At 33.9% G+C, this 121896-nt stretch overlaps 6 protein-coding genes across 12 annotated transcripts; 1 reads left to right on the top strand and 5 right to left on the bottom strand.

Moving 5' to 3' along the window:
- Positions 1-3951: 3951 nt before the first annotated feature.
- On the bottom strand, positions 3952-9298 carry LOC131848069 (uncharacterized). Of its 3 annotated transcripts, XM_059197825.1 has the most exons (5): positions 9213-9298; positions 8127-8706; positions 6778-7138; positions 5970-6228; positions 3952-5251 (listed from the first exon to the last, which is right to left on the bottom strand). In XM_059197825.1, the coding sequence occupies exons 2-5, from the start codon at positions 8638-8640 to the stop codon at positions 4955-4957; spliced, it is 1431 nt and encodes a 476-aa protein (XP_059053808.1). In that variant the 5' UTR covers positions 8641-8706; positions 9213-9298; the 3' UTR covers positions 3952-4954. The 3 variants fall into 3 exon arrangements, 2 of the variants coding, with proteins under 2 accessions (XP_059053808.1, XP_059053809.1); XM_059197826.1 differs by lacking the exon at positions 9213-9298 and having other exon boundaries at positions 8555-8642; XR_009357744.1 differs by lacking the exons at positions 3952-5251; positions 5970-6228; positions 9213-9298 and having other exon boundaries at positions 7051-7138; positions 8555-9141.
- A 3277-nt stretch (positions 9299-12575) lies between these two features.
- On the bottom strand, positions 12576-51944 carry LOC131848198 (myocardin-related transcription factor B). 2 transcript variants are annotated; one of them, XM_059197981.1, is made up of 6 exons: positions 51788-51944; positions 20330-20549; positions 19220-19359; positions 16372-16437; positions 15618-15751; positions 12576-15529 (listed from the first exon to the last, which is right to left on the bottom strand). In XM_059197981.1, exons 1-6 carry the CDS (start codon positions 51858-51860, stop codon positions 13364-13366), a joined length of 2799 nt encoding a protein of 932 aa, XP_059053964.1. In that variant the 5' UTR covers positions 51861-51944; the 3' UTR covers positions 12576-13363. The 2 variants fall into 2 exon arrangements, with proteins under 2 accessions (XP_059053964.1, XP_059053963.1); XM_059197980.1 differs by having other exon boundaries at positions 20330-20545.
- A 6560-nt stretch (positions 51945-58504) lies between these two features.
- LOC131848001 (ethanolamine-phosphate cytidylyltransferase) lies at positions 58505-67640 on the bottom strand. Of its 3 annotated transcripts, none has more exons than XM_059197733.1 (8): positions 67458-67640; positions 66922-67172; positions 65594-65660; positions 63923-64000; positions 63074-63251; positions 61375-61563; positions 59665-59823; positions 58505-58895 (listed from the first exon to the last, which is right to left on the bottom strand). In XM_059197733.1, the coding sequence occupies exons 1-8, from the start codon at positions 67505-67507 to the stop codon at positions 58698-58700; spliced, it is 1170 nt and encodes a 389-aa protein (XP_059053716.1). In that variant the 5' UTR covers positions 67508-67640; the 3' UTR covers positions 58505-58697. The 3 variants fall into 3 exon arrangements, with proteins under 3 accessions (XP_059053716.1, XP_059053717.1, XP_059053718.1); XM_059197734.1 differs by having other exon boundaries at positions 63074-63233; XM_059197735.1 differs by having other exon boundaries at positions 63074-63230.
- Positions 67641-70412: 2772 nt separating this feature from the next.
- LOC131848184 (meiotic recombination protein DMC1/LIM15 homolog) lies at positions 70413-79250 on the bottom strand. Of its 2 annotated transcripts, none has more exons than XM_059197963.1 (5): positions 78879-79250; positions 78082-78249; positions 77343-77445; positions 72302-72469; positions 70413-70676 (listed from the first exon to the last, which is right to left on the bottom strand). In XM_059197963.1, the coding sequence occupies exons 1-5, from the start codon at positions 79196-79198 to the stop codon at positions 70419-70421; spliced, it is 1017 nt and encodes a 338-aa protein (XP_059053946.1). In that variant the 5' UTR covers positions 79199-79250; the 3' UTR covers positions 70413-70418. The 2 variants fall into 2 exon arrangements, with proteins under 2 accessions (XP_059053946.1, XP_059053947.1); XM_059197964.1 differs by having other exon boundaries at positions 77343-77433.
- A 392-nt stretch (positions 79251-79642) lies between these two features.
- Positions 79643-93912, top strand: LOC131847993 (zinc finger CCCH domain-containing protein 18). Its single transcript, XM_059197723.1, has 16 exons — positions 79643-80006; positions 80917-81717; positions 81859-82016; positions 82364-82489; positions 82828-82963; positions 84618-84768; positions 85193-85343; positions 85886-86073; positions 86583-86742; positions 87040-87260; positions 88662-88742; positions 90917-91070; positions 92325-92412; positions 92519-92636; positions 93123-93202; positions 93289-93912. The coding sequence occupies exons 2-16, from the start codon at positions 80919-80921 to the stop codon at positions 93426-93428; spliced, it is 2751 nt and encodes a 916-aa protein (XP_059053706.1). The 5' UTR covers positions 79643-80006; positions 80917-80918; the 3' UTR covers positions 93429-93912.
- Positions 93913-93922: 10 nt separating this feature from the next.
- Positions 93923-98410, bottom strand: LOC131847992 (ribonucleases P/MRP protein subunit POP1). Its single transcript, XM_059197722.1, has 4 exons — positions 96730-98410; positions 96107-96477; positions 94758-95030; positions 93923-94216 (listed from the first exon to the last, which is right to left on the bottom strand). Exons 1-4 carry the CDS (start codon positions 98123-98125, stop codon positions 93923-93925), a joined length of 2334 nt encoding a protein of 777 aa, XP_059053705.1. The 5' UTR covers positions 98126-98410.
- Between the last annotated feature and the right edge of the window lie 23486 nt (positions 98411-121896).

Raw genomic sequence — 121896 nt, 5'->3', positions numbered from 1 at the left:
TTACTCTTTTACACAAAAACTACTGAATTGAACGGATTTTCATGAAACTTTACAGTAATATAGCTTATGCATCAGAATAACCCATAGGATATATTTATTATTGAAATTTATGTATCGAAATTTATCGCGGGTGAAACCGTGAGTATAGAATAAATAAATATAAGGATTCCATTCAAACATTTTGGATCAGAACCATAAAAATATGTAGTCATAAAGTTTGACATTACTTGGTCAAAAAACCATCTAATAATTTGTTTATTATTTTATATACCTAGGTATTGGTAAACATTTTTTGTATGATTTCACGTAAATAGATCAATATCTCATCATCAACTATTGAACTGATTCAATAATGAAATGTTCATCTAATTGAATTAAAACTTCTTTTACTGCATGGTTATTATAGAGAGAAAGTGTATAAAATAACCCATTTTTGATGAATCACAATAATCGAATATCAATTCTATCACGCGATAACCTAGAAACCAATTGACCAAAATACCAATTAAAATGTGTTATAGACTTCTAACATTTAGTTTTACTCACTGTCAAAAACACTAAATAAGTTAATATCTACCTACGGATTTGCTCGACTTTGATTAAGGAATTAATCCTCACACAAAAAGTAAATTTCCTATATCATTCATTAGACTTTTAAGCTTAAAATCATGACATATACTTATCTAGCTCTTAGTACCTAACGATATAAACTAATTAAAAAGATAACACATAGTTACATATTGTTATGAAGACAGTAAAATAAATTGTGCTACATTTCTCTTGCTTCATTTATTTTCATATCATAAGCTAGCGGTTACCAGTAACGATATGACAGTTATCTATCTTAGTTTACTTCGTCAGGACGAGAAAAGAAAAAAATGCAAACAAATGGACCAATGCGTAAATTAATATTTACTACTTCGAAATATACCTTAGCAACAATAAATGGTTCGGTAGGTACGTGAGTTACAGTATGCATAGTTCCTTCTTAACGGTCAATGCGATCGTTATTCATGTAACGATGCTTGTAATTATGTTGACCACCTGTATTAACTGGATATGTTGCATGTACGTACAAATAATACGTACAACTTAATTTTATTTGACTATTATTTTCTCGTTAGATCATTGCCTTGAGCGCATCTAGAATCAAACTAAAGAGAATGTAATTTGGTATCTATGATTAGCATTCGTGATTCGCAGTCATCCCGGTTTAGTGTGATAGAGACGTAACAAAGGGGTCGTCCATTATCACGTAACGCTTTTAGCCAGTTTTTAATCACCTTCCTCCCCCTAGCGACAGTAGGTATATGCTTTATCATTCTTCTTTGTATAGACATACAGTCTACACCGCTGACACATCCTTTCCACTTTTGTCAAACAAAGCCTTCATGCAAAATTCCAAGAGACTGAAGAAGAAGCGTCGCTACGAGTTTAGGAACAAAAAATTTATTACACGTGATATCTCACTACACCTTTATAAATGTTTTCTTTGTTGAACGGGCACTTGTCCATTTGCTTTTATAGAAAAAAATGTATGTGACATGTTTTTGTTGTACCGAATGGGGTATTGACCAGTAATAACAATGGTTTTAAGACTAACCTGATAGGTCTACACGAACCCATTAGGTATCTACTAACAACCTCTTCCACCTGAATTTCCGATACATGTAAATAGCTAATTGTACATATTCTTTCATAGTTATGAGTAAATTAATGTTGCATTGATAAATCGATTTTATATACCTAAGAACCAATGTTAGACATTAAAATATGACGAAATCTACCTAATAGTTATTATTAAACTTTCATATTCACATTATCTACATTGTTAACTGTGTCTTAACACGTATAATTAAAGGTAAAGGCCTTTATTTCCCATTAAATAATTTATTGTTAACAATATAAATAATACGACGAAATCTAGATACGAAATTTCGACCAATTCTCCTCTACTCTTTTCTTTATCGGTTGAAGATAAACATATAACTGGCCAGGTAAATTTTATATCTATCTACTCGGTGCAATAGAAAACTGTACCTAGACATAATTATTACCTATTGGTACTAAACATACTCCGTAAATTACACATTACAAAAGCAATTATTCTTTACGAATGCCGCCGTTACGTCACGTATATGAAACAACGTGACCGATGGCCTGCGAACGAACATAGAGGATAATTTAATCCATTAATGCTAATAATAACCATAAGAATTCATTCTTCAAATCCATGATTATAGGTAGTATTTACTTTAAACAATTACAAATATTCGTAGATACATGTTGACTGATATTGCCTACTCCAACTGATCTACTAAACAAGTTTTTTTTTATGTAATGGGAATAGCAAGCAAGGTTACATCACGTGATATCGCTTGTGTGTTGCTATTTATCTCATACTCATTGCTCCTGTAATGCCACGACTTGAGCCAAGGTTCGCACCCCAAGCGGTGGCCTCATACTAGTCGTATCCGTCAGACAGGTGTTCACCTTCAACTGCTCCGCTCCATCAGTACTTCAACGTACCATCTGCACTCGCCCTTATCGTCCGGTGAAACCGAAAAGAGATCTGCGGCCTGAAATAAAAAAGTAGATATTGCATACCGATACCCCCTTAAACATTTCCTGAGGTAGGCACACCTAGTTAAAAGATAAAATTAATTATATTTTAATATACATATGGCCCGTGACCCAACAATAGATTCTGGTGATCATTTCCTCCCACCTACTTCTATGAACTTTTAAAATGTATTGCCGTCAACGGCAACCGTTCGTCTGCGTGCCCCGCTAAGTCTGATATCAGTGACTACAACGCCATCTAGTTTGAGTGAGATAACCATCACAATATATTTTTATTTAATATGATTTATGCTTATAAACTTGAAGTACACATATGAAGAGTAATATTTAAATCTAATTATAATCTTATATAAAAAATTCTCGTGTCACAATGTTAGTTACCATACTCCTTCGAAACTGCTTGATCGATTTTTATGACATTTTATATGCGTATTCAGTAAGTCTAAGAATCGTCTACTATCAATTTTTCATACCCCTTAGTGATAAAGGTTTTCCACCCCTAACATTTTTTATATTTTCGGCAAAAATATATATTTTTTATAACGTGGCATTAAAAATACATACAGCCCTGAATTCCCACCCTTCTATCACCACCCCTATTTTCTAATAACGATTTTAATTTATATACCAAAACAACGTTTGCTGGGTCAACTAGTTATGATATAAACTGTACAGATATATTTGACCATAATAGTTCTAACTACCTACTGATTTTATAACTGAAATAAAACCACCATATTGACTATACAGACCAGCTCAGTTAAAATGCTCTAAGAAGTGAAAACTACATAACTGAAAGAAGAAATGAGTAGTCTTAGTGTATCGTTGCTGCTGCCGCCCTATGACGGATGGTTAAACTAGTTCTATTATGTACCATAGGGAACGTCAGCTGCAATTCCGAGGAAGGGTTGAGGAGCAGCAACCCCACGTTACGGGGATTAGTCTTTAATAATTCACATGAACTCACTCCACCCATACCTTGTTTTAAAAAATATTATATATAACTAGTATTCCGCGGCATGTTACTCGCTAATAATATTAGGTGATATATACATGAAACAATAAACTAAAATAACAGTTACACTAATCATTTTCCAAAATACGAACTAATGAAATGGATTTTTTTTGAGAAATATTGGTATTTCTTTTATATCTAAAAAAATGTTGGCCAAAATAACAAACACAAAAATATTTAAATCATATATTGATTGTTCACATTGCTTATAATCGACTAGTCATTTAGAATACATAAAACATAATCGTAAGACAGATTTACAAACGTGGATAAAGCCTTGTAAAGACTGTAGCGATCGAATTTACTTCAAATGTGACTTCAAAGTAATCGTTTTTGCATGATGATAAATGATAAAATATATCATGATCGAAAAACGATTACTTTGTGGGTACGCACAGACGAAATACATCCACCTTTGATTATCTGCATTAATCAGATCTGAATAAATTATTAATGTATATTGTTTATAAAAGTAGTTCTATAATATATAGTAAAACGAATAAAGGTAACTACTTGCCTACGCATATTCCAAATAAGTCCATTTATATGTAGCGTAGTTTACTCACATGCTAACACTCAAAATAAGTTAATATGTACCAGTTAAAACAAAATTAATCTTTAAATTCCCGAATGTAAAAATCTTCAAATATATTAATTCTTAAAATTATTACTTAATTAAAATTGTCTCCAGAGGGACAGGAAACAGACACAGAGGCACAGGAAAACAAATAAATAAAAAACACTCAAAAAAATGTTACATAGATGGATGAATACATCCCTGTGTACATCCAAACAGAGTTAACATTTAAAAAATCTACTCGAGAACAAAAAGCGTCCACTGCGACCAGTCTCTGTCTAAAATCGTACTTGTCAAAATTAAGTATATTTTATAAGTCTAGGGTCGCATTACCTATAGTAATAAGCAATTAATAGAATTACAACACCTTAATCTAGAATAAAAATAACAACTGGTTATTATATTGATTATATACCTAATTATATTCTAAATCATCTTTACATACTTTTCTAACAGTTATTTTCAATAGCATAGATATTTTGGTGTAAGAAACAGACATTATAACAAAACTAAGACATTGTGACACTGTTGGTAGGTTTTATTTTCCATCGAATGGCACGGTTCGATGTGTTAGATTTTATTAACACCAAAACAAATATTTCTCCTTTAATATGAAACAACACATGCAATTTTACACTCACAACTCAGCAGCATTCTTCACTCTCCATTCCAAATTCCATTCAAGTTCAGTTCAGACAGTTCTCATAATATAGCCTCCACTTATTTCGTATAATTTTTATTTAATACTATACATATAATAACATTAATACAAAATGTCTTTAAGATGAAGTTATTTTACCCCACCCAATGTAAACAAAAACTGTTGAATATGAGTATACAATGCCTAACTGAGGTGCAGGGTCCCGTCGTTGTCTTTTTCTACTTGGTGGTTCTTCGACAACTAGCCGAGCCGGATGATTGATCCCAATTTCTCCGTTGCCATAACAACCGATGAGCGGAGTGTTGGGAAAAGCGGCGCGGAAATAACTCTGCTCCATCTCATGTCTCTTATCGCGGCCGACACACGATAATTTCAGCACCACACTGTGTTCAAACTGAGGAACTCTATTTGCGAACTGAAATTTACAAGAATCATAAAGTCATTCACAATATATAAATTATATCTTTGTGCAAAATTAATTAATTGGTAAGAAAACGAGTACATATTAAAAATTGTCAGAAACCTAAAAAATATAAAGGTAAAAAAAGCAAATTGTAATAACTTAAAAATGGTTTCCATATGAATAGAAAATTATTTATTCAAACATTACTTCGTTATACTCGCGAAGGGGGTGCTTGTAGAGACTGATCTGCTGATAAATACTTATGACTTTTTTTGTTACTCTAGTAACTATTTATTACTAGAGTATTCACACAAAATTAAAAATGAAATTATTAATAACATTTATTTAAAAGAGCAACATGCAGGTTTCTAACTTCATTTTGTGATGATACAGCGTTCCGAATGAACGGTTAAATCGTTAAATATGACTATTCAAAAATGCATATATTAAGTTTATCAATAAAGATTATTTCTATTCACTTTGCTTAGTCTCTTAAATAATGAACCCAACATTAGACAAAAACTGTTGTCTCTTTGGATGGGTGACCCTTTTAATATTGTATGCTCCTCAGGAATGCTGGAACTAAGTACCTTTAGTACTTCATTTATATAATAATTTCATCACAAACAGTACATGTTCCTCTATTATTTTCACATTTATAAGATATACAGATGTAATAAACAAATATTAATGAAATAGATTATCAAATAAAGTATTAGAATTTCCATACCTCATTTATGACTTTTTGTATTTTCGTCTTGTGCCAGTCAGTTGATTCTATAACAAGTGAATACATATCAAAGCTGCACTTTTCTCCTTCAGTATTAATGATACTCTTCGGGACAGAGAAAATTCCAATAGAAATTAAATTCTCACTAACAAAATAATCCCCAGTATTCACGCAATCTATATTTAGTTTAATATCATTTTTATCATATATGGAATCCTCTACAATGCATCCACCCAATGCATAAGGTATATCAGGTTGGCTGAAACAACAAAGTATAAGTTATTTAATATACTGAATTCGTAATAATCAATAAATAATGTAATAATATAGAAATTTACGAAAGCAAACAACCAATATTTTCAGACATCAAAATTTATTATAATCACTACTCATAAAAGATCTCTGTAGTGTCAGAGTAAGAATTAAATTTGTCAAGATTATAATAAAAGCCTATATTTACTCTTAACATTACATTACAAATTTGTCAAGATTACTTCATACTAAATATGTAGGGAACAACAGAGGTAATAAAGGAAAAATATATAGGTGTAAGTTCTATCCGTGAAAACCTATAAGTGGCCGTTCTCATTTAATTATGTTTATAACTACGTTTGTAAATAGCCTTGGTTTTCCGAAAATAAATAAATAAAAAGTGCAGCAAAACTTTTAGCAAAACCATACAGTCTGGTAAGACAGTATGCTAATAGTACACTAATTGTCATCCTAGGTCAATCATTTAGATAAATAAATAGTGTTGTTGCTTATTATATCTTATTTACACTATATTATTATGTGTATTAATACTTACACCTCCCTAAAATAATTTAAATAATGAAAATCTTCAACAGAATGCAAAAGGTACTTTTCTGTGACATACACAATAACACCTTTGAAAATATTATCTTTTGATTCCTCTCTGACCTCATAATAGAAAGCTTTTTCCAAATCGCTGTTGGATTTGATATTAATTACTTGGTATTTAACATCTGGTATTGTGGGAATATAAAGTCCACTGATGGTGGGATATAATCCCCTGAACATAAGGTCATAGGTAATTGACTTCCCAAATGTTGGTGACTTCAAGAGAGGCAAGTATGAGAGGTGACTAGCTCGCACAATTAGCATGCAGTTCTTTGGAGCACAAACCTCTTGTTGCACCCAGTCTAACACTGTAAAAAAACAATATTATATATATTTAATCAAAGTTGATGTTATTTAGTGGTACTCCATTTTACTATTTAATGGATTTATATTACTTAGTATAATTCTGCTACAATTAGCATGTGTAAGATCACAAATATTCAATGCAGAATCTTGACTACCGTTATGAACTTCTCTAATGGTAATCAAATTCCAACCAATCTACATCTATATTGCGATACATGATTCAGCTCTGAATGAGGCATCATCAGGCATTGAATAGTTTGGGTATAACATGGAATCTTAGTGTTGACTGTTCAGTGACTAAACTGCGTCTCAATGCTAAACAGTCAACACTAGGTTTTCAAGCTATATCCAATACAAAATAATATAAACTAGTAAAAACATTATAATATCATGTAACAGATACAGGAGAGAAAAGAAAAGAGAATAGACACTGCCCACCACTAAATTGCTACTTATAGCGACCCTTAGAAAGTTTATTGCTTTCTAGTGTTATATGTTTTACTGATTTGTAAAGATTGTAACTAGATCTGTCAGTACAGGGATATACTTTGAGAATATATGTGTATATTTATAAGTATAAATTTGGTTATAATTAACTATATTTCAATTAATACAATTATAATCAGGAGACTGGGATTTGTAGCAGGCTCCCCTTCCACCTGTGGTAACTGCCATGGTTAATTCCTGTTAAAATCAAAATGGCAAGATAAACAACTTCATCTTCCACTGGTGACCCAATTGTGTATGGCATTACCAATATAACAATATTCCATTATCATCCATAAAAAAATGTATTACTTATCAAAATTGTAAGTTTGAAATAAATAGCATAATTTAAATGGTTGAACAGACTTGCATGTAGTTTGACAGCAGAAGCAATAACAAATTCTTATTTGAGATAACAGTAAAAAATAATTGTGTTAAAAATAACACAATCTTGTAAAATACAAATTTTATTATAAGCTTAATGTCATATAAACCAATACTCACTACTGTGTTCCTTCTCACAAGGCGGGTTACATGGGTGAGGTAACAATGACATGCATTTAGAAGTGAACTCCATAGCTGCTGTGTTTAAAAATGTGAAAACCACTAAAGGCTCTGTTGGAAAATTGGATGACTTGATAAATTTAATGCCATTTTTTATGGCACTTAATTGTAGATCTATCACAAAATCTGCAGGATTCAATTGTTCCTTTTTTAGGGCATGTATAGCAGAATTCCAAGTGGAACATACATGTTTGCACAGCAACTTTTCTTGCCATGGTAAATGACTAAGTATGTTCTTAACTATTATATAGTTACTGCACACATTTTCTACTAAATTACTATCACATGTTATTGGCTCCGTGGCCCTTGTTAGTTCTGTGCGATCATAATATGCCGCCGTGTGGTCTGGCAGTTGTAACTGTACACACCTGCGCGAGTTTTCAGGAGGAGTTTCACTGTCACTGCTGTTTACATTCTCTTCATCAACTGCACTGTGGGGTTGTTGTTCTGCCATGTCTTTAGATTTCAGTCACAATTTGATCATCCGCAGATCGCTGTATAGGATCTCCTTTAAGCAGAGCTAGTATAAAACAGTATAAATAGATGAAGAAAAATATAAGGTAATGTCCAATGTATATCATAACATCACGCATGTGCTTCTTTAACTGGCCACGATTGTGGATTTCAGCCGGATCGTATGCGCCGAGATTACCCCGTGGTATGGTAAAGTATTCAAATGTCAACCATATAAACATAGGCAAGTTAAGTATAAAAAGGATAAGTTGCCCATGTAATAGTAGTATGAATGATACAAAAGAATGAGCGATATATTTTGGAAGCAACCAATAGTTCAACTTCTCACAACACTCTTGAGCATTCAAATAGTCGCATTCCAAATCTGACAATGTTATTACGTAGTATACTAAAAGAAATAATATAGCACCGCTATCGATTAGAGACAGAGAAAATAGCAATGTTTCAGCTAATATCATAACTATTTTTTAGCTTGATTGTACGTATAATTATACAATTCTGACTATAAGAAAAATTAAGATGAATAATTATTACAGTATAGTACTATATTACCTAATATAATAGTATTTTTTTAATAGAATTCCAAATTCAAAATTAAATTTATGCAGCAGAGACAGAAACAGAGTGGAATTGTGACAAGTCTGAATTTATAACTGTCAACTTGCCGTCAGACTGTGGCAATTGACAAAATTATGGATGACGGTTCAAATTTCACTACTGACGTACAGTTATGTAGCAAACCATAGTTGCATTCATAGTTAAGCATAATTCCATTGCAAAGAATATAAGTCAAAGGTATAGGTACTACTCAATTCTTTGTAGTCGACTGTATAACTCCAGTCCATGACTTCATACTTCATAGATACTATTTTATCGGTGCTTTTTACTACACTATGGAACCTTTGCATTGCCCCAAGATTGACGTAACTGCACCATTTTTCCAAAATGTTTGGGGCCAGGCGACAAATGTCAATAGTAAGAATTATCAACGAGTGTTTACAGATTCCTTTTTGCTGAATCTGCGGGCTCATCCATCGTTCTCATAGCATTTGTTGTTCCAATAGGAACACAATTGATTTGCTTCGGGAAGCCACTAAGTTCTCACGATTAGAGTTTACACGAGTAATCCGGGAACTATAGTGGACACCATTCATCGAGAAATAAATTATGTTGTTTAATGTTTAAAATTAAATTTATATCAATATGTCAATCTCTGCAGGGGGTGTCTATATATAGGTTTTTTTATTTTAAGCGTAAGAGATTAAAAAATGTAATGAAAACTATCTATACTATTTTAACCTATAAAAAGCGAATCAGTAATATTTTGGGCTGCTTTTTTTTTCACTTTCTATGGTAGCAAAATTAAACAAAATCATGTAAAACTATTAAGATATGCAATGAAACTACCATTCTTGGTAATTTTACAGAAGCTTATTGCCTTTGCTTTAGCTCTACTTCTGCCTATATAATAATATTAATAATTGTAAAATGACTGTTTAATTTACTGCCATAGAGCTATTGGAGATTAGAAAATTTATTCTGTTAATTACATGAGTAAATTCTTATTTGTTCTAGAGGGCTACTTATTTGTAAGCTAAGTAACAAGAAATGAAACAAGTCTTGTGTCAAAAAAAATTTAATTCAACATTCTTTCCTTATGCTAGTAAAGGCTTCATCCATATTTACAAGGCTTCATTATAGGGAAAGGTAAAAAAACTATCCAGTTACTCTACATATTCGACTCTTGTGGTTATCACATTATAATTATTACCTATTATTGTATACTTGGCTCCTCTACCAGGCTTTAAGCCTTAAATATTGCTTATGGTCCTAATCGTAACACTTCTGAATGTTAAAATATATGTTTATACATATACTTGAATACAATATGCCGTTAATAAAAATATCCATGTTACAGCGAAGCCAATTACTACAATGTAGTGTTAATACATATTACATACACAGAATTTGCAGAGAGCTATATTTATTAGGTAAATATTATATAATACAGCACAATCTGTCACTTGCAGACTTGGAATTTAACCTAATAGAAACAAATATTAAAAACTCTCCTAAAATAATTACAACAATAACAAATATGCAGATTTTACACTATTTATCAAAACATTAATCTCACTTAGTATCTCATTAAATATATTTAAACTAAACTCTAAAAACATGTAAATACCAAGCTATATATATAGTTAAATGTACTAGGCCTATGAATCATGGGAGTGAGCTTCTTTTGTTTCAATAATAATTTAATTTTTGTTTTCTACAGTGTACTGTCATGCAAGTGCAACACTAGATTTCGGAGAGCTACATCTGCACGATAGGGTGTAGATCTTCACCGAAATTTTTATATTATAAAAATATAGTTATAATTTTGCACTGTATGCAAATTATATTACTATTAATTTTACGTAAACGAAATAGCGCCATTTGGTTATTACAGTTACATTTGACAGCTACCTTCTTTTGCAATATGAAAAATCACTCCCATCATTAAATGTATTTTTGCCTAATGGCTGGCTAAAATTTCGACAATGAGCAAATAGATTTTATAAATATTTAAAACTAGTAAGTTTCGTTAAATTTTAATTATTAATGGAATTATAAAATCAGATTACTAAGAATTAAGATGAGAAGTTCAATTTTGTTTAGAAGCAGACAAAATTACGATAACTATATTAACCGTATGTGGTAAGTTTACGTATTGGCATTATTATATAGGAACCACATAGGTAATAAGTAATTGATTTACTGATAATTGTTAATTAATATTACTACTTTCTTCACACAACATTTCACACTAAATAATGTGAGAATACTATGTATAACCTTTAAATTTTGCTCATATATTTCAACTTATACAAATAGCACCATCTATATGTGGCTATAATTTAGATATCTAAAGTAACCACATATTCAACCACCAACATTATTTTTACTAATATGTAAACTGAATGTTTATACTATGAAAGATTTTTATTGCTGTAGTATAGGATGAATGCCATGGTTCATGGAAAAGTACATATTTATTGTTTTATGTTACAAATAATAAGATGGATTAAATTGGCACGTTAGGGCGATAACGCCATATATTCGTTGTAGTAACTTGTCAAATTATTTAAAATAATTTATAAATGCAAATAATGGCAAAATGTTACCGATTTATATATTTTGGTTTTTGATAAACCTATCCATGATAAATCTAACACAAACGTAAACTCATTAACTCATTAGTGAAAACACTCACACATAGTAATGAAAAGCTCAACAATAAATTGTAAGCACACTTGAAGTAATAATATAAATAAATAAATTATAAATAATGCTCTCAAACAATTATGCAAGCAATCTCATAGAATCTAACGACAGAATATAAAAGTATGAACCTAGGGTAACAAAATCAAGAACTTATTGATAATAGTGCACCTATCCTACACTTTAGATAATAAATTGGAATGATACATTTTCAAGAATGTTATGTTATTACAACAATATTTATAATAATTTATCTAGGTAAAGCAAACATTCAATAAATTAAATCAAATTATCTATTTCGCTCGTGCTAATTACTATAATATAAGGCCTTTAAAAAGGAAGGAAAGTGAACAAATAACTAGTGAAAATAAAAGACTGTTTGCACAATTGTTTGTTAGCAAGGAGCGGGCTCCCTACATTACCTAAATGAATTTGTATCTAACATTGTTCCCAAGCTGGTCCCACCCATGACGATGGCTTGTGAATGTGCATCTCGCTCTCTGTTTTTTTAACTTTACTATCTCCATATAATAGAACAAATATACACTGTGTCAAATACGCAATTACTGAAATTCATTCGTTAAGGAGAGCAATGCATGCTTCTGTGCTAACTTTGCACTTCAACAAGACTGGAATGTCACTTATTGATTTGGGAAATTGCTATCATGCAACAGTGATAGCATTTGAACAGTTTTTAGTAACTGACACAACATCAATTCTATACATTTTATTAGCATTATCATTAACACAATGTGTACGTTACCAGGTGTCTCATAGATTGAAATTTGTGCCCCAACAAATGTTTTCTTATTATAATTTTCCCTAGGTTATAAGTCATCGGGCGGAATGCAGAAATCCACAACTATGTTGAGTATTATTACTTTCAATATATACATAAGTAGATATGCTTATAAATAGTAAATAAAATGGATTTATATTATGTGAGCCAAGTAGGTATGTCACTGCGTACACGTGTGGCGACGCATATTAACACTCACTAACTATATGATTATATAACTATTTATCAACTAGCGACACAAATATTTCGTACCGACTATTAAGTACTGAATAATTATGTAGACTAACAAGTTCTCAGTTAATGCCAACACTTTGTGTTTCACATCATAATAAATTATACTTGTTCTTAGAGTACAACACGTAAGTCACCACCCTGGAAGAACGAGTCACAGAAGAGACTAGCATATTAATCGAACAGCCACTGAGTAGCTGTCGACGACAAAAAAATATACTGTCTTAAATTCTTTGCACCAACATGGACATATCCCTCGAATTCGGGACGTATGAACTCTTAGTAGCGTCTGAACTCATTTAATACGAACTCACATACTCGGTACAAGGATAAATAGATATTTCAGAGATCATAGGGTAAGCATCATTACAGAACGACGCCCTGGAAGAGCTGTAGGGACCGTGGGTCAAGTGGCGTCATACTCTATCCGGTCCCAGGAGTAATGCTTGTGCTGTGGACGCGGCGGTGGTCTAGCTGCTAATCCGCCTAGCAGTGGGTCACATTGCGCCACCGGGCCACGTCCGAACAGGTTTGGGATCAATTCCGTGCTCATGTACTCGTACCCGTCGCCGTCAACGTTCATGTTCGACCTTGACTCCTCCAGTTCTTTCAGGTCAAACTCGCAGGAACGCTCCTCGAACATTCCGTTACGACTGTCTTCATTATGAAAAGATGGTAACGATAAATCGTCCATATACTCGAAACTCGTTCTGGAATAGTCGAGTATATCCCCGTTGGTCAAAGGTGTCATACTCATTCTCTCTGAAGGTTCCTCCCCGATATCCATCGCCATATGAGATTTATCCTCAGTTCGGTCATTACTTTCTCCCGACAGCAGACTACCGAGGAAATCATGATCGCTTACTGACGAATCTGTCACACCAAACCCTGTATGAAAATCGCTGTTGGACAATAATTCGACGCTCAAATCCGGTTCTATGTCAGCCGCAGTTGGTACCATATCACAGTGACTGATATTGTTTATTGCATGTAAATCAGCATGGCAAAGTATTTCATTCTGAATATCGTCGAGCTCTCTTTGTAATTCCTCGGCCGCAAGCGAGTCCCGAACATGTGTGTCGTCAAGAACGTCGTTAGTTAGTACGTCAGTTGGGGAGAACGTATCAGGGCCTGTAATGTACCCACTGTCAACTTGACGAGGTGTCGTAGCGTCATCAACAGCTGAAGCCGGCAATTCACCATTCTCTACTAAAATTTCGAGGACATCGTCCATTATTTGACTGTCTTCTGTGCAATCATGTATTGGTGTATTCATAGATACTTGTGGCAAAGGGGGCGGGGGTGGCGGAGGAGGGGGCGGTGGTACAGAAACTGTACGTTCTGGCTCGTAGTGAGTAGTTGGTAAAATTGCAATGGGTACCACCTTTACGCCATTGGTCAGTATGTAAGCAGGGTTGGCCGTCTTCTGTGGTACGGCATCGGTTGATCCGTCTCCAGCGGCAGCAGGTGAGGAGGCCACTGTAAAAAGACTAACAAGACGATCCGGTGTAGCGTCGGAAGATGCTGCGATAACGTACCGTGATGGTGTGGGTGCTGGCACCTGAGGCTGTTGTAGAGCATCGCGCTGCGCTCGTAGTTGCGACATATAAATGTGTGCTTGTAAAAGCCGTCGACTTTGGTCGCTAGCTGCAGCGCCTGCCGCTTCCCGCCGGACTGCCTCCATCTGCTGCCGCGAGGCTTCTAGTTTTCGCTCAAGATCCTCGATTTGCCGTCTTTGCGATTGAACTATATCCTCAGAGCTATCTGATTCTATTTTGATGTCAGGTGATGTAACAGATGCGATAGAAGCAATAGAGGTAACAGATGCAGGTGAACGCGGTGGATCTTCTTGTTTTTCTAGGTAAGGTCGCAGCCTAAGTATCAATTGTAGTTTAGGTCCAGATACAGGTAAATTACGACGTTTGCATTCAGCTCGAAGATCGGATACTTTCATGTCTTCGAAACGCGCGATAGGCATTATAGGAGCGATAGGCGCAGGAGGCGGTGGCGGCGGAGGAGGCACTGTATAAGCATCCGACGAATCTGATGTAATAGATGCAGCTGGCGAGGCAGGCATCAGTTGAAGAAGTAATTGTTGCTGTTGTAAGAGAAGCTCATAGGGAGTCTCGACGGACCCGGGTGGCGACGAGGACTTTTGAGCATTTGGAGGTCCTTTATATTCATGAAATTTAAAGCGCGCCTTAGGTTGTTGTTTTTGTTTATTTTTTTTGCGATTTTTATCTTTTCCGGGTGCAGGATGTTGAGGTGATGAAGCAACGCTAACAGGAGAGAGAGTTGATGGCGGTGAAGGTGAAGGTGACACCTCGTCAGGCGGGCCACAGTATGACGATGGATGCTGTGGTCGTCCAGAAGCACCTTCGCTAGTAGCCTTGAATGCAAGAATACCACTTTTGACTGCGGTTTCGATATTTTCTTCTGTATGGAGTATATTTTTCTTAATGAGTTCAAGGGGCCCAGGGCGGTGAGATAACTGATCATTCAACTGGTCTGCAAGGCGTGCTTTCTTTAACATTCGTTGCTTCTCTGCTAAACTTGGATCCACATGGCTTTCCTGAAATTGAAATTGTAATGATAAGTTGTAGTTCAAGAATTGAGATAAGTACATCTTTCAACTGCACTACACTGAATTCAAAACATACTTGTTCCAAAATATGTCTTCGTTCAAGTTCTTGGCGATCGGGACGTCTTTGAATCTTAGCTTTGAGTAGGTCCCCAGTTTTTGCTCTTTCTAGCTGTTTGCATTGTTCAAAGTACGCTGCGGGTGTCTTTAGTGCTGAAATGGCAAAAACATTTTTAATTGTACATGTGATTATATAAATGGCGCTGCCTAAAGGATTTGTCACTATTTGCACTAGGATATTGTTGTGTTTGTTAGAATACTTTTCACTGTGCTTAGATCAGAAAAAAACATTTTGCAATAAAATTACTGGCTATATTATTCATTAGACCAATACTAATAATAATAATAATAATAATAATACGTTGTGTCTGCAAGTGTATGAACACTGGGTGGTCGGTACATCAAGATGGTTAATCTGAGTCACCACATGACTTAATCTGAAATATCTGATCAACGTTCCAGTATCCTAAACATCAGTAACCTAATCTAATCCTAAATATCTACTAAAGCGAATCAAAAAAATAAAATTGACATAACAAGAAATTTTGTGATATCTATAGTCGATATTGTTTCATACGTTCGGTTGAAAAATACTCATTAGTATAGCGTAACATTCGAATCGTAAATAAAATTCTTTCACCCACGCGCGTCGCGACATTCGACAACAGCGACGGCGGGATGCGGCGCCGCCCCGCAACTCAGAGACACATATTTGTCTCACGCTAATTACCTCGCAATGTTTAGAAGCAACTACTAATTAGTATTATACTTACGAGGCATAATCCCTTGTGCCACTAATTGTGTGATGGGTCGCCGCATCATCAGTTTTACTTTCAAGGCTGTAAAAATATTAAACAATTTACATTAAATATATATTATTATAAAACTCGCTAACATTACAATTAGCTAGACTGTGACGCATTGCTGCCACAGAAGAAATAATTGTAGTAGTATCGTTTCTTTGAAAATTATTGTTTCGTTTAATTCAGATTATATTACTTTACTGTACTTAATGACATTAAATACTCCGAAGTAGACTTTGTAAAAAGTCGTCTGCGTGGATACCTCTGTCTACTTATTTCTACTGCAGAGCAGCTTGCAAGTTGTATTTCGGTTAGGGTATTCCCGAGGTAGATAAGGCATTAACATTACAGGATTAGATGCATTATCTTAGTCCTACGGAATGGCAACTTATGAGTAACGGGCGTCACATGATAACGATGTTCATGTAACGGTTACCACTTACCATGAAGTCATTAGTTTGTTTGCCATTCTAATAACAACATAACATTAATAAAATGTTTTCTTAATCACTACATTTAAAAAAAAATCTTTGCAGGAAAATTTTAATTGATTGACTAGTAGATAGTTATGAAAGTTTTAAGGGGAAGAAATAGTTATGCACGTTAAAGATTATAGAAATTTTATTTGTATAAATTGTGTTGATGTATTGAAAATATTCTATCGCTTCGTTCAGCAGGAATAATGGTGAAAACATTTTTCAAACCATTTCAGTGGATTCGGAGCATCTTCAATACAAACAAACATAGAAATCCTTCCTCTTTTTAATATTATACATCATTAAATAAGAACCCATACCCAACTCAACACCCCAGAAGACCCAGGACATACCGTACTGGCGGAGATTTACAAAAGAAGAAGGCATGGAACGCCAAGCAAAAGAAGAAAGATTAAATGAGGACCCATGATTTTTATTAGCCATCAATATATTCCAGCTCATTGACATACAAAGTTCCATGAACTGCATTGTAGAGTGCCTTTTGCGTGAACAATGTACTGATTGAATAGTTGGTACAACATTGAAAGACACGATGTTATGACGCCAGGTGACGAACTTTGACGCACAATATCGAATAAAATAGGGGCCGACGTGATCGATATGTCGATCAATATGCGATTATATATCGATAGATTTGTAGCGTAGGCGAATAGCTCTATATTCTTATTTGCGTGTAGACAAGCGGGGAACAGCGAGCGACGGACGGACAACGCTGGCCTGAAGCCAACATAAATAAACACTGCACAAGGAAACTAGTGTTATGCCGCGACCGTATTACAGACGAAACATTCACTACCACTGGGCCGAATATTGTGGGTTACTGGGCGTTTTCGGTCACTCGAATTTCGCACTAGAACATTTCTACCTACAGTAAGCATGTAGAAATACGTATATAAATTATCAGTGTTGCATACGTATACATTAACGATTACTTTACTAACAAAACCCTTCTGCTAAGAATATGGTTAAACAAGTTTCCAATTTACATCAACATTTATTAACTGTTCTATATTGGAATAATCCAATATATAATATATATATACATAATGACTAGTCAGTGAAGACTGAGTATAATCATCATAGTATCATGCAATATTAAAATACATCAAGTAGAGACTACAAACCACAGCGGAAAATTCTACTGCATTATGTCCATGAATTAGGCAATTGAAAACAAAAATAAAAACCTATTTCGTGCACATTGTTGATTGATGGAGTATGGAGGCGTGCTGACAAGGGCTAAGAACTTGTTTATGAGCAATGCGCGTGCGCAGACAGCCGGCGCAACACCGGAAGATCGGACTCCGCTAGCATTCTAATGCTAAAACTAAATGTTAACATGTGAACACAATGCCTAAAACAAACTGAGAACTAGCAGCTAATATGACTGAATTTTTATTCTCATGCGTAGTGAGAGTTGTGGAATTTTCGGTCAAAAAAAAAGCGAGTCATTTTCCAGATCATTATCTCTGTTCCTAATGATTCACTAAAACTGCTCTAGTTCACATGAAACTCATGCATAATTTATTAGAATCAGTTTATATAAGTTATAATTGGAAGTGTGATTCTGATTGGTAACGGACTACTCGTTTATTTAGGTGTCTGTATGAAAATAATTATTAGTACTTTGCAATTATATTTTCTGAGAAATGAAGAAACTCTGTCCTCATTTCAAATTAATGGCATATTTTTCTATTTGAGAGTTGAGCGACACGAAGAGTGCCACATCATGTAACACGTTTTTCTTCTAACTGTTACAGGGTCACCGCGACAAAACGTTTAGTATACTATTATTATATTTGTAGTATAATAGGTAAATACCTACACAATAACATTTTCTTATATTGATTAACTAGCTGTTCCCACGACTTCGTCCGCGTGGAATTTAACTTTAACTTTCTCACATAAAAGATTTTTTGTAAAATAAAAGTAAGTTACTCTAACTACTACCTAAGTTACTCCTTATTACATCAGCTACCTGCCAAAAAAAGTCCCGTCAAAATAGGAAGAGAGACAAAAATTGTAAAAAATGTTATTGTGGTGTATATACCGTATTTATATTCAAAGGCATGTAATAAAAAACGGTTATTTCAATATTACAAATAGACACTCCAATTTTATTTGTATTACGTGCAGATTACCAATGTGAAGTCTCGGGTAACAAACATATTTAGAAATAATTAATGAAATCATATCTCTATACCTATGTTTGTTTATACTTTTGGAAAGATAGTCAAGTAGGTACTGCCATTTAGTAGGGCTTTAGTAATTCGGACGGTTAAATTTGAACATTTAAATTAAGAAATGAAAGATATCCTTACATTCTTTGTGTTTGCCCATGGCTGGTTGTAGAGGGCTGTCGTCGACGACCACCTTCGGTGGCGACACCCTCGGCGAGCTGGGTGGCTCGCTGGCACCGCTGCCGCTCGCCTGACGCCCAGCCATCTCCTCCGCACCAGAACTAAATATATATCAATATTAAGTTCACTAAATGTTATCTACACTTTTGTGACTCGACTGGTTAGTGACCACGTATCACCTTATTAGTTTTTGCACAGGATTATGCGTATTATTACAATACATACGACTTTATTGCTTATACTAGAGACATAATTAATTCAATTCGTACTTAGGAGCACTGAAATAGCAGTTTTAAATAACTTCAAAAGTGCTATCACCCTTATGATATCACTGTTCTTAAGAGTACGTGTCATTCCTAATAAAAAAAATAGATAAATGGGATAATTATAAGACTGAGATTCTTTTTGTTATTACAAATTTAACTGACATGTACAATTACTCAATTGTTCTATTTAGTAACTCAAGGTCCATTTAGCATTTTCCAACAGGTTCATCAATCTACTTTCATGATGTTTGTATATTTCAAACCGTTGAAATCAAATCAACTCAAATCAAACACTACTATTGAGTAAATAGGTTTTTAATGATCCCTTACCTATTCATTTATTATCATTCCCAGTAAATCAAATCGAATAAAAAATAATTTAGTCAAGGACTTCAAAGTAAATTTTAGCCGCTTATGAACGTAACTTTTTTTTAAATATATTTTTCCCTACGTCCAATACACAGATTCAATTGAGAAGAACTGGCAAGAAACTCAACTGAATTTCTTATTTTATGAACCAGCTAATTTACAATATTTACTTACATAGATGTCTGTCTAACATTAAATGAAAATCTCTTGGATAGACCATTAAGTAAATACTTATATCGTGCTAATAATTCTATATGTAGCGGCGAAGTTAATAAATGTAAATATGTAAGTAAATACTCTCTTTTATCACCAGATTGTTCGTAAGAGATTGCTAATAGCGATAGGACAACGAGAAAGTTTTTTTTATCATTGTTTTGTACTTATTGTTCTTTGTGTATATGTACGCAATAAAGAGTTATTTTTATTATAAATGTACCTGAAGGTGTCGTCCGAAGATGAGGCTGGCGTGCGCGGCGGCGACGCGGGCGAGGTAGGCGTCGCGGCGCGGCTGCGCTCGCGGCGGTGCTGCGGTTTGAACCACTCCGGGTAGATGGCGCTCAGCGTCTCCACCAGATCGTGATCCAGTGTAACGCGCCACGATGCTCGCTCCTCCGAGCCCTCTGATCCGCTGCCTCCGCCGCACGATGAACGGCTTTCTAGCAAAACAAAATCTAATATAAGCTTTCCTCTGACAGTTTAATCACTAACGAGTCATTTAAAATCCAAATTAATATTAACAATGTTTATTTTATCCTACTGAAGTTACATAGAAAATCTATTAATATTATCAGACATATTTATAAACAATCAATAAGTGATCGATACACTGGTTAAATATGTACATTAATTAAAAAAAAAATGTTTGACTTGGAATGGTGAAAAATCAACTTTTCCAGTACACTGAATTCAATAAAAATATAACAATAATTATACTAAAGTATTTAGCACAATCTATTGGTATGGTTTTCTCCATTGTTACAAATGTCTAACAGGGCCCACAATTCTTTTATAATAAATTCACTCTTTGTTGCTTTAAGAAATGCAAAAAAAATTGAAAGTTCATCATTTTTGATCCGCCTATTGTTTTTCTACACAAATTTTAGCCATTATTTCTAATATGTCATGCTCAAGCTGTTATTATGCTTTACCGAAGTACTTCAACGTCCGATAAATACTATGATCTATCAGTATAGTAAACCGGAAGTAGATGAATAGAATTGCATAGATAAAAGTTTAAAATGGTGGGTGCGGATTGTAGTTAATAGAGTAGGGCGAGGCAATCCTGAGAAGCGGTGATTGTTTCCGTACATAGGTACTGATTGTTTTGGGTCCTTGAACGTGTTTGCGTTCGGACGCGAGCGCAAATGCGTAGTCTTGGCTCTTTGATGCAATGAAAATGGAGAGAATGCCACTGTGGCTTTACGATTATATGAATTGAGCGTGAAAGATTTTTATTTACTCATAGACGGGTTTAGTAAATAGTAAATTTCCAATGGTTCCATTCTGAGGCAACAAAATGTTCACAAATTTTAATATAAAATAAATAAATAAATATAACTTATTTGATTTTATAAAATATCATACATTACACCTTTGTATAAACTGTGTGAAGAGGAGAACCCATAAAGGTTACTCATATTGATTTATATATGCATATTAATTTTAAGTACTGATATGCGGGAACATTTATTTGATGAATTTTAAGATAAACGTCTCTATTAAAATTTACTGTGACTGCTTTTAGAATTTAAAATATAGTTATAAAATGTTACGGTAGAATAATGAGCATATATGATGAATAAACCAAATACTAAACAGCTTCCAGCGGCGGGGAAAGATGGGTTGTATTACGTAATGTTTAAAACTCGCAATAAAGCTGAAAATACTAGGGGGAATAAATAAAACATCTGTCCGCTTACGCGAGTTATGCAATATAAAACTAAAAGTTAGGTAAACAGATGCAGACATCAAAAACATAATATATAATTTGTTTTAAAAATTGCATCAACGTGAAACATAATTTGTGTTCTTTATAAAAACAACGCGTTAGCGCATATAATAACGTAACTCATTTTAGACCACCTCGACTCACTTCTAATATCTCCATGGATTTCCAATCCATTATAACTCCAGTCAAATTACTCAGGTAGTGATAAAAGTTTTTTGTTACTTGTCACTATTTATTTCAATAAAGATGTTTGCATTATCCATTTTACAGTTGTTCAAGAGTTTATTCGACTAATATAATATGATCATTTTGAGTTCATTATCAAGATTAATTACTATGTAATACTCTGTGGCGGTACTTAATGATTGTAACTACTTTACACCCTATATAAAAGTAAAACTGATGGTTGATATTTTTGTATTACTTATTATTACAGACAATTCGTTCGTAGTAAAAAAATAAGCATTACCGAATAATAAATACTTTTAATTAATAGTATAGTCTGGTGTTGGTAATAAATATATCGACAATGCCCAACAACGAACAATTTAATAAGATACGTATAATGTGTGTTACGCATCTTTACGTCGGTATTGCAGAACACATTTTTGTAAACAAACTGGCACACGTGCGTACCGCTGACTCATTACCGTTTGGTGCGAATTATGAGCGTATATGCAGGCAAGTAAAGGCCATTGCCAATTGAATTTCTGCACATAGACATGAAATGAACTAGTGTTTGTATTAATAGTTTTATAGTTTGAATTTTATTAAATATTTCAATCATATGCTGAATCACATACTGCGAAGATGTACTTTTACATGATCACTACTATAAGAAAATTACTGTAATACTTATATTATAATTTTAAGAAATTTAAAACTGTGGAATTTTTAAAATTGTAAAGACAATTCTTGAAAATAGACTCATCTCCAGAAAAATACCAGAATGACGTTTAAATAACCTACTTTTTATCAAAGTAGGTAAAAATATTCAGTATTCTAAATAAAGTTTGAATTACAGTGCCGACTTGGATAGTGTAGATATTATTAATGTTAGATACCGCTTTTCATAACGCATTTCCCTGACTCCCACGGCCTGGCGAGCGAGTCTGTCCCAGAATGTTCTTGCTATTGTCGTCCCAAGTGGGAACATACACAGGGTGTGGCTAACAGAAATATACAAATTTTCCTTTATATATAATGAAAATAGCTTAGTTAAAAAACTTATCAACTACTAATATTAAATTATTATTTTAAAGAACTCTATAGTCGAATAGAGTTACGTAATTTACTTCATAAAAGATAACTTTGAGAGTCTACGGAATTCTAGATTAAAAGTAACTAAAAATTAGTTAGTTATGTTGGTCATTGTTAGGTCATCATGCTACCAAACTTAACAAACTTAAATTTGCTCAATCAATGTAAGACTTACTGCCGTTACCAGAATGCTCTACTTGAACGAACACAAGAAACAAGGGGGAAATCAATACAGAATATTAACAGCTATTTAATATATATTGCATTAACAATTTTATTTAAATTCAGAGTCGTTAATTTATAAAACTCAATTCTCTATTTTAATGTTTGCACATTCTGAAATCTTCATCCTTTACGTTCTTTTTCCGTCACATGTGGAGTCATCGTCGGTGATTTGTCTTCTGTCGACATCTCCCACTCGCACCAATGTGAAACAAACATATTTGTTACTACTTGATATGACACATTCAGTCGATGATTTGCAATGACTACATTATTCCATTTATAAAAACACAGAAACTTCAATAAACCTATTCCGACTATTACGTTGTATTTTTTTTTAAATACAATGTCGTTTAATAATAATCGTACAAAATAAATAAATATGAAACAAATGTCACACAAACATTCTTATATTAATCAGATGCCAAAACATTAAATTTAATAAGATTCTTATGAAAAGTACGTACATCCGTACTTTCAGATTTTAGATACACACATATTCTTAGGTCCAAAAAATAGAACTCTTATGTAATATGAGAAAATTATTTTGCAGTATAATTACTATAATAATTTATAAATAAATTTTATTTAAAAAATATTTACTTTAATTATTTAAATATTATGTAGTTGGTTGATAAGGTGTCCAATGATTTTTGAAAACTACTAAATATTTTTCGCACCAACTGATAAATTTGAATCAAATAACAATTATTATAACGCATAATTTGAGTACACTAACTAGTTTATTCGAATGTAGGTCAAGGCTTGTCTCACAAAACAAACCGAAATAAAAACCCTGACAATTTGATCGCATACGTGTAACGTAAGCGCAACACGTCAATCAAATCCCAAGCGATGTGGTTGCGGAACCATATGCGCCGACACCAACTCAGTACGCGTGTGCCTTATTCGTTTGATCTTCAACTGGTGCATTAACATTTCAAGAGAATAACAACGATCAAATCAAGATATCACTTTTTAATATTGAATAATTACTATAAAAACTAACGTTTTGATAATAACTGTGCATATTTTAAATTCACATAATACTGTTTTTAATATATTATTTTGCCATTTTTTCAACAGAACCTAGAGCATTGAACAGTAGAGACAATGGACCTGAACACAGATTTTAATTTTTATTACTGATTCAATTTGTACCACAACACATAATTACAACCACTAGTAGCGAACTACTAATAAGAAAGTTTGTAATGTTTTTAGAAGTGGTCAGTCCTCTGCAATGAATATGTGGTGGTCGCACACATGCGTATGGTAGCGGAATTAAACAAAATAATATCGAAGCATTAATTAATAATCATATAATTTGTAAAATATTAAAAAAAATATTACTTACCTCATACATTTTCTAGCTACCAATTGGAATTTATCGGATGAAATTACTAAACATAAACTTATTGACATTTATATTATTTACAAAAGTATCTAATGTATTGGGTGTATCTATGTACGAGTTTACTGTGACATTGTTAATAAACAAGTCTTTGTGAATGGAGTTCCGCGATGGTACACGTCATCGGAGGCTGCGACGGTGACGTTAGTCTGCACACGGCACTGACCCACGCGTGGGCGCAGCCACCTGCCTTCGCCCACTAACATTATTAAGTTGTATTGTTTATCAACTTAAAGTGTGACAGGTTAATGCATTTAAAGTTAACTATAATTTTAGAACAATATTGAAAAAGGTTTAATAATAAAATTTCCTTTAGGGTTCTGAACGAAAAGCTAAAATAGAATCTACTCGTATTTCTAATCTAAATCTCTCTAAAATGGGTAACAGAATAATATTATTAGGGAAAGTTTATATAAAACTTTGAACGTATAATTGTACTTAAGATACAAATAAAAAATATGTCTATCTCGCTATATATTCCAAATCGCTCTAGCATTAGCATCCTATGAAAAGTGTAAAATTTTTAGCAAAGTGACATTCAGATGGAACCTATCGTTCTTTTAGATTCAGAACCGTTAAAATCTGATTAAGTAATATGCTAAACAATAAAAATATATTTTAACAGGAAAAATAAATTCTAATGTATTCCTTACAATCTAGAAACAAATTGTAAAAAATAGATATGTAGATAGATTAAGTATTTTAGGGTATGCTTCTTAAGAATTTGGGTCGCGCCCAGTTGTGGCATGTATCAAATGCCAACTTTCATTATGGTGCCTATTCCAAGACAAACATACTCAGAATTCTCCATAGTGTAAGCTAAATATGATTTGTGGGACAAATTTTGAAAGGGTGACGACAGAATTGTGTAGAAATGACCCCGTTAATACCGGCTAAGCGCGATAGAGACACCACGATGTCCTGGCACTAACAATTCATTCACTATTTTAAAAAACACAATCGTTAACACTATGAACTAAAATATGTAGGTTTGCTGACGAAATAGCCACTCTCATTTTTCCATCAAAGAACATGAAACGAAAAATATAAAAATCTGTTTTGAAACGTTGAAGTATACTAGTAGGAAATTTTGAATTTTTCGTTCCCTATTTCTGATTAAATACATAATGATATTGAAAATAAAAATATCTTTTCGAATTATTTATTCAATTTTTTGACGCACTATTTCAACTAGTACTCGTATTGTTTAGATATATAGGGACCTCTGTTGTAATATATAGACAATGTTAAGAATAAAGACAAGGATAGGCAATGTTACCATAAATCATTTACTATATTTCTTTTGAACATCTCACGCAAAAAATATAAAGAGGGCGTAAAAGTGATGTGGTGAACTGCTTCCTCAAAGGGTTGTATTCCACAATGAACAAACGAGTATGCCCATTTGCTCGACTCATCTGGTAATATTACTAACCCATGCTCCAAGTGCTACATCTATGTGCACTATAGCACTCTTCAGAATTGCAATTCACATGATGCACTCTCCAAACAGTTCTTTCGCGAAAAACCTGTATCTGAAATCTTTTAGGTACTTTACACACTGTTAAATATCACTATTATACTAGTATCAAAATTCCAAATCATAAGAACTGAGTGTTCAAAAAGTTGCCGCCTAAATGTACAATTTTCTCTACTGAGCCTTGCACAACATGTATAAGTTTGGATTACCGCACTAGGCTATATTCGTAACTCAATTGACTTTCGTAAGTCGATGAATGAATTGCCGGCAACGGTAAACTATTCACGCAGTTTCCGTACCTAGTCACGTTTAATATTTGTTAGAAATTTGTACATACAACATTTTTAACGTATATATACAATTAGTCTACATGAATAATAAACGTAAGATTTAGTCTCTTTAAACTAGAGTTAATACAAATAATTAGTTAGTTAGTTAATACAAGAATAGATTTGTTTACAGGTTTTGGGTTTGTAACCACTAACGAGGCATTTAGAGGCCATGGTAAGGTACACCACGCCAATTTCATGATTTTTGACTGGTGAACATGATTTTCAGAAATGTGACCAGCTGTGACAATGATAAGGCCCTTGTTGTCCTTGAGACTCGCCAAACCCTTAGTTTGACGTCCCATATTTTACAATTGGAACACCCAGAAATGACTCAATTTACACACACAACCAGTAGTTACCAAATTATTTTATTAGGATTTAAAATATATATTAGCAAAATGTAGATTAAATGTGGCGTCACAAAATTTATGACTCTTGTTTCGGCGACCCCTCCTTTATGTGTAACGTAATTTATGGAAGATCTATTAAGTGGAATGGATATATTTTTCTCTTTCTACTAGTCATCGAACATGATGTTATTCAAATGTACTTATTATTTCTTAATGCATAAACATATAAACCTGCAAATGCGAAGCTTAATTTAGGTTGAAAATTTAACCTCAATCTTATTATAGAAACCACATTATATTAATATACACAATAACCTTATCGAAATCTAACCTGGAATCTCGTTTAAGCGAAACTACGTCTGCTGCTGCAATAAACGGAGGCCGAAATGCATATATGAAATAATGTATACATATAATTATTACCAATATTACACGTCATTCTCAAAGTCGTTATTTGCTAAATATTGTTAAATAGGTTTATAGACGATACATCAGCGATAAACAGACAACTCTCATAAAAACTACATTGTTTTCGATAAATTCCTCATTACTACAAATCTGCGATAATGTGTAGGTGTTTGATGCGATACAGTACGCACTCGTTAATTTGGTATTAAAACAATATTTGCCAGCATTTATTATGAAAAGTTTCTTGATATCTTACTATGTTATGTAAAAACAATATTCGTTGGTAATGAATAATAATAATACTGATAAATATCAAACGAAGACATGTGTAAAACAAAATCGCCTCTGCTTCTGCATCCGCCTGCGATCATGGTGTCTTTGGAAATATTAAATATACCACTTTTATAATGGTATTCGTACAAGCAAACATACCACATAGCATTTTTACTCAAAACCGTTTCGCCAAACTTAGAAACATCTCACACTTTATATACTGAAGGTAAAACCATAGCGGGCTGATGACGTAAAAGGATGTTTTCAGCGAGTCGGCAACAGCGGCCGTCTGTTTATCGTCAGAGCACAGTTAGAGTTACACCCAGTCTTGGCCTATAGCGAAGTGCAGCTGTAAAAACACACAGAATTACCACTTCTGCCGTTCGTAATCGCAATAGCCATGGGTACAAATTGTATGAGCGGCCTGTTACGCAACCGGCAACGCCGCTACGGCGCCCAGAAAAATGGCAATACACCAACATTGTAAACATGCGCCTTAATTTCACATGCTTGCATATGGACGCAAATTATTCAATGGCGGTGACACTAAACAATAACTATAATTAACACAACGTGTGAAGTATGTCTTAAGGAAGAGTCTGATCTGTTAGTTCGTAACAATATTAATTCATAATTACAACTGTTGTCTGTATTGGGAGAAACAAAATATGTAAAAATGTTTATATGGCATTAGAAATATTAAAAGCTAGAACTTATTTGAGACAACCATCATACTTTACTAGGTTTTGCTAAATGTACATTGTACTAAATTCATATTATAGCGCAATATACTAAGAAGGTAGGTTGTAATATGCCGTGGGTACCTTGGCTCCATTTCAGCAGCTAAGTCAGCTTTGTAAAGTGTGTTATCGGTTCTATTGATACAAAATAGGCAGTGACATTAGGATAAGAGGCCTGTGACATGTTAGTCCACTGAAATGACAAATGGCAGGGCCTAAATAAATCTATGGAAAATGATAGGATGAGCTTGAGGTGAAACCAAAGGGAATTGCGTGGAGGTCTATCTGACATGGTAGCTTAATAGCAATGGAGTCATTAGACCACGTTACTAACAATACCATTCCCACTCACATCACCCCTTACACAGTGTCACCCGTGATACCACTCAGGTATCACGGATGACGGGTTACGGCACATATAACGTGATCTCCGTAGTGCAATTAATGCATATAGGCGACAGTTACCTTTTACCATCAGTTGATCAATCAGCGTGTTTGCTATTCTAATTACCTAAAGAAGGTACTTTGTAAGTTATACATCATGCGCTGTTATTTCTGAGGACTAAGGACTTATGCTCCCGAATTTATTCATAAATTTCACTACTACATCATTAAATACATATATACAGTAGGAACATTCGTACAGTTTAAATGTATAGTTTATTTTTTTTATATAAAATGCCTATTATTGGCACCGGCATCGACACTCACACAGTTATTCTAAATAAAAGTCAATTACGTAACACAAGTCTTACGTAGTATTATGGGATACATTCTTTGGGACATTTTAAGATGAACATCGGCATAAACATTTTCACACGTACGTTTATAATTTTCATTCAAATTATTAGCCTCGCAACAAGACCGTACTAACATAATTTTAAAATACGTCGTCGTCGACGAAAAATCTATAAATTTAAAGAAAGCAAAAATATTCAAAGTATATATAGATAGATACATTTCCTATAGTTGAGTGCGCCGAAGCACTTTCAGCTTCGATATTTCAAATATATGTTGTAAAATGTATGCATGTTATTTTCATTGTAGATTGGATTTGAATGTATTCTATGCAAAAAAAGGCAATATCTTTATTTTCAAATCTTTTGAACTTTATATTTCCTGCACCTGTTGCTACAGATAAATCCAAATGTCTAACTTTGTAGATACCCAAACAGTAATCGCAAAATTTCTAACAGTACCGCTAACCGCTAGCTAACCCCGCGAAGTATGATAATATTTCTGAACGTAATAATCACACAACCACAGCAGACTACGAGTACAATGACCGGCTTTTAATTTAAGCATTTTAAGCAATTTTTCAATTTAATAGTCAAAGAGTGAAAAAATTGCCTCAATTTAAGTCACTGACGCAAATCTGTGGATATAAATCAAATCAATATTAGCAGCAGATTTTAAATAAGTCGGTGAACATCTCGTGTGGCTACTTTATTTATAGTTTTATATGGTACCAAAAGAGTGGTACATCGCTCACCACTTTTGCTAGTTGTGATAATTCTTACTACGGTTTCGCATTTCCGCATTTGATATATTTTTAATTTGAGGATTGATGACTTTTGAAAGTTAAATTGATTCTACTTATAAGACCATATGATAGACAATTAATTTGTAAGCAGCAGAATTACAGCAGCTGTTGAAATAGACTGAGACTTAAGCTGAAGATAACCTTGGCATCGCGCGCTGGTAGTTATACCATCAAAATAATCACACCACTGATTAATCTGAATTTATAGTCATTGGCAGCCGAGTGGAACACACAATACACAATTAACTGAAACACTTGTAAATTGTCTCACGGAGACAGCGTGAAATAACTTCCCAACTATCTCTCTGGCAAAAATCATTTCCTTGGCAACGTCGGTATTGTAGTCTTAGGCAACGTGGGTACTATGTTGAACAAAGTGCCAAATTAAACATCGTTGATCAAACTAGCCATTTGCATTGAATTTGTCTCAGTCACTATTAACTAAATTATTTTATACAAAACACTATAGTTATTAATTGAATAAATCTGTCTATTGCAAATTTTATTAAAGTTCATATTACAATTTTTTAATCATAACAATTGCAATTGAATATTTGAATAGTTATAATACATATGAATAGACATCGGTAAATTATGAATTACAAGCATTATCTTGTGTAATAAATTGACACATAAAACTTTCATAGCAAAGTTACCCGCTGAACTCCAGTTTATAGATACTTGTCAATCAATGCCGGTCGGGAGTTAAGATTTAGTACTAATATAGAGATACGGTATCATCAACGTTGCGGTGGCGTCCGCGTTTCAAGCAGATATGTTCACACGTGCTGTCCTCCATTCATTGGTCATGTTTCACGTGCGAGTCGGCACAGCACGATCTGGCACTATGCCGCGTGACGGTGTCTCGCTACGATGGAAGAAATTAACGCGAACATTCAAAAATTAACATCAGCCCACATCTGAATTAGAGTTAACGGCAGTTGTGGTCACAACAGATTTATGAAATTCAAGGGTAGGCGCATGGAATAAGATTAACGCTAAGGTGCTTTCTATTATAGTGAATGAAATTCTACTTTATGCATATTTATACAAACTATAATGCACAAGTGAATTTGCACATGATATAACAATTGGTGGAAATTGGTAATCATATTATTTATAAAATGAGATTTAATTCTGAAGGCAAGTACAGTGTATAATAACGGACAGGTGTAAATAAAATATAGGGGTATTTGGACAGATAGCTGTATATATAGAACGTAGAAAAGAAATAAAAGTCGTTACTACACTTTTATCGTTAGTAATAAGTATCACCAGACGAATGCTACAAGGAAAATAAAGTCTATTTTATAAACTATTGCAATTGGTGCGGGAATAACTTTAGACAATATTCACAGCAGGCTAGTCGGCCAAGCGAATAACAAACGAGCAAAGCGAGCTCTGTTTTAGGTCAACGCTGAACAAATACCAAACGGGTCGCTCGGACGCTTCCGTGGTCTATTTCTGAACTGCATGTCGTGTGGTCGAGGATTGCGCTGTTGTTGCAACTTTCACTACGTACATCACCAAAATCGCATATAAACACACCCATCTATATCCTTCAATAATTAAATCTTTACAAATTGACTCATATACATTAGAAGATATTATTTGTGTTATCCTAGGTCGAGCAAATGACGTATTTTTATCAATACTATTTCTAATAAAAATGCCAACAACATTGAGAGCAATATTGACTAAATGTTATGAACTGATACTAAATACGTAATATTATGTTATAATTAAATGCTCATAATCTATAGGTAATTATCTTCTATTTTTGCATACAGGACTCACCCTACCATACGTATTATTAAATATTTGTAATTTTTAAACTTAAATGCACAAATATGTAATTAAATTCTTAGGTCGACTTAAGTATTTTAACAAATATCCCTAAAAATAAAATTATTCCTAATTTCAAATTATAGCTATATAGCCTTAGATCATGCCTTAGTTATTAGTTGCTCTTAGAGAATTGCTAACTGCTATTTAACCAAAATAAACTCAACTGGATTGTTGTAACGGAACAATTTTGTACATTGTATCATTGTTGTTTTTTAGTCTAAAGTCTTCATCTTTTTGTTTTTAGTAGTAGTGCAGTCTGTTGTACACAGATCTATTTTTTGGAATATTTGGTTCTCTTTACAATTAAATCTAATTTTAAAGAGTAACGTTTGATCAATCATAGATCAAGTACTGATTGCGGAAGTAGTCATTCTTATTTCGCGTAGTGGGCAACCCGATTCAGCCGACGTCTCCACTCCTATAATCTAAATAAGGAGCAAAAGTTCAACGTCCCGTCTGACTAGGAAGAAAACATCCAGAGACACGCAGTTCACGTCACGATTCCGCCTTTTTTTATAACACTCCACGTTCTCATAAATGCTACACATCTTAACAAAATTAACCGCACACCCAGTGATTACTTTTAGATTATTTTAGGATCAGTAAACTAGTCATAAACCGAAGATGACACATATGTTATGATTAATAAATATATAGGTCACTATAGCTGCAGACACCTGCATTCTCATACAGTAATGTCGATATAGGCTTAAAAACAGAATATAAAGAGAGCTATAATTCGCTAACGGTGGCGGTGCCGACGCGTGTGACTAAAGTGTGACGTAGCCCTTTGGCAAGCGCCGAGGCGTGAGACAGGAATTGCGTAAAGGTGTCGTGAACACTTCATTCGTACTGTCTCTGAGAACTTTTCACGACAATGAAAGTATAGAAATACCTTCATAGTCCGTCAACAGGAAAACAAATCATTTAGTAGGTACCTAATTAACAAACGTAAATAATAGAGCCACGGCGACGGTGTATTTTAATATTTGGAAGAATAATATTGTAAATAAGAAAATTATTGTGTTAAGAATATTTAAAAATATTATAATTAGTACTGACTATGTATTTAATTTGCATCGTAAGTAGCATTTAAAAGATATAAATTGTAGTCCACGAATAACTTACATTTTCGATCTATATGCGGGTCTCCTTATTGTAGAATGTAAAATGAATGGTTTTTACAAAATGTTTATTTAATCAAACGCTGGATTATATATGTAGGTATGTTAATAGAAAAATAGATACAAAGCAGCACAAACAATATGTAACGAGATTTATTTGATGACAGCAAATATGAGAATAAAGTGATAAAATTGTAAAAATAGGACGAAACACAAACAACAAATTGGAACGGATTTCAAATATATTCTATTTAAACGGACTTGTTTACAAATACCTAAAAGCGTCCGATTTTTTCATTATTGTCCCACCATTGTTTCATTCAAATTTAAAACATAATCTTCCTATAAGTAATAACAGGAAAATTGTCATGTGTCATAAACTCTTTTAAAATCATCAAAGTAGGTCAAAAACATATTAAAATATAAATGACAATCAGCATACTACTATGGTATACATAGTAGTATTTCGGGTTAGTATTTTATAAAATATTTTTATGAAAAAAAAAATTGTTGTCATAGTATAATACAAAAGCATTCAATGAGACAAGAGCGTGTAGAATTATTGTACTAAACTACAAAACTTAAACGTGGAAAAAATTTGGAACACTTCCAAGTAGCTGATTGATGAGGATGGTCATTTCGTACACGGCCAATCTCTAGCTTTTTCTTATTAGTAAACTAGTGGACGAGTCTATTTCTGTGACGCGAAAAACAAGCCACCACGAAATATGTCGTCTGGTCACAAAAAGTGAATCGTTATCAAGATTTTGCATTCACAAAATACTTATCGAGATAAATCAGAGGGGTCCTTCTTCTCACTTTACTTTAGTGCTCAATTACCAGAGTATTATCTGAATACTAAGTAATATAAGCTAAATAGGCCGGGTATTAAAATAATAGAAACTAAATATGCCAATATTTCAGCTCAATTTGATCCAATAATGCATTATAGGTTTACTAATAAAGCAAAACTTGTAATAGGACTAGAACAATAAAATCTGTCTTAATTATAAAAGTTATTAAACAAAACTATATCCGTATAATGTATATCCCAAATAAGATCCTTAGGAAATTGAATATTAATGGTAAAAAAATCCTAGAACAATAGTTGCTAACCTTCATACATTAAGCACATTGAAGATATTTTATTTACATTAGATGATTTATACCATATGCCTGGTATTGTAATTGAGATCATAACATTTAAAATACATTAACCTATTGTATAACTAAGAATGTTCCAATAGATTTCTAAACATATTTTTGGTATATTGACCGATTAAAAATCCCTTACTTTTTTTTATCGGCGTAAACAAGTGAACCTCATATTTATCTATCTAAATTATATTCCTATTCATAGTTTATTATTAGATTTTTACCTATATATTTTAGGTATCTAATTTGTGTTTACAACTACAATTTGTTCTTATAAACAATTCAATATTTATAAAATATGGGCAATTCTTCAAAATTTGGAATCTATTGTCGGCATCCATTTGACTTAATCTTATGTGAATTGACAATGCAATTTTACGGTATCATCCTTCTGGTCTAAATGAATCTAGAAGAATACAGTACTATGTTTTATCCCTCATTTTCCGTTGTGTACATAGGACCCATGTAGCTTGGCTTTGGGTTCTGGCCATTTTCTCATTGTTTAATATTTTTTTCAGAAATTCTGATATTAGTGAATACATTAAAAATTTTGTAATAAAAACATTTTTCAAACACAGTTTGTATCGTTCATTGTATAAATTGTAAGTGTCCTGAAAATAAGATTAGTCGCTGAAGTGGAACAAAAATGTGTCTCCTGATATCTATAACGGGATAGAGAGTTAGAAATTCATGAGGGCAAAGCCAGTGATTAATTATTAAAGTAAAGCTCTCATTTTGGCTACTGAAACATGCGTAGGTGTATTGAATGCGCTTAGCGACGAGATAAATAAAGCTAAAGAATCCACGTTTTGCACTATGCTGCTGATTTAATTGGCAAACTATAAAAGAAATGCCAACTGTTTTCTTACGTATTAAACCGTAACTATTTCTATAAAGCACGTTTATTGGATAAAATTAATTTTATAGCGAAGATTTCGAGTAGAAATAATAAAATATTTTACATTCTTTGCCAATAGATCAGAAATGGAGGCTGGAATTTTAAAATACAAAAAACCATGATATTTATTTATACCCTATAGTTTTTGTCTAATAATTAAACATGTGTAATAAAATAAATATTCTCCTCTCGTATCTTTAAACTTTCTGAAGGGAAAAACGAGATAAGGTGACAAAGACCATGTCAATTTTATGTGAGAGCCAAGAATTTCCGACAAGGCAATTGTCATGTTTAAGTATGGTATAAGTTACATTATTAGTAAAATTATGTATTGAGCCTTGTGATCTAGCGATATTTGTGCTTAGCTCACCTCCATACAAATAAGGCGTTATGCTAAGCATGTTTGTATCGTGACTATGTTTGTTTGCCAATAGTCCAATAGTTTAGACCAATAGTCTAGACAAATTAAATTATGACCATTCATTTCATTAGACCTACACAAAATTTTAAGTTTTCTGACCGTAACTAATTAGCCATCCAAATATTTGTCCCCTGGCCCCCGGACTCACCGAGTTACTGTAGATTTGCCAAGCAAACAGTTGTTCAGAAAAGAGGAACGTGAAGGTTAATTACCTGAAAGCAAATAATAAACAATTAGTAAAAAAGAACATTGTTAAGGTCTAATTTAATACACTAGCCGACTCATTACGTCACCAATACATTCCTATTCAAAATTAAAAACAGTATTTTTTTATTATTCTAGTCCATTACATTAGACAGTCAGCAGTATTTCAAATTAATCACTATACAATCTATAGTACACTAATGGACTAGCGAATCGCATATAGTTGCATCGCCACCATCATTACAATAAATATTTGTAGTAATATTAATTCAATGGTAAATTTTTTTAATGGACGGTAATGGAATGGTACCTCTGACAAAGCACCTCTGGAAAATGATAAGATGAGCGTGAGGGCTGGGGGTATAGGCACATAGCCCACCGTGACAAGTTGACCAGACATTAATAACAAAAGCGTCCAGGAGAAACCGCATGGAGGTCAAATTGACATGGTACATTGCTAGCTGGCAATGGGATTATTATTAACATAGGTATTACTAACAATCCCCTCTCTTCCCTCCCTCATGACCATTTTTTTTTATAGATGATAATGGAATGGGGTGCACCATTCCATTATCATCCATAAAATGCCTGCGTTAATAAAAGTTAATATTAAATTTTAAATCTAATCTCTTTTATCTACATATCAGACTTGTACAAAATATAAACATAACGTTCAATCAATTTAATCCTTATTCAAATTACAGTGCTTGGAATACAAACTTTTCTTCACTTGTATTTCATTATTTATTTAATTTAGTTATAAATTAAATAAATTAATATTTTTGTAGAATTGACATATTATTCAACTGGCACCTTAATCCGATGGAGAAAAAATTATCTCTTGAAAACTTAATAAAAACGTAAAAAATATATCAGAGCTTGTAGTAAAAAATATATACTTTCATTTCAATCACTTTAGTTCAACAGTATCTAAAACTATTCGAAATTATTATCATTAGTAGGCTGAGCCTCAATCAAGAGAAATCAATAGCATTGCCACTGCACGATATGATTTCCAATTCTTGGATTCAATCGGTTAGGAACCCTAAGATAGTAAACATAACCCTAACTTAGAATGAAAATAAATTAAAAATGGAATTAATTTAGATATTACTTCCATTGATAATTTAATTTCATTACACTATAAAGATAACATTAAAAAGTATTTCAATTCCGTAAACATTTGATAAAATGTAAATAAAATATAAGGCACAAATATTAAGTAGATTAATTTAATTCGATATAACACATACAACATACTGAATTAAATTTATTACAACTGAAACTTTGCATCGCACCTTCCTTCGGTTAGTACAGTGCAATCAGTAGATAAGATAAAAGAAGATAATTACGATAGAATGTCTAAGAAGTATTTGCAAGTAGGTTTCAAAAGTTATGATTTAACATTTCATCATTGAATTTGAAATAAACCTAATGAATTTCCATTATTATCGTTTACCAAAAACGTGTCTACATCATTATGACTAAGATTGAGACTAAATTAAACACTCTTCTCAGTCATTGTTGCCGAGAGCTCCGTCTTAATTTAATCCGGCATTTTATTGTAACTACAAAGACGACTAAATTCCAATGAGAATAAGACTAATTAATGCATTTACCTGCAACCGTTTAATAGGTCAGGCGGCTGAAGTTCGTTAATCTCTGAACTGGCATTATTTTCGCCGGCGCGCTACGACCAGAGAGCATCCACAGCCAAAAGGATCGGCCATTCTGGCGGTGTACCAAGGAACGCGATCATCGGCCTAACTCACGTACATTTCGAGACCCAAGTTGGCATTTTGTCTGCTTTAATGTACCACTGATATGTCAATATGCATGTGATCATTTTATATTAAAACTAGCTTTGCCCGCGGTTTCATCCGCGTGAAAATTATAGCCTATGATTGATTGTGATGCTTAATATTAGGCTATATTGCTGTAAAGTTTCACGTCCGTTCATTACTTTTGAGGGAAAGAGTAACAAACATCCGCATAACAAAAATTTCGCATTTATAATATTAGTAATGTGATACAAGAAAAAAAGTCTGCATGGTTTAAATCGAATTCATATGCCAGTATCTATTACCACAAAATAAACTGCATTTGGAGGCTAATCTAAAAATATAGAATAGTGCATATTGGATTAGAATAATTAAAAAACTCAAATGTTGCTGTTTATAAATAATGTCCATCGAATATCAAGGCAAACAAATATGTGATATAATTCTACGATGTTACAAAAGTTAAAGTCCGCCTGTGAACTTACTTTTAACTGTATAAAGATTTCTGTTATTACGTAATACGAATATTATTTAATAAAAGAAATCATCCGTTACAGAAAATATTGTGATATTATCTGCAACGGTGTGTTGTGACACAATTCTAACAATCAAAGAAATGTTATAAAACAATATTGTATTATAAACGTTTCTGTTAGTACGTAAAATATTTTTATTTACTATTATATTACGAAATCAGAATGATATAAATTATATATAATTTCACAAAGATCTGTATATAAAATTTATATAAAAAGTATATGCACCTGATTCTAATATATATCTGTTTATATATAAAATTTCGTTCATTAAAATAACATTCAAATCCATCGATTCATTTTTAATCGTCGAGTAACAAACTTACTGTCATCTAAATCTTCAAACATGTTTACAAACTTTCACATTTATTATATTAGGAGGATTCTCAATATCTAAGAATACCGTTATTTTAACTGCAGTTTAACTTAATAGTACAGTATGTAAAGAATAAATACATAAATTAACAATTTTGTAGCGAGACGCGGCGAATACCATGTTGATCTTGGACGTGTAGAGTGACAGGTGCGTACCACTATGTTATTTTAAACGAGTGAATCTATTTGTAATGTTTGCACCGTATAAATAGATTAATGACACATCAAGTCGGTCGATACCGGGAAATAATATATTTTCACAATTTATTATCCCATTAAATAATATTGATTATAATTATAATAATAGGTAATTGGATTTTTTTTATTTCATTTTGTCTAATAGCCATACGATTTATGAAATTCTTTAGAGAATAGTAGAGACTAATATGTTAAGGTAGGACACGAATCTAAGGTTCGAAAACAAGGCAAGCGTTTGTTAATTAGTCACGTAAGGTTCTAAAATTAGAGAACGAATATGTTAAAATATATTAGACTACAGAGGTCGTACAAAGCAGAGCTGTATATATCTTTTCGTTGCTTATCAATTTGTTACTACTGAAGAAAGTGTCGCTAATCCGTGATCCAAGGACAATGTCCATGAAATATTTTTATCGTACAGTACCTGAATTATGTTATCACATGATTATACTTTTCTATTATTGTTTTTTCACATGAGTAATAACTTACAACTTTAATATAAATGTATATATGAAATTGTAAATTTTAGAATGTATTGTACTTCTATAGCTAACCAACTAAGTATTATATTATTGCACTAAAAGTTTATTTATGAGAAGACCTTTACTAAGAGATATTACATCTCTGTGCATCTATTACGGAAAGTATTCTGAGGAATTGTTCGGATTAAGACCAGCTCCTGAGTTTCACCACCGTACCAACCGCCAGAAACTAAAATACCGTCCTGATCATCTGGATCAAAAGGCTGTCTTTACGAAAGTGTGATTGCAATTTTCTATAAACATTTGCCACGCACAACCACATTGTGGAATCACCTTCTAGCAATGTTATTTCCAAACTAATACGATATTGAAACCTTCAAGAAAAGAGCTTATTCCTTCTTAAAAGGCCGGCAACACATTTGCAATTCACCTGGTGTTTCGTGTGCTTATGTGCGGCTGTAATCACTGATTATAGGTGAGCCGCAAACTCGTTTGTCTATGCTATAAAAAACTTTATACTTGCTTTTTCTAAAAGCAACCAGTAAATTTCGATCAAAGATTTGTCATTCTGTTGTCTGTTGTCGCTCGGCTAATACTAACGACACAATAATTTACCAAACGTTTTTAACTCCTATTAACATATCTGAGCGCATCGATTGATGCATTGCGAAACCAGAACAAGAGCCAATCAGACTGAACTCGTGGCCGCCGCAGAGGATGACGCCCCCAGATGACACTGTACTGACAAAAATAAATATGCAAGTCAAACAAACACGGTATTTCCGGCGAACACGTGCATTCCGATACAATTAAGTTACACCACAAACAAATTGCATTACGATGCAATAAAAAGTATGCCCACCCTTGTATACGTAATGAATATCATTCAATGCTAAACTCTATACTCCTACAGTAAAGAGTAATATTCGCATAAACCGCAGATATTCGAAATTGGCCCGTGATGCGCCATGAATGGGCGTAATATTACGCAAGTTGGCTTCGCGTCCGTTCCTGACTCACTTGTACAGAATTAACATATCTAAAGAAGATTGCAGCCCCCGCAGCTGCACCACATATATCATAAACAAGCGAGCAAGTGTCCCAATTCCATTTTAATTAGTAAATATAAACCATAAAAATATAATGTTCACAGTTCATGACGAAATAGATCAAAAGTTTTTCATATTTTATTTTAGGGATAAGTCGTAATACAGAAAATAAAACAATTAACAATAACAATTAAATAATAAAACAATAAACGTAATATCTAATATTACTACGTCTGACTAAGTACTATTTAAATCCAAAGTGTCAGTAGAACCTACTAAATCCATAATGGCTTTTTGGCCGATATATATATATACATATATATTATAACTTTGTCTTCCAGCCCACAGGCTACGCTACTCGCCAGTAATGGTATTGCTCGAAGACTATGTCCGAGTTAAAGTCAAGTATACCTTGACATTACAAAAAATTGGCAATATAAGTTGCCTATCAATAAACAAGAAAATTATCTGACTTCGTTAATTATGACTCCGGCAAAATGACAAGCAATGTTTGCCAAAATGGGATTTAGATATTGAAATCTCTGGCGACTGTTCGGCCGTGTTACTGATAGTTACATATGAAATAGTAAAAGGACAAATTATTTTAAGTTTTCAATGTGACAGTGCTAAATTTCATGGTTTTTTTAAAATTAACTTTTAAATTAAACTAACATATCGTATATAAAAATAAAAAAGAAAATGAATTACTTTTTTATATAATTGGTATATATGCAGCATCCCCCTGATGTCCGTGGTAGTGGTCCTATAGGACTAAGTGTAAGTATACCGCCTCCGTACCCTCTAATTACACTGCTATATCTCACCCTTCAAACACAGTTTACAATGTAAACTATTTGATGACTGAAATAAGTGAGACAGAGGTAACTTATATAGAAGACTTCTACCTCGGTAAAGTTAATTAAAAAAAATTACATGAACCAATTTTAGCTTGAGTCATTATACAATAACTTTCCAATTATTCAATTGAGACGTAAATATTGTTTATTACAATTACATAAGGCAATTACGTATATTTTAATTAATCATACTAATTATAACTTGTAAACAGGAATGTACACACATTTTGAGATATATATGTTGTTATTTAAATACCTACCTACCTTGAAAACTGCATAAATAAAACGTAAGTTGTAACTGCGTTTCGAAATAATCAACTGAGAACATTTTAGCGCCATTTAAGATTCGCGTCAAATTGTGGTGAGCGGGTCGAAAGATTTGGAACCGTTTCAGTTAAAGCATCTGTGTTACGGACTTTACAGAGAAACAAAATAAATATTGTATTAAAAAAAGTTATTTCTGTCGGTGTTTCAGGGCCGCTGTATAGGAAACATTAGCAGTCAAAAGTTGCATACAGTTATTGTATGATGTAAAACTATTTACTATTATACATAACTTTATATTGTACATTATACCTATAATCGCAAACCACATACAACTGTGAAATTAATATACTTAACAAAAATGCATGAAATGTAGGAATTGGTAAAACAGAATAAGATAGAATATTGTGTAGCCGCAATAAATTATAACCATCACAACATTAGGTCCTTTGGCGTGTGCAGTGAATATGTCAGAAATAGATGATAGATATATAGAAATTGTTCAGTGAAGATCATTGAATAATTTATGCAGTAAACGCGCACCTACCTCTGCATTTTAAAACACTGACGTCAAATTCCACAAATTGGTGCAAACTACTTAGAATAATACGCATCTTCTACGTCAAAGAAAACGGAATTTCAATACATATTCATCTTGTGTTGAGATTTTTAGTAGAAATCTGACATGTAATCTGCGAAATAAGTTATCAACAAGGTATAACAAGTTTATAGTAATATTATAAATTCGAAAGTGTGTCTATTTGTTATATCTACTTGGTTGTGGCGAAACGGATCTTTATGTTTAGTATGTGATAGAATGTATCAAGAGGTCCGACCGACTATCTTTTGTACAAAACAGCAAACAAAGTCGCAAGCAAAAGCTAGTATAAAATAAATTATGCATTGTTTTAAAATTAGTATAGGTATCTATTTATATAAAACTTGCTATTAATAATAATTAATTCTTGCAGTTACATTATAAATGCCAAAGTACGTCTGCCTGTCTCTCAGTTTGTTAACTTTACACGACGAAAAACGGCTGAATGAATGTTAATATAAGTGAATATGATTTGTAGATAGATTTATCTAATACGAGGACGGACAGACATAGTCTATCTTTTATTTCAAACTAGATGTGCTCGTGGTTTCACCCGCATGAAATTTATAGTCTATGTATCATTCTGATGTATATTATACTGTAAAAAACTACAAAATCCATAGTTTTTGCGTGTAAGAATAACAATCATCGTTCCAATCTCATAAACTTTCGCGTTTAAAATATTAGTAGGATAAGATTTAATCTAATAGAGATGAAATGCATTAAAATAATGTAGTTTTGAAATGGTGAAACATATTTACAAGTAAAAATTATCGTAAAAATCGCATTCAGTCTTATAATGTGACTGTAGTAATGTCATTTATCAGTTGAGAATATGACCGAAATATATTTAAAGTTCGTCCATTCTCGATATAAAGTTAGTAGAAAAATGTATCGTGTCGCAAATTATTCCAGAGAACTATTTTGAAAGGTGGCCGAAATACGTCCAATGTAACATGTTTAATGGATGTCGCTACAACTTTGAAATCTTCCATTCATAATATGTTTATAATATATAGTGGCCTTATTTTCTTATATTGCAAGAACGCAATGTGGTACCTCGCCCTATTTTAGACTGTAATAAATTGTATGCACCATTTTTAATCCTCAGTACATAATTTTTAATCATCATAGCTTGCAAACTTATCTAATATGTATACAATTCTCGAGGACAGGTTTCATGTATATTTACTCCTCCGATTTTGATGAAATTTTATATATATATGGTATATATTCAGTAGGTCTGAGAATAGGCTTAGGTATAACTAATTTTACACCCTAAGTGTTAAGGGTGGATGTGGTTCACATCAATTTTTCTTTTTTATTATTCCTTAATTTTTTTAAATTTTTTATTTTTTATTATGTGGCATTAAAAATAAATACAATTTCACCCTTCTAACCTTCAACTCGAATTTCTAATAGCGATTTTAATGTATATGGCAAAACAATGTTTTCCGGGACAACCAGTATATATATATATATAAGTAACGCTAAAAAACAAAATTTTTACTTGAAATCAGCTGTAATTAGGTTTGTCATGAAATTATCTAATGGATTACTCTAAAAGTTAAACTTGTCTTTAGAAATTGAAAGCGATGTGTTAGCGTCCAGTTGACACGACTCCAAGATGCTGTCGGCAGATAACGGTAATATGGCTCATATGGTCGGTGCACCTCGTGCTAATCGCGTTCGACGACACCGCCATGTTATCTTAATACATGTTCGAGAGCCAATATGTTCATAATGCATATACACCGATTACAAACCGCTGTCATTAATGACAATACATTTGATGGTACAGTAAGTAAATCTTACTAATATTACAAACGCGAAAGTTTGTAAGTATGGATGGACGTTTGTTCCTCTATCATTCAAAAACAGAATTAAAATATTTTAATGACATTTTACAATAATACAGCTTATACATAAGAATAACATAGGGTATAATTTAAAAAGATATAAGTAAATTGGGCGAAATATAATGATAAATTTCAAGTAAGTGTGATGCAGACGAAGTGGCGCGGGTCAGCTAGTGCATAAATTGCCCTAAGTTAAGTGGAGCTAGTATAAACGTAATTATACGTTATGGTTTTAATAGAAAGAGACTGGCAGTTTGCGAGATCTATACAGACATGAATTACATTAAATAGATATAGTAAATGTCTGTAACGATATGCAGTTTGTTTCAGAGTATATTTTTTGCACCAATTAGTCTCCAAAACAAAATTGTACTTTGGATAAATTTTCAGTTGCATTTTCTACATAAAAACTGTCTCTACTGTGAGCATTGAAGTTTAATAGTTAGTTATAACGCTTAGTTTCTATCTCTGTCTGTAGGGGGCCAACACAGCATGTAGTGCCTGTGAAGAGAGTGCATTCCGGCTATTCAAAAATTTCGGACAAACACTCTAGTTATGTGTAGCTATAATTCCTCAAAATTACACCTAATATATTATATCTATAAATTACCTACTATCTATATCTGTATATAACTACCAGCCACCAGCTGGTATGTTTTATACTGTTTTAATATATCACATAATGTAATGTAAATATCAAATGAAATAAATAAATAATATTATATTAATATCAATAACAATAAAATAATTTTAATACTCTAGGACAAGATGGTAAATAGCAGTACAATTTAGTGACATTTACACTAAATAGCGTCATTACTCACATATAATTTTTTAATATAAAAAATAAAGAGGTTTCATCGACATACTATTATATTATCTGACTGTAAAACTTCTATCTGCCAGTTTATGAGAGAGGTTCAGAAAGAAAAGTATAAAACCGGATAGTAGATCGTCAAAAAAAAACAACGAGGTCAGAATTTAGAACAAGGACAACACGGCTAATTACTCGCCCACATTGTCGATAGTATTAATATTTATTCAACCGACTGCCAAAAAGAGGAAGTTTCTAAATAGATTTTTTTAAGTTGCGCAATATCTCCACCAAATCCTGTAAGATTTTTTATTAACAATAAATCTTACAGATAAAACATTGAAAGATTATATATATATTCAGCATAGACAGTGCCATTTTAATAAAAATCATAATCAAGAAGTCAATTTGAAATTGGCCAGTATATTAAACAAGCAAAAAATAATACAACGAAAATAATTATTCTTTTTATAGTTGATTGAAAATCCGTATTATTCGTTAGCATTAGGGAAACACGTCACAGAATTGAATTTAATAATATATTAATAATAAAGATATTTTGTTACGGTCTCAGAAAGAGTTCATGCGAATAATTACAATGTGTATGTTAAGATTGAAGATTCATTTTCTTATTGAATTCTATTCCTATATTCGTTGTATACTAATTTCATTAATATTGAAAGTCATTTATAAAGTTTTTTTTTTCTTATGAAACCAAATCCTATATTCTTCATTTATTATTGACTAGTTTTTACACGCATCTTACCTGGCGTTTCCGAAACATATCAACTATGCTATTACAACGTTATTCATCCCAAATGCTGTACGACAAATTACAAAAGCATTGCGTCAAGTTATTAGAGTTATTATCAAAAAATTAATTACTTAGTAGATTAATTAATACAAGAGCATTATAAGAGGAAAAACGCCCTTAAATTAACACTCCACACACGCAACTAGGTATGCATAGGCATGATGATGGCACTTTGTTTATGATAATACGGTATTATGAACAGATAGTTTGAATTCAACAAGTGGTTTATATGTGAATTACACAACCACAGACAGTCAGTGCCAAAATTCTATTTGTAACGACAAACCGAGACCGAGTATATTTAACTGCCACCCATAAACTGTCGAATGAGGTAGGTACTGTCCTCCTGCGACGCACAACAATCGTTACAAAATAATCAAACAACAACAACAGTACAAGGTCTATGCTCGTAGTTAATCCTATTAAAAAATATATACTCTAACTACATCAAAACTCATGAACATGAAAAAACCTGTATAGATAACAATGATTAAACTGAAATGTCATTAAACAATTCCGAAAATTCTTTCACCTATATAAAATGTACATTATCGAGGAGAATGAGAGGTTGCATTTTGATAAAAAAAAATATTAAAATAGGCACTTACAAATTTCATTAGTGTGAAGTCATGTGGATTGCTACTGCTATTATTATCGCTATGTTAGAGTATACACGGTTGAGATAAAATTAATATGTTTAAATATAACAGTTAGTGTGTAGGACAGAAAGCCACAGTCCTGCAACGGATGTAGGACAAGTCAGTTGCAGCTGTAAATTTTCACTGATTTTGTTAGTATGTTTTACTGTCTGTTTGTTACAGTACAGAGCTATATTGCAGAAACTATGGAATCGAAAATCAAATACAAATAGACTGTGTTAGCATTTAGAATGTTTATAATTGCATTAACATAATGTAACTAAAACATGATGAATCAAAATAACAACTTAACTTTTAAAATGCCACAAAGGTACAAAAATGTTTAATTGTAAGTATGCTAGTTTAAGTGGAATAGAGTTTCATAATGTACACACGAAACAAAAAATAATATATTTTTAATCTCCTAATATTTACCTTGAGAAGCAAAGATTTTATGAGAATCTTTTTAAAAGAAAAATAAAAAGTAATTATAGTTTATATGGAAAGGCATTTGTCAAGAGTACAGGAAAAATATTCAGCAGCTTTATATAAATCATAAATAACCGTTCATATTGTTCTGCATAAAGAAATACTTATTATGTTTACGATTTTATTCTTACAAATGTAATTACTTTTATACTGTAATCAAATATATTTATACTGTAATATTGTTTTAATAACACAATGTATAGTTTTATTATTCAGTATGAATCCTGACTTTAACAATAAATCTTAAATTAATACTGCTGTTTTCAATTACTAAATATTTGTGATATTCATTTTAATGATGTTTCATTTAACAAATGATTTACATTTTGATTTCAGATTATGATAGTATATCTTGAATGTATGATAAGATTTTTTAAATATTAACGACATTTTGATGACTCGACAGTTATGTGACAGTTAGACATTCATGATATAAAAAAATCTTTATGATCATTATTGTTTTATTATTTAAAACATCGACTACGAGCTGATTACGAGACATTTAGAATTTTTTTATAATTTACATTTTACGCTACTACTGCATGTTCTTGAGTGCACTATCGGCGCGGCTGATTTACCATACTAATACCAACTTAATGCACAAACATTATATAGTTAAGTTACTTTTTTGTTAATGTTGAAGAGAGGATACATAAATCATGCCCCTAACAGATAAGGAATCAATCACAAACATTTCCTCCAAATGATGGGCAGTTTAATTACATATTGCGTACGGGTTACGTTTCTGAGAATAATTATGAGTTTGTTTGCGATTCCTCAAAACAAACATTCCGTTCTTATGGGCGACAGAGTTACTACCTACCTACACTACAACCGAGACGCCGACGCTTGTTGCATAAATAGACACATTTCTTGGATGGAAATTCACGACTTTTATTTTAGGGGCAACAACGACATCGAGGAAAAATGCACGTCTCATAACTACAACGTAATTTTTACGACGTGAAAAATAACAGTTAGGTGTTAAAAGATTTATATCGTACTAGAAAAGAAAATACTATTTTCGTAATAGCCGTTTTTAGGATTTAGATGTTGTTTAAGCAAAGTTTGTGTGCCATTTCGTTTAATGGGAAGAAGAGTTAGAAAATAAGTAGAATGTTGTGGAGGGTGGAGAATACGTTTAATCTCATCAATAATTTAGTAATCGAACATCATGCTTTTTCAATAATCGAAACTATATGTTTCGATTATTGAATGTTTTCGGGTTTGTTTATGTCTTTATCAACCTGGAGACAAACGTCTTGACTGGTTTTAAATATGGTGCTTGTATGTCTTTCTTAAACTCTTATCAAGAAAACCCTACTAAAACATTTTTATAATATTTAAATAATAAAAGTGATTTGAAATACCATCTAATTAAGATTACGCGTTATTTACGTACGCAGTCTATTAAAATATAAATTTAAGTCAAGTCAAACGAATGCAGTTGAATCATTTACAAAATGAGGTAACTATTCCCGTCACAGAAGTGGATACATTGACGACTCATAGATACAATAATATTCAGTGCGTGGTATTTTTCAGGGATGTTTAATTCTTATAAGCAATTTAATTTCAATATTTTGAATAAAATAGATCCAAATAACAGTTATTCCCCAAACTATGAAAAGACTGACCGGATAACGGGTTAAGTTGCTAAGAAATCTTGTTTAAAATTGATATAAGTCCTGCAGACTTATATCAATTTTGTGTAATATGTAATTAATCTGAATAAAATAAAAATAGTTAACAATTGTGCTATATAATCAAACCAAAGCTGGTGGAGCACCAACATATAAAGTGAGGTGAAGACAAAGTCCAGGGGACAATGCGGAGGTCGATCTGACAGGAGGAGATAGCAAGCAATGCTGCACTAATTTAAATTATTAATAACCTACTCCCTCCTTCATAGGAGTTAAGTAGAACTATAATAGATTGAAGGATTATATATATTGACTTTAATATGTTTTTATTGAACCTACTTGCACAACATCGTGGGAGTTCCATGATAGAACTGAAAAACAATAACATACTAATGGAAAAACAAGCCGTGACGTTACAGGAAAATTGTAAATTAATTTAAAATGTAACAGTTACTTTTCTCTTGTCAGCCAGTATCATCGTATTAAATATGAATTGACTAACCAGAGACATGATTTTCAGCAACAACATTAACAAAAGATACTAATTAATTAACAATATACCGTCAATCTTATTACAATAATGAAATTATCTAACTATCGAGTATTCCCAAAAGCTGGATACTTGTGTTATTGTTTGTAATTATATTACGTAGCTGTTAATGATGATCGATGATTTCATTCGTTGGTATTCGTAGCGTCTCGGTCTGATCTTGGGGCACGGTAATTAATCGGCGTCCCAACAGTCTGGCCTGCCGTCCGCCGGTGACGCCACACCTGTCACAACACTGTTTCTGATACCGTCACTCACACACCTCCATCATACATACAAACTCTATCTATAGTACAACTATACCAACACGTGGAGCAGGCACATGCCTAAATATTTAATAAATATTTAATGTGGACTTGAGGCGATATAAGGTAAGATTTGTCTGATGAAATTGAATAAAATTAAAAATGCTACAATGTGGATTGTATCAGGTTGATTATTTGAATTAGAATTTTCTTAAATAAATATGTCGGCGAAATAAAATTATTGACAAATTAAATAAAATATGAATCATTTTTATAATAAGGATACATACTGTTTACAACAGGAGGTCATCTTAATTAGATCGCATCAATAGTGCTGACTGCGGTGTCTTCAGAAGATAATGACATAAAAAAAAACTTCCGAGAAACTTTCCTTTTAAAAAAATCTATAATTATTACCTGTCTACTCTGCTAAGGGAGCATATCTATTTGTTTAAGATTTTATTATGACTATCAAAGGAGAGGTGATCAAATTATTTATTTAACACAAAACTTATCTATTTCAATGTCAACCACTGAAGTTTTCCTAGTCGCAGCTTAGATATTGGTCCACTAGACCTTAGACACTAATTAGTACTCGCTACGATAAACAACAATATTACAATATTGTAAACATGTAGTATTCAGAGGCAGCGGCGCGTGCGACGTAGACGTCCTACAATTATACAAGTGACAAGATTCAACATAAGATATCGCAAATGCACGCCGAAACACACTTGTTTATGACTTTTACGAGTCTAGTTACATAAGTAAACCCTTTTAGACTTGTTTACCAACTACTTCCGGCGAACAGACGCTTTATGACACAAGTGAATAAGAATAAGCTAAATCCTACTACAGTTTAACCAAATAACTGAGAACAGAAAACAATACATTTGCATTTTTATATTGCTATACTTTTAATGTGATTGTACGATGTCAAATTCCGTTACTTAAACTACCGTAAAAAGAGAAATGAGTAATTAAGAAATATAATTTTAGTAGATAGTAGGTATTATGTATCTAAATTAAATACGGATACAGCACTAACAAGTGTCCCAGTAAAACTTATTAAATATTATAGTGTGGTTAAAGTATTTAGTATGGGCAGTGCAAGTACAAGCAATTATATAATTTGTACTTAAGCTGCAGTAAAAAAACAAAAATGGGACCCATTTTCATTTTGGTAATAAATAAAAGCATAATATATCTATTTTTTACAAAAAATCTATCGTGACTACAATTCTGAAAATATAGTGTAATATGCAAAAAAAAAATACGGTCGAATCCAAAACCTCTTCGTATTGGCTTCGTACTAGCAATTTTTTCGTTGGATTGTAGATATGAAATCGCTGGTTAGGGTCCGATGTCATCTTGGCTTCTTTATGTAATTGGAATGACAAACAAGAAGACAAACCATCTAATGCTACGTTGTAATTGTCACCTACATATGTACATGAACGACATTACACAGCGTTGACGTTCCGGTGGATTAAGATGGTATGCATTGTACCTTGTAATTCACCGCCATATCTCAAAAACAGCCGATTTTTTTATTAATGAAATTGGAATGGCAAACAAGCTGATTGTCAACGTGATGGGAAGCGACAACCGTCGGGTATATACATGACCTGCACTACGGATATAACGTTTTAACTGACAGTACTCAAGCGCAATTCGCGAGAATTTGGCCATTTAAGAGGACTAACATGTTCTTACTTATAGGTATATTAATTTGTTTGTGTAATAACGTATATTACATTGTTTATTATATTTGGATCATGAGAATCAAAATTAATTTAGTAATACTATTGGTGAAGACTATTAATCGACAATTGCAATTCAATATGATTAGTAACATGTAAAATTACATCGTTATACTTCTTAAAATAAAACAAGCCTGTGTAATTTCACTGCTTGGTGGTGGAAATAGGTGATACAGGGTTTCAGAAAAAAATATGATTTCCATATATCTATACCGAAAGGCGTACAGGGCTAGCTTTTCAAATATTCTACAACTTACAATTAGTATATTCAACAAATAACAACAAATATTTATATATATTTTGATAGTAATTACTGCTTAAGAACAGAATCTCAGATAGTTTTTTTTTTATACCACCAAAGTATATTTATGATAATTTCCCACATTTTGTTATAAAAAGTACAAAGTTTGCTCCTTGTCAAAACAAATTTTAACAAAACTGGTAATATTAATTACTCGTAACCTACAAAATACATGAAGGCAGAATCTATAAAACAAGACATTTGTTAGTCAACATCATTGCCAACATAGTGCATAAATTAAGTCAACAAGAACATAAAAGAGTAGCTGTTTCTGGCATAAACTCGTTATTTCCCATTACTTTGAGAATTTCGGAAAATCCTTTCTTAGTATACTGTCAGGTCCTACTCCTATCTCTAAGGTAAGGCTACATATTGATAGATCAATAAATCAGCTCTATTAAATGTAGAGTTAAGCTAACAGGGGTATAAATGTGTAATTATGTGTATGTTATTCCTAATAAATATATAAATTCATTCAAACGATAAATACTCAAACCATTTATGAATGCATCAGATTAAAGTAAAATTATTCTGCAAGATTAAAAGTAAAACCTATTAATACCAACTTGTTTGATTTTAAGAAAGTAGAACAACTTTAAAATAGTTTACAAAATTCCACTTAATTAGTATCTCCATCTAGTTATTTTTTTGACCAGTTTTATAAGAAAATTTTTCATTCCAATTAGTCGAAATTTCAAAACCTTGGTTGATTACTCTTCATCGCATGAATTAGTACAAAAATCCTGCATCACAAGCAATACGAACCGTAGGTCTTTTTGGTATAAAGTTAGTGCAAAATGAGATCTAATCTTTAGAAACAATCTGTATAATTTCAAAATAAAAACAGCGATATTATTCTTTAATATTATGTTATTTCAGAAAAACAAACGTGTCATATGACTTTTTAGCGCGAGGCATACGGTGTACTTCTCTGGTGAGTTTTGCAGGAACCGACTGAACCACATTGTATGCTATTGGTTAGAGCAACACCTGCAGCGCAAAGCATTGTGTATCGTACCGTCGCAGTGTCTGCAGCGCTTGGGCTCCGGGGGTGCGAGCTCGTCGCCGAGTTCGCGGTGTCGTACCGGCATGGCGGCGCATCACGCGCCGGCGCCGCCACCTCGTCAGTAAGGCTCGCGCGCTCCACCTCGACCGCTCTTCTAGCGGCGGCGGCGTCGCGGCTGCCACTGAGCGACTGCCGCCCGCCCCAGCCGATAGGCGGCGCCCGTTTGCATGTTATTTTGGGCGGCAATGAGTCACAGCTCGGCCTGTTTGTGGCGCCCGCGCATCTTAGGCTGCTCACGCTTAGCTCTGCAGCCTTCGACAGATTTCTACATCCTTCAAGTTGCACAGAATTTGCCACGTACATTTTTGTGTCAGCTATAGAAGCCAGAAATGCGATATTCTGATATCCTGAATGCATCACTTGTTTTTATTTTTACTTGTATTAAACATATGTCGTTGACTAGAAATTTATTACCTATTTGCGTGTTGCTAATGCCTGATATATAAGCATTTAACGATATTAGGATTACCCACAAAAAGAGGTAAATGTTAACCTTCTTTTCTTTCTTCATTTTTTCTAAGGACTTGATATTAGAAAACCTTTAATGCAATAGAATATTTAATTATCATACAAATGCTGGCTACCTTGCCGGTTCAAAGGGCATATGAGCCGTTCTAGTTTTATATATCAACAATGGTATAATCTCCATCGATATTGTCTCTAGACTAGTCTAAACTAAACCTCGACAGGGCAGCTTAAATGTTAAAGGCTGAAATTCCTCTGAAATTGTACCCATTGTTATGTGGTGACACTCGTTTTAGGGTGTGAGGATGAAGGCCTCGTTGATTGCAATCGGTACGATAACACAATCTGCTGCATTGTCGCTAGAACATACTAAAGTACAGTCTTGTATTGTTACTCTCTCAAGTTACTGAATCAATTATTCTAAAACAACTAACTAGCTAACTAAAAAACCTAACTATAATTGTTTTAGAATAATTGATTCAGTAGTAGTTCAGGGGGAGAGGGGACAGATATTAATTAGAACTAGCCTAGACCTGACCTTGTTACTGTTGTACCTGACCATTGATATCAATGAGGGTACTATTGCTAGTGTACTATATCAAGACACCTTCATGCATGCCTTTCTAGAAACCAATGTGGTTAATTATTGGTATTTGTACTGGTACTGTGATGTGCTGACCAATCTGACCTCATACTATCATTCTCCACTGGTAACCCATTGTGTGTATGGATGCACCTAGTCTATTAGTTTATTAACAAACAAAATACCTAAACCAAATTTAAAGGAAATAAAATACAAATTAATAAGGAAAACCAAAAATATAATTATATATATTATAATAATTGTATAAAAGTATCCATATTATGTGTTGTGGATACATGCTTTTCAATGCAATCCATGACAGTATTTGTCAGTTCAGTAAATATATTTATTTATCATATATAGTCATAAATGATAAATAAATATATTTACTCAAACTCAAACATTCTTCTTATTAAATGCACTGCACTTCAGTAAATATATTTATTTATCATTTATGACTATATATGATAAATAAATATATTTACTGAAGTGCAGTGCATTTAATAAGAAGAATGTTTGAGCAACATGTCATATTACAGTAGGATACAACTCCTTAAAATTAACATACATTGCTGCAGGTAAACTGTTTTTCTGCACTATGGACACAAGATGTTAACATATTCTGTCGAAAGTACAAGTTGTACTAGATAGTTTATAATTGAAACTATATTTGGTTAGTTCTTTATTTATAAAAAAGTTGCTGATGTCTGTTTTATTTTTATGCATGATAATGGAATGGTGCTCCAGCCTATGCTAACGGTTTACACTGGTGGGGCACCAGAGGAGGTTGATAGGATGAGCATGAGGTCAGGTTAGTTGGTCATGGTTTCCAGAGGGTGGAAGAGTGGAGGTCAACCTGACATGGTACATTCCTAGCAATAAGATTGTCAGTTCACATTACTAACAATACCCTTTCCCCCTTATATGTCTTTTCTTCACATACTTCTAAAATAACTTCTAGTGGATTACACTATCACTTGAGACTTTCTTGAGAGTTTATTAGTATTACTTATAGTATATTTATTAGTTTTTTAGCTATACAACCACCATCCTGTATACCTGTAGTAATTAAGGAATTGCATTCATTTTACTTGTTTATATTACATATATTATTTTAACATGCCTAAGTTTTAATGGATTCCCTATATTATATAAATTGCTAAAGCTATACTCTTAAATATTAGTCTTATTAGTGTCGAAGTTTGATTAAAATAAATATATTGTGATTCATACATAATATGAAAGGTGCATTACCAGAGGTAGACTGTAAAAAGTTGTCTATACCTCAGTGTCATTATTTTCAGCTGCCAAGCAGCTTACTTTGTAGTGTTCAAAAACTTAAAAGTTTTAGGGTGTAGATTAGGCAGTAAAATTACGGGATAAGAAACTTGACATGTTATTCCTTCATAATGGTAACACATGAGTGGTATCACAGGTGTCACATAATATTGTGATGTACATAGTGTTGTTTATGTATACAGGTTATGCTCACCACTTACCATCAGATGGACTGTATGCTAGTCTACTATTCCAATTACATTAAAAAAGGTAGAATACCAAGATATTGCAAATTAACTGCAGATTTTAACATTAAAAAAAATTAAATCAAGCTTATGAAAAGGCTACTAAATGATGTTGTAATATTTAAATATTGACTAAATATCCCTTTAACAAGGACACATTCTCTGCAGTGTGATGGAAGGTGTTATGATTGAAATGATAATGAATAGAAATCAATAAAGTTTCATATTACAGTTATTTTGTAGACAAAGTTCCAAAGCTATGAAATTACTTTTGTTTACACTACCATCTGTATTGTAAACACGCAAAACAATATATTACAATTTATATATTAACACTATCACTGCTTGAAATTCTTTATAAATATCTACATTGATTAAGTTACGTTAGGCAAAGAATATTAACTAGCGTTATTTTAAAATATATACCTACAAAGTAGGCTGTACAATGTACATACATAATACGTTTTTCTTTTAAATTTCGATGGAAATGACTTTTTGGTCGACCCTTTCTGTAAATGTATTAGAAATTAAAAGGATTATTGTCTACAACTACAACGTGTGAAATAAATAAACTGCTAATCAACAAGTTAATAATAGATAACTTTTAATGCGTAGTGTCTGGTTACCGTACATTCCTCACCAGTGTTATCTTATTAGATGCATTAAAGGAATATTTTTAAGGAAAATAATCAATATTTCGTATCTTAGTTAACAAAATAACAAAGTTAAGAAACAATAGATTTCAAATATTATGTATATTTCTATCAAAAGCAAGCAGATTGAAAACAAAGTAGTGGGCGGCGATGTAAAAAAAACTCACCTTTATTAAAATGTTGTAGTAATCACTAAAATGAAATTGTTCATTTACACAATATCAATAGGAGTGTCCAATATTCAAAATCCATTACACCACGTCACTGCATAATTATGACAAGATTTATATTCCAGAAATAAATAGATCACCTGTAGTTTTGTGAAGTTTTCAGCCATTTTAGATTTTTTTTTCACGGACAGATTATATGTAGAAAATGAAAAGATTCTAGGCCACAGATACAAACGTGACATATGTTTTTTAAACTATGTAACTAGAAGGTACGTAAAATATCCAATGTAATACAAAGCAAGTTTCAATATGTCGCCAGTAGAGAGTGCCATTGTATTATAATTTAAAAAATAATAAAAGAATCCACCAGTTACTAGAAATATAATGATATACAATATTATAGTTCAAATAAGTACATATAATGATTCTTTGCTCATTATTAAATCCGGAGTTAGTAAATTTGTAGTTTAATCAGTTGTAGTGTAACAATTAATTGAAGGTCAGTATTATTGATAACTTTTTTTATAACTTATTTAAATTTAGTTTTATTGGATGTATCCATTTAGCAGTCCTTCGTAAAGTACAACTTAACTTACTAATTGTTCATAAAATTTTGTAACCCACCTATATTAGTCAGTTATTGAGTCAATACCGTTATTACATAGATGCTCGACTTGGAGTTTCATTACACAATATATCAGGAACATCCTGTACTATATGAATCTTCCGAAGAAATATAAAAGTAGATGTATGAAAATTAAGCAAAAGAATAGAAACCAATAGCACGATATTGCTCAATAATTAATTGTTAATCCGTAATTAGCGTGAAAAATTATAGGTTGATAAAATGCGACCTATGGAAGGTTTTAGCGGTCTAGCACACTGCCTTATCTCGTAGTGAGTTAGATTCTCACGCAATGCAAACGTTTGTATCTTAAGCTTACTTTAATATTGATTGGAATAATTTCTTTTTTATTATCTATATACGTATCTAAAGTGAGTATCGAACGGTTTATTCTTGTTACGATGGATCACACGAAGCAAACGTTTGTATTCATGAGCATGATTTTTTATGTTGGTTTGGTTGCTTTCTGTGTATTCGTGTTTATACCTGTCAGTTGTTCAGCACCTGCAATATAAGCTCTGCATAGTCTGTAACTAGATGGCGCTGTGTAAATTGTCTTGTTTCAAAATTAAGTATGCAGTTGCTTAATACCCATTAGTCCTAAATGGGTTGGCTAACTTACTTTGTTACTAAATGGGTTGTTATTTTTTCTGGACTGTCATTATTGCTTAGTTTTTTTTCTGCGTAGTTCCGGGTTTAAGTTTTATTTCCGCCTCTAAATATCTTCTCATAGATACCTACATGAAAAGGTGGATAAGGCAGACAACGAAGCGGATGGATGGTCGGACAGATAGGCAGAAGAATGGACCGAGAGACGATAAGATATTAGTTTAACTGTATTGGTTCGGAAATCTAAAGCGCAGACCATGGATAAATGAAAATAAAAGGAATACTTTATCATGAATTTATTGTAGTTCATGGATAATATATAAACAGCAATAATAAACAATGATATAGCAATAGTAAACAATCTTAAATATCATTTACCATACCTTCGATGAACATAATGTGTCATTTGCAATTAAAATTATAAAGAAATTACTACATAAAGGCCGAATGTGTGTGATAACATGGAAATCTATCTATTCATTAAAAGTTAAAATACAAAAAACATCTATGGCATACAATAAGTGTATTTTGAAACTAGGATTTTGATTCGTCGCTAACTTCACAATAATATAGGTACTTATGTATAAGTTATTTAAAGAACAATATCGTATTATCGTAATAGGCGGGCGAATCATGAATTCGAAAATGCAGAAATTATGAACAGATGTTATAGCATTATATTACTTAAATACCTTAATTGTAATGAGTAGCAAAATAGACATATTCTATATATGCGACCGTAACTACGCCATGTACTATGTATTTTTAATGGGCATGAATACAGTTATACCAAAATATTCTTTTATTTATTTTATAGTATCTGTGTATTGTAAAATTGAATACAGATAATCTAGATACCTATAAAAGATAATCGCAACTAGGAAAGATCTTTCTATTAAAATTATATAATAATATAGCGACGCGACGACCCTCCTGCATAGCAATGACATGATATTCCTAATTTACAAAAATAACACCTTTTAGCGGCATAGCCACTTACTTAATAAATATATATAATAGCTATAGCTCTACAAGTATATTCTGTTTTTCTTTAAGTGACATATTTAATAAAACAATTTAAGCGTGTCTTTTTATACAAGTAGGCGTGTACAAAATTAATAGCAAGGTACTTATATCAGTTCTTTTACTAAGTGAATATTTTTTCGATAAAAAGACATGGTAATATTGTTATTAAATATGTGTGGATATAGAAAAATAGAAGTCTTATATTCCAATGTATTTAGAGGATCTAAAATTACCATTTTATATATAATACTCAATACATATAAAATAACCGTATTTAAAACATGCACATTTTATATAAGAAGTGATTTTATACACCCATTTACAAAAAAACATTTAATTTATATTACGAATTCTTATGCAAAGCTATCAGGTGGCAGAATGGTAATAGTAGGACCTCTAATTCTTCAATCTAGTAAATGTAATAAATTATTGTAATATTAACAGTACTTTGGTATCTGTTGCATTTAATATTATTCGCTTCTAGTAGTCGAAATATTCAAAATAATCGTTATTCATATTCAGTTTTTTTTTCATTTCAAAGAACTTATTTTGTCCATATTTAATTTTTATTACAATTAACAACCCTTAGCGGTATTTTAAAAGCAGTTTATGCGTTTACGTATCTTCATGATTTTCTTTTGAATATGCTAATAAAAAATAAAATGTAATAAGAAACATACAGATATCCTATGAAATGAAAATGAAAATGCAATAATTATAAAGTAAACAATGGCATTTTGTTGACTGTTGACTTAATAGGAAACGAAAGTATGAACTCGACATTTGAACATACATATCCAAGTGATACCATGGTAGATTTTTAATGATGTTTATCATCATGTGACTTTGTTTTTATATAACCTGCAAAATGGTCTTGAGTTCGATTTTATAGAAATAAATTTAAAATTCTAACAAGTCCTAAAAATTAAAACAATCTTTAATTACTGGTTTCGAGAAACGCCTCCGTTACTTAATAAGTTGATACGAAAAATAACACATTAAATAATTTATTTTTTTAGCAATTGAATTGTAGGGTGATAAATCTATTATCACCCAATAGTTAATGTAAAAATATATTCAATAACAGTCAACAGATAATTAAATTACATTAAATAAACAGTTTAATTTATGAGTTTAACTAAACAGCACAACAAATCTACATATAATAAAAATAAGTAAATAATTTATTTGGTAACAAAATGCATATATTAATGATTGATCAAACTCGCCGCCTTCGCTGTATGATCGCAGTCTCCATTTAGCTTGATGTGGCCCTTCTGTAAGGCCTTTGTCATGGCAAGTTCCTTTTGTTCTTTGCGAGAGTTTCGGACCTCAAATTCTAGTCGATGCCGAATTATTCGTTGAACAATGTCATCTGTAGTCATGGTGTTACCCGAATTTAATACCTGTAAAAATAACATATGTAAGTAATGTCTCATTTGAAAATAAGTATGAAATATTGTATTACTATTTCATTTCAAATAAAAGGCAACTGGGAAAATGTAAGTGACAGTAAATAAAAACTTTAAATGAAGTCTAGAGCACTTGGTAAATTACATATTTCATTCTGTGTGAGATATGACTAGTAGGTCTACTACTCCTATAGGACTTTCCCGTAATATGTAAACGAATTTTCGACTATATGAACTACAAACGGAATATGTAAAAACGGACATGATATTAAAAATGATAATAATATAACCTGTACACATAATTGTCTAAATTGTATGGAATTATTATGTGCAATGTCAGGTTGACCACCACGTGGTTACCCCTGGACACCATCGTGGTAAATTCTTAATGAACTCGTCACCATGGACTAACTAAACTGACCTCATTCTGATCTTATCATCCTCCATGGGTATCCTGCTAGTATACCATTAGCGCAGGCGGGTGCATCATTTTATTCATTAAAAATAACCTCGTTGGTCGCCCTAATACCGACGGTCGCGGGTTCAATTTCTCGCACGATAGAAACTTCATAACTATGATTGTTTGTATTGGTCTGTGTGGTTTCTATGTATATAGATTTACAAAAAAGTCACTACGTTTTTCTATTACTTGATTAGTAACCATAACACAGGCTGTGCTTAGCTTGCGACTAGAGTGTTACGTGAATTGAAATTGATTGAATTTTTATTACTGTTATTATTACATTACTACAAATTTCCAAACCTTAAAGCATCCACGCTCCTTGGGCACCTTGTACGGATCGGAACCATCAACGTCTAGTGTGGTGGCCGTTAACCCATGGCAGACCACCTTAACTCGGAAGTGATCCATTAGATCAGCGGTCACACTGTATGGCGCTCCGATTACTACCTCATGAACATACTGTAACAGGGAGGAAGGGGATTGTTAGTAATATGGACTCATGCCCCACATGCCCCATTACTAGCAATGTACCAAGTCAGGTTGACCTCCACGCGGTTCCCCCTGGAAACCATTGTGTTAAATTCCTGGTGAATTTGTCACGTTGGGCTAACTGACCTGACTTCATGTTCATCTTATCATCCTCCACTGGTGCCCGCCAGCATAAACCGTTAGCGCAGGCGGGCGCATCATTCCATTATAATCCTTTAAAAAAAAAACATACTGTAACAGGGGGGAAGGGGATTGTTAGTAATGAGGACTTCTGACCCATTGCTAGCAATGTACCATGTCAGGTTGACCTCCACGCAGTTCCCCCTGGAAATCATCGTGTTAAATTACTGGTAAATCTGTCACGATGGGCTAACTGACCTGACGTCACACTCACTCACCGTTAGCGCAGGCGGGTGCACCATTCCATTATCAAGCCTCAAAAAAAAAAACATACTGTAACATGAAAAATTTTAAATCATCTTTATTAACACAATTCCATAATAAAAATTATAAGTATCCTATGAATTAAAAAAACAATTAATGTCAAAGAATTGATAATCTCGTTTTTTAAGTAGGTTATGAAATATAAGTATGGTTTATTGGGACATTACACTGGTTGATTTATAAAAAAATTACAATTTATACTGTACAGACAATTCTCATTTCACTTTGTCTTTACGTCATATTTTATATATACTAAATAGTGTGTCAAAGATCTTTATCCATACATTACTCTTGATTCATTCACTGAAATAACACGGGTCATATCGGTTCCGAAGCAAAGGTCATTAAAATTATACTTGACCATGAACATTATTTACATAGCTCTTTAAACCAATTGAGTATACTTGGCGTATAAAAGTAAATAATGGTATTCCACATACATACACAAACTTATTGTCAACTAGATTGCACCTGTAATTCAGTAATAGGTACAATGTAGAATAATTTACATTATTTTTGTATCTTTTACATTTACCGTGGTAAACGGTATGTTAATAATAAATATAAGTTTATTATTTCTGCCGTCAAGTTGTATGCTTCGAAAACTAGTTTTGGTCTGATGGTTGGGACATAGCATAGAAATTTCGGGGTATGGAAACATGACGTCTTTGTCCTTAGAAACAGCAACACAAGAGTGCTACTACATGCGTTACATGACAATATAAGTTTTTATTTTATTTTCTAAGTATTTGTAATGATCCAGTTACAAAAAGAATAATATTAGAACAATAAATCCATGCTCTGCGCAGAGGCCTTGTATCACAAATATATATACAAACAGAACTAACAAACTATAGGGATTGAAGGTAGGACCATTAAGTGTGTTAAACAACATATGATTGTCAAAAGATCGGTCCTTATTGTTTACAAGTAGTCTAAAATATAATGTGATTTTTAATTTCAGTTTCATTTGAGAAAGAAATGTGTAAATTTGAAATTTATGTTCAAATTTCCATTGGTTTAAGTACATTCTTAGTGCCTTTATGTATTATCGAAGATGCTAAATAAAAAAATTACCTTACAAGCTAGGACAGAAAGGACGCGTTCGTGAAGATTCATAATAGGGTAATTGGATCCTTTATAGCGGTTGACCTCGAGGTCTGTGTGCAGGCCTACTATGAGAAAATCTCCTTGCTTATGAGCCTCCTCTAAGAAGTCTAAGTGACCAACATGAAAGAGATCAAATGCCCCTGCTACATACACAACCTGTAAAAAAACAAGATAAACAAAATTAATTACTAGCACTGACGTCATAGACAAATAAATCAATACAGTTTTAGGTAAATAATAAAGCCATTTTAGATACCTCTTTTTGTAAAGATTGTAAAATTTTATATGTGTAGGACTTTAAATTCCGAATCCATTATATTTAGATATATTTATAATATATTTTCTTACACCTTTTAAACAGGTATACAAGTAGTAGGCCCAGCCTAGTGTACGAATTAATGTTAACGTGAACATGTGAAAATTCGTAAATAAATAAATAATGATTACTATTATATACATATAACAGTAAAAGAATCTGTACATAGGCTAACTTGCCTGACTGTTGAGGCTTATGTGACTGAAATACTTTCAGTTACATAAGCAAAATTGCAAAATAGTGAATAGTAATGTCGCGTTTACGTCACGACTTGTGGCAATTGTTTACAACATTCACGGCATTTTGATTTACATAATTAAAGTTTTATATTTATATAGTATAAACAATGGTGAACATGTAAAGGTCGGAAAATAGAACATTTTATAGTGATGTTTGAAATGTAAACTATATTCCGAATAATTATGACTGTAGTATAATACTATTTACATTATTTATAGTAATCCGTGGCAAATCCAGATAATCCATGGGATTATGTGTATTAATTATTACATATCCTATAGCCACCTAGTATTATGACACTTTTACAAAAGTAGGTGGTTTCGGATTCACACACAAAATTATCATTGTTTATTATATTTATGTTGATTAATTAATACCACTTAATCATCGTGATGTACCAGTTTACATAGTATAAATAATAAATACAGATATTAGGTCAAAATTGGAAACTATGCGAGGAATGAGCATACTTGAAGTGATAAAATAATGTATTTGTAGATAACTGACGCTGTTAAAAACGGACACAAAACGTATAGATAAGGTTTATTTCAATGTAAAATTATTAGTACATCATGGTCTAATTAAATTTTAATAACGTATTTAACTTTTCCTGTTTCTCGACTTTGCTCATATTACAACATTTAGGCCTCATTCCCATTTCTATACTTAGATTGTTTTAGTATTTTGTTAACATTTTAATATAGGCATACGCGATGATGAGGAAGTCTGTAGGTGATTGTTGTTAACAACTACATTTTACCGAAACTTAGTAAACAGTCGCATGCGTGGAATCCTCAGTCCCACCTATCACAGCAGCAGTCACAGGTAGATTGCTTCAAACTGTGTTTCAGTTGAAGTGTGAAATTATAGAATATTGAAGCATGACATCTTAGTCCTTCCGAATAGCAATGGAATTATAGACATAATAAGAAAACGTAATGTCCGTAGTGCTGATCATGTAAAGCCTTAGGTGAGGGCTAACTGTGGAAGTCCGTTTTTTAACTTTCCAATTATATATATTAAACATAGATATACAAGCAAGCTGATGGAAAAAACCGATAAAAGAAACATATTATGAAATAAATTGTACCAGTAGTAAACAATAATTACCCTATCAGTAGGTTTCGGCGAGAGACCACTGCTGAATTGAATTATCTTCTGCGTGGTGGGGAGAAATTGCGAGCAACCAGTGTACGGAGATCGTGCGGTGGAATCTGTTCCGAGATTAGACGAGTGTTCCAAAGCCACAGTGTACTCTCTGTCACCTCTCCTGAAGACCATAATATTCCTTAAGTGCAAAAATTTGTTCAATACATACTAAAATCTTTATTTCTTTGCAATAAGTATAACAAAGGATGTCATTACTATTTTGTTAATAGATGAATCGGCAGACGACTTTTAAAATATATTTTTGCTACCCGTATCCAGTAGCACTGCGTGCTATTAATTCGGGTAAAAAATGTCCTGTGTCAATCTATATATAATTAATATAATATGATGAATTTGTGTACCAAATTTACTTCGAATCCGTTTATTGGAAAGATTTATAAAATCAAAATAGCCATATTTACAAAGTTTCGCGTCTATAATATCAATAGGATTTTTACGCAATGTCCTTTGACATTGCGACATTGCCTAAAAATTCGTCATAGAAGTCATTTCTATAGATATATGAATACTAAAGTTGTCACAATTTATATTACGTATTCGTAATACTTTTGATTGTTCAAAATAGTTGCCGCTTTTAATCGGGAGACACGTTAGGATAAAATGGACCAACGACAGTGGGACGAAATAGTCTCCATTCAATTAATAGCAGATTAGTGAAAGAAATAAAAGAGGACTGGTTTCTTTATCCCCTTGGCATAGTTATTTCGGCTATCTTTGCTCTATACATACCATGCACTTTCATATTAAGTATCTTCATATTAGTATCTAATAAATACAAGTTATATTTACTTGAAATGCTCTCGAGTCAGTAGCAGCATTCGCCCAACTAGATCTGTCGTGGATACTCCAGCTGTTCTCATCACTTCCCTAAAAATTAAATTAATTTCAGTACAATGTACATTACTAAAAAATAAACTAATCCCTATTTCCCTTGGTCACGGCATCATTTGTTGTCTTGTCTTAAAACTAACGCATGTATTAGAATTACTTGATAGACAGGATTAAACGAGATAGCAACTTCAACTTGTTTCCTGTATTCTATTTAACTAAAATATTGGCACACCTAATTGCTTAGTGTAAAAGTATTGTTAAACTGGTGTCGCGAAAGTTTTACGTAGATGGGGATATTTACTGTACATAGATTTCAATTAAGAAAACTTAATATACATAATTAACGGGTTCTTACCACAATTATTTATTTATTTGAGTCGATATTTCGACTCTGTTTGAAGAGTCAGGATCACGACGTACACGCGACAGTAGAAATGCGGACCTATGTGAAATATCGACACTATGCATTTTAATAATAACCGCGAAAACCTAAAAAGAAGGTTTCAAAGAGATTTCAGTTGTGAGACTTGTTACATTATATCAGTTAGATACGTTTAGATATATTACATAATATACCACCACCTGCGCCCTTATACAAGTGCCAACATTAACTCATGCATGTGATATGTGATCGAGAGATATATGTACCAGTAGAGTTTCTTCTCAATTGAAATAGATAACGATAGTAAAATTGAACGATAGTAATAGTAATAAATATTTTGTCATACAAAAATATGTCCTATGAATAAATTATTTTCATTGTCATTTTGTGAGTGTCATTCATCAACTACCGAAAAGGAATCCTTTCTCGACAGTATATCCGAAATTTACTATTTACCTACTTTATTTTATTATTTAATAAGTTACGTTGATTTTTATGCACCTAAGAAATACTTTAACGTCATAAAGGCAATAGTGGTTCATAACAATGTCGTATTGTAGGATATATGTAGTAATCTCCATCCAGTCCATCAAATTCACGAGAGGTATTGCATATGTTTTTGTGATTTAGTGATGTGTGAAGTATGTACTTGTAAGTCTTAATGCATCCTGCATAAAGTTAATGAGTAAATAACAACAGGTTCAATCTATTTTCTTTGACATATTTAATAAACAGTTTTAAGATATGTTTTTATTATGTCGAATAAAAATTAATTGTATATAACAAGGAATATATATAAAGTAAAACATATATTATTCAATAATTGTAATCAGTTAATATGAAAAACTTAATCTAGATATTATGTACATTTTACAGATCGTTATTTTGATAACATAATCATATGTCGAGATTGTTTACTAAATAAATAACACAATCCAAAAAATGCACAAAACACAATGTAGTCCCCAAACTAATTAGTTTATAAAAGCTACTATTATGAGTACCAGACAAATAACAGACATACTTAAATATACTTAATACTTAATAGATATGTGAATACACAGAAAAAGTTACACATTCATGAATATAATGATCTCTACAGTGTAGGAAATAAACCCACAACCATAGGAAAGTGAAGCAGTATCCTATACCACTAAGGTCTTAAGTTTCCACATAAAGATAAAATGAATACTGAGTACAATTTTTAACAGACAATATAATAGGTAAAACATAAATAATTAAGATACCTGTATCTGCCGGCTTCCTTCACCAAATGATATGTATCAATTCCATCTGCAGTGACTGTAATATCATCTGTAAAATACACAATTGCATAAATGTTGTTTTATCTTATGACTATCCTAATACTACCAGGCAGTAAAATAATATATTCCATTCCTAGCACAATACTGGATTATTCCAAAAAATTTTTAATTAGACTTTAAAAATAAAACTTTAGAGTGGAATTTTTAAAGTTTGCATAATGTTAATTTATCCAGTTTTATACTAGATGCGCTATATATGGGTCATCTTATAAATATGTAGATGTATATATCTCATCTTATGCATCAATTCATACACTTAATAATAAAATGTTACAACTATAAAAAAATTTTGGACCATCCACTATAAAGCAAAATATTAAAGTTGATATTCCTAAATTTATTATTTTGATTTAAAGCACTTTATTATAAAGTATGTGAATTATTGAACATGACAAGTTAACAATGTTATTAAAATAGAATGTGAAAATGATGTTCATTTTAAATATCCCTTATTGTTATCATATTGCAAAATTAATACATTAATCAACTGTTAATGAATGACTCATACTCAAATACCAACAGCTTTGAAGAAACAATAAGTAAACTATTTAGGTATATTCTTGTAATAGAAATTGACAGTACATTTTATGAGTGCAGTAAAAACAAGAGTACATATGTTTATTTTTTTATCCCAGGGAAATTAATTTACATTTTCCATATGAAACTTAAAATCACACATTCTAAAACGAATCTATTTTTTAATATATTCTCTAAATTTTTGTTGTCAATTCAAACCATCTTATAAAATTTTGCAAATTATTATTTACAGTACATCTGATAAATCTATGATGATCTAAAACTATTCTTGATTTCAAATCAATTTCATTTCTTTTCTTTAATATAGCAGTGTGATAAAATAGTGGAGGGACTAGCAATGTTAAAGTTTTAGTAATATATATCAATAAAAAATGTATAATGTTGAGATAAGTTAAATGTTTACCCATTTTATAATGTGAATAATTCAGTACTATTCGAACACAATAAAACATTAGAAACACATTTTTTTAAGACACAAGGTAATTGGACTTACCTAGGATGTGATAAATATAAATAAAAACATTTATAGCATATGAACTAGTTTACCCAATTAAAATAAAAAGTAGGCGTCTCATTTATTATTCTAAAATATATTGCTATATATTTTATTAAAACTAAAAATTTTAATGTGATCAAGTAGCAGACTATAATAAATTTATAAAGTAAAAATATGAATAGCAATTTGTTGCACTTAGGTATATAAAAAATCATACCTCCATGTACACAAAAATCACACTGGTACTTGTCTAATGTGTCTAGTGTGGTAACATAAGGGGCACCTTCCACAACTTGGTCCACCCATTTGATGGCACGAACCATTTTGTACCTCTCCTCTTGGGTAAACACTGGTGGGCCCTTATGTTTGGCTATTTCTTCATCAGTATGTACTCCCACTATTAACACATCTCCCAATGCTTTTGCTTGTCTCAATGAATTTGCATGGCCAAAGTGAACCATGTCATAACTGAAAAATTATTAAAAATAAATTGGGACGTATAAAAAGGATAGATCTCAATTTTGAAATTGTTCATCGTGTTTATTAATTGTTTTTTGTTTATTGTGGTTAAAAAAATAAGGATTTGAAAAAAACCTTAGTTTTAGGCGGCAGTATTTCATTAATTTGGTTAAGGATAGATTTAGTACTCCTGACTCATGAGTAATTTTCTAATATTATATCATTGATTGCGGTATGCATGTTTTTAAAAATAGAGGATGTATTAACACACGAGCGGAAAAATAATTTACTCACCATCCATCACACCAAACACGAATTAGTTTCTTCTCTTTTTCATTATTCATATTTTGAATTAGAACACAAAATATAACTTTTTATCCGGTATCTAATGAATAATAACGACAAATCAGTTATGTATTATTAAATAAATTAACAATACTTTATTGCAATGAATACGACTAACAAGTTCATGAAGACATGAATACACTGACTGACTGATTGATAATAATGAATGAATGATGACTAGCCAAGTGTTGCCTGTAAACTCGGGTTATTCACAGAACAATAACTTATTGATTTGAGGTTTCATGTTTTTGGGTTTAAACGAAATTCTTGCTTGAGATGTTTAATTCAATATCATGTCTAAATTTATACATTTTTGAGTTTCCAATTACAAAAAAAAAGATAAATTATCCTTTTAAAGGATGTGAAAGGAATTATTAAAACTAATGGATAAATTTAAATGTATCAAGATTTGATGCTATGTATTAAATCAAACTAATAACAATAGGCAAACTTATTTTAATTATTGTTCTTAGACGTCGAGGCAAAGATGGTTCAATAAGGAAGAAAAGAACTAGACCTAGCCCCAAAGCGTGGTTATAAGGCAACACAGAAATAGTACGGGATGAAATAATTGATTGACAAAAATATCATTCATTCGTAAGTACATAAATGGTAATCTCGAACTGCACTCGTATACAGAGGGTTCTGGACAAATAATATAAGTTGATTAAATTTTATATTTTTCATAAATACTTAATGACTACGCAGCATAAAAAAAATATTTAGAATATAGTTATTAAATTATACATTTTATTAAAAACGTGAAAAAGATTTAAAAAAAAATAATTTTATTACGAGTCATTTTCAAATTAGTTTTTGTAACGTTATATGACAGACTACCGGAATGACAAAATTCACGTTGTGAGGGGTATAACAAAGTCCCGCTGTCTATCCATTTTAGATTATTTGGAACCCTAAAAATCGTCGTGCCATAATGTGAATAATTTCTTGGAAATTTAATAACATTTAATAAATTTCTTAGCAGTTGCTCTTTTATAAAAATGGCGTCTGAATTGTTTGCGCGACCCATTTAGTTTATCCATTAGAATTTATTGCAATACGAAACTTAATGTTATTAGATAAATAATCAAGATAAAATCTAATGTATATTTAGACGATGATAATAGAATAGTCCACTCGCCTGCGCTAACAGTTTTCACTAACGGGTTACCAGTGGAGGATAATAAGATGAGCACGAGGTCAAGTCAGTTAGACCATGGGAAGACCTACAAAGGATGGAAACAATTCGAAGTTAAGTAGTTAATTTGCTTTATGTCTCCGCCGAACAATAATTAATGTGGTAAAAATATACTTTTTCATTCCTGTCCGAAAATAATAAATATTTTGTTTTGAAATTAACATAGGACGTAACACACATTCAAATAGTATATAGGCTTAACCTACTAAAACATGTCAGGGGGAAGGGGATTGTTAGTAATGTGGACTAATGATCCCATTGCTAGCAATGTACCATGTCAGGTCGACCTCCACGCGGTTGCCCCTAGAAACCATGGTGATAAATTTTCGGTGAAATTGTCACGATGGGCTAACTAATCTGACTTCATGTTCATCCTATCATCCTCCACTGGTGCCCCGCCAGCGTAAACCTTTAGGCGTGCAGGCGGGTGCACCATTCCATTATCATCCTCTAAAAAAAAATTAAAACATGTATTTTTTTAAAGGTATACTTTAAGTACCTCGACTACCAATGAAGTAATTTTTGTACAAGTAGGTAGGCCTACCTATTATGTATGATTTATCAAGGTGTGGTCATGTAGCAAACACGGTAACGGAAGAATAGTTTGTCAAAAATTACAGAATTAAAAAGCTTGCAATAATGGAATGTGCCAACATAAATTATTAACTATTAATAGATATTATAGTAAATAACTTTTTTTAATCTAATCATAGCGAGTATTTTAATTGGCTCGGACGAATCACGCCACCGCGCCACTAGTGACGAATACGAAACGATTTCATTGACTTTTGGACTCCTTCACACCGACACACGTCTAGTAGAACTACACGATCTGCATAACTGTTGTGTATAAAGGCTAAAAGGTTATTGAAGATACAATTTGTATTGTAGTGTTGAAGTTAGTTCATCTTATTTAAAAAAAAGTATTTTTGACAGTTATTTTTTTTAACACAAGATCCGCTTGGGTTTGGACTAGATGGCGCTATGTGAATTGTCCAGGGTTATTATTGTAATTTAAGATTGCCTGCTGTAATAACAGAATAGGTACTTACTTCTTCTATTTATATTAAATTAGAATGTTTAAGATGTAACTACCTAAAATGATATTTTTTTATAAATCTAAGGGAAACTACCATACTATAGTTTTTATATACATATACACATATTATTTTCTGATATATGTATGAAGTCCTATAATTTTATCATTAAGTTTGTGTCTACTTTTATCAACGTCGTCTACCTATATGTCGCAGCATCAATAAGTTGATTATATAACTAAGTATTATGTGATGTTCATTCTATCCTATATGCATAGACATATGAAGACAATAATCCTTATATATATAATAGATACATAATATATATTTTTTACCCGAGACGCAAAATGTTATAAGTTTAACATCTCGTGTTTCTAAGCTTCTAAACGAATGAACCTATCACGATGCGTTTTTTTTTTGTTTGAATGCAGACGTGATTGAGATGGTTCTTTAATCAATCAATTACTTTATTAAATCGAATGTAAATTGAAATTAAACTTACAAATAATGTATGGAGATTCAAGGTCTATGGTTTTTTTTATTTTTAACATTTTTTGTGTCATTTCAGGAAATAGGTAGAAATTAAAGTGTGACACACGAAATTACAGATACATTGAGATGCACATTTATAAGAGGAGGTCAAATGCAAACGTTGAGTAAATCTATTTATAATCTTTAATCTTTAGCGTCTGATACACCACCATTGGTTATAGCAAAAGTGGCTTCACTTTCAGGCAAATCGGGGGAGTCATAGATCTTGGCAATACGGTTTTCGCCTCGGCCTTTTCTCAGGGATATCCTGGTAGTAGAGGCATGGGCGAGGATGTTACCACCGATAGGTTTCTTTGGGTCCGCTTGAAAAGAGAGAGTCGCCCCTGGGTCCGCTGTCATCTGGTTTGTTATGAATACAGCGACATTGTATTCTTCTGAAATCTGACAATATATAAATAATAAGAATAGACATTCATAACTATTATACACCAGATAGGGTAGTGAGAAGCATTGTCAACTATCTATATTATGGTGAACGCAGCGCTTGACTTTTTTAGATATGAGTAGAACTTTATTGCTAACTGTGTGGGTACACTAATTTGTACGTGGTATAACTCTATATATGTGTATTATATATATATATATATATATATATATATATATATATATATATATAGAGTTATACCAAAACAACAGTTACAACCCTATCGGGCATGCAGAAATTTATAACTTAACTTAGATTTAACAATATACTACAAATTATTATTATTAAATTATATATGAAATGCAATGCAAAAGGGAGACGAACCCATTGCCGTCTCAAAGATTATTTTTTGTTGACGATGTTTCCAATATCAGAGGGTCAGTCCGGAATATAAATTGGGACAGATATCTTTATTATTACATAGAGGTATCTTGTACATTTTTTGTAATTATACTGATTTGGTGAACAATCCAAACGAATGAAAAGAGATACAAAACAGGATTATTAAATATAGGTTCTATTTCTTTTTGTGAAAATTGAGTGATTCTGTTACGTAGATTTCGTGTGTGTGAACGTCGATTCAAATGTGTAAGTATTTTCCTATCTGTATAACTATCTCGAACTATTTCTCTATGCTAGGTAATATTATAGCAATTGCGATGTCACAAGTAATCACAACCAATTTTCTTATCGACAACGATGTAATATTGGGGTCAATCACCCCTGTGGAGTGGTGTGATGTAGCCGGATGTCTATTATCTCCCTTTACACTGATCTTGGGCCTAATAATTAATAAGTACTGTCTTATACACTGAAGTTAGTACTTTGTATACAACACAATGTGATACCCACGTACATTTTAGCCAAAATCGTAATAACATTCATACAACATCAACATTCATGCGATGAACCATAGTCATATTATTATCATTTACAGCTATTTATTTTGTTTTGAGACCGTAATAACATAGTTATGCCAAAACAGAGCTAATTTCAATATGTCCAGGTATGTCGTACTATTTTAGTGACAATGTGTTACGTTAATTAGTACACCCACTTAGTACATGATGACGAGTGATAAAAAATATTGTAAATATGATTTTTTTAGTAATGAGTACATATTTATACCATTTGTTATCGATGCCACGACCTGCGGAGAGCAACTATTCAAAAACAAAGTACATACTACGGTCGGCGCTGCAAAGGATAAGAAATCTTGTTTTACGCGCAAAAGTTTTGCATTGCTATATAGCGTATGCTGGCAATTTTGTTAGCAGTCAAAAAACACCTAATTGGGTCACCTTAAAATGAATGAATGAATTTTATGTTAAAGTAGCTGATTAATATTATGATTATTATAAACTAGCTGTACTCGCGACTTCGGCTGCGTGAAATTTAACTTTATTTTCTAAAATAAAAGTAGCCGACACAAACAATCATACTTATGAATACAAATGTTTGTGCTGTGCGAGGTATAGAACCCGCGACCATCGGAAGTAAGGCGATGTGTTAAACCGCTAGACTGGTGGTCTAGCGGTTTAAGTAGTAATAATAAGTAAATAAATCGTCCTTGATATTTTACCTTTTGTAGCCGTGACAAAACCTGAGCCAGTTTCTGTTGCCTGTCGGCTAGTTCTCCTCGTCCAGAGAAGTCGACCCGGAAGAGCGCCATTATGGAATCTATAATCAGAAGCTTGAACACGCCGGCCTCTTCGTGAAACTTCGCAGCGACGTAATCCAATAGCTCTGCCTAAATTTATAAACAATACCTAAGATATATTTTATAAAAACCTATTGTTATACTATACTATCATGAATTATCGAAATGAACTAGACTATTTCAATTCGAAGGATGGTAACATAATTCAGGATAGATAACTGATGTTGATGTCAATTTATGGTCTAGTGATTCAGCACACCAACATATCTACTCCCGATGGTTGCAGATTTGATTCTTGCACGATACAAAGATTTGTATTTGTGAAAATAATTGTTTGTATTGGTTTTCTATGTATATTATATACACATATATAGGATAAAAAAAATCTATCAACTTGATTGTACCCATAGTACAAGCTCTGCTTAGTTTGGTACTAAATGATGTTATGTGAATTGTCTATGGTCCATAATTATTATTATCATCATCTGTAGGTATACTCCTGTATTAAGATGATACAGAGATTTGTTTTGTATCGAGTCCTATATGCGTGATTGCCACCATCATAGTATAAAAAAAATGTATCAGTGCCCATAAGAGTACGCGTTTCGTCGATATTATAAATACCAAAATATCAATGCGCTTATAGATGCGTACGATGGACGAATGTCCTTCACATAGTTCGTGAATCAAGTCATTACTGTGAGTCTTAAATAGGTATAAAGATTATCACGTTTATAAAATGTATTTCCGTGTAACTATTTGTAAGTATATAGTCATTCAAACGTTAGATGCATACCATATTATGATGCCATACAAAAACGGTTAGTTGATTGTTTATGATAAATGTTTTTTTAATGTCTCTTTCTCTTACCGTTTACTCTCTTTAGGGGTGTAATATAAATACAGAACGTTTTAGGATATTGTTCATATTCCGTTTCATACGCGACAATGATCTTTGAAACGGACCTTCTCGAAACACAATAGTATATGAGGTTAAGTTAGTTAGGTAGTACTTGCCTAATAGTCAATGGAGGTGGAAGGTGGTTATTATAATTGGCGACAGTGGCTCTATTAGGGTTGATTTACATATAGTCTGTCCTTATAGGGATGTAAGGGAGCGCGAACACCAGCCCAGTGCTCTAAGTCAACCTCACCTGCTCGCGGTACATCCTGCTAAATAACAGACGAGGCTCTGACGACCGACAAATGGCGGTATAACCATTCTAACTACACAGTTTCAAATCCCACAGACTGATGATGGGCAGCAGCGTCATCGGTGCGAGAAACTGTGTACTGCGATCGCCAACCCGCATGCCCAGCGTGGCGATTATGGGCACATTCCTCCCATGACAGGTCCTACACAACCATGGCCCCTAGTTCCCGGCCGCTCTGCTATTCCTGGCCAAGGCGGCGGTCATGGTAACGGCAGAGCAAGGGGTGCTAAGAATCCCCGGGCTACGGTAGGCCGCCAACACTCATTGACCCTGGCTACGTATAACGGACGTACACTGCGACTGGATGAACACCTCGCGCAACTGGAAGAAGAACTGAAATATATAAGATGGCATATTCTTGGTCTTTGTGAAGTCCGAAGAGAGGGGGAGGACACCATGACTCTGGAATCTGGCCATCTTATGTATTTCAGGGAGGGAGAACAACCTTCCCAAGGGGGTGTCGGGTTTTTGGTCCATAAGACCCTAATAAACAATGTTGTAGAAATCTCCAGTGTGTCGAATAGGGTTGCGTATCTCGTATTAAAGCTAACTGAGAGGTATAGCCTTAAAGTTGTGCAAGTATACGCACCGACATCGGCACACTCGGATGATGAAGTAGAAAGTATGTACGAAGACATATCCAAGGCCATACATAACACCTCAAAGGCATTCTACAACATTGTTATGGGGGATTTTAATGCTAAAGTGGGAATCCAAACCGGCAGCGAATCGACAGCTATGGGACCACATGGTTTTGATAGTAGGAATCATAGGGGGCAAATGCTCGTCAACTTTCTAGAGAAAGAGGGGTTGTTCTTGATGAATTCTTTCTTCAAGAAACAACCTCAACGAAAGTGGACGTGGCAGAGCCCCGACTCTATGACCAAAAACGAGATCGACTTCATCTTGACGGATAAGAAGCGTATATTCAGAGATGTCTCTGTGATCACTAGGTTTAAAACCGGAAGCGATCACAGATTAGTTCGTGGCTCTCTGAATATCGATCTCAAGCTGGAAAGAATACGCCTGATGAAGTCGACGCTCCGGCCAAATATGCTCCAAACCATCGTTGGTTCTAAAGCATTCCAATTAAAACTGGAAAACCGGTTTGCTGTTTTGGAAACCACAGACAGTATTGACCAAAGACTCGATACTATAATAGCTTGCCTCAAGGATGAAGGCACGAAATTTTGCGAGAAGAGGCGTACAGGAAAAAGGACTAGACTTTCGGGAGAGACTCTGCAGCTTATTCAACATCGACGCGACAAGTCCTCAACGCTAACATCACCAGAACACCGGGTATTGAATAAAAAAATTTCAAAATTGGTACGACGTGATCTCCGATCCTCGAACACACTTTTAATTGAAAAAGCAATTGAGCAGAATCGGGGATCAAAAGTGTTCGTCCAACAGCTAGAAAGGAGGCACTTGTCGAAGGTAACCACATCTGCAGGGACGGTTACCGCTTTTACGCCGGAGATTCTCTCGGAAGTTGACTTGACAGACTTTTTCGGAGAACTGTACGCCTCACATGCATATCGGCCTGAATCTCTTGTTGTCGATTCCAGAGCTCCTCTGACACGCCACTACACTGAGGAGATGCCCGAAATTAGTCGTGACGAGATCGTGATGGCTCTTAAACAGCTCAAAAATGGAAAAGCCCCAGGTGAAGACGGAATAACCACTGAGCTCCTGAAGGCTGGAGGTACTCCTGTACTTGCGGTACTTCAGGAACTCTTCAATTCCGTTCTCTTCACCGGGAGAACTCCACAGGCATGGAGTAGGGCCATAGTTATTCTGTTCTTCAAAAAGGGAGATAAAACCCTACTGAAGAACTATCGGCCCATCTCTTTGTTAAGCCATATATACAAGCTATTTTCAAGAGTCATCACGAATCGGCTTGCGCGAAGGCTTGATGAGTTTCAACCCCCGGAACAGGCCGGGTTTCGAAGTGGTTATGGCACCATAGATCACATTCACACAGTAAGGCAGGTTATACAGAAAACAGAAGAGTATAATCAACCTCTGTGTCTAGCATTTGTTGACTATGAGAAGGCCTTTGACTCTATCGAGACCTGGTCTGTTCTGGAGTCTCTGCAGCGATGCCAAGTCGACTGGCGATACATCGAAGTGTTGAGATGTCTCTATAACGCTGCAACAATGACCGTCCAAGTACAAACCCAGCAGACTAAGCATATCCACCTAAAGCGTGGTGTAAGACAGGGGGATGTTATATCCCCTAAATTATTTACAACTGCGTTGGAGGATATGTTTAGAATGCTGGATTGGAAAAATTACGGCATTAATGTCAACGGCGAGAACATCTCTCACTTACGATTTGCTGACGACATTGTCATCATGGCTGAGTCGCTGCAGGATTTACAACAGATGCTGAACGGCCTGGCTGAATCGTCTCAACGCATCGGTCTTCGGATGAATTTGGACAAAACCAAGATCATGTTCAATGATCGCATTCGTCCGGAACCGGTCGCCATTAATGGAGTATCTCTCGAAGTTGCTCAGGAGTATATTTATCTAGGGCAAACGCTCCAACTAGGTAAAAACAACTTTGAGAGGGAGGCCAAGAGACGAATACAGCTAGGCTGGGCGGCATTTGGGAAACTTCGTCAAGTCTTCTCGTCGTCGCTACCACAAAGCCTTAAGACCAAGGTTTTTAACCAGTGCGTCCTACCCGTCATGACTTACGGTGCCGAAACGTGGACACTGACGATACGACTGGTCCACCAACTCAAAGTCGCTCAACGAGCTATGGAAAGAGCTATGCTTGGAGTTTCTCTAAGGGATAAAATCCGAAACGAAGTGATTCGCCAGAGAACTAAGATCACCGACATAGCTCTTCGCATCTGTAAGTTGAAGTGGCAGTGGGCTGGTCATATCTGTCGCAGAACCGATGCTCGCTGGAGTAGGCGTGTTCTAGAGTGGAGACCGCGAATTGGCAAACGTAGTGTAGGACGCCCCGCAGCTAGGTGGAGCGACGACTTACGTAGGGTTGCGGGTAGTAACTGGATGAGAAGGGCTGAAGATCGTGACCAGTGGCGTGCCTTGGGAGAGGCTTATGTCCAGAAGTGGACTGCAGTGGGCTGATGATGATGATGATGACATATAGTCTCATAGTAATCTCATAATAACAGGACACCTAGGACCCAAGACAATTCACACCATTTCACAATCTCGCTTGCCAGATATGGGTACTAAGCACTGATATAAATATTTTATGTAAATACGTCTAGAATTTATTGACCACAAACTTATAAGATTAAATAATTAAAAAAAATGCAATATTAGGTTGTGTTACATAGTCGAATCTGCGATCATCGGAATTAAAGGTTTCTATACCACTAGACAAACGAGGCCGTCATTAACATTGTAGTTAATTCCTGACGAATCTGCTACTTTGGGCTAAATGATATGACAGGTATAGGATTAACGTCTGTCATATCACTTAGTCCACTAGCGTAGGAGAGTAGACTACTCCATAATCATTCAAAGGCTACGGTAACCATTAACCATCAGATGGGCCTTATGCTTGTTTGCCACCATAGTAGTTTAAAATTCATTAAAAATACCGTTAGCATCAGGATGACTGTTTGCTACATTTATGATATTAGGTACCTACACTTGGGCGACTATGAGAATCGCTATTCATGTAAAACATTTTTTTTTTGTTCTCCAAATCCACATTAACATTGTAAATGCGAACCTGTCTTTATAGACAGTTAGTTAGTTACCTGATGTTCAGAAGTGTAAGCTCTGGCATATAATACATTATCCAACACCGCACTTTGATCCAGATTAAATCGATCTGCAATTGGTCTTAATCTATCGGGACGACTGGTGCACGAGTTAGGGAACATTCAAATAAGATCTAAGTAAAAAAATTGATCCTATATTTAGCTCACTATTTTTATATCTACTTTAATTGACCAACATAGACTTTGTAAATGCCTTCCGCTTGGGTATAATTGACTACTATAGACTTTCGTCTGGTTTCAGCTGCAAACTTTGTATCTAAGCTGCGTTTTAGTTATCTAAAACATAGTCTAGTTGTGACCTATAGTTGTTTATTCTCTCAACTTAGGCTTGTAAGCCCTGATTTCCATATCGATTTATGAAGTATATATTGTTTTAAGTTTATGTTCCAGTTTACCCGTGATCATGGCGGTTGAAACACTGCCGAAATATCGGGAACTCAATAAAAATAAAAAGTATCTATGTAGTAAGATCCCGAGATTTTTACTAATTATACGTTATAAAGTATAGTTTGCTATAGCTATTTCAAAATCAGGGTAGATGCATGGCAGCTACATTCAATTCAGTTATCTATAGGTACGCAGCGAAATGTAAACACGAAAAAATTTGTATTTATTAGGACAAAGTGAATTGAAAATGTTTCTATTTCCCATTTGAGTATATAGTCGAGACGGTAAACTTATTTATCCATGAACAACATAGTGAAATAAAGGATACAAAGTGTGTTCTGTATCGAGGAACATGACCTTTCCGCCATGGTATCCTGTGGAGTTCGGTATTTGAGTGGTAACGCACAATGTGTGCGACAGTTGCGTTTTTCCAGTACGGAACTCCCCAAATACTTCTGTAATCGCCATTGATTCAATGCCGCCTGCTAATAGTTTACTGAAACACAAGTTTTTTATGTACACACAGTGCCATCTAGACCCAAGTTAAGCTAGCTCAATGTGCTAAACCGCTACGCCACCTACAATATTCAGTTCCGCTAACTGCAGTTATTCCGGAGGACAAACATGTTATGCCTCTTATCCCGTAACTTCACTGCTAGGAGAGACTGGTAATAAATACAATAGAGAAACAAATATAATTAATAAAAAAAAAGACTGAGTCTGTGTGAGTAACACAGACTTTTACTTTTTAGCCTGCCCGTACTCTGTTTGCTATTTGTTCCATAAAACAAACAAAAATCGACTGTGCCAATTGCGACAATCTAATGGCTAATAAAAGTATCAGGGTAATCATGTTCTTTTTTCTACACAGTAATGAAAATCCTGCCTGGCTGTAAAGAAATAATTTTTGACGGATGGCCGGGTAACCGTCAAAAATTATTTTTTTACAGACCCGTATGAAATAAAAGCAATAATAAAACTAAAAAACAGAAATTCGCCTACGGAGATGAACATAGCAAAATACACTGTTACTTGTATTAGTGTATTTTGCTAAGTTTGCATTTTTATATTTTTTTTATAAATGGGTTATAACAAATTATTATACATAGTTCTATTATGCCTTACTCCAGTTCGTTGCTTCCAGTACTAATCTTAAATATTTGTTTTCGACGATCGCTTACTTCTAAGCCAGTCATAAAACCAAGGGATGCTACTTTTTGACACGCTTCTTTAATTTTATCGACTTTTGTTTCCGAAAATCCTTTTATATTATTCAATTTTTTCTTTGTCGTCATTTGAATTCCCTTAATAGTACATATTCCTGCAGCTTTTAATTTTTTAATATCCGCGACATTTATTCCGTGGTTTTGTAAAATATCAACGTTTTGAAAAAATGTTTCCTCTTCATCATTTTCCGAAATATTATCTTCCAAGACTTGATCCATTATACAAAGGACAAGCAAAGTAGTAGTTATTTGTTGATTGGTTTCAATTATATATAATATTAGTTCTGTAAAAAAATTAAATAACGATAATTTTACCGCGCTTAATATTTTTTTCTTAATTAGTTTTTACATCATTATGGATCTTTCTATTTTGCCAAGATTTTATAAACTATGTAAGTAGAAGACACATTTGACAAACCTAATTTTTACTAGTGAACAAAATTAAATAATTAATAAGACTATATGAAACTTCATTAATAGACATTGCATTTAATCCGAATAATTACACGTAAAATTGCCACGACTGAAAAGTGGTAGGTAAAGTAAAAAATAAAGCATTTTTTATGATCTGTCGCTGGGACAATTTTATGTATTCTGTGCTTTGTGACTTTTTGGTTTGCTTTGCTCTCCGTCTTCCTAGTCTATGGTTCTGACGACTACGCTTCGGAGAGCCACTTTTGCGGCGCAAAAATCAGCATTTTTATTTATATTAATTATCGAATTGCATCAAGAATTTATCGTCAAATACACAGTTAAGGTAAGGGCGTAAGTTAACCCTACGGAAATTCTGGAAAGTGATTATTTATTATGTTCATATTTCCTTCTAAATCACAGCCATGTTGAAGTAGTGTTGAATGTATAAGTTCTCGTCAATATAACGTTCTATAAAAGTTAAAAGTTGTTCACAAATAAAAATGTGACAGACCCAAGTTTCGTTTGTGTTGTGATTATAAAAGTTGAAAGTCTTTACAATATGAAAAGTGTTATAAAGTGCCAACGATTCTTGCGTCGAGGCGTCATCTTTAAGGTAAGGCTGGATGTGTCTTCAATAAACATCTGAATTCAGAACGTAGCATTTGCAAAATTTGAACAAGCGAAGCAAAAGTCTAAATTTAATATCTAAAGAATCAAAATTAGCTATCTTATTTACCTATTACCTATCTGGAAATTATTGTCTCATTGATTACTTATATAGATAATCAAAACAAATGCCACTAATTCGTTAACTATATAATGTTAATATTAATAAGAGACATTGTTAGAAAAAAAAGTGGCTACAAATCTCACTTTTTATAATCAAGTTTAATATGTAAAAAAGAGCTCATGGTAGTAAAAGTATAATATTTCAACATTATCACATTTCATTTTTATATTTTATTTTGGGAGAACTCCTATATCTTCACAGTTGAATGTATTCTCATGCATTTTATGTGGCATTATGGTAATTAAATGGGTCAGCACCAGCCCTTTGATTACATTTTATATAATTTTAGAATGTAGTCTTAAAAATAAATGTATATATTATGTTTTGCTTATATTTGATATACAAATTAAATTATGGAAAACACACACTGACACATAGTTTATCAAAATTTGTCAACTGTACAAGGTATAGTATGTACAATATTAAGATAGTATATAATATGTACAATATTAAGATGTTAGACATAAGCACAGAGGAAGACACAAAGGGTGAGTCAATTAACTTGTATAAAAATTTCAACTGTGAAGTTATAAGAAACTAGTCATTATTTTTATTATGTGCTTGCAATTCATTATTGATATATCATAATGTGTGCTGTACTAACATTAAACATGTGGTGCATAATTGGCATTAAATGAAGTTGATAAGAATAATAATAATAATTAAATGCTTTTTGGGATGGATTTTTATTGTTTACAAATCTCTCTTCAAGAAATGTTGCCATCCTTTTCAGGGATGGATTCTGAAGATTCTCGTGATGGTAGTGGTGATGCTCGTTCATCATCAAGTAGTAGCAGTTCCAGTTCAAGAAGCCGTAGAAGTTCTTCATCGGATAGGAGTGATAGTTCTAAAAAAAATCCAAAGACACCTCCTAGGTCTCCCCCATCTCCTAGAACTGGACCAAGGTCACCCTCTCCTGATGGTCACTCTCAGTCTCTACCTGCACGGTCACCCTCACTCACCAAAGCACCAAGGTCACCTGAGGACTTGATAGGAGAACATTCAGATATAAATTCTCCAGAGAATTCAATGCCTGCATCACCAGTTGGACCTAAATCACCGGATCCACCGAAATCACCCAGTGAGGTTGGTTCAAATATAGGCTCTCCTGAAAGACCTGAGCAGTATTTTTCAGCTCCTCCCTCAGCTGGTGAAGGTCCAAAAACACCTCAAAGTCCAAGCAGTTCTGCCAGGTCACCAGGTGGTTCACCAAGGTCTCGTCCAGCTTCACCTGATTCAGCATCACAACCAGCATCTCCAATTACAAGAAATCCTAATATACGATCACCATCTTCAAGTCCGTCACCTGATCGTAAATCATCACAGTCTCCACATCCTCAGTCACCTTTAAAAAAGAATCTTTGGGAAGAAGGAAGTCCAAAAGAAACATGGAGGAGACATACAAAAGCTGAACAAAAAATGGTTTTAGTTACAAGAAATCGTAGTGGATCAGATTCAAGTCAGTCTAGCAGGAGTTCTACATATAATAAACATAACAGTTTAAAAGATCCAGCTACTGAAGAAATATCTGATGGTAACATTTATATATTTTGTTTATTTTACATAGTACAAAGATATTCTAAGATATGGAAAGTTCATAATTAATTAAATTTGCTGTAAAATTAATTTTCAAAATATAATAGGTAAATAGTAAATAGGTATTTGTTTCTTTTAGGTGAAATGGAGTCTGATCAAGATGACAGAAAATCAATAACTAAATCTATCACTAGTGATAAGCAACATGGAAAAGATCTTAACATAAGTCATGAGGATTTATCTGATGTATCAGATTTAGATTCTGTGGGACCAGAAGAAACTGACAAGGATATAAAAGTAAATAACATTTCATTCCATTTTTGTATATGCTTCATACTGAGTTTTTATTTACCATCAGTTATAAAGTCGCAATCTATTTGCCATAGACATTTTAAATAGAAGGTATTGTGTTTAAAGATTCAACTACTGTTTGTAGACACTTATTGATTTAATTGACAGAGAGTAAATTTTTTAGCTATAAAATTTTTAGATTGAAATGAGTATATCACATGCAATTTATAACAAGTAATCCTAGTACTGATTTAGTACTCTGCTGTGATTTTTATGCTTATAAAGCAAGTTCTTTTTTGCAACATCATGTGTGTGTGAGTTCTAGGATTATAATAACATGTATATTTTTTTAGCCCAAATCACCACCTGCTTCTCCAGAACATAAACCAGACATCAGTGTAAATGGCAATAATAATGAAAGTTCACATTCATCTCCAAAATCTGATCATGGGAAAATAGAAACACCTAAATTAGAAAAAGTATGTAATAATTGTGTATTTTAATTTATAATTACTTATTATTATTATTATTTGATATGTAATCCTTATCTACCTTATTTACATATCTTACTCTACATTACATACATGAGTTTTTATTAGAACCACACCACTGTGTCTCCCAAACCACGACATTGGCAAAATCACCGATCTTATTTGAAGCCATTCAAATTAAAAGAAGCTAAGAAGTTTTTATTAACAATTGTGTTAATATCCCATTAATATTCAAGTAATATAAGGATCGAAAATGTCATACCTTAATTATTTAATTGAGTACTCTTATAATTAATTTGTTAATTTAATTCTAATGTTATTTTTAGGTGCCACAAGAAAAAACTAGTAATACTGAAGATGGTGAAGAGCAATTGGATTTTGAAGCAGAAGAAGGAGAGTGCATAGAGCCTAAATCAGTTGAACAACAGAATGGCGAAATGGACTCAAAAGGTGTTGAAAAAGGTACTGGACGGAATATGCAACATGCTAAATTTTCACTATGCTTAAATACTTTCTTTCCTCAGAAAGGTAAAAGGTTCTCTGAAGTCTGTTGTGCGCAAAAGTAGTAGGTAGCTAAAATGACTAAATTGTTGTGTCTTATGGGTCATTGATTAATTATGAAGACATAAATTTTAGTATTTTAATTTAAACATTACTTTCATAAAATAATGGAAATATATAAAAACTATACTATGCAACGAACTTCCTAGCATTTTAAGGATTCACAGTGCAGGTGTTGGGTCCATCGTGTAGCAGAGAAAGAAATATCAAGCAGTTCCCGAGACTTGTGAACTGAATGTAGGTTTAAAGTGCACCTTTGCCGGCATACGTCAACACACACCTACACTGCTTGTGTTTTTCTCCCTACCCAGGCAAATCAGATAGGAGCTTAGAGCTAGCACAGCTTTAGATACACGTTCTACTAAAGAACTTAGCACAGTTCTAGACAGGGCAACATCTTTTAGAAGATTGTGATGGTTTTATTTTGATCCCACTTCGAAAATAACCACATAGCCATTTTTCGTTAATTAGTTTATCTTTAGAGTAATTAAATGGTTGAAGTTCAGAAATCGCACATTGGTTGCGGGCCAAATCCTGGATCTAAGCTGTTAAAACACAGATTAAATAAGTAATATAAATGACTTACTTTGGACACAATTCATGGTGTAAAGAGCCTTAATGACTTGAAAGAAATATGATATCGACTAAAAGTTATGTCATATAGGTGATATGGCATATAACTTTAGTTGAAATCGTGATATTTTATATATTCACATATATATATTTGTATGTATTCACCCAACAGTAATGCTTATAATATAGTAGTAATCTCTTTGAATCGCTAATTCTTGTATTTGGAATTATATAGTACTTTAATTGTAAAATAATTCACCATAAAATAATTAATCTACCTAATTGTAACATAGTCAACTGAAGTGTACACATACTGCATATTTTTGGTATCCGCGCTCCCAGCCTCCGAGATACAGGCCTGACCTAGTTTGGGGATATTTTTTTTTAATGTTTTTAGTACTTTTTATGTACATAAATACAGATAAATGCTTTAAAAACAAACATGTCATTATTAAATAACAGACGAGAGAACATCTCTTTTAGAACATATCCTCTACTATTAGTTTATCAATTTTGTTTATGATTATAGTATACGTAAACTGCAAGTGGACTAACTAAAGAATATTTTGTATCCCGAATTGCTAGAGATTTGTGATATGGTTGCAATAATTATACACAAAGCAAATATGATGATGCTCCATTGCTGTGTATGATAGTAAGGCTTAAAGGATGTATCGGATCAACCAAATACAAAAGAAATTGGTGAGATGGGGTTTGACAGATGAATACACACATATGAATCTTATCTGTGTGGAGTGCATAAAACAATATTATTTAAATTAGCAGAAAAGATAAAACTGGACTGTCGGTCCCGGGGCTCCTCACTCGAGGAGGGCGAGGTGTCCGACGAGGCCGAGCATCGGCCCGAGGAGACGGAGCCTCGGCCCGTATGCAGGTTCTACTCTCGCGGCGCTTGTACCTGGGGCGTCAGCTGCAGGTATTGTAATAGTGTTATTGTACGGCGTGTTATTTAAATTAACAGAAGAAGTAAAAGCCGGTCGGCGGTCGCGGGGGTCGTCGCTCGAGGAGGGCGAAGTCTCGGACGAGGCCGAGCGGCGCCCCGAGGAGACCGAGCCCCGGCCTGTCTGCCGGTTCTTCTCACGCGGCGCTTGTATGTGGGGCGTCAATTGCAGGTACAATTATACTTAATTAAAAGCACTATCAGTGATTATATTGACGCTGACAGCTTTGATCTATTGCAAAAAGCGACGTAACTTATGTAAAATAAGTTACGTGTCTTTTATTTTTTTTTAATAAATTGTTGCACGTTTTTAAGTGTAATTTTATTAAATAATTGAAACAGAAGCTATTGCTTGTTGATGTATATATAAATGTATAAAAAATAAATCTATATAATACATTAGTTTCATTGTTCCTTATTTGTGATAATTGTTAGCGTAGTCGCTTTTTTATATTTTTTATACATGTATTAAGTAGTATCATAACAATATGTTGATTTTTATTAAACTGATTATTTTTGTATATTAGCTGGATGTAACATTTTCATTATTTCGGTTTGGTAGATTAGTAGCTGTTACTGTTGTAAATTGGTTTTAGATTTCTACACCCAGGTGTGACCGATAAGGGTAATTACAACATGTTTGACGTGGTCCGCGGCGTGCCTGCCTCCGCGCCCTACACCGCGCCGCCGCGTGACGTCGCGCCGCCAGAGTCGGCCTGGGAGCGCGGACTGCGAACTGCTAAAGAGGTTTTTATATGAATTTTCCGACTTATTGTTACTTTGAAATGAATCAAACCACTACACGACTAAGGCAGTCAGACATATTATACTGTTTTAAAGACGGTCATTATTTATACGTACGATTAGAAACAATAACGGGATCTTATCATACTTTATTTATTAAAATACTGTCGAAAAATCGCAAACTCTTATTTAGTTTTAATCTCCATGATCACGGGTAAACTGAAGAGCAGCGGGTAGGGTAATTTTTTTTTAAATATTCGGTATTTTGTAAGCGACATCTATTGACCTTATCAAAATACACTATTCAAAATTCTTGTTTATTATTTAATAAATAAAGTAACAGATGACCTGTTACTTCATTTATAAAATAATAAAAAGAATAATAAAAGGAATGGATGGAGTATTTAGAATTAATATGAAAAATTACAAATGTGTCACTTTAATTTTTATTATTAAGTGGTTTGGGCTATCGTCAGGTGCTTTATCACTGCGCCTACATAGATCTATTCCGAAGGTATGATAACAGAGGACAATGAAACGTGCAGATGTTGCGGATAGCGAACAAGCGCAAGGAGCAGGACATGGACTTCGAGGAGAAGAAGCTGCACCTGTCGGTGGGCGGCGTGGTGCACGACCCGGACGCGGAGCTGGCGTACGCGGCCGCCGCCGTGGGCGCCTCGCCGCCGCACCCCCACGACCTGCCGCCCGCGCACCGCGAACAGGAACTCTTCCGGTCAGTAGACCTATTCTGTAACCCTCACTTACGAATTCGAAAACGAAATCCGCAGTGATGGAATGTACGATACTTTGGGTTTCTGTTAAAACTCAATACCGACTGCACCCACACATGCTCGAGTCGGTAATGCGGGATTGAGTTAAAACAGGCTACTACAAATTACTAAAAACTAGTGTTTTTTTTAGAAATATGTATAGACAAACTAGATAGCTCAGTAGGAACTTTATATTTGACAAGTGAAAGAGCATACGTGTAAAGGCAACTAATAGTCTGTTTATATGGTCGGGCTCACCTATTTCAGCCCCTATACTACTTGATTTATAAGTTGTTTTTGTTTATAGATTAAAATTACAGTGTACCGTTAGGGCAGACAGATCCACAATTCCATTTTTTGCTTTTGTTGATGGATTGTGGTATTTTCTACATTACATTACAAATGAAAAAAGATAATTATCCAGGCGACTTTGTAAGGATACACTGTACCTGTTTTTAATAATATTATTCAGACCATACGGCGCCATGTATCACGGTCGTTTCCCACGCGGTGTGGTGGACGAACGGTACTATGAGCGCGAGCGGAGCTTCATGCGGGAACGCATGGGGTACGAGCGCCCACCGCCCTACGACGATCGTGTGCCGATGCCGGACGACGTTGCTTATCACAAGGTGCAGTACTATATTTTTTTACCTTATAATAATTCAAGGGATATTGGGACGGCTTAATGCCCTATCATAATAGTACAACCTAAGGAAATAATTTATTATTGTTATACGTATGTTTATTTGGAAATACTCGCGTGGGAAGGAACTTTTTCTCCTTGGGTTTACCAAAAGTAAAGTGGGTGGGTATGATAGGTGTTTCTCCATCTTATCGCTCAGTATACGTACCCACTCCGAACTTTAAGATATAGAGTAGGCCGAGTGTCTGTTTTGTCGACTAAGTTGACTGTGAATATTAAACAGAGACGCGTTCGGTCGTCACGAGAGGTAATCGTGCAGCGTGCAGAAGTGGAACGCAGGTCTCCTCGGGAGGGTCGAGAACTGCGCGAGGGGAGGGAGGTCAGGGAGGGGCGGGAGGGGCGCGGGACTCGGGGCGAGGAGTGGGCGGACCCGTGGATGCGGGCCGAACCCACCGCACGCCGACGCAGGCCGCCCTCTTCTGATGACTCATATTCCTCTTCAAGGTTTGTTATTTCATATTAAACATTTAATCAAAAACGTCCTTACCTATGAAATTATATAATATGGCTTGTAAGTCATAAATTAAGCACGAAGTTTAAAAAAGCACTCATTACAACTTAGGGTTGGTATTAATTTTATTAACAGTTTAAGAGAAACTTTGCATATAAAGTCTGTTTATATAGGGCTCCTCGTATTTTTTTATGTAAAGGGATGTATATTTCACCTTACAAAGTGCGATATGTCATTGAAGATACGGAGTACAACGTGTTGCCATTGAATTATAGAAATGGTGTCAAGATCAAAAGACAAGTGCCTTAGCCTCTTAGATAGTGTATAAAAAGTATAAACTTTTTATACACTATCTGATATAAATTCCATATAAAATCCAACAAATGAAACATATGTTAAAAAAGCTTTGGAGTTTTAAAGTAGATTAAACTTTGAGTCTTTTTTCCTCATGTTCTCAGTGGAGAGAAGATTGGTTACAATTGTTATTTTGTTCAATTACATTAGAAAATTTTATTTACTATATATGACCTGTAATAACTACCTATTCAATGAATTCAGTCTAACAAATATTAAATTTCATGAACTAATTACTAATTTTCATCTATAATATAATTATTATTTTATAGATGAAAATATTTATATATAATTAAGATCATAAATTTCATAGGTAAAGACTTGTTTCTATTATTTTTATAATTGTCATTTGATATAGTCTACTAAGTAAGAAGTACTAAAAACTAGAAAACCGGTGGTATTATTAAGACGCGTAGCCAATTTGTAATAAACTATATTTTAATTTTGTGCTTGTATTGATATTATATCAGTTTTTTTATTTTTGCTAATAAAGTGATCTATAGTAACCAACTGTTATCCTAATGATGCTACCAGTTAATAATAATAAAATATTATATTTAGTGGCTATGGCAAATCATCTCTGCACATATTTATAATAATTATATTTATTTTTATTCATAATTGGCAATCATTCAACCAATAAGTTTTTTTGTTTCCCTTTTTTGAATAATATTGCGTAATATAGGTTATTATACGTGTAAGGCAAGATAGGTTTTATTTGTTTCAAGTCATGACATCTTAATTTTATTAGTATTAATTTAAAAATTTGTTCCTCGCTTCATCCTTTTCCCCGGCCAATGGGTTTTGCTTTCATAACAATAACGTCGTGGTGTTTTGGTTTTCAATCTCTGACGGATTTCATTTCTCTCAACCTCATTTAACATTGCATGTCTATCATCTGGGATTCGCTACTGACACTGAACATTCTGTTGGGTGCGTGTGTGTGTGCTCGACGACGGAATGATGTGATGAGGCCCTGTTGTGCATGAATGTGTGTGTGCGAGTGTCCTCTGTCCCTTGGCGCTCCTTTGACCCCCCAGCTCTTCAAATTCCAGTTCGCGGAGTTCGCGATCCCATACGGCACGTCGTAAGAGGCGAGCGTCTTCGTCGTCGAGACAAAGGTGAGATCATCCAGAAAAATCCTACTACTAAAACATTAGACAATCCACAAACGTGCAGCAAAAGGGGGTAGGGTCTGTTGTCGTGGTCGGTCAGAATTAATTCATTGACACGCATTTCGCGCCGCATTTTCGTAGTTACGCTATTTTTAGTTTTCCTGTCCCTACTGTATAAATATTTGTTGCTGAATTGTTTTAAGAGAAATCCCAAATAAATGCAATATATTTTTTAAATGGCTAAACGGAAGCCATACTGGGTTATTGTTAATTTTTAATACACTTATTTTTTAAAAATACACTGTTTGAATTAATTTATGTTTTTCAACGTATATTGTTTTAATGTTGAAGTAGATTCACGGCAACTGTTATAGTAATTATGAAACTTTTTATCATTCACATAGAGTACTAAGTTATATTGTAAAATATCACTGCAAATTCAAAAGGTTGTCCCGTAGTGGTGATGTATGTAGCTGTTTGTTAACTTCGGGTTCTATTCCCTGGTACACTACTGTATGGAAAAAACTACAATCGTGCTGCAGTATATATGGATTAGTTATATAATTTTATCTATTGGCCATGACTAAAGTTATTTTATTATTTTGAATAGAATTGACTAAATTAAAGCAAACAAGGAGGTAAAACTTTGATAATTTGATTTCAAAATCAGACCGTCATCGATATACGACTCGAAATCTAAGTTTCCAATTCTTAAATTAGATGTTCCTTGAATTTAATGTTGTATAGCCATCGTTGAATATAAAACATTCTCTTACATAGTATGTTGTGTATAGATTATTATTTTACATCTTAATGTTATCAATTAATCTGTTTAATTATTCTCGGTTATCTCCATCTTAGTTCTAGCCTAAGAGTTAGGTTTCGTTGATACTCAGACTATTATTTTATTTCAATTCAACCTAATTTGTTTATCTTATCTAGGTACACCAAATCATAAGATACTCATTTTCCTCACTTTGTTTTGTGTTATCATTAGATGAACATAACACATTTTTTTTAGTATTTCAGATTTAAATATTATTTATTAAATCACTATTATCTATATTATCATTACACATCATCTGTGATATAAGCAAATTTTAAAGCATTGGTACGTTAATGATATATAATAAGAGTATAATTTTCAAGAATAGCATAAGTTTTTCTTATTACTTTATAAAATACTTCATATTTTATCGTACATGGCTTATTGAACATACTTCTGAAAATCTGCAAGCCCGCAAACCCGAAAATTACATTTAAATACCTAAGTGTACAAACATACATTTTTCAATACCACTGGGCCGCAATATAAAGCTATCATTCTATGTATGCATTGATTTTTAAATCAACACTGTCTATTAGCGATGGAAATCGAATCATCCATTGAATTTGATTTGTATCAATTTGATTTGTAATTTTAACTTTACAGAATGTCGCTATAGATTAATTATAGAACATTTAAACATTACTTTCCTAATAATAATAAAAGATTTTGGTGTATTAACTTCAATATTAAGGTGGAGTCAATAAGCGAATAAACAGCAAAGAATAAGAGTTAAAATATAGAAACAGTTTGGTTTAAATTTAATGAACATGTAAAAACTATATGTAAATATAGTTGAGTGCTTACAAATATTTTTTATTGTATTTTAACTAAACCAAAATTGGAAGGGATGGGAGGGACAAGCATTCACTCTTTTGTACTCACTCTACTCTAATGACTGCTTATAATTTAGTTATTGTCAGCATTAGTATAATGTTATCACAATTAAACCATCCAGTATGTGGCCAGGGTTTATAAAATAGTTCAATACCGTGTCATTGTAAACGACAAAAGCGCGCATTCCTGTACACTTTTTCACTTGTGATATATTGAATCTGCAGTCATTTCGGAGTATTTCGAACTAAGAACGGACAAGTAAATCAGCTCTTACTCTTTTCAAATGAGCTCGTACATGTTTAAAAACACAGCATCATTTTTAAATTCAATTAGGGAGAATAGCATGACCACCAGCATATGTTATTGAAAATCAAATAGTCTATTCAGTGGCCATAACCCGTACAGACTAGTCCTCATGAGCGGCACCCGTTCACGAGTATGACGGATGAGCTAGCCATTGCATTCAGGCATTCTAGAACAGTTTTCGATGATAGGCTAATGGTGTATAAAACTATAGGTTGTCACCGTCGGTGATAGTACGGGAGCGGCGCATGGCGTCGGCGCGCGCAACCGCCATGAACCCTCCAGCGCCGCGGCGCCGGGCTCCCTCGCCGGCCGCCGCCCGACAGCTGGCGGCCAACCCGCCGCCGCCCGCCTCGCACAGGCACAAGGTACACTACCCTTACTGATGTTATAAACGACAGACAACCGCCATGAACCCTCCAGCGCCGCGGCGCCGGGCTCCCTCGCCGGCCGCCGCCCGACAGCTGGCGGCCAACCCGCCGCCGCCCGCCTCGCACAGGCACAAGGTACACTACCCTTACTGATGTTATAAACGACAGACAACCGCCATGAACCCTCCAGCGCCGCGGCGCCGGGCTCCCTCGCCGGCCGCCGCCCGACAGCTGGCGGCCAACCCGCCGCCGCCCGCCTCGCACAGGCACAAGGTACACTACCCTTACTGATGTTATAAACGACAGACAACCGCCATGAACCCTCTCCGGCCGAACTACACTATACTCTATAGCTATACCAATAAGCAATAACTCCAATTTTCGGAATTTAAAATATTATTTAGTAATTATGGTATGGTGGAAGAAACACAGTTATGAACATTATTGAACTTGATCAGGGTAAATGTTGCGACACTTGATATGGTACGGTGAAATTATGAACATTATTATAGAGGGATAGACCCGTTCGAGGGGAAGATCAAGGCACAATTACATCAAGCAAATTAAAGCCAAAATTGGTAGCGTGGCGTTTCAATACTTAAAGAGTATATGGAAACCGACAAGAGCATGGCTCTTAAATAATGAATGAATGAGTTTGCTCACCAGAAGTATTTCAGCCGCTAAGCAGCCTGCTTTCTAAGCTGTATTTCTGTTATAAGGTGCAGATTAGCCAGTGAAATTATAAAATAAGATAGTCCTCTTAGGTGGTGGTAAGAGTGGTACTCAGAGGACATGTGTTAATGTGATGTCCGTAGGGCTGTTCATGTATATGCGACGGTTACCGCTTACCACCAGGTGAGCCGTCAGCTTGCTTGTCATTCCAATTACATAAATAAAACTTAATGCATACTGAAAAAGTATAAAAGAACACTTTGCATAATAGCGCCTAGTAAGCGCTCTTTGTTTTTTTTTGTTGCTATTCATTATCGGAAAATAAGATTACAGTAATTTTGACCTACTACTGTGACGGCTAAAGAGGTTAGGTGTGTACAGGTTTTATTTTTAATTTCCTTTTTCCTTACACTTATTTGATCTGTGATCTGTACAATAAGAATTAAAAAGGTATACTAAAACATTTTTTATTAATGGAATGTAAATATATAGAAAAACTACATTGTTCCTAAGTATACAAAATGTTGTTGTTATAATTTAGTATCCAGGTGTTACTTTGTTAATTTTTTATTTGTCCAGGATGAATTGGATCCATATGGGCGCAGTAAAATGTCCAGTCGTGATAGAGATAGGAAAAAATATTCAAGATCTTCATCATCAGGCTCAGGTAACTATTGTGTGTTCTATACTCAGAAACAAACGAGCATGCTCTTGGTTCTACACGATTTAGTTTTATGTATTTTATGATAAAACAAGTATAATTTATGTTACAGAGTCGTCATCATCATCAAGCGAGTCAGAGAGTGAGTCACACTCATCATCGACCTCGGGTAGCTCGGGAGCACGGCGAGCGAGACATGCGAGACTGCTCAACGCAGCCGCGCGGCCTAGGTCAGTTAATATTCTAATATCTATACCATTATGAAACATTGTTATTTAATTTTTAGGTAGTTTTACGGCCCTGGTAATTCCGTTTTAGCCAAACAATTATATTTTACTAATACAAGTCAGCTATTAATTACTAGGTTCTATTAGAGCGGTCTTTATAGTATTGAGGTTGAAGTCATGTAAAAATAGATAAGTTTTTGTGTTGTGTAGGATAGACAGGCAAGAGATGGGGTATTTATTTTTTACTATATAAACTTATTATTAAAATAAATCTTGGCAAACCAAATGCTGGATCATTATTATGGCACATTCTATGCTTATCTATTAATTATAATAACAAATATATACATGTATGTACACAAAATATAGTACAAACAGTAAAAAATGTGTAATAAGTTGATCAAACCAATAAAAAGTATATCAAACCTTTCAGTGTGTATATATAATACAAGCTTTTCAGGCGTATGTTCATAAATAGCGTATTTGCAGGTTAAATGCAAAATCGAGTGCCGGTTTAGCGGCGGCAGTGTCTACTATAGCAAGTAAAAAGGAAACTCAAACTGAGAAAGGTAAGTGTGTAATATATTAAATATAAAGATGGCATAATTAGTTTTTGTGGAATCTTTAAATGAATAACTTATATTTTGTTGTTTAGAAATTACTGGGAAGAAACGACCAGCCCTGTCACCACCAGATTCAGCTCCGGCCAAAAAATCTGTCTCAAGAAGAGAAGAACTGTTAAAACAGCTGAAGGCCGTCGAAGATGCGATAGCTAGGAAGAGATCAAAGATATAACCATATTATGAGTATATGGAATTGTGTAGCATTTGTATAGTTCAATAATAGACGAGCCCAGCTTCAACTGCAGTGACAGTTTGTATCATACGGGTTTGTGATCGTGACGTATTTTAGGCCTATTATAGTTCATGTTGCGTAGGAACGTAATTTGTTGAGGTCGTACAAATAAGCATTTAAGATATTTGTGATGTATGTATATAGCCCGATTTGAAATCATGCATTGCCCCTGATCTGAATTTAAAATTTATCTTAGCTTGGCACTTTTTTATATGCTGTATAAATTATTTCTTGTCATGATATTTTTATGTATACGAGAAAGGAGCAAGAAAGAATTTCAACTTTGACTGAGAATGCAATAAAGTGGAAGATTATATTTTCATATTCTTTGACCATCACAAAGCGAAACCTAGTTCAGTAGGTTTCCTGATAATATCTGTGTATGTAAGAAACAAATAAAAATGAATACATAATTTTTATATTATCAATATGTTTTATTTAATTACTTGTATGTTTGCCAATCTGTATTTCCTGGATGTTGTGTTTCTAACTAGTATTTGATTGTGTCCAGTTTTCAATAATGTATTTAGTGCATTATAGGCTATATAGCCTACTCCACAAGACCGTGCTTCTGAGAAACTGAATGCTGCTTGTGTCAAATAACCCATAACTTGCCTTGAGCAGGAAAAGCGTACACTATTTACATCAGTAGGAAGCCACAGTTCTCTCATTGACTTCACATATTCAGATGGCTCCAGTTTAGTTCGTTTTTGTGTTTTTAAATTAACCTGAAAAAAAAAACGAACAATATTAAACATACATTTCGTCACACGTGATCGACAGTGTGAAATGATGTGACAAGAGCTGGGACGGAGCTTAATTTCGTGTTGTCAAATTTCAAACCAATATAGCTAAGTATTAAAGGAACGAACGAAAAACGAAATTAAATTATTGAAAAACTTTAAGTATTATTATTAAATGGAGGGGGGGGGGGTAAAAAAATCAAGGGATTCCTGTAATTTATGGATGATCCTTTATATAGAATTGTGATTGTAGTTGTAACAGTAATAGGCTCCGGTTGTTAATTATTCTCCCTATGAGGTAGTTGTCTTATATAATACTGCGGGTTATTTCTGCTGATATATGACATTTCAATTATTTTGTACGCACTTTATGCAATAATTTTGCATAAAGGGTGTACATCAATCATTGAATCCAAGTTTGGATACTGTAATACTACTGACTAACAGATTTGGAAACCTTTGCAAACTTAGCTCGTCTTGCATCAGGGAATAGTAAAAGAAACAAGAAATAAAATAATGTACTTACGGATGTTGCTTTTCTTTTAAGTTTTATTCTTTTTTTTCTCAAAATTTTTAAGTTACTTTTGTGCTCTAATCGTTTATCTTTGCGCAGTTTTTCATTTTTATCATCATGTTGTGGTTCTACCAACATATCATTAGTATAATCTCCATTCTCTGGTAAACATATTACAGCATATTTATTTAAAAATCCTTTATTAGCGATACGTATATATACTGCCACAAGACATTTTTCAGCATGCTGTGTGTGTGGTAGTTGTTGCTTATGAATTAAGCAGTCCTGGAAAAGAAACTTTATTTTAAGAAGCATGACAGTGTAGTAATATTGAATTTAGTTTCATCTATTTTATAAATCTAGCCTGAATTAAAATTAATGCTTGTTGCCTACTTGCTTTTGAGACAACCTTTATTTATTTGGGACTATTATATTATAGGAAACTTTAGTATACATTTGAAATGACTTATGGTCGGTAATAGTACAGTATATTATTAGCTAAAGTTAAAAGAAGAATTATTATTTTAATCGAAACATTTAAGCTCGGAAATGAATAAAATGTTGTAAAGAGAAAAAATAAGAATATAGAGGAAGGTCAAAAAGAGATGGACGGACTGTCTGTAAGATAATACGGCGAGTAAAGGACGGGACGACTACGAACAGAGATGAATGAAAGAGAAACACATACATTACACCAACTCCAACCGACCTACATAAATCGATATGATAAGACAAGACAAGACTATATTTTTATTATAGACAGTAGAAACTTTATGAATAATTCCTGTTATAAATATATATGTATTATTATCGCAATAAAATTAATTATCAGAACTTGTACGTCTAGTAAGTAAAAAAACTTTTATATTAGCTGTATAAAAGATTTTGTGCTGAATATTCATTAGTTGTTTACCTTTTTATTAGGACAGGATACAAAAATACAATACATTTCTCAATCTGTATTATTAGACCTATTTAAAGTTAATCATTAATGTCTAACAGTACGTATAGTCCAAGACAAAACAAATGCAGGATATAAATGTAAATTAAATTATAATAATAAAAAGTAATCTGTTGCATTATGACAGAGTTCAGTAGCAGTATCATATTTAATTGAGTGTAAAATCATTATTACACCGTGTTGAATTTAACTCCTAATTATATTTTATATTTAAATTATTATAAGTCAAACAAAAAACAAGAATAAAATAAATTCAGAGAATGCACAGAATTCACTATTACAGATCTTCTATTTGAAATCTGTGAAATTTTCTCTTTAGTATTATACCATTATTTTTGTTGGAGTTTGTTAACCAGTGGCCACTATACTTATATCAACATAACATTAGAACTAAACATACCTGAAACTTCATTAGAAGTTCTTTATCGCGTAACACATAAAACTCATCAACCTTACAATTGTCAATACTACACCAATCGCTGAGAAGTAACTTCCAGTGGCATAAGAATGGGCTATTTATACCTAGCTTTATGAAATTAACTCTTTTGCTTGGAGGTCGGTTAAAATATTTATTTTTCAATTCTAAGTGTATTCTATTTTCTTCTTCCCATCCTGAGTCAGAGTCTGGTGGTAGATAACATTCCCCCATTTCAAATGCTAAACTCTCTGTTTCTCTGAGACCTCCTGTCCTTGCACCAAACATAACAAATGTATGCCAAAACTGCAGACCATACCCTGCGGGTATAATAATGTCCCAACCACTTCCATATCCTGTAATGATTAATTACTTTATTATTTTGAAAACAAATTTACATCTTGCAATTCTCAAGGAAGATGGAAACAAATAATTGTATATTATAATAATAATTAACATAATAATTGTTTTGTAATAAATTTAAATTAAGAGCACTAGATTACTTAGTATTCACTCAGTGTCTGTATAGAAACAGATAAGAAATGGTTAAAACCAGACTAATGGAATACAAATTAATATTTTGAAATATAATTAATTAAAATAAGTACCAATTTTTTTGAAATCTGAAACTTGAGATCCAGGTCTTTGCACTAAAACAACTGGAATGGATTGCAATGCCGGGTCATCTTCAAACACTTCTCCAGGCACCAATTGTTTGTTTGTAACATGTTTAATATAGTCAGCATTGTTCATTTTTTGTTTTGTTATAATTTCTTGTATATTGTTCTCCCATAAAGGAGAATATGCTGCTGTTTTAGGGACGTTTAGCAATAATTGTGTATCAATAGTCTCATGTGAGTAATTTTTTGCTTTTGTCCGATGTGACGGACGACTCAATCGAGGATCTTTTACAGTGAGGCCAATAATTACAGCAGGAGGTAACTGTGAAGGGGCATTAACCTTACATATATTTTGCCAGTACTTAAATTTCTCAATTAAATGTAAATTATTTATATCAACAGCTGAATACCATTTGCTACATTCCAGTTTTTCTTTATTTTCTACACATTTTAGACTGCGAGCTAGAATTGCATGACTGTTCGGCCCTGTTAAGCGAAATCTATTATATCTACCAAGAAGTGTCTTTATTTTAATGTTCTCTAAGCAAGTATTAGTAAGTTTTCTTCTTTTTTCACAGTGTTTGTATACCTCAGTCTCATCTTCCACAATCAAAATTTCTTTTAAAACAGTTTCAACTTGCTTTATCTGTGATGGGTGGACAAATAAATGCAATTTCTTATTTGTATCTTCATTTGGAACCCAAATAAAATGTATTTTACCAATATACCCAAATGGGAATGAATTTGGTTTGTAAAGATGAATAGATCCTTCTCTAATTCCATTTATATATGCTTTAGCACATATACCAAGCCCACAAGTTGGATTTGTTATAGAACTAAACATTTCCTTTATGAAATCAGTAGGACCTTCCACTTCAATTGATGTATAATAGGAAATGTCTTGTAAAAGACAATGAGCTGAACTTGCTCGGTAACAAGCTCTAAACGCTTTATCACAAGGGGCGTATGCTATACAATAACTCCATCTTTTGATCATGTGGAATCTTTTAGCGTGCCATATATGTGTTTCTAACCAAATATTTTGCATTTGTCGTCTATTATATTCTTCTAATAGATTTCCTGGACGTCTCCTGTACTTTCGTGAAGGTCTTTTTTGTTTTGGAGGCAAACCACTTTTTTTTAATTGTTCTAAATGGCCTTCACGTAGTTTTCTGGGCAGTCGTTTACAGTTGTGGCTCATGACTCGCCGTCTCATATGTACTGGTAAGCTTTGAAAAATTAACTTTGTTTTGCTTGGGTTAATAATACTTTCGGTCATAGCAGCAATTTCTACACTTCTAGATGTTGCAAATTTTAAACTATTAACTGAACATGGAAGATGCACTTCGCCACCCATAGTGGCATCAAATTCCATACTCTCCATAGCTACAAACTATTGGATTAGGTTTATAATAAGAAATTACTATTTCTCTTAATATTCTTACATAATTTAGTGAAAAATATTGTGTGAGTATATAATTAATATATTGCTTTGCAATACAAATAAAATTATAACCTAAAACTGACACAAAACTCATCAGCCTTCCGTAAATGTCAAATAATGTCAATATGACAAAGAGAGACATAAATCCTACTATGACTGATGACGACTGATAGAATGTTGAAATCCACTGAATAAATTTTAATGTCTTATTAATATAGCACTATATTTGACTACAGTACTGACAGTAACTTATATGATAAGTTATATGTGAGTGCCTTGATTGACATGACACTACTGTACTGTCAGATTTGTTTTTCTGTTTATCCTTTACAAGGCAAAGGGAACTGAACATACAGCTATTGTTCTGCCAGAATGTCACAGTACTGACATTAACTGTTGTTTTGTTAGGTTGTCATAGAAGTTTAAAAGTACTTAATAATGTTTTTTCACTGCCCGTCGAGTTTTTATAATTTATGATTAAAATTTTCGGGTAGGTGTTTTGAATGTGTCTATTGCGGTTACCACACTTATTAAAAATATTGGCGTTAAGTGTTAACGGGTTTCGCATTTTAGTCGAAGTTTTGAATGTGCATTCTCCTCCTCATTCTTTCCCTTACCCACCCTTTCTTAAAAGGCCGGCTACTCACCTGCAATTCCCCTAGCAGTGTAGGTGCTCATGATCTGTGTTCATCTCTCACCATTAAGTGCGCTTCTCCTAGGCCGCCTATGCTATAAAAAAGGCACAAGTATCTGTTGTAAATCGCCACGCTGTTTAAATAGATAAAATCGTCGTTGGTTGTAATATAGTGTTTATTATAATTTTTCAACGAAGTCTACGAAAGACTTTCAACGAAGCTTTTTTTTCAGCTTTTTCCTTAATTTGCTTGATATACCTACTGTAACCTCTCCTCTTTTTTTTTCTTTAGATTATAATGTCGTATCAAAATGTTGAGCATTTTCCCTTGTCTATTTTCTATAGTAGGTATATTTATGATCCGTCTGTGGTAGTGTAAGGTATCCTATTAGTTTTTAAAAAATCTTGCAACGCCAGAAATATTTTATTGTAAGTAGTACAGAGTCGGTCGCTCCATGCGTTAAACTGCCTTTCCGTAACGATGTCATTAATTTTATCAGATTTTAACCAATCACTTTAAGATATTAGTGTTATATAATATACCTATATTTAATTATATATTACAATTGTCTAAATTATTAGTTCCGGTATCGGTAGTCTAGGCGTATTAGCACACCGCCTTATTTCTGATGGTGGCGGGTTCGATTCCTCGTACGGTGCAAACATTTCTATTCATGAGTCTGATTGTTTGTATTTGTGTTTTTTATGTATAGGTATATTTATACAAAAAAGATATTGAAGTATTTATATCAGTTATTGAGTACCCATAATACAAGCTCTGCTTAGCTTGGGACGGTGTGTAGATTCTCCAGGGTTATCATTATTACCTATTATTTAGTACAGATCAGAATCTGGTATATTTATTTAATGATAACTACTATACTGAATGTAAATATTCTTAAGTAGGTAAGATTTATATCGTACCTATCTACATGCTGCCTCTCATTCTTATTATGTACCTACAGTATTAAGTGGGGGGGAATATAGATATAGGGTACATTTACATAGGCGGTATGGCGGCGGTGTGCTAATGATCGATAGGTATTTTAACGTAGGTAGGTACAACTTGGTAATTATCAAAGGCTTTTGGTATTTATTTACAGACTTGTATTAGCTTGCGTAAAAATTGAGAACCAAACATCTGTTTTTTATATGTAGTGGAACAGTAGTATACGTACCTAGTGGAAATCAAACATATAGCTCATCTGGTGGTAAACGGTTACCGCAGCCAATGGACGCCTTACACAGAGGGTGTCTTACTTACTTACGTACGCGTTATCAAGCTCTCTAATAAACTTTAATGTAAACCTTCTTGAAAAACCCCATGCTGTAATTTCTAAAAAAAAACAGCAGACCGTTTATTCCAGAATCGTAAGGCTGCATAGGAGGAAGCTCCACTGAAATCTCACTGTCCATGACCACTTGGTTCCAGAGTGTGACAATAAATTCCCTAGTAAAAAATATCCCAAATAAAATCATCATCAATCTAAAACACAAACACCTTTATTCCTGTAATCATGGGTAGATTGGTACTCGAAAATCCATAAGTATCGCATTCGCCTACTATAAATTTATAGAGAGAGAAAAGGAGAAAGAGAGGGTGGATCTTATGAGGGAACTAAACTGGAACCACTGCATCGATTTAAGAAATTCTTTAACTGCTTGAAAGACGATTACTAAATCCAGTTCCAGAGTGAAATACTATAGTATATATAGGCTAATTTATTATAGTATATACTATAGGTATATAAAATTTATTAAAGTTTTTAGTCCCCAGACAAAGTCGGGACGAGTTACTAGTATATACTAAACTACTTATCTGTCTTACTGAGTTGTGTTGGTACTTCCTACCTAATAATAAATATAGGATCTAGGTACACATAGATAGGTCTACACCTACCTACCTAGCTCCTTTAATACTGTCATGTGGATAGTTGGAATAATTGTAAAAATATCAATATAATATTTATTATTTTAATCTTATTTTATAGGCGCTAAGTATAGGTAAACGAAAATATAGTAGATGAATGAAAACAATGTAATATACTTTACCGAAAAAATCTAGACCTAACCTATTTCGTTGTAGGCTAAAATCTAGATTCGTTGTAGGCTCTGAATCAAGTCTATACCTACACGTAATTGTATGTAAGGAACTATAATTATATAAAATGTTATTGATTAATTAATAGTTTAGGGTATACATCTGTGTTAATTTAATTACAATAGATATTCTATCTAATAATACATATCTAGGTAGTATCTATATCAGAGGCTAGCTATATACTTAAATTAATATTTTATACTGAAATACGGGAGCCTCATGAAAGTTAAATAGCAGGTAGATAGATGGATAGATAAAAAGCTTTATTTTTCTAATTTTACGAAGCTTACAAGTACCTACTGTCCTACAAAACTCCTGTCGTGGTTTGTATGCAGGCAGGTAGTTCTTTCTTATTTACTAAATAGGCACATATATTATTTAGACAGTATTTTATCGCACACACAAAATACAGTATTCCGCTTTTACAATAGATATTTATATGTTACATACTATTAAATTAAGTTAAGGTGTATTAATCATTTCAAATCTAATGGAGAAATACCTAGAAGTACCTAATTTAACATAATTACACGGAAAATAACGAAAGTACGTATTAATACACCTTTACTTTATACTCTTTTTTTTGGTAATTTATCTTTATTAATAGCAGGCCGTTGGTTGTTCATAGGTATAACATACAAAGTTTCATTAAAATACGTGATAATGAAACTTTGAATGTGCAATAAATTATGTGTAAAATACACAAAACCAAAGTTCAAGCTTAAATGTTTAGCTGGACATCTTGGTTGATGCTGCTCTACCTCGAAGGTGTTATATGATTTACGTCATAGGATTCTTATATATATTTTCTACATAATCATGACTCGGGTTGTTTTACGGATGATACTTAATTGTATGGTGCACCCGCCTGCGCTAACGGTTTACGATTGCGGGGCACTTGTGGAGGATGATTAGGTAAACATGAGGTCAGGTCAATTAGGCCATCGTGACAAATTCACCAGAAATTTATCACGCTGGTATCCAGGGGCAACCACGTGGAGGTCATGAGTCCACATTACCTACTAACAATCTCCTTCCCCTTCATGACTTGGGTTATATTTATGAATCTCATGTTATTTAGTGGTAATATTTTAGCACAACACTGATTTCCTTCTAAGTGGCTGACCCCAGGGAGACATCTTAATATTATAATATAAGCATACCTGTGCTGAATAAGACATAGTTATTTATAAGCACTTGAACTAAATAAAACATACATATATTTAGAAATAAACCAGTAACAATCCTACAACTCTGTATCTATTAAGATTATAATAATGATAGTGTGTATCTTAGTTATGACCTGTGGTCCATTTATTACACATTGATATTTATTACACGTTTTGATAAATACATAAACAGTATTCTGGACATTACGTTATCATCTAACACTTGTGGCATCACTCATGCGTTCGCATTTCAGAGTGCTTAATCGTATCCTACAACCGAAACACAGCTTAGCTGCAGCAGCTTAAAGCAGGCTGCTTGGCGGCTGTAATACGTGAGTCTGGGGTACCCACGTAAACGACTTTTTAAAGCATATACATATACATATAGGTACTATTCATGTTAAAACTTCAGCTAAGTTGGATACTTAATGTTAATAAAACTAAATGTTAATTAATGAATCCTGTAAAAACAACAAGTAAATCAGTCTTTCGCCCATATTGAGTTGCATTGGAACTTGAAGATGTTAGTGGACAGAATTCGCATTTACACAAACCAGTCGTTTTAAAAAGAGCGTGGCTTTAATTTACACAGCGCTCTTTCCTTATTTTTTTCAATGGGTAGTTCCAGATTATTATCATTATTATCTTTACAAAGTAATGAATTTAAATTGATGTTAAACTCGTTTTTCATTGTAAACGTTTTTAAAAATATCCTAGTGAGTCTCGACGGTTTGTACATTTTTTTGGTTTCTGATAACAGAGCATATATTGGTTTCAGTATCGTATATATTTTATATACACTAACCGAACAAGGAATATTATAACATCATGAGGTGCAAAGTTACGGTGTAATCTCGGAAATGGGTGATGCATTTATAGGCACAGATGTGCCCTAGTAATATTATGCAAATGTACGTAGGTACATACATCTTTCTTTTTATCACCAGAAAACTATGATATTGTATGAAATATCCGTAAACCTTAAAGACAACTTTACATGCTTTATTGTAAAATCTCTATTTTGCATATTTTTTATATATTAAAACACGACAAAGTTTTAATACACTATTTATTGGGGGAAAGGGATTGTTAGTAATGTGGATTGTGTGTGTTAGTGATGTGATTGCCCCATTGTTCCCTTTGGAAATCATCGTGACAAATTGCTAGTGAATTTGTCAAACAGACCTGACCTCATGATCATCTTATCATCCTCTACTGGTGTCCGCGTAAACCGTTAGCGCAGGCGGGTGCACCATTCCATTATCGTCAATTTAAAAAATTACACTACTTATCCCACTTTTTGTATAAATAACCTCGTAATCAAGTCTGTGTGTTATCTATACTAATATATATATCTAGATATATATTATATTATTATTTTTTATATTATAAAACTAAAGAATTTGTTTGTTTGAACGTGCTAATCTCAGGAACTACTGGTACGAATTGAAAAATTCTTTTTTTGTTGGATAGTCCATTTGATGAGGAAGGCTTTAAGCTATATAACATTAGGCTACGACCAATAGAAGCGAAGCTGGAAATGAAAAATATTGCAAAAACGGGGAAAATTATTGATATTTGAGAGCTTCCGTTGCATGCGCAGCGCGAATGAAGTCGCGGGCACAGCCCAGCACAGTGTACAATATAAGTAATATTGAATCAAGTATGTAGGTACTAGATCGACCTTCATACTGTCGATCTAGAAATGATTGTAGTTAATACGAAATGAATTCGCCACATTAGGTTAACGGATCGAATTTCATGCTCATCTTATCATCATACCTTGGTGCCACTTCAGTATATATTCTTAGCATAGACGGCTGCATCATTCCATCATCGTCCATACAGAAACACTGGTGAGCAGTGCAATTTATAACTTACACTCTGAAACCTGAGTGGTCACAGACAGTTCTTTCTTTTCTCCAGTTTCTGAGGAGCACATTGAGATTGATGAACTATCTGCGGAGGTTTTCTCTAAAGACCACAGGGGTTTTTAAGAGTATATAGTTTCTTAAGGCTCGGCAACGCGCACGTGACAACAATTTCAGGTGTCCATAGGTTACGGTAACCGTTTACTGTAGCCTATGGATGTCAGATGGTGTGGTGACAGCCACTTGTGGTATTAAAGAAACCGCGCCGAGCACAGTATTAAAGTATGTGATCACAGTGTATTTGACAATTTCTAAATATTGCAATGCTTGCGACGATGTCTATTGTTACTTCATCAAGATTTCTACCTTCATGTCTTTGTGAAAAGCGAACGATGATGATGATGAAGTGAAACATAAGAGAATTGTATCTGCAGGTCGTTATTACATTTAATCATTAAATATTTTCTTTATGATTTAATTTCGACCGTCAACCTTATGATTATAATAATATGTATGGACAATTCACAGATCGTGATCTGTGTGTCGTACCAAGCTGAGCAGAGCTTGTGTTGTGTGCATGGGTACCTATTAGACAACTGACATAAATACTTAAATACATTTTTTTTTGTAATAACAAACATAAAACACCCACACCAATACATACAATCATACTTATAAATACAAATATTTGTATCATGCGAGGAATCAAAACCACGACCATCAGACGTAAAGCGGTAGGCCACTGAGGCTGTCAATTGAATATTGTATTAATAATCAATCAGTGGTCAAGAGCAAGCTCAATTTCATCTCAAATGAGAAAGTCGGGAGATGCTATATAGCAGCGGCATGTTAGTTGGGTACCCTAAAATATTTTGAGCACAATGATGGCCGGCTGATTCGTCATACCGTTAGGGACTGGTCGCTACGGCTAATTCATTTGATTATTTAATTCTAATTGTATGTTCAATATCCTAATGTTATGATCTTGCACTTTTTGGATTTCTACAATATCGTATGCTTTGGACCTGTTAAAACTTATGCTCGAGCAACAGCCAACGTATCTTGCCCAGTTTTCTTGGCTGAATCTGCATTTGGGACACGATCAAAAATTAGTTAATTCATAAATGCTTAAATTTAAGTTTAATTGAATAAATATTGTTATTACATTTCTATATACTTATTACATGCAGTCCAATATACTTATGTAAGCGGTAACCAGAGTAACTTGGTGGATATCAGTGGCTAGCGTATGACGCACTCGCTTCGCAGTTGACGCAATTCCACTCACATTTCCATGAATATAATTTACAATACAAAAATCTGTATTGGACAACAAAATCATGATAATATCGAATACGAAACCACATATGTGGAAGTTTCTTTAAATATTGAATAAGATTTAAAACTAAAATCTGACATTTGTATAACATAACTGTACTTAAATAAAATAATAAAAATCATGAGACGTGATTCGATTTATTATACTTAGTTTCCAATTTAAAAAAATATTTATAATAGGATATTTTTTTACGTGATGAAAATGGAATTATACACTCGCCTGACGGTAGGCACCAGTGGAGGATGATAACATGAGCATGAGGTCAGGTAAGTAAACATCGTGGCAATTTCACGAGGGATCCATAATGATGGTTTCAACATGATAGTTTTTTTCATAATGGTCAAGCTTATATGGTACTTAGTTCACACTACGAACAAATCCTTGGTAAGGATATTTTTAGATTTCTCCCTGTCACTAGAGCATTGTTCTTTGTTAGATATGTATTTTAGTTGACGCTGTTCTATGAAAGAATGGAAAGAAACGGAGTCACATTTACACAACATAAATATATATATGTACCTATATACTCTTTCAATATGATTGACGTCTTAATATATTCGATATATCGATTTTTATACATCGATATATTTTTTTATATATGAACTAGCTACTTGCCCGGGTGTACACATTTTATACTATATAATAAGTAATGATATGAAATGACGCTCTCGTCAGCGCTTATCGTATACACTGACGGGGCATGAAGATAAAGTTAGGACATGTGGTCCACCGTCATGAATGAGGCACTATGAACAATGTAAAATTAGCTTTTTTTATTAGCCGAAATGACGAATAAACAGCCACAAACCATCATTGAAAGTGGTAGCATAATCTAAATAGTATCACAGACTGCAACATATAGGTTCTGTGACGCAGACTGTGGTACCCTTCTTCCCACTTCCAAGGGCTATGGTGTTTTAGTGGATAATAATGACATCGCGGACAATACCATTATTATACTTCTAATCGCCTGCGTTAACGAGTACAGTGTTATGCCTCTCTTATCTATTATGACAGTGGCAAATGACATTCCGGTATTTTCAGTGTTATATCGCCCTAATATGTATATATACAGAACACTGCTTAAAAAGCGGGCTGCTTGGGGGCAGAAATTAGTGGGACAGAGATAAGTGCATAGACAACTTTTTTCTAAATCTCTTGACACACTGTAATGATTGTGGTGTTGTAATATAAAATTAAGACTTAAATATTTAATAAAATTAGTAATTACGACACAATAAATACAAATATTGACATAGTAAAAAACAAAAGAACATAAAATAGATTATATAAAAACAAAGTACATAGGAATATGGCAAGCACTAAATTATATAAAACGCTAGATGACCGTTTCTTGTCTGTCGGTGCTCAGCAACTCTCCATCAACCGTTGATATAGGAACAAAATCAGCTTTCACAATGATCTCAGAATAGGAAACAATCTGTCAAATCATTATGAAAACCAGTTTCGTAATTCCTTTGTTGGCTTCTTTCTTGACTTCATTCTTCATTTGATATTATTCTTGATTCACTTTCTTGATTTCTTGAAGCACTTATAATAGGTTTCCTACAATGACATGACGAATAGATTTAAGACTAGTAAGAGTTGAGCTGTTGAGCTGTTTTACTGCCATCCAGTGGTGCGATTGCTTGAGATTATGAACATTACAGGAATCGAGTCTTGAACGCACATATTTAGGCACTATAGTAGAATATGAATGGATTTGTCATCGCTCGATTGGGTGAAGTATGCGCCGGGAATGGGACGTGACGTGTGCGCGCCGGGACGCTCCCATTAGCCGCATCACCGCATACCATATGACATCATGCTGACTCAGTCCAAGCTAGTGCCACTCTTTCCTTCTGCTAATTGTTTGTTGCCATCTGTAACACAAAGTTTATTTGTCATTGGTATGTGACGAAGACTATATGGGATGTCGTCGAGTGGGAGAACATTATGTACGGCCGCACATTAATTAGAGCTCATTTAGACACTATTATTAATATTGCTTAATAGTGTTGACTAAAATAGTAATAAAGAAGGCGGCAGGGCCTACGGACGCAGTATTGCAGTCTCACCCACATCGCAAGTGGGCACTCAACGCTAATTAGGTAACATGGAGAGTGCGCCAGCGCGGTGGCCACAAATGGTGCGGGCAGGCGCCTCTGGCCTTGTTGGGGCGCTCGCTCACGGCGCGCGGCGCCACTACAATTATTTTGCCAATTTATCGACACCATTAGCTAACACAAAGACGCTTATAATTGAAAATATATAATAATACCGTTGGTATTAAGCAACATGTGCTGTTTTCATGAAATACTGTTGTTGTAAGGATAATCAACACGCTGAGAAAATTAGGAGGTAGATAGTACCTAGTCATGCGTAGTACACAATGCGAGAACGCAGGTGCGTGGTGACGGTGACGTCACATCCGGCGGTGCGGAAGATTCAATGGGCGCGCACTATGTGGGCCACACGTGTCACCCGTCCCGCGCGTTCCACACTTCATAGTTCATATCCTACGCCCGCACCCGCCAACGGTGCACTAATTGCTAACACTAAGAGAACCGATAAATGTATTACCGATAAAAGCTAGATCACGTACTTCACTTGCGAATGTGGCGCCTACATTTCATATTCATGTTAGTATGTAGTTATAAATTTTAGTAGTAGTTTTTCATCGTTGAATATGTAACTACCTATTTAACAGCGGAACGATAATAATTACAATACAATGCAATCATTTTAAAACCCACATAGAAAGTATTACGGTCGGGGTGCCCTAATAAAAGCGAGACGCGCCGAAAGGAAGTGTTCCACTCGAACATTTTTGACAGAATTAGATCGTGTGAATAATAAACATTAGGTCAGCCGCATAACATTGTCGTATCGAGTGGTTCGCCGAGGGGCAATGAGAATCGCGGTTACGTCATGTCGCGGCTTGTGAGGCGATCCACCGATGTACCTATCTATGTGTAGGGCTGCGTGCGAGTTTCGGAGCGACGCGACTTCTTCGACGAACAACGACACGAGAATAATTTTTAGCGCGTGCACTTCTTATTTTCGAACTTCACAGACGCTTGCATTTCGAGGCGAGTGTACTCCATACACGTAGAAGAGTTTATGGCTCAACCAACCCTTACCTGACGGATATGAGTTCAAGCGTACTGAAACTAAATTTAGCGATGCTGCATTTGTAACAATTCACTCGTCATTGGACTATCTATATAATACGCGATGAACGACCTGAAATGTGTTGTTCAACGACTGTATATCATTTCATACACTTTGACATTTAACAATTTATTACTCCGGAATGCAATGTGGACCATATTGCATTTCAGAGTATATTCGTGCCTGCGAATTTTATTGCTTAAATTGACGTGACGTGGGTGATTAGTAACTGTTAACTCTCTATTACATCTCCGCCTACATCCTTATTCTGTTAATAAACAATTACTCTGGAATGCAACTACCTGTTTGTGAAAATTATTACTTAATAAATTTATATTTATTACCGCTTGGCTGCTGTACGTATTACACGGTGCTAGTACTGCTATTAACTTAGTCATCCCCTACAAAAAATTACTTATACATATAGTGATACATATCAATATATGTATAATGAAGAGAAAGAAATAAAAAAGCTATTGCAATTATTATGTATGTAAAACATTGACAAGTTTTTAAATAATTTAAAATGATATAGATAGCCTAGTGTCTAAGTACAAGTAAGAGAATAGTTTTACTATTTATGTATGTACTTAAGTTAATTTTATCGTACACCTTACACATAATGTTTCTTTCACAGAAATGTAGTTGAATTTATTCTTACTTAAATTTATTCTAAGGTATAAAATCAAATATTTTAACTGTGGTTTGTAACAATTTGAAAATGTGGTTTTATGTTATTATTGTATGCTGGTTATATTTATATTAATGCTTTATAAAAAATCATTTTTAATTTAACACACTCTGAAAGTTATGAGAAAGAATTAATTTAAAATGTAGAGCACTAAACAGTTGAATTATAACGTAAATATATAAAAAAGTAATGGAAGTCACAGTCAACTAGAACCGAAATCTCGTTTGTTATCAGCATATCTTGTACTCTGCTGTGGTATGTAGTAAAGTGGAAACGCAAGCGCAGTTATAGAGATAGAGGGGACATTCCGCAGCTCTAACGGTGAGCTATTTCGCCGAGCATAGAACGGTCGCGGCGTGAATGGCCGCGTGATGCAGCGGAGGTTGCAGCGCGCCCCGCAGCCTGCGGCCGGCCGCCCCGCGCCACCGTCCCACCCCTCCCCCGCGCCGCCCGCTCGCCCCCGCCCCGTGCGCATTCCGGCGAGCGCGCGAGCGGCAGCAGCTAGTTGCTTGCGCAACTTCTGCCGCCGCATTCCATTCATAGCGGCGCACGACTCGATAAACCGCGGCCCGTATCGCTGTACCGCCACGGCCGCTACGTCGCGCGACGCGGTATGGCAGAACGGTGCGGCAGCGATGCAGTTACCGTGATCCTCGTTTTCCTGGAATGGGAAAACGATCGCGAATTTTTCAAAATTTATAATCGTTACAACACATTTCTAGTTAAACGGTAAGGCGTTCGGACGATGTGAATTCCACCGGACGTTGACCCTCACTGCTGTGCTTTCTCCGACTCGCTGTTTGCTATTGGAACGAATCTATTAATTGGAGAAACTTAGTTCACACATGAGCGTGGAAAGTAGACCGCTGAGCCTTAGCGTCCAAGTAACATTCGCATGAAATGACATGTGAGCCTGTTTAGGATTTTGCAGTTACTGTCAATGCAGTATCTGTTGATCTATTAGGAGATTATTGATAGAGAGATTCAGCGAATTACATTAAATCATATTTGTTAGAGTATTTATGAGTACTCGTATTATACTCAGTAAGCATATTGGTAGTAAGTAATCTATCTATAACTAATTGTAAGTCTTTTTTAAGGATAAACTTCAATAGTAAGGTAAGTTATACGTAATTGCCCATGGCACGGGTGCATGGCGGAGGACATGAGCGCAGCGTGCAGCTCTCAGGCTCCGGCGCGGAGCGTGGTGCGCGGCCGAGTGCCAGAGGCTGCATTCCGCTCCCCCGCCACCCGCGGGTGAAATGTCACCAAACAGCATTCCGAAATATTTGAAACGACCTTTATGGCGCGAAAGAAAGTGGCCGAAGCGGGGGGCGCGGGGCCGCGCGACCGTGGGACAGAGGCGCGCGCGCCAGTCGCACGGCGCCCCCCCGCCCGCGCGCCGCGCACCTCCCCGCTCGCCCCGCGCCCGCCGCGCCGCCTCCCGCATTCCAGCGCGCCTCCCTCCGAATTTATTCAGCCACGACCGCGACCCGAGACTGCGCTGCCGCCGCCTCGCCTCGCCACCACAGCGCTGCCGCGTGCACTATCACTCTGGACAGGACTCTACTGCTGCACTAATGCGTTAACCGCACAACATACAGATAATATTGTATGGTTGTCTGTCTCCTTGAGCGGTCTTAAGAGTTCACAATAATCGCAATATTTTATGTCTACTAGCTGTAATTACGCATTTTAGTTACGACTTTCTATTACATTTAGTATAACAAACTTGTTATATGATTCTATATAGACCATCTTAAAAGATAGTTGTGTTTATGAAATACTTATATTTTTTCTTTTATATGTACCTAATACCTGACTTGAACTTTAGAACCTTCAGGCTAATATTGATTTCTAAACAAAAGACTTCAACGATGATCGTCTCCTTATCATCTGTGTGATTGATGAGCTTTGGAGATATTTTACTTCCATAACACAGATGAACGTTATAGCCATGTGACACAACTGTGAGAAGCCGGCTGGTGTTTAGTTGGGAACGGTTGACGGTATGATAAGTTGGCGAGGCGAGTGAGAGCGGAGGCGGTCGACGGCGGTGTCGCAAATAGCCCGTGACGCGGCGGGCGCTGCACTTTCGCGCGGTCATGTGCCCGGCGCCGTAGCCAGACGCTCGTAATCGGTACTCTATTTAAAAACGTCGTCGGCGACGCTGCCGGCGACGCTGCCGGCGGCGGGGAATGTGCCGGCGACAATGCATGCGCGTCAACGACCGCTCGCAGAGGAAGCGACACACTTCCAGCCCGGAAACGTGCGCCCGCGCCTTAAGGGACCGCCGACTTGCTATTTATAAACAGGGCACACGGATACGTCCGTGGGGGAGCGTGATGTAATACGCTTATTTTCGAATCGATCCTTTCGTGTTGCAACTGTTCGCAGGGTCAAAAGACGAGTATGAAGCTATTAAATGTAAGCCGATCGTCCTAGCAGCCATCTGCGTCAGATAATTGAAGCGCGATGACGCGAAACGAACGTTTTGTTTTACGTCACCGTTGCACTTCACTCTGTCAAAGAGACAAGTAATTATATAATATTATATCGCCACTAAATATGTTGATCGTGATATAAAGCGATTAAGCTAATTACGAAATCAAATAAAGTAGGGATAAGTCAATCGGAGTGATACGCAGAGGGACTGTTCCCAAGCGTTCCGTTCCGGTGTCGCACACCTTCCTCATTAACGAATAAGCATGTAAAGAAAGCGCAAGGGCCCACCGGAGATAAGGTCAATAAATGCGCGGCTGTGGCTCATAATTAATATGTGGTACGCGATAGCATCTCGGGGCAATTACCGAAATACATCGGGTGTGTGCACATCACATCGAAAACTCGTTACGTATTCAATTACAGTAGTGCGCCTTAATGAGCACGCCGCCGTACGCGATGCGCACTCGGTTCGTCCAGCTCTACACACACGACAAATTCTCATACGAAATGTACTGTCAAACTCTAGCAAACGTACATGCAACACATGGTTTTTTTATGTATATGGAATGGCAAACAAGCTGACGGTCCACCTGATGCTAAGTGGCGACCGTGGCCTATATAAAACAGTACCACGGACATCACGTCATCATATGTGTATGTGGATCTCCAATCATGCGTTGGCATAACTATGATGACAGAAAGCTAAGGACTCTTACCCCCATATACTGTAACTTCACTGACTTATCTAGCAAAGCAAGCTGCTTAGCGGATGAAACATGTACTACTTATAATGGCGATAGAATATTGATGCCTGTTTGTATCTAATATTCTGTGACATCCACCATTTGTGATCTCAACTCCATCTCCGCTTTTAGTATTACACCCGCATTCGAACTATCATCAGATTAGATCCAGATCCATAGACATAGGCTACATGTCGAAAGTGAGACTACCACTACGCATGTCCCATACACGGCCACCACTCTAACGATTATGACGGTTTAATATGTAGCAGACACGCCGGTTAGACGATGCTTATGTCTTCGGACCTAATAGCTTCTACGTGCTCATTGCGCGCGGCCCGCATATTAACACGCTGTAATTAAGTCGATCATTATAAATTTTTAAACGGTTTATCACGACTTGCCGTAATTGACGTAAATACAACATGATTTTTGAAACTGTCAAGAAATCTAATGAATTGTAATAATGATTAATATCTCAAATGTTTATTGGGCCCATGCAAGTACCTCTACGGGGTCTACGAAATTGCTACGAAGCTGCTACGGGTTACCTTAAAACTGAGTGTTATTATTTGAAATTCATGGGATAATTGATATTAATTTGTCTATATTAGACATTTATCAGTTATATGTAAATAAATAATGAATTTTCTTTATTTACTTTACATATCATCATCATTACTTATCAGTCAACTTGAGATTTTACCGGCATAATAAATACCTTTTAGCGTCTGTTTAAAATGTGGGTGGGTGTTAGTTTTAGTTTCGTAGGGTGTATTTGATATGAATAATATTACACGTATTTAAAACTATCCTATTTAATGAAAATGTTTTTTCCATTGACAGTCCACAAGCATTCTTTCACAATATTGCAATATTGCACAGGTTTCACATTGTGATTGATTGCACATTATTGAATTTGTTTACACAGAATAGACATTCTTGCGGCAGATCATATTACTAATGGTGTGCCGTATGTAACAAAAAATATTATAAATGCACATTCCTGGAAATAGCTAGCTAATTATTTCCTTTTAATAATTGATTAACAGGTAAATAATGTAACTGGTGTTAAATATACCTATCAATTGAATTTTTATTCTAAATTTATAATTCATTTTAATACAACACTTTATTTATTATAAAGCTACTACCTATTTGTTTAAACTATTATGTATTTAACGTAGTCTGAAGTTACAAAAAGAAGAATATATTGGCAGCTTGTTTCTGGTTAAAACAGTAGTTCAGTGAAGATTGTCTTTGGGTCTTTGGAGAAGCTATCGGTTGTCGCATTGTCGCGTTCAGTCCTAAATTCCAGCCATTGTTCAAATGTTGAGGTGAGTGAGCGCGGTCGTTGTAGGGATGTGAAAAATAATCGATTATGAAAAAGTCGATTATTATTCAATTACTATTTAGATTCTTCTGATCGATTTTAATATTGCAAAATATCTATAATTTAATACCATTGACTTGTATTAATATTTAATATTAAATTATTTAATAATACAAGTGGCCTAGTAGTACGACTAAATTTTGATCTAAAAAATCGAAAACCTACGTACGGTGGGATTGTAAAATAGGAGTAGTTGAAAAGGAATTATGGAAAAATCGATTAATAATTGAGTATAGAACGTTTTTTTGTTTAATAATGGATTTGGTGTACGGAGTGTCACATCCCTAGGTGGCGGCGGCGGTGGCGGGCGGGCGGTGGCGCCAGGCGCGTCGCGCGCGCACCATGTTTTATTCAACGCGGCGTACAGGCCACGACCCGCACCGCCTCCCGAATTCTGTTAGCCTCGTCGGCCCCGCGCACGCCACACTCATCTAATTACATACTATCATGACCGAGTTTAGCGTGTCACGATTATATCGATTATCGACTTGACAAATCGACGCTTCGTGCACAATAGACATGTCCGGCCCGAGAGCAGCCCGCTGACACCTGATTATGTCAAATAGTTTTATTATCATCGATTTCAGAATGAACCTCCCGTAGAATGGACGCTGTCGGGTCATTATACGCATATTATTGCCTCGTCTGGTTAGGTGATGATTTTTACGATATACATTAACGTTAAACATCTATTTAGATTTGATAATAAATGTCTTTCAACGAAAATACTCATTGGATTTTTTCTGGTTGGAAAGAAGTTGACGGGCCTATTTGATGGTAAGCGTTAACCGTCGCTGATACATGAACAGTACTACGGGCATCAAGTAATCATGTGACACATGTGGTGATACTAATACGTTGTCATTTTAGAGGACTAAAATGTCATATCACTTGTGTAGTAATTTCACTGCCTAATAGCACCCTACAACCGAAACACGGCTTACAAAGCAAAGCTGCTCGGCGGCTAAAATAGGTACAGTACCTACTCCTACCAACGACTTTTCAGTTTACAAGTGACCTAGATTATTTTAATGGGAGAGAGCTGACTGGGAGAGTTAGGTGGTCGTGTCCGATGTCGTATGGTGCTGTTGATCGGCCATTGGCGGCTCGGATGTCGCGGAATAGTCCATTGTGTAAGCGGTGCGCGCGCGCCGCTATTCCAGCGCAGCGGGAAAAGAGGTCAAGGCTACAGCGGCGCCTACCTGACGTCCAGATTGCTGTCTACTTTTTATATCATTACAATATAAACAAGGCATCTGTGGCCCCGATTTTACTCGTGTCAGTAGGACTAAGTAACTGTCACCCACGCTAGGGCTGTCGCTTATATTAATATTGATAATAACCTTTGGACTTGTAAGATTATATTAGTTACGAGTTGTGAACCGTGACTTCGTCTACTTTTGTTTAAATAACAGGGATCCTACATCCGTTCTCGTAATTCAATCTATCCTCATGTTATGCGTTTTGTACTGAAAAGTGAACAAACAGACACATTTTCGTATGGGTAATAGTAGTATATTTTATAATAAAAATAGCACCCGTGATATTAATTATCATCAAATATTCATCATCATCTTGCATTAATATAAGATAAGAAACAGATTTATATCATCCAGTGACATAATAAAAGATAAGACAACATCAAAGTAACAGTAAGGCAGGGAAATTTTATTGATCACTAAAATTATATACCTATTAAATAAAACTACATGATTGTAAAAACTCTAAACGAGATCTGAGGCTCAGTTTAGGTGCGAAGGTCAATGACCGATAAGGTTTGCGTTGTACAGGTCGATTAGTAATTCTCTCCGACTTTCAAAATCTACAGATCACCAATATACTGAATAGTCGATTGAGATCTGCCCAACAGGAATTTTCCTCATTACCACCTCGTCTTAAATACACGACGCACGTTTGTTGTTGTAACTCTTTAATTTAGCGCTTTTGTATACAATTATTATATATTTCAGTAATATTACTGTACCTACATTTAGCAATAATAATAGGTACTTTGTTTATAACATAAGCATTGATCGCTTTAAAACTATTTTCATCTATTGGCAAATTTTGATAAAATAAATGAGGCATGATAAGGTGAATATATTTACAATATATAATAAAAATACTGCCTTTTTTCATTTCATTTACTTTGAAGATAGAAGACAACAAAGATGGATGACACACAGCTATCAGATCAGGAATTCAGGGCAATGAAGTCTTATCTATAAAAGATATAATAAAATTGTATATTTCAGTGACAAAGATTAAAACTATGAGATGAAAATTAGAATTGTGCTATTTACTTGCAGTAGGAGACACTAACAAATAAATTGTGACGTTGGCCAGCTGGTGGATTATGGGATTTTTTTTATCAATTAAGGTATTTATAGACAAATGTTTTGCTGGTAAAAGTGCCTTTGCGGAAAATAAAGAACTAGAGTGAGGAAGCCGCGTAGGGACCAGACTGGGAACACGACGTCAACGCTGATTTTTGCCAACAAAGAAGAGGTGGGTTGGGAACGTAGGAGGTCTGGAGGATGAACTTACGTCAACTCCGTCTTATGTAAAGTAGGGATTTTGGCCTGGGTCAAGACATGAATCGGCGTCATAGGTCTAGAAGCTTAGCTGCGCAAGAGTTGTAAGTACGAAATAGAAAAGATCAATTCAAAGATACTACAAAATGGTGATAGCAAAACAAGAAAAGCAGTAGTGACATATTATATTTTTACTTTCTAATCTATAAAGATGAAGTGCGAGTTGATCATGATTAGCATTGTTTGATGACAGATAATGTTATAATTATATTATAAGATAGTATACTAAAACATTACTACATTATAAATGTGAAAGTGTGTTTGTTTAGTATGTCTTAACTCCCTAACTAATATTTATTGATAATGCTATAAGCATTTTATCCATGTCAATCAATAGGTAATTGCTAGAGATGAGGCTTAGAATTCGCTGGTAATATGTGAAAGTTGGTGAACATGACGTGGACCCAATTTGAATGGGGATTGATGGGGAACGTTCCCAACGTTGTAGATGCCAAGAATATTGTTTGACTGGTATGAATCCGCCACAATAATTGAATTTGTAGGTAGATTTCATTATTATCAGATATTTTTAAGTTGGCTCTCGTGACAAATATATGGAGAGCACTAGGAGATATAATTCATAGTAAGAGAATGAGAGCTTTATGAGTTTATGAACGCTCTCGTTATACGTTGATTATTTAATTAAATTTTATTTAGGTGCTTACAATTAAGTTCTGGGTATCTATATATTTTAGAGCTTAGCAATGTTTCGCAATGTTTGCAGTATCTATCAATTCTCAATTTATAGCTCTAGTTCACTACCAGAGTATTTTTAAGTAAGTGGAAAGTAAACACAGACAGAATGGGTTATTAAAATGAAACTAATATGGATAAAACTATATTACGCAGACCCTAAATATAAATAGAATAAGGGCCAGGAATAACATAAATATAACACAGAACGCCCTTGAAATAGCTCTGGTGGCTCGAGTGGTAGTGGTAACACGGCGGCATCACTGAGGGCAATGTTAGAATGTTTTGGTTTCGGCTGGTGGGGGCAGGTACTCGCGCGGAGGGGGGAGGGGTTCTATGCGCGAGCGTAAGGTGCACCTTATCGCGCCATTGTTCGCGCCGACAGATTTATAACTTCCCTTTGCCCTCAATAAGGGCCCGTGACCTGAGTACGCCTACTTCAAAACGATGCAAATAATCGTATTTTAAATATTTACTAGAATAACTCCAGCTTTATCTTCCCATGACTATATTTAGACAGAATGGTTAAAGTAATAAAATGATCATAATAATTATTTACATACAAACTACCTATATAATAAGAATAGGTAACTACTCTCACTCTCCTCTCATAATATCATATTTAAAAGGACGTAAATTGATATTTGTAATCCGCTATCCAAAAAGAATAATACTTAATAATATACTATGTTTGTAAAGCTACTTGAAATCAAATATTATTTGAACGTTAATAAAAAATATATAATTGTAAGTAAGTACATACCGAAAACCACAGGTATTTTGTGATGACTTTATAAACTTGACGCGTAGGAGGTCCACTGGTGTCTGCCGCCATAGCTACCACTCTGACCTCTCTGAAAATGCAAATAAAATTATTCTTAAACACGACATAATTGTTATATAAAACATAGAATAAAACATTATTATTAATTATGGTCTGGTACTTTCAATTGAAAATTATAGCCATAGAATTTTCCCAGTACAAGTACATATATAATCCGTGAGAAATATCATTCGGTGTCTTTCCGATTATGTTAATGAAACTCATGAGATTTCTTATGAGTAATTATTGCTTTATTTTACGATATTGTTATATAAATATTATATAATCCTTCTCATATTGCCTTATTCATTTATAATCACGTTAAAACGCAACTCAGCGTAGAGAATGCATGAAGTAAAGGCTCATTTACACGATAGAATTTCATTGCCTGTTGCATACACTAAGTGCAAGCAAGAATTAATTTGTACCATCAAAACAAAACTATAAAATACATGGAAAAAATTATACACAAATAATATACAATTCCAAACATACCGTGTAAACACTCATTGAGATACCAAGTATCGTGTAAATAAACTTTAAGGGTTGGTCACATGCGAATTTTCTACTACACCTAAATGTTTTATTTACAAGTTTAGTAAGTTGTGTATGTTACATTTACAAGTGCTCTATTATGGGTGTGACAAGGCACTATAATATAATATATATGTATTACTGATAATGAAAAATTTTAATTATTAAATTATTGACTGCATTATATTGACATATTGTACTACTATATTTATAAATATTTCCTACTGATTTACTATAATTTAGGAAATTTCATAAAAAATCCTATAATTATTTATATAAGTATATTAAAAAATATATATTTTTATTTTCTGTCTTAAGTAAGTAACGCATAATATTCGTACTAATTTATTTGTTAGATATCATTATGAACTTTATTTATTCCTTACAGAGATAATTAGCATTTGTAATAAGAAATGCTTATAACTATATCAATTACCAACCTACCTATGCTTCAACTGGCAAACATTGTGTTATGTCGTAAAATATAGTAAGTAGAATAAATAGTAGTAAATACTACAATTTCATTAAAATGTATATTAACATGAAATATAATTAAAATAAAAAATACATATATTAATACATTTTTAATACTTTTGTATACAGATAAGGGATTTTTTTTAATTATAATATAGTTATTGTAAATAATGTTTAATTAACCACAGTTATTTATTTAACCACAAGTCTTTCCCAAAATAAAATATAATTATATTTTATTTTGGAATAATTGGTGGCTTATTTATCGATTCTTTTCAGTTTATAAGAACTGAATTGTAACCGGGACCTCTCAAATGTATCTGCACTCGCCTCCTATCGTCCGCTGAAGCTGTAAAGGCCACCTGCGGCCAACAGCATTAGAGTAGTACGAAAAAAATTATCTTATACAAAGTGGAGTAGTCGTCACACACCTTCCAATTGGAATTGGCAAGAGCGCCCAGTTCGATCCGATTAGCAAGCCAAGAAAGCTCGCGAATGAATGCAGTATGTGACGATCAACCCGATTCTGCTCCGTTCTTAAGAAATAATAGAGTTTTTAAGAAATTTATTTTAAAAAAATCGATTCATATGAGACTGCCCTTAGTGTTGCTATAGCTTGCGCTGCAGGTCTTGATACTTGACATTATCTTTTATTTTTAATTTTCTGTAAAATTCACAAAATTTATACTAAACAATACTACTATTTACACTTAATATAAACTAACTGTTTACCGTGCCTGTCTCCGTGTGGGATACCGTTATATCCCATTTTTGTGCGGTACCCCTATTAAAATATATGTCTTTAGTGTGTGTTCGTGTAATTAAAAGAAACTTGCAATAAAAAAAAGGTTTATATAAGTTCCACCCATTTATCATGTGCGTGAATCGTTCATTCAGTTTGGATAAATTTCCTTACAAGTTAATTTAGATAATATAAAAAATGATTATATAAAATACCAAAAAACTATAAAGAGTCATCATACTTATTTGTAATTAATGAACAGTAATAATAATACCTACATATTTCTGTTGTGGCAATCACCGTACAGAATATATACATATATACTAAGTACCTAATCCATTCCCAGGCTCAGTTGTATCGTTGATAGATATTTCGAGATAAGCACGGCTCCTATACGAAACTCAATAAGCCATTTCTTTGAAATTCTCGCAAGAGAACGGCTCTTATGAAAAGATTTACCAAAAACTAAACAAAAAAGCACCCTGAATAAGGCGGGAGCGCGAAATAAGAATGGCTTCAATTCTGGGAAGGTTCGGCGCCGGCACAGTCTTTATATCTTTTGTAATGATCACTTTTTGTGTAGCGGCCCTTAATAAGTATATCGTGGGGTTGAAAGACGATGGTATATCGTGTGTAAAGAGTGATAATTGCATCTTGTCTCCCGTGGTACTGGCTCTATATAATATATCGCACATCATATAGATTGCTTTGTGGTCTACTGAAACAGAATGTTATGACGTCTACATATTTTTAACGACATTCATTATAGACAATGTAATATGAATCGGTAGTACTGCGTGGAAGGTATACCCCTGGTGGGAGTAAGCATGATGAAGGAAATGCTTATGAAATGTGCGCCCACGCTGGTTCTGTTGCGCCGGAAACAGAGGCGCACCACGCACTTTACATTGCTTACAGTTTGGCGGTTTGTAGGCGTTACGATCAAAATGTGTCACCAGTATGTTCAGTTTTAGAACCGATAATTGAATATAACGGGCCATATGAAATGTTGATAAAGTTGTAATAAAATAAGATCAAAGGTTAAAGTACCGAAGGGCGCGTAATGAGTGATGCGTGTGGTCAATGGCTACGTCACTAGATGATGTGACTCAGACGTGGACGAGAAGACACGTGTTGCTGACGTAGCAAACACCTGACTCATCATCATACGCTCAATAATAATCTTAGGATATCAATATTATTGTACGTAGTTTCTTTACGAAGATGTTTAAATATTTCATAAAATGTATGAAGACACTGTCTTTGATATTTTATGAAATTGTTTGTCTCTGCCTGTAATTTTATTTTGAAATTATAATTTTATATTATTAAAATTAATAAAGAATTATTTGATTCTAATTAAAAATATATTTTATATTTTTTATTGTATTATTATATTTAAAGAATACAAAAATAGTTAATTACTACAAATGTATATAAGTATAATATACAATAAACTATTTATAGCTATAATTTTTAATTTATATGATCTATTTATTGTTATATTTGTTATTTCTTTAATAAATTACATAATGATGTTACTGCTAATACTCGTCAATATATAAGGCATAACTAAATGTCTAATAATTAAAACAATTGAAGCAATGACAATCAAGATAAGGATATAGAGATATTTGTTATGTAAGTAAGTATAAAGATATTAGATTTATGCTCGGGTAATATGCGTCCTACCCGCAGTCACAAACTCACTTTTGCACTTTGTTCCTATCTACGTCCTATGTCTCGCTCAGATTAACGTAATGAATTTGATATCACGCTTGTGGCTCTGATATTAAAATAAATATTTGTGAATCAATAAAAAAAGTATACAAAATAACATATTAATAATATAGTTAAAGTAACATAAATATAATATATAATTATATTTTTAATATAATTATCCGTATAAAAATACAAAGGTTTCTGAATTTAAATTATGTATAATTAATATTTAAAGTCTAATATTTATAAATTCAATTCCATTCTTCCTAATTTAAAATTATGCCGTTTTATTTGAAAATAATAAAAATATTTCTAATCTTACGCCAGTGTGGGAAATATTCCAGAGTAAATCACCATTCAAATCACTATGCACAGAATTTTCACTTTACAAATAAGTAGATTTTAACGGTTGAACGGACACTTATGTTTCAATCACATTGCACGAAGTCCGGTCTCAACTAGCGGGCGTTCACTAAATAATGTGATAATACAAAAAGAAGTCAGAGGTTAAGATGTTATCGAGGGAGACATGAATATTCGAAGACGCAAGGGTCACGAGTGAACGGTCG

This window comes from Achroia grisella, unplaced genomic scaffold (genome assembly GCF_030625045.1).
Source record: "Achroia grisella isolate CSIRO2021 unplaced genomic scaffold, CSIRO_AGI_Agris_v1 utg546, whole genome shotgun sequence".
Lineage (NCBI taxonomy): Eukaryota > Metazoa > Arthropoda > Insecta > Lepidoptera > Pyralidae > Achroia > Achroia grisella.
The sequence above is the reverse complement of the archived record's forward strand: the minus strand, read 5'-3'. Positions and strand labels throughout refer to the sequence as shown.

Coding starts and splice junctions, on each gene's coding strand:
- LOC131847992 (XM_059197722.1), bottom strand. CDS start 98,125: ATGGAGAGTATGGAATTTGATGCCACTATGGGTGGCGAAGTGCATCTT. Junction 96,478..96,729: donor TTCAGATTTCAAAAAAATTG/GTACTTATTTTA, acceptor TAATCATTACAG/GATATGGAAGTGGTTGGGAC. Junction 95,031..96,106: donor AACTTCTAATGAAGTTTCAG/GTATGTTTAGTT, acceptor TTTCTTTTCCAG/GACTGCTTAATTCATAAGCA.
- LOC131848069 (XM_059197825.1), bottom strand. CDS start 8,640: ATGGCAGAACAACAACCCCACAGTGCAGTTGATGAAGAGAATGTAAAC. Junction 6,229..6,777: donor TTAAATTATTTTAGGGAGGT/GTAAGTATTAAT, acceptor TTGTTGTTTCAG/CCAACCTGATATACCTTATG. Junction 5,252..5,969: donor TACAAAAAGTCATAAATGAG/GTATGGAAATTC, acceptor TGTAAATTTCAG/TTCGCAAATAGAGTTCCTCA.
- LOC131847993 (XM_059197723.1), top strand. CDS start 80,919: ATGGATTCTGAAGATTCTCGTGATGGTAGTGGTGATGCTCGTTCATCA. Junction 86,074..86,582: donor CGCGAACAGGAACTCTTCCG/GTCAGTAGACCT, acceptor AATATTATTCAG/ACCATACGGCGCCATGTATC. Junction 93,203..93,288: donor GGAAACTCAAACTGAGAAAG/GTAAGTGTGTAA, acceptor TTTGTTGTTTAG/AAATTACTGGGAAGAAACGA.
- LOC131848184 (XM_059197963.1), bottom strand. CDS start 79,198: ATGGATCAAGTCTTGGAAGATAATATTTCGGAAAATGATGAAGAGGAA. Junction 72,470..77,342: donor CTTACACTTCTGAACATCAG/GTAACTAACTAA, acceptor TTATAAATTTAG/GCAGAGCTATTGGATTACGT. Junction 70,677..72,301: donor TTTTGTCACGGCTACAAAAG/GTAAAATATCAA, acceptor ATATATTGTCAG/ATTTCAGAAGAATACAATGT.
- LOC131848001 (XM_059197733.1), bottom strand. CDS start 67,507: ATGAATAATGAAAAAGAGAAGAAACTAATTCGTGTTTGGTGTGATGGA. Junction 65,661..66,921: donor TGATTTTTGTGTACATGGAG/GTATGATTTTTT, acceptor TGTATTTTACAG/ATGATATTACAGTCACTGCA. Junction 64,001..65,593: donor AAGGAAGCCGGCAGATACAG/GTATCTTAATTA, acceptor TTTAATTTTTAG/GGAAGTGATGAGAACAGCTG.
- LOC131848198 (XM_059197980.1), bottom strand. CDS start 51,870: ATGCGCCGCCATGCCGGTACGACACCGCGAACTCGGCGACGAGCTCGC. Junction 20,546..51,787: donor GCGCTGCAGACACTGCGACG/GTACGATACACA, acceptor TTTGCTAGAAAG/CCGTTCATCGTGCGGCGGAG. Junction 19,360..20,329: donor TCTTCGGACGACACCTTCAG/GTACATTTATAA, acceptor ATATATATTTAG/TTCTGGTGCGGAGGAGATGG.